Below are 144,179 nucleotides of genomic sequence, written 5' to 3'. Positions count from 1 at the left end.
AATTTATTTTCTTAACCTAAACCACATTTCGGAGGGTTTCAGCTTTCAAAAGAATAATTTATACAACCAATGGATGAATTTAACGTCAGGTTATAAGCTTTTATTTACATAACATGGATAAGCGACATAACTTCTGTCAGGGAGTGTACACTGTGACCCTGGTCTTCAGGGGATGAGTCCCAACGGGTGAGAATAATTCTGTCCCTACTTCAAGGAGGCCCTCAGACTTGGGCATTCTCTTGGTCCCTACTAGCTCCAGAACGGTCTTTGGTTTACATCTTTTTTGATGCATTAGGGTTAATTTATGAAGAATCAGACAGTGTTCAGGTTGCAGAGGCAAAGATCATGACTATGATACAGGGGGTCCACACCGCTGAGGATTTCTGTACCAAATTCCGGTCCTAGGAAGTATTTTGGAATGATGCAGCCTTCAGGCGCCAGTTCCACAGAGGCCTCTCAGATACACTCAAGGGCACTCTGGCTCTACACACTGCACCTTGTTCCTTGAAGGAGGCCCTGACCCAGGCTTTTCAATTGGATCACAGTATTCAGGAAAGGTGTGATGAGCAACTGGGGGATTCAGTCATTCGTCCTGAACCTGTTCACATCTCTAATGAGGAACTGATGGAGCTGCAAGTTCACAGGACATTGAGAGGAGTGATCGGCACAATCTTGGACTCCACTTTTACTGTGGTCATGCTGGACATTCTCTTCAGCACTACATGATACGCTCTCAAGCAAGCAAGCAAGCGTGAAAATCTAGGTGATTGTTGAGGAGGTCACCCAGACTTTTAGGTACTACAAAGTACTGCCTAACAGGGAACTATGATTTCAGAACCTGTGGTTATCTACACTTGCTTTCACTGACTGTGGGTCTGCTGCCAAGTTCATTGATGATGGACTCGTTCTTAAATTAGGATTAGGGAAAGCTAGATTGGAAAGACCCATTCAAATTGTTACCATTGACAAGACACCGTTGCTCCAGAACGTTGCCCAGCTGGCAACTGTTGAATTCACGCTTAAAGTCGGAAAACTTCACTGAGTCCATATCCTGCAAAGTTTTGGATAATTTAGGTTCTTAGATTAAAAAACATGTAGTTTATTTCCAAAAATGTAAAAACATAATTGCAAAAAATCCATGGTGGTCTAATAGCTATGCATTTCAAACACAGAGATGTGTTCTTTTTCAAAGCTAATGGGAGAGTGAACCATAGCGCAGTATATACCCCATTGCGACCAATGGGATTAATTAAGCAAAACATGTTGTTAGGGTCGGCGGAACAGACCAAATAAATATATTAATAAGGTGCATTCGCAACCCGGGGTCCACCGTGCAGAGATGGCATCTGCTGCTAGGCAATGGCAGACACTATATGGCAGTAGAAACCTAAGACACACGGGTTAGGCATCACCCGGATGTCCTGGGTAGGATTGACGGCGTCTCTGTAGAAACAGGGACTCTACTGGTCACTGCAGACGTAGAGACGTTATACACCTGTATAGACCATGATGATGGTCTGCGAGCGGTCCGCTTCTTCCTTGGGACCTCCAACCTGGGCGGCCCTCTATGTGAATTCATTTTAGAGCTGCTGCATTTTGTCCTCAACCATAACTTTTTCACCTTCAAAGATCAATTTTACCAACAAAAACGTGGCGCGGCCATGGGTGCGGCCTGTGCCCCTGCGTACGCCAACCTCTTCTTGGGGTACTGGGAGAGGTTGGTTTTTGGAGACGCAGGGGCGGGGGCCGCCGACCATGTGCTGTGTTGGATGCGTTATATTGACGACGTCCTATTTTTCTAGCGGGGGACGGTGCAGCAGCTGGATGACTTCATGGCAACACTGAACAATAACATCTTTAACATCAAATTGACATATAGGTATGATTATCATAAAATTGATTTTCTTGACATCAGTCTGGAAGTGGATCCGTTATCCACGATTCAGACTGACGTATACCGTAAGAAAACATCAGTGAATGCCCTATTGCATGCTAAGTCTGCACATAGTTCAGCCACTGTGAGGGCCGTCCCGGTTGGACAGTTTCTGAGGGTGAGGCGGATCTGCTCGACAGACCAAAAATTCAAAAGACAGGCTATGGATCTTAGGGACAGGTTCACACAAAGAGGTTACAGCCAGAGAAGTATTAAAAATGGGTACAATAGAGCAAGGTCGGTGTCTCGGGATTCATTGTTATACCACAAAAATAAGAAGACTAAGCAGGAGGATAGGATTCGTTACATCTCGGTATATAATCACGAGTGGGATAACATGCGGGACATATTAGCAAAACACTGGTCGGTCTTGGGTGCTGAACCCTCACTTAGACGTTTTGTGACAGATAGACCACTCATGACTCCTCGTAGATCCAAAAATCTCAAAGATTTACTTATAACAAGTCATTATGTTGCACCTAGAGTAAATCCCTTTGGTTGCTCAAAACCAAAACAGGGCTGCTTCAAATGTGGCCACTGCATGGCATGTAGCAATATCCTTCGAACCACTAAATTCAACTCAGTGGAAGGTAAAGAATTTATGATCAGGGAATATATCTCTTGCAATACTACGAACGTTATTTATTATGCTACATGCAGCTGTCAGTTAATCTATATAGGCCTAACATCCCGGGAGCTGCGAGTACGCGTAAGAGAACATGTCAGGGATATTGTCGCAGCAAAGACAGAGGAAAATGTGTCAACCCTTAAGACAATCCCGAAACATTTCAGGATGGTCCATAATTGTAACCCCAAAGAGTTTCTGGTGAGGGGTATAGAGGTGGTACATATGGGCATTAGAGGTGGCAACGTTAAAAAATTGCTGGCACAACGCGAGACAAAATGGATCGTGACCTTGGGAACAATGAAGCCAGCCGGTTTAAATGATGCTTTCAGTTTTAGCCCCTTCTTGTAGTGATGTCTTTTTCTGGCTTGAATACCCTTTTCCATAACCAATCCGTGGCACTTGTTTTTAATTGGTGTGAGTATGTTTGTTTTTAACACTTTTTTATATTTGTCATACACAATATTAGGTTCCTTAAAGAAGAAAGGGTGTCATTATGATCTCCTTCAATTGTCATCTCTACAGAAAAAACTGAAGAAATAACCTCAGCACCTTACTTAGAACTATGATTTGTTTTGGCTGATTTACCTTATATTATATGTATACATTATGGCCTCACAGCAGTTTAGGTGTTAGTAGTGATGAATTCTGTTTGTAGTTATGTACATTTAGCTGTACTCAGCATATATGTAGAGTGTGACACTCCTCTTTCAGCTGTGGTGCGCGTGCGCAGGTCGATCGTCGCTGCTTCCCCCCTCCCTGTCCGGCGGTGTCCGGCGACATGCAGGACCGGGTTTACTTATTCCTGTTCGTGCATTTAGCTAGACTGGTCCGGGCGGGGGCGGGTTAACCAGGACGATGACGGGCGCATGCGCCGTACATACACAGCGGTGTTTGGGGCAGGTCACCTGACGCCCATGTGACCAGTTTCCATGGGGATTTAAGGTCCTGCAATCTTTTCCACACCACACTTCCCCCTTGAGAAAGCAGGGTGCGACAGCGGCGAAACGCACGTCGGGGTGCGTGCCGTGGTCCCTCCATACCCAGGTGAGACATGCTCCTTTTGGTTACCCTTTCTTAGGCTCATAGAGCTGAGATACAGTATGTAGATATCGGTTATCTTGCCATATCTACTTAATACATACTCTCCTTAGACTATATGATGGTGTGCTGTGAGACCTTACAATTAGGAGGTGTTTTTTGTCATTTCATACATCCTGGGTAGTAATTTATATTTATTATGGACGCTATAATCATATGAGGGCCAGGCACATTTTGGTGTCTTTGTATTTTATCGTCTTCAACACGTTTTTTGTGTGTGTTTTTAATGTTTTGTATTGCTACTTTAATAAACTTGTTATGCATTTTTATAATCAAAAAAGCTTCCGCTATTTTTCTCTTTTGGGTTTAGCTATCTATACGTGGAAGTAGATTGTCATGGTATGTGACTAAAACCGTTGGTCACACTATGAATCTGGATTATGTTTGGCTAATATCACCCGGTGTGAACAGCAGTAAACTCTGTTAACTCACAGTCGCACCAACTACTAAATAAGATGCTGTTCCCTGTTACTGTCACAGGACTCAGCGAATTTAGCGCAAGTGAGGTCACTTGGCTCAGCCCCGAGAACGCAGGGTTAGAGCCTGATGGTACCCGCTAAGTGCACGGAGTCGCACTTGCGAGGCCACTACTTGGTGCTGACTCTACTCCAATTACTCTAAGGGTATGTTTCCACGTTCAGGTTTGCTTCAGGCTTTGATCAGGATTTTATGCAGGTAAAATCCTGACAAAAAATGCACCTGAGGTCACTGGCAGGTCACCTGCGGTGTTCCTGTGTGTTTTGCTCATTGTAGCAACATGCTGCGTTCTGAAAAAACGCAACGCATGTGCGTTTTTGCGAGAAAAACGCATGCGTTTTTTAATGCACAGTGGAGACGGGATTTCATTAAATCCCCTCCACTATGCTGTAACATCTGGACGCTGCGTTTTTGATGCTGCGGCACAACGCTGTGTCAAAAACGCAGCGTTTCCTGAACGTGGACACATACCCTAATACTCAGTCAACAACCAGAGGGTAGGGAATCATTAGGAGCTATCACCAGAGTTATTCACACATGCACACACACTGAGGTCATGGTCTATACTAGCGCATGGCTGTGTGGCCGTGAGATCCTTTTATAGATATCAGTCTGCAAGGACCTTGCTACTAAGCCAATTTAATCCGGTCTCACTTGAGGACCTGGGCATGTGACCTCGACCACCAATGAGTGGTCATCTCATGGGCATGCTCAGAATGGCAGAAGCTGGACTTAGTCCCAGGAATGTCTGCTCGCCGCTGTCTAATGCTGGTTGCTATAGCTGGACCTGTAGATGCAAGATTTTGGGACATCCGTCTTTGCTGATAAGAGTCCTCTGTGGCTGAGACAGAATGGGAGACCGCAGAAGACATGGCTTGGGATTCCTCCTGTGCAGCGGGAAAATCCCTATGCCAAACACATGTGACAATAAAATATGCAAAGTGGTTAAAACGTCTGTTTGAGCTGGAATTCTTGCTGGTTGGTAGGTGAGCAAATACTTATTTCATGAAATAAATTTCAATTTAATTATACAATGTGATTTTCTGGATTTTTTTTAGATTCTGTCTCACAGTTGAAGTGTACCTATGATAAAAAGTACTTATTTTCCCCACCGTAGTTTGTGTTGAGCCGGGGAATGTGAGGAGGGTGCTAGAATGCAGTCATTTAAAGATGTCTGTGTGTTATATTTTGCAGGAAACAAGTTATGGATGGAAGAAGTAGTCATGGTGGTTAGGGGTGAATGGAAAAGAGAAAGGAAAATTTTTGGAACAGTGGAGTGCTATACAAAACGTCAACATTACAATATTGCCAAAGCTCTAGTTTCTTCAACAGCCCCATGTGAAGGCCCAGACCTCAAAATGTCATAATTTCTAGTGCGTTTACAGGAGTTCAGTTAGAAAATTATGAAGGGCGATTGCTAGGCTGCCATCACACTAGCAGTGTTTGGTCAGTATTTTGCAAGCCAAAACCAGGAGTGGGTGATATATGAAGAAGTAGTGCATATGTTTCTATTATACTTTTGCTCTAATTGCTCCACTCCTGGTTTTGGCTTACATATACTGATCAAATACTGCTAGTGTGATGGCAGCCTTAGGCATTGGAATTCTCCCACTGCACAGGATAGATCCCAAGCATTGCCTGGTACTGTGGTCTCTCATTCAGCTCTGGCCGAGGAAGGTGCTGCTTAGCACAGACGTCAGTCCCAGCATCTTGCTCAGGCTCGTGGTATTCACTTGGTTACTGCTGACTTTCCAGCCAAGTCTATAGGAAGCAGTGATGTTTTGGTGCAGTCCTGCGCTCTGGATTCTAAGTCCAGAGATCACCTTACTGAGCATGTCCGTGAAGTGGCATCTTTTCATTGGTTGTCGGACGTCAGCTGCTGTGGTGATGGGGCAGCTCTGGATTGGTCCGCGGTAAGTGTCAAAGCTGTGAGAGGTTGGGGTGGAACCTTGCATTTTAAATGCTCTCAGCGATGCACGTGGGTGCACTAGTATCATGAATATTATGGTGAATTAGTGTGGATACTCTACCATTCTGTCTGCTTGTTGTGTAAATCAATCTAAGTTTTGGGACTGTACACATTGGCAAGCAGAGAGCGTCAGTAGGGGCAATTAGCTCTTGACTAGTTAGCACCTGTTTCCTACACGTGTGGGGTTAGCACAGTAGAGCTATAGGGCAAGTTCAACCCTCTAGTCAGGGTATGAAATCTAGCATCATAGAAGTTCCTTGTTCCGGCTTGCATCTGTTTCATTTATGTGTGCGATTGACACTGTTTAGTAGTGTTGAGCCACCCCCATAGTGTTCGAGTTCGGTTCGGTTCGTTGAATTGGGGCATGTTCGACGAATGTTCATCGAACGTTCGTCGAACACCGTCGAACCCCATTGAAACCAATGGCAGGCAATCACAAACACATACAAACACATAGAAAACACATAGAAAACACCTTAAAAGGTGTCCAAAAGCTGACAAACTGCTCAGAAGACACAACAAACACATGGAAAAGTCACAAGTACATATAGTCATAAGAAAATAAAAGAGGTGGAAGAGTAAAAGGAGGAGGGGACACAGATATAGGCATGTCATGCCCTTCTAAAATCAAGAAAGGCTGGAGTAAAAATCTAAAATCAGCCTATCAACACCCAGACAAAAAAATTTAAAAAAGAAATATATTTAGATAGAATGGCGGGTCCATTCAGAACACTTTCCTTAGAAGATGTAGTGGTATCCCCGTTGGGACTCATGCCAAAAAAGGAACCCAATACATTCAGACTAATCCACCATTTGTCATATCCAAGGGGCAGGTCAGTAAATAACAACATCGACACGCAATCAAGTACAGTACTATATACTGTACCTCCTTTGACGAGGCAATCGGGCAGGTCAAGAAGTTGGGAAGGGGCACCCTAATGGTCAAAACAGACATTGAGGGGGTGTTCCGGTTACTCCTGTGCCTCCGAATAGTGTCCGCCTATTGGGCTGCTTCTGTGAAGGAGCATACTGTCATGATATGTACTTTTTTCCCTGTCCTGTATTTTGTATAATATGTCATGATGTGGTGTGACTTCTCTTTGGTTGTATTTACTGTACACTTTACAATGCCATGGGATGTATGTAACTTAACCTGTCTCCTTCCCCCAATACTTGCAGCCCTAAGCTATAACGTAATTAAGCTTTGTCAACACCACTAGTGAAGGAATAGCCATTCTTCCTCACAGCAGGTGGCTAGTCAAATGCACATACTGGATAGACTAAGCGGAGCCTACCAGTCTAGAATCTTCTGGTGGACCCAAACATTGAATAGAAGGTGTGACCCCTACCCCCTTCCTGGGCTGATCCCAGGAGCTCAGACAATCCATTCTTATTTTTGAGATCAGATGTGAGTTGACCCTTGAAGGAGAAGGAGTGGGGATTCTTAGCTGAGGCAAGACCCCACGTCCATCTGTGACTGCGGAAGCGAACGGGGCGAGACTTGAGCTGAGGACATATCTCGTCTTTTGTGGGATTGTTTTGGGATCCCTTGGACTCGTGTTGACAATTGCTTTGTTAGCTGGCACAAGGATTATCAGGAGGTGCCCCCGAATCTGTTCCATTGGACTCGTGTGGACTATTGCTTTGTTAGCTGGCACAAGGATTATCGGGAGGTGCCCGAACCTGTTCCGTTGGACTAATTGTGGACTCTGTAGATCTACCTGCATGTGTTGTTCCAGCGTTCTTGATAATAAATCTGTTGAATCATCCCTTGGCCTGTTGTCGCTTCTTGCTCTTCCGTACACCCCATCACAAACTGGTGGCAAGCAGCGGGATCAGAGCAGAGGGAATGGAGATCAGTGGCCCAGCAACAAATGGAACCAGAACCTCAGGATACAGGAACTGCACTGTGATGAACCTACAGACAAAGGCCCGTGAATTAGGAGTCAGCTACAAGGGACTCTCCAAGGAGCAGCTAATTGAGGCTTTGGAAGGAGTTTGCCTGCAAGATTATGCTGAGGAAGGATCCACACAGCAAACGGAGGAAAGATGGCAGCCGGAGGTAAATTGGGCCACAGACACCACTTAAGTGGCATCAATTTCACCAGAGTTTCTTAAAATAGTTGGTGAGGTGATTTTCAAAAATGATCAAGCTTTTAGTCTCCCCAGGATGACACAGGGGTAGAAAAGTCCTTGCAGATCCAGGATTTGTTCATCTTGATGAACGTTAGTCTGTCTACGTTGTCACTGGACAGCCGTGTGCGCTTATCTGTCAGCACACCACCAGCAGCACTGAACACACGTTCAGAGAGAACGCTGGCTGTGGGGCATGACAAGATCTCTGTTATGATCCTAGTGGCAAGGATCGCAAGTAGGACTAGCTAAGTAACTAAACCGACTACAAACTCTGGGGAAGTGGTAACTGAATTGACCGCAACCTGATCCTATCCGCAAACAACTATAGGCAGCCGTGGAACGTTACCTGAAAATCCTAGACGTCTCTTCACGGCCTGAGAAACTGACTATTCCTAGAGGGAACGAAAGTCCTCACTTGCCTCAGTGAAATGACCCCAAAGATATAGAATAGCCCCCCACAAATATTAACGGTGAGTAAAGGGGAAAGCACAAACGCAGAGATGAAATTAGATTTAGCAAATGAGGCCCGCTAACACTAGAAAGCAGAAAATAGAAAGGGAACTGTGCGGTCAATTAAAAACCCTATTCAAAATATCCACGCAGAGATCGCTCGAGCCCCCGCACCAACTAACGGTGCGGGGGAAGCAACTCTGTACCCCAGAGCAAACCAGCAGAAGAAATCACATATTAGCAAGCTGGACTAAACTCATCATACACAGAAATCATATTGCAGACTGATGAGCAAAAAATAATTAAACAGAACTTAGCTTCTCCTGAAGAGACTGAAACCGAAGATAATCAGGAGTAATCAGAATAGCACTGAGTACATTGACAGCCGGCAACAAGTGGAAGTGAAACAGAGCTAAATAGGAAACTCCCAAGTGAATAACGAGGCAGCTGATCAGCCACAGACCCGCAGGATAACAAACAAAGCCACCAGGGGGAGCCCAAACAAAAGTCACACAATACCACCTGTGACCACAAGAGGGAGCCTGAAAACAGAGTTCACAACAGTACCCCCCCTTGAGGAGGGGTCACCGAACCCTCATCTAAACCCCCAGGGCGATCAGGGTGAGCCACATGGAAGGCACGAACCAAATCGGCCGCATGAACATCAGAGGCGACAACCCAGGAATTATCCTCCTGACCATAGCCCTTCCATTTAACCAAATACTGAAGCCTCCGTCTAGAAATACGAGAATCCAAGATCTTCTCCACCACGTATTCCAATTCTCCCTCAACCAGCACAGGGGCAGGAGGCTCAACCGGAGGACCCACAGGCACCACATACCTCCGCAACAACGACCGATGAAACACATTATGAATAGCAAATGATGCTGGGAGGTCACGAAATGACACAGGGTTAAGGACTTCCAAAATCTTATAAGGACCGATAAACCGAGGTTTGAACTTAGGAGAGGAGACCTTCATAGGAACAAAGTGAGAAGACAACCACACCAAGTCCCCAACGCGAAGTCGGGGACCCACACAGCGACGGCGGTTGGCAAAGTGCTGAGCCTTCTCTTGTGACAGCTTGAAATTGTCCACAACATGATTCCAAATCCACGCCTCCTGAAGAAGAAAGGCGAAACGCGCGTCGGGGCGCCAGGTCAAGGGTCCAGGTTTCTAGTTGGAAGTAAGTGTAGTGGGTATTATTGGCACCATGAGCACCTTATGTTGCTAGTACTTATAGCTCGATTTGTACGCTGCACTGACAGCACATTTGCTGGGTTCTCATGCGCTATAAATAGCACTTGGAAATTAATTTAACATTATATAGGCAAGCCTTTTACCCCCTTGCTTACTTCCCTTTCAAAGGGCCAGTCATATTATTTGTTCCTTAGAATTAAAATATTTTTCTGGGGCGCTAGGTTAAAGGTCCAGGGCTCTAATTGGAATTAAGTTTAGTGGGGAATATTGGTACTATCGGCACCTTTATGTTGCTAGTATTTATAGCCGGATTTTGTACGCTGCACTGACAGCTCATTCTCTGGGTTCTCATGTGTTATAATTAACACTTGGATCTAATTCTATATTATATAGGTAGCTTTCACCTCCTTGCTTACCTCCCCTTTTTAAAGGGCCATTTATATTATTTGTTTCAAAATATTTTTTTATTAATATATACGGTCCAAATATTTATGGCTTTGGAATAATATATTTAAAGCATCTATGATACTGATTGTTTTCTACTATTATACCTGGTTCTATTTCCCTATGTACCTGATTTTGGTGGGTGGTACTTTACTTCTATATATGTCAATTTTGTCTATGTATAATAAAGTATTTATATTTTAAAGAAAAGGCTCTTTACCTCGTTGATTAATATACAATTGGGGTGTTGTGGTAAATGATTCCAAATCTGATGCAACCTATCCACCACAACATCCACTCCAGGACAGTCAGAAGGCTCCACCTGACCCGAGGAAAAACGAGGATGAAACCCCGAATTACAAAAAAAAGGAGAAACCAAAGTAGCAGAACTAGCCCGATTATTAAGGGCAAACTCGGCCAATGGCAAAAAAGTCACCCAGTCGTCCTGATCAGCAGAAACAAAACATCTCAAATAGGTTTCCAAGGTCTGATTAGTTCGTTCGGTTTGGCCATTCGTCTGAGGATGGAAGGCCGACGAAAAAGACAAATCAATGCCCATCTTAGCGCAAAAGGTCAGCCAAAATCTAGACACAAACTGGGATCCTCTGTCGGAAACAATATTTTCAGGGATCCCATGCAAACGAACCACATTTTGAAAAAACAGCGGAACCAACTCGGAGGAGGAAGGCAACTTAGGCAAGGGCACCAAATGGACCATCTTAGAAAAATGATCACACACCACTTAGATGACAGACATTCTCTGAGAGACAGGGAGATCCGAAATAAAATCCATGGAAATGTGCGTCCAAGGCCTCTTCGGGACAGGCAAAGGTAACAGCAAACCACTGGTACGAGAACAGCAAGGTTTAGCCCGAGCACAAATTCCACAAGACTGCACAAAGGAACGCACATCCCGCGACAAGGAAGGCCACCAAAAGGACCTGGCCACCAAATCTCTGGTACCAAATATTCCAGGATGGCCCGCCAACACCGAAGAATGAACCTCGGAAATAACTCTGCTGGTCCATCTATCCGGGACAAACAGTCTCTCCGGTGGACAACGGTCATGTCTATCCGCCTGAAACTCCTGCAGCACTCGTCGCAAATCTGGGGAGATGGCAGACAAAATCACCCCTTCTCTGAGAATACCAGCCGGCTCTGAATCTCCAGGAGAGTCAGGCACAAAACTCCTAGAAAGAGCATCAGCCTTTACATTCTTCGAACCAGGCAGGTACGAGACCACGAAATCAAAACGAGAGAAAAACAACGACCAACGAGCCTGTCTAGGATTCAGCCGCTTGGCCGACTCGAGATAAATCAGATTCTTGTGATCAGTCAAGACCACCACACGATGCTTAGCTCCCTCGAGCCAATGTCGCCACTCCTCAAATGCCCACTTCATAGCCAACAACTCCCGATTACCGACATCATAATTCCGCTCGGCAGGCGAAAACGTTCTTGAAAAGAAAGCACATGGCTTCATCACAGAGCCATCGGCGCTTCTCTGCGACAAAACAGCCCCCGCTCCAATCTCGGAAGCATCAACCTCGACCTGGAAAGGAAGAGAGACATCTGGCTGACATAAGACCGGAGCCGAAGAAAACCGGCGCTTCAGCTCCCGAAAGGCCTCCACAGCCGCAGGAGACCAGTTAGTAACATCAGAACCTTTCTTGGTCAAATCCGTCAAAGGCTTAACAACACCAGAAAAATTAGCGATGAAGCGACGGTAAAAATTAGCAAAACCCAAGAACTTCTGAAGACTCTTAACAGATGTAGGCTGCGTCCAGTCATGAATAGCCTGAACCTTGACTGGGTCCATCTCAATAGTAGAAGGAGAAAAAATGAAACCCAAAAAAGAAACCTTCTGGACTCCAAAAAGACATTTTGAGCCCTTCACAAATAAAGCATTGGCACGCAGGACCTGAAACACCATCCTGACCTGCTTAACATGGGACTCCCAATCATCAGAAAAAAACAGAATATCATCCAGATACACAATCATAAATTTATCCAGATATTCGCGGAAGATGTCATGCATAAAAGACTGAAAGACAGAAGGAGCGTTAGAAAGTCCAAAAGGCATCACCAAGTACTCAAAATGGCCTTCGGGCGTATTAAATGCAGTTTTCCATTCATCACCCTGCTTAATACGCACAAGGTTATACGCACCATGAAGATCTATCTTGGTGAACCAACTAGACCCCTTAATGCGAGCAAACAGATCAGATAACAATGGCAAAGGATACTGAAATTTGACCGTGATTTTATTTAGAAGGCGATAATCAATACAAGGTCTCAGAGAACCATCCTTCTTAGCCACAAAAAAGAACCCCGCACCAAGAGGGGAGGAGGAGGGGCGAATAAGTCCTTTCTCCAAAGACTCCTTTATATAACTCCGCATGGCAGCATGCTCCGGCACTGACAAATTGAAAAGTCGTCCCTTAGGAAACTTACTACCAGGAATCAAATTTATAGCACAATCACAATCCCTATGAGGAGGTAGAGAACTGAGTTTGGGCTCATCAAATACATCCCGGTAGTCTGACAAAAACGCAGGGACTTCAGAAGGAGTGGATGAAGCAATTGACATCACAGGAGCGTCGCCATGAATTCCCTGACAACCCCAACTTGACACAGACATTGCTTTCCAATCCAGGACTGGATTATGAGTCTGCAACCATGGCAGACCCAACACGACAACATCATGCAAATTATGCAGCACAAGAAAGCGAATCACCTCCTGATGAACAGGAGTCATGCACATGGTCACTTGTGTCCAGTACTGAGGTTTATTCGTAGCCAATGGCGTAGCATCAATTCCCCTTAGTGGAATAGGGAATTTTAAAGGCTCCAAATTTTAAAGGCCTGGCAAATGACAAGTCCATCAGACTCAGGGCAGCACCTGAATCTACAAAAGCCATAACCGGGTAAGATGACAAGGAACAAATCAGGGTAACAGACAAAATGAACTTAGGCTGTAAAGTACCAATGGTGACAGATTTATCAACCTTTTTTTTGCGCTTAGAGCATGCTGAGATAACATGAGCTGAGTCACCACAGTAAAAGCACAACCCATTTTGCCGTCTAGAATTTTGCCGTTCACTTCTGGTCAGAATTCTATCACATTGCATAGACTCAGGTGTCTGTTCAGAAGACACCGCCAAATAGTGCGCAGGTTTGCGCTCCCGCAAACGCCGATCAATCTGAATGGCCAGAGTCATTGACTCATTCAGACCTGCAGGCGTAGGGAACCCCACCATGACATTCTTAATGGCCTCAGAAAGACCTTTTCTGAAATTTGCAGCCAGGGCACACTCATTCCACTGAGTAAGCACCGACCATTTCCGAAATTTCTGGCAGTACACCTCTGCTTCATCTTGCCCCTGAGAGAGGGCCAACAACGCTTTTTCAGCCTGGTTCTCAAGATTAGGTTCCTCATAGAGCAATCCAAGGGCCAGAAAAAACGCATCAACACTGAGCAATGCCGGATCCCCTGGCGCCAATGCGAAGGCCCAATCTTGAGGGTCACCACGCAAGAAAGAAATTATAATTTTAACTTGCTGAACGGAATCACCAGAGGAACGAGGTTTCAAAGAAAGAAACAATCTACAATTGTTCTTAAAATTCAGGAACCTAGATCTATCTCCAGAAAACAACTCCGGAATAGGTATTCTAGGCTCTGACATAGGACTGTGAACAACAAAATCCTGAATACTTTGTACCCTTGCAGCAAGATGATCTACACTGGAGGCCAAACTCTGAATATCCATATCAGCAGCTGAGTTCAGAGCCACACCAAGATTAAGAGGAGGAGAGAAGCTAGACACACAGCAGCTAGACACACGGCAAAAAAAAAAAAATTCTCAAGGCTTCTTTTCTCCTGCTTCTGCCATGCAATTAGCACTTTACTGGCCGGCTGTACTGTTATGATCCTAGTGGCAAGGATCGCAAGTAGGACTAGCTAAGTAACTAAACCGACTACAAACTCTGGGGAAGTGGTAACTGAATTGACCGCAACCTGATCCTATCCGCAAACAACTATAGGCAGCCGTGGAACGTTACCTGAAAATCCTAGACGTCTCTTCACGGCCTGAGAAACTGACTATTCCTAGAGGGAACGAAAGTCCTCACTTGCCTCAGTGAAATGACCCCAAAGATATAGAATAGCCCCCCACAAATATTAATGGTGAGTTAAGGGGAAAGCACAAATGCAGAGATGAAATTAGATTTAGCAAATGAGGCCCGCTAACACTAGAAAGCAGAAAATAGAAAGGGAACTGTGCGGTCAATTAGAAACCCTATTCAAAATATCCACGCAGAGATCGCTCGAGCCCCCACACCAACTAACGGTGCGGGGGAAGCAACTCTGTACCCCAGAGCAAACCAGCAGAAGAAATCACATATTAGCAAGCTGGACTAAACTCATCATACACAGAAATCATATTGCAGACTGATGAGCAAAAAATAATTAAACAGAACTTAGCTTCTCCTGAAGAGACTGAAACCGAAGATAATCAGGAGTAATCAGAATAGCACTGAGTACATTGACAGCCGGCAACAAGTGGAAGTGAAACAGAGCTAAATAGGAAACTCCCAAGTGAATAACGAGGCAGCTGATCAGCCACAGACCCGCAGGATAACAAACAAAGCCACCAGGGGGAGCCCAAAACAAAAGTCACACAATACCACCTTTGACCACAAGAGGGAGCCTGAAAACAGAGTTCACAACAGATCTCCAAGGCGTGCGTGGCAAGCTCAGGCCATTTTTCCAGATTGGAAGCCCAAAATGAGCAAGGGTCCAGTTCCACAATCATGGCATCGATGTTAAGTTGGAGTTACTCCTGTACCATCCTCTCTAGGCGTTGGGTATGCGTCAGACTTCTTGTCTCCTGTGGCCTTGCAAAGGACTGTTTAAACAATTCTTGAAACGATTGGAAAAAGTTGCTGTTGCCACCAGATACGATGTTACTGTTAAGGTTTGAGTGATAACTTGACAGTCCCATGGTTGGCAAGTTAGAACTCAGAGATTCACTACGCTCACCACTGGTATTTTGTGGAAAAGCAGATTTAAGATACTGTAACAGTCTCTGCTGATACTCCTGCACGCGTGAATCCCTTTCTATGGTAGGAATTATTTCACCAAATTTACTTTTGTACCGGGGATCTAAGAGTGTGGCAACCCAGTAGTTGGCATTACTTTGGATTCTGACAATCTGAGGGTCATGTTGCAGGTAGTGCAGCAAGAAGGCGCTCATGTGTCTTGCGCATCCAGGAGGACCAAGTCCTTGTTTTGGTGGCGGCGAGGTGAGAATCATGGTTCCTTCCTCTGCCCTCTCCCCCCAACCTCGCACAACAGAAATTTGATCAAGGTCTCCCTCATCTGATGAGTCTTACATGCCCAGCGCCAGTCTGTCCTCCACTTCTTCCTCGGCTCCTGCACCTTCCTCAACATTTTGGCTGCTACCATGTGCCCTCGGTAATCCCTCCCCCACCCTCCAATGCCAGCCACCTTGGTGCTGCTGACCATCTGGACCTTGGAGATATTATCCCTTCCGCATACGACACCTCCTGTTCCTCCTCTTCCTCCTCTTGTCCCACCACCTGACTCCGAATACGGTTTAAGGTGTGCTCCAGCATGTAAATGACCGGAAAAGTCATGCTGATAATGGCATCGTCAGCACTAAACATCTTCATCGCTATTTTAAAACTGTGCAGAAGGGTGCATAGGTCTCTGATCTGAGAGCACTGCTGCAGCGTGATTTGCCCCGCCTCTGGATCTCATTGGTCCAGGCTATACATCATAACATATTGCACCAGGGCACATCGGTGCTGCCACAGTCGCTGCAACATGTGCAGAGTTGAATTCCACTGTGTGGGCACATCACATTTCAGCCAGTAAACTGGCAGGCCCAACGACTTCTGTAGAGATGTATGTTGTTGAGCTGCGGGATGCAAATGACGGAAGTGAGCACACAGCAACCGTGCTTTCTGCAGAAGCCCATCCAGTCCGGGATAGTGAGATAAAAATTGCTGGACAACCAGGTTCAAAATGTGAGCCATACAAGGCTCGTGTGTGACATTGCCCCGGCAAAGGGCCCAGGTGTGCAGCATTGTCACACACGGCCTTCCCTGGCTGCAGGTTCAGTGGAGACAACCATTGATAAAACTCGGTCTCCAGAGCTGACCACAACTCCTCAGCTGTGTGACTCACATTTCCCAGACATTTCAAGGTAAACACCGCCTGATGCCATTGAGCCCTGGTGACAGCATAGTAAGGAGGTGTGCAGGATTCCTTCTGTGCAGTTAGAACGCGGGTGGCATTACCAGACAGGCTTTGGGTGCAGGTGGAGGATCGAGAGGAGGTTGAGGAGGCAGAAGCAGTGGAGGAACTTCTAGATACAGAAGATCGGTGAGAAACTTGTGGGGATGGCAAGACTTGGACAGCAGCCCCTTCTCCTGATGTCACCATAGTTACCCAGTGCCCAGTCACCGACATGTAACACCCCTGTCCATGTCTACTCGTCCAAGTGTCTGTGGTAAAATGCACCCTGTCACACACAGTTTCTCAAGGAAGCGGTGATGTTGTGTGCGACATGCTGGTGTAGTGCAGGCACAGTTTTTTTGAGAAGTAGTGGTGATTGGGCATCTGGTACTGGGGCACTGCGACGGACATAAGGTCTCAAAAATCCTCTGTGTGCACCAGGTGGAAAGGCAGCATCTCTGTAGCCAACAGCTTGCAGATGGTGAAATTCAACCTCTTAGCTTTGTCATGACTAAGAGGAAATGGTCTTTTACTTGTCCACATCTGAGGGACTGAGGGCTGGCTGACGTGCTTAGACAGGGTTGAGTAGAGTGTCCCTGGCCAACTGCTGGTCTGTGAGGAAGGTGCAGGAGGAGATATTATGTTGCCTTGATCAAAAGGTGGTAGTCTCGATGTCGGAGAGCGCTCAACAACAGCAGGTGTTTCACTTGCAAATCTGCTGATGACCTGCCAATCACACTGGCTGTTGCGGGTAAAGAGGTGGAAGGTCTGCATTCAAAACCATGTGCGACTGCTGTCCCCACAGTCACAGAGGATGAAGAGGCCACGGATGCACTTGATGGGGCAGACAGTGGTTGGCCCGGCCCACTAAGCCGCATTGTAGCACAGTGAGCTTCCCACTGCAACTTATGCCTTATATCCATGTGACGGTTCATGCATGAAGTTCTCAAACTATTCATTTTTTGGCCTCTACTGAGATTTTGGTGACAAATCTTACAGACAACATGAGTTGGGTCATCCTTTGTGATCTCAAAAAATGCCCAGGCTATGCAAGGCTTAGAGCCCATGCGACCTGAAGAGCCACCACGACTTGTGCTCAGAGGCACACTTGTGGTTGAGGATGCAGTTGTTGATGTGCTTCCAGTACTCTGTCTCTGTCCAGGAAGGTGCAACCTAACCTCATCATCACTAGCATACTCCTCCACCTCCTCTACTGACCTCATGGACTGGCAGACTGTGGGTTGACAATAAGTGGGGTCTCCAACCTCATCATCATCACCCTGTGTGTTCTCACACCTGTTGTCCTCAGAGCCATCCTCTTCCTGCCCTGACCGAAAAGTCAAGTTTTTGTTCCAATCAGGTATCTCAGTCTCATCATCATCTTCCTCATTGTCTCCACCAACAGGAGTTACAGTTTGGGAACAAGGGTCTACATTATGCTCAGAACCTTCTTCATCTGGGCCTGGATCCGACTTACAAAGATTCTGGGCATCAGTGCAGATCATTTCCTCGTCTGGATTCACAGAAGCTCTGGAGAAGACCTCGGATTCCCAGGCTATAGTATGAGAAAACAGCTTTGCAGACTCAACCATCTGTGTTACCCCATACTCAGATGGGTGGCTGGAGACTTGGGAGCTGTGAGGAAGTAAGTGCTATTGGGGTGACACCTCTGAGGACTGGAGTATTTGTGATGTTGAAGTTGAGGTGGAGGAGAGCCCACTTAAATGAGCACTTGATATCCGTTCAAGCACCTGCTGTTTTTGTGCCTCATCTGGAATTTGTAGCGATGCTCGTAGCGATGGTCGAAAAAAGGGATCATATCAGATTGTCCACGAAAAGAAGTAGACATCTTACTTTGGCTGGAAGATGGTCTTTCTTCTGCAGATGTTACTCTTGCTTTACCACCTACCGCACGGACACAACTTTTTTTCCCTTTCCAACATGCCTATTCCCCTTTCCACCTGCAGCAGGCCTTTTGCCACTCATTTTGGTGCTTAACAAAATGGCAACTCAGTAGTTGTTGGCACAAAAAACGATGGATGGAAACCGAGCAGAGCTGAGTGGACAAACTGTGGTACTAGACAAAAACGATTTACTGGGTTAGATGCAGTAAAAAATTAGATACACAGGCGGTGTAGCTAGCTTCACAGGCGGGCTACTCCGCAGACATGCAGACACTGCTCCTAGGCCCAAAACGATTTACTGGTTTAGATGCAGCAAAAATTTAGATACACAGGCGGTGTAGCTAGCTTCACAGGCGGGCTACTCCACTGACGTGCAGAAACTAGTGTTGAGCGATACCTTCCAATATGCAAAGGTATCGGTATCGAATTGGATCAGCCGATATCCAAAAAATATCGGATATCGCCGATACCGATACCTGATACCAATGCATATCAATGGGACACAAAATATCGGAATAGTTCCCAGGGTCTGAAGGAGAGGAAACTCTCCTTCAGGCCCTGGGATCCATATTCATGTATAAAATAAAGAATAAAAATAAAAAATATTGATATACTCACCCTTCCGACGGCCCCGGCTCTCACCGGTCCAAGCGTCTGCCTCCGTTCCTAAGAATGCAGGGAGTGAAGGACCTTCAATGACGTTGCGGCTTGTGATTGGTCGCGTGACCGCTCATGGGACCAATCACAAGCCGCGACGTCATCGAAGGTCCTTCACTCCCTGCATTCTTAGGAACGGAGGCTGCCGGTTACACCGCTAAGGTCCAGGGTCCGCCGGAGGGGTGAGTATATCCATATTTTTTATTTTTATTATTTATTTTTTACATGAATATGGATCCCAGGGCCTGAAGGAGAGTCTCCTCTCCTCCAGACCCTGGGAACCATACGCACCGCACATTTCCGATTCCGATTTCCGATATCGCAAAAATATCGGAACTCGGTATCGGAATTCCGATACAGCAAATATCGGCCGATACCCGATATTTGCAGTATCGGAATGCTCAACTCTAGCAGACACTGCTCCTAATCCCAAAACGATTTACTGGGTTAGATGCAGTAAAAATTTAGAAACACAGGCAGTGTAGCTAGCTTCTCAGGCGGGCTACTCCGCTGACGTGCAGACACTGCTCCTAGGCCCAAAATGATTTACTGGGTTAGATGTAGTAAAAATTTAGATACACAAGCGGTGTAGCTAGCTTCACAGGCGGCTTACTCCGCTAACGTGCAGACACTGCTCCTAGTCCCAAAACGATTTACTGGGTTAGATGCAGTAAAAATTTAGATACACAGGCGGTGTAGCTAGCTTCACAGGTGGGCTACTCCGCTGATGTGCAGACTCTGCTCCTAGTCCCAAAACGATTTACTGGGTTAGATGTAGTAAAAATTTAGATACACAGGCGGTGTAGCTAGATTCACAGGCGGGCTACTCTGCTGACATGCAGACACTGCTCCTAGGCCCAAAACTATTTACTGGGTTAGATGCAGTAAAAATTTAGATACACAGGTGGTGTAGCTAGCTTCACAGGCGGCTACTCCGCTGACCTGCAGACACTGCTCCTAGGCCCAAAACGATTTACTGGGTTGGATGCAGTAAAAATTTAGATACACAGGTGGTGTAGCTAGCTTCACAGGCGGGCTACTCCACTGACGTGCAGACACTGCCCAAAACAATTTACTGGGTTAGATGCATTAAAAATTAAGATACCCAGGCGGTGTAGCTAGCTTCACAGGCGGGCTACTCCGCTAACGTGCAGACACTGCTCCTAGTCTCAAAACGATTTACTGGGTTAGATGCAGTAAAAATTTAGATACACCGGCGGCGTAGCTAGCTTCACAGGTGGGCTACTCAGAAGACTACCAGACAATGCTGCTAGCTCAAAAGGATTGGCTGAGCTAGATTACACCAAATGCACTGGCACAGACCTGCCTGGCAAAAAGTGATATGAACTGATGTAAACTACCCTGAAAAGGGCTGATATTACAACTAGTCCCGACTCCCAAAACCTATCTCTCTCTATCTGAGAATTCGCTTGCAAAAACACTCTTAGACTGTATAGCGCCCACAGCAGCAGCGGTGCTGTCTAACACTAAGCTGCAACAGTAAAGAAATGGTAGCAATGGGGAAAATGGCTGGTTCTTATAGGGCAAGGACATGTGACATACACAGCCAATGACACATGCCCCTTGCTTGTGTGCATCACATACCCTTTGCTGTGTGTGTGTGCACTGCTGATAGGCTGAGAGACTGCACCACCCCACTGTAAATGCGGAAAAGGAAAAAAAAATGAAGATCGGCATTATTTCAGCACAGACCTATCCCCTGCCCACTTTACAGTGAAAGAGTCTATTAACATTGATAAACAGCTTTAATGTGAAAATCAAGTTAGGCTTTTGGTGAACGAACAGTTATCGAACAGAAACTCGAACAGCTGAATTTTAAGCAAATTGTTCGAGTTTGTCAATCGACTCGAACACCGCCCAAAACAGCTCGAATTTGAAATTGGCGAACAGTTCAACTAAAAACAGAGCTCATCTCTACTGTTTAGTTTCAGAGTGAGTCTAATCCACATGCTATATCCCTGTGACATTTAACAGGGTATTGCACTTTGTATTCTTTTGGCTATTACCACTCTGTGCTGTAATGGAGCTTGATACTCAGTGTTCTGCTCACACTGTGTGGTGTCTACTCAGTGTGTTCAAGTAATTGCTCGCTGTTTTTGTTCCGTCATTGCTCACTAGCAGCAATTATACATCTCTGCACAGTGGACCCCGGGTTGCGATTGCACTTTATTATTTATTTTTATTTATTGCAATCCGCCAACCCTAACAGCGATTTTTTGCCAAAAAATTACTGGTCATACAAATTTGTCTGAGCCACCATGAGGTTTACAAAATCCTCAGGAAAAAAAGGCTTTGAAAAAGTCTATGTCTGTGAGGCCGGTGATGTCAAAATTGATTCCTGATTGTGCCACAAAATCAGGAATCAGTGGTTCATAATATTCTGGGGTGAGGTCAATTCGGGGTCAGTAACAGTTGTCGCTGGTTCAGTTCCTGTCCTGGGGCGTCTGTGTGGTGGTTCAGTATCATTAATGAAGGATGAGAAGGAGGATGAAAAATAAAGGAACGAGGGATCCTCTCCCTCACTGTCAGTGTTGGAGGCAAGGAAAGTGTATGCCTCCTCTGCTGAATAGTGGGCTTGGGATGAGTGGGATGACATTTTTCATGTATGCGGTGTGTACCAAATTTTATTTAGGTGTGTGTGCGCATGGATCTCATTATTTTTTTTTCGTGCTGACACTAACTCAATTCAGTAAAAAATACCTTAGTAGAAGACGATTACTATGGTATGTTTTTACTTTTTTTTTTTACTATCCCTAATCTTATCCTATCAACTAATGTAAAAATTTTTTTCACTGACAAAAAATAAAACAACAACCGGAGGTTGATCACAGATATGCATCAGTGATCAGCGCTCGATGGTTGTACTATGGACGCACGGATGTGATTCTTTTTCCGACACTAAACCTAACTCAATTTAGAAAAACCCCACATAGTAAACGACAATTACTAGGGTATATTTTTACTGTATCTAATCTAAATTATAATTATTTTTACTCTTTACTGAGGGTAAACCTAACTCAAGTCAGTAAAAAATATCAAACTAGCTGGTAATTAATAAGGTATTTTTTTACTTTCCACAATCTAGTCCTATCAACTAATCTAAATGATTTTTTACTCGATTCTTTTTTGACAAAAAAAAACAACAACCAGAGAGCTGTCAGTGATATTAGTCACTGACCAGCGCTCACCGGCTGTAGGATAAATTTCTGCATGTATTTTCACTTGCAGATCACTTCTGAAAATAAAGATCAGTAGAAAACTTACCTTTTCATGTCCTTGTTTTTCTATCTACTCAAACTTTCAGCTAATAAAATGCACTGTATGATGTCAGCCTTCATCATAATTTCATGGATGATTAACACTTTTATTTTATCATTGCATTGTATGAAAATCATTTTGTATCTGGTTAGCATTAGTCTGTTCTTTACTTGGCATTCAAGTTGATTATTTTTTGGCTTTCTACACCAAAATGCAAATATTATAGAATAGAACATTTATTTTCATATACATATTTATAAATTTATGATTTACCATTGGAAAGGATTCAATGATTCAGTTGTTGCAAAGTAGCTATATAAACCACATACTAGTGCTTAAGTACACGGGTAATTCATTCTTAGCTATTAAACATTTTATTATGTGAAATATTACAGCCAAGCTTCAAGATTGATCATAGAATATATAAGTGACTTGATAACTGGCCCAAACAGGTTCAAGATATAATATACGGTAGATATAGAAAGTCTTCACGCAAGTGTTAAAATGCATGTTTTTGGTGATGTAAATAGAATCATATCAAGAATAATAATTTCAGAACTTTTTCCACTTTTAATGTCACCAATAATATGTACAATTCAACTGAACAAAAAGAAAAATAGATCAGTAAAATAATGTGGCTGCATAAATAGGCACGCCCTTAAACAAATATTTAGTTCAAGTAATCTGAATTCATGACAGAATTCATTTTTTTCCATAAAAGTAAAACAGCATGGCACATCTAGAATTGGCAATCTTTGCCCACTGATCCTTATAATAATAATAATAATAATTTTTATTTATATAGCGCCAACATATTCCACAGCACTTTACAGTTAAGCGGGGACATGTACAGACAATAAATTCAGTACAAGTTAAGACAATTTAAAAATTTTAACAGTGACATTAGGAGTGAGGTCCCTGCTCTCAAGCTTACAATCTACAAGGAAGTGGGGGGGACACAATAGGTGAAAAGTGCTCATTATTTCTGGTCTGGAAATTATAATAAATAGGGATTTTCATAAAAAGCTGCATGATCCGGTCATCAGCCCGTGTGTTTAAGTGCAATAGTCAAGTATCAAGTGCAGTTATCATGTGCATGGAGGGTGTGGAGACAGATGAATGGTAGGGTGCAGATTCAGAGTAATATTTGGAAGGAGGGAACAGGGCAAAGTTAGTTTACTGAGTAGTTGATGTGGTAGGCTTGTTTGAAGAGATGGGTTTTTAAAGCGCGATCCTTACAGTAGTGCTTTAAATATGCCATAAGTGTGTGGGTGTCTTATGTGTAGAGTCTTCTTTTTGGTCAATTCACAGATTTTCCATTAGATTCAGGTTTAAGCTCTGGCTGAGCAATTCCGAAACTTTGATCTTCTTCTCGTGAAGCCATTCTTTTATTGATTTGAAGGTATGCTTAGAGTCATTGTTGTGCTAAAAGGTGAAATTCATCTTCACCTTCAGCTTTTTAGTGGAGTCCCAAAGAATAACACTGCCTCCACCAGGCTTCAATGTGGGTATGTTTTTTTTGGGTGACGCACAGTGTTGGTTTTGCACAAAACCTACCTTTTGAAACTATTACCAAAAAGTTTAACCTTGGTCTCATAAGACCATAAAACTTTTCCAACATACCTCTGGCAGAGGTAGGTAATGTAGGTTTTATGAAAATGTAGCTGTGCTTGGATGTTTTCCTTTGTAAGAAAAGATTTCCGTCCTTTCACCCTACCCAACAGGTCAGACATGTGGAGAAGAGACTGTTGTCACATGCAATACACAACCAGTACTTGCCAGGAATTCTTGCAGCTCCTTTAGTGTTACTATAGGCCTCTTGACAAAATTTTAGACCAATTTTTTCCTTGTCTCTTCATCAATTTTGAGGGACGTCCAGTACTAGGTAATGTGACTGTTGTAGAAATGCACCATAACAAAAATCGCATATCACTATTAGTGAATATTCACATTGAGAACATAAGTAACCTACCAATACAGTGAATAAAGTTAATAAAAGGTATATTTTTTATTAATACATATAGATTAAAATATTAAAATTGATGGGGAGCTGGGGAGCTGTGGAACAGGGAAAGTTCACAGAACAAACATATGGGGATAGGATATAATAATAATAATAGTGTTGTATTCTCTAATATTACATATATCATGCATAGCAAAAATGAAACCCATCAACATGTAAATAAATAATGAACTATAAATAAATAATTAACTACAGTGAAACAGATCTAAATTGCTATCTAGTAGTAAACATACCATAAAGAGAACAACACAGGCATAAGTAAACCACTGAACTCTGATTTACGTTTTGCTCCATAGCTTTTCAAGGAGTGATGTCGGATAGGGATGTGTGGACCTCATATTTGCAATCTCATCCAATGGTAACAAATATTCAATTAATTTATTAGATACAGATTTTAAGAGGGGAAGAGTGCACCTGAAAGTCAGTTGTCATTGGTTAAATTATTGTAAGTGTTATATGTGTTCAGGCTTTAATGCAACCATGTAATGTAAATATAACCAGATCATTGGTGACAGCAGGGAGAGGATAAAAATATTTTCTTTAATAAATATGGCTATGTGTTCCACTATGGAATGCACGCTAAAATGATGAGATCATTATTTGGAAGTGACATCAGCATACAGTGGGTACGAAACGTATTCAGACCCCTTTAAATTTTTCACTCTTTGCTTCATTGCAGCCATTTTGTAAATTCAAAAAAGTTCATTTTTTTCTTATTAATGTACACTCTGCATCCCATCTTGACTGAAAAAAAAAGAAATATAGAAATTTTTGAAAATTTAATGAAAGAGAAAAATTGAAATATCACATCGTCATAAGTATTCAGACCCTTTGCTCAGATACTCATATTTAAGTCACATGCTTTTCATTTCCTTGTGATCCTCCTTGAGATGGTTCTACTCCTTCATTGGAGGCCAGCTGTGTTTAATTAAAGTGATAGGACTTGATTTTTAAAGGCACACACCTGTCTATATAAGACCTTACAGCTCACAGTGCATGTCAGACCAAATGAAAATCATGAGGTCAAAGGAACTGGCCAAGGAGGTCAGAGACAGAATTGTTGCAAGGCACAGATCTGGCCAAGGTTACAAAATAATTTCTGCAGTTCTCAAGGTTCCTAAGAGCACAGTGACCTCCATAATCCTTAAATGGAAGAAGTTTGGGACCACCAGAAGTCTTCCTAGACCTGACCGTCCAGCCAAACTGAGCAATTGTGGGAGAAGAGCCTTGGTAAGAAAGGTAAAGAAAAAACCCAAGATCACTGTTGCTGAGCTCCAGAGATGCAGCAGGGAGATGGGAGAAAGCTCCACAAAGTCAACTATCACTTCAGCCCTCCACCAGAGTGGCCCGACGGAAGCCTCTCCTCAGTGCAAGACATATGTAAGCCCATGAAGGACTCACAGACTATGAGAAATAAGATTATCTGGTCTGACGAGATCAAATCAGACCTTTTTGGTGATAATTTTAAGCAGTATGGGTGGAGAAAACCAGGCACTGCTCATCAACTGCCCAATACAATCCCAACAGTGAAACATGGTGGTGGCAGCATCATGCTATGGTTGTCATTGAAGGAAACATGAATGCGGCCATGTACAGAGATATCCTGGATGAAAACCTCTTCCAGAGTGCTCTGGACCTCAGACTTGGCCGAATGTTCACCTTCCAACAAGACCGCAACTCTAAGGACACAGCTAAAATAACAAAGGAGTGGCTTCAGAACAACTCTGTGACCATTCTTGACTGGCCCAGCCAGATCCCTGACCTAAACCCAATTGTCCATCTCTGGAGAGACCTGAAAATGGCTGTCCACCAACGTTCACCATTCAACTTCAGGGAACTAGAGAGGGTCTGCAAGGCAGAATGGCAGAGGATCCCCAAATCCAGGTGTGAAAAACTTGTTGCATCATTCCCAAGAAGACTCATGGCTGTACTAGCTCAAAAGGGTGCTTCTACTCAATACTGAGCAAAGGGTCTGAATACTTATGACCATGTGATATTTCAGTTTTTCTTTTTTAATAAATTTGCAAAAATTACTACATTTCTGTTTTTTCAGTCAGGATGGGTTGAAGAGCGTACATTAATGAGAAAAAAATGAACTTTTTTGAATTTACCAAATGGCGGCAATGAAACAAAGAGTGAAAAATTTAAAGGGGTCTGAATACTTTTCGTACCCACTGTATGTGACATGTGTGCTCTCCACATTTGAATGCAGGCCAGCAAGTGCCCAAGAGCTCGAAAGCAGAGTGCACCCCACAGGCAATATATAATAGATAATGATGGGGGCTACATGAGATAGCCGCTGAATGGAAGTTACGTGGACATATTTGCAAAGTGTGCATTCCACCCTGGAACGCCCGCCACCAGGAAGTGACTTGGTTTCGGAACAGAACACAACATTGTGAATTAGATTTTCCAGCTCATGGATATTAAATAATGAGGGGTGCGCACACTCAGGACTGCATTACCTTGGTAATCAACAGGAAGAACAAAGTTGTATAATTGAAAAATATGTACAATATCATAGTTGGCAATATTAAGCAGCAAAGTGAAAACACATATATACAAAAATGCAATGTGATTAAGGTTCAATGCATGACACATAATTAATAATGATGAGCGAGTGTGCACGTTACTCAAGTTTTCCGAGCGTGCTCGGGTATGCTCCGAGTATTTTGAGCGTGCTCATAGATTATGTTTGTGTCCCCGCAGCTGCATGATTTGCAGCTGTTAGACAACCTGAACACATGCAGGGATTGCCTGCTTGTTAGGGAATCTCCATATGTGTTCAGGCTGTCTAGCAGCTGCAAATCATGCAGCTGCGGGGACTCAAACATAATCTACGAGCATGCACAAAATACTCGGAGAACACCCGAGCATGCTCGGTAAACTCGAGTAACAAGCACACTCGCTCATCACTAATAATTAATGCGAGATATGATGCAAATAAAGTACAAGACATTGATATAAACATATGTATTTTAACAGTGCTACTTACTTGGAAGTGATCTGAGGTATCACAGGAACTGTTTCTATTTAACCCTTACACCACATGCGCCGTACATGTACGGCACATATCGGATCTCCAGCTTTGATATGGGCTCTGGTGCTTAGTCTACATATTTTCCAGCACACGCAAGCTGATTTGAACAGCTGACATGTGTCCCTAACAGCCACGGGTGGAATCGCGTTCCACCCACGGTTTTTAACTTGTCAAATACAGCTGTCAATCTCTGACAGCTGCATTTAACAAGATCGTGCCGGAAGTATGTCACTGGGTTGCCATGAAAACATGGGGTCTGCAAAAGACTCCTGTGGTTGTCATTGCTGGATTGCTATGAGCCCTGCCCAGCGGTCGGCACTCATAGCAAGTAAGCATTTCTGCTACACAGAGCAGGACTGAATATTTATATTAAGAATTAATCTGATCGATAAATGGCATAAGGAGAAAAAAAGTAAAACAAAGTCACATTGGCAAACAACTTGAGAACATTAGACACGGCAGGGATACACGGCTAGTATGACATGTTACCTCCACTCAAGGGGGTGAGCCCGGATCTGTATCTTTTCGTGTGATAGAGGTGATTACTAGTGTTGAGCATTCCGATACCGCAAGTATCGGGTATCGGCCGATATTTGCTGTATCGGAATTCCGATACCGAGATCCGATACTTTGTGATATCGGGAATCGGTATCGGGATCGATATTAATGTGTAAAATAAAGAATAAAAATAAAAAATATTGATATACTCACCTCTCCGACGCAGCCTGGACCTTACCGATGTAACCGGCAGCTTCCGTTCCTAAGAATGAGCGCTTGAAAGACCTTAGATGACGTCGCGGCCTGTGATTGGTCGCGTGAGCGGTCACGTGACCGCCACGCGACCAATCACAAGCCGCGACGTCATCTAAGGTCTTTCAAGCACTTGGGGGATGATGTGGAGGCCTTCTTGACTGTTTTCAAGTGGGTTGCTGAACAGGAGAAACTTCTACTGGACCATTGGTGGAGGTGCTGGCGCCATAACTGTCAGGAGAATCGCAAAAGGCCTATTACAACTTTGCCCTCCAGGATGCCAAGGAGTGCAGAAAATAAAAAATTTAAATTCTAGCATGCATGGAAGTAACGATGTCTGTAAGGACTCAGCGAGTCCACCGCTTGCTTATGCTGGTGAGAAACCCCCTCATTCCCAAATGTTCGATTTTTTGCACATAATCCAAAAGTGGCTACAGCCAGAGACTTCCACTCCAGCCCAGAGGGTTGAGCATGTGGTGATGGACAGATTTACCCACTCCCTTCCCCGGCCAATACAGACCTGGGTTGTCCAGGGCGACCCTCGGAAGGCAGGCGACCTGGTTGGTCAGGGTCTTACTGAGAGATCCTAATTTTTGTAGATCCTGCCCCACCTATCAGATAACTGCTCCTACTTCTCACTTCTGAAACCCCTTAGTCCCATTACCTGTTATAGAGATCCCCTTTGAACGAATTGCTATGGACCTGGTAGGTCCCCTTGTTAAATCTGCATGTGGCCATCAGTACGTCTTAGTGGTTATGGACTACGTGACCCGGTACCCAGAAGTGGTGCCACTGAGGAATTCTTCAGCTAAAAGTATCGCTCAGGAGCTTGTCCATATCTTTGCCCAGATCGGTTTGCCCAAGGAGATCTTGATGGACGAGGGTATCCCTTTTATGAGCAAAGTAATGCGAGAGCTGTGTAGAGTCCTCCAGATTGCCCAGCTGCAAACCTCCATGCACCATCCACAGACCGAAGGCCTGGTGGAGCACTTCAACAAGACCTTGAAGGCCAGGCTCAAGAGAATCGTGGAGAAGGGCGGTGGAGACTCGGACTATCTGCTCCCATTCCTGCTCTTTTCTATCAGGGAAGTCCCACAGGGCTCCAATGGCTTCTTGCCATTTGAACTCCTATATGGCCGACATCCACGAGGGCTCCTGGACATCACCAAGGAAACCTGGGAAGCCAAGGTCACGCCAAACTGGAGTGTTAGGTTGGTTTCACACTAGCGTATGGGTGTGCTGCAGATAGCAGCATATTTCCTCCCTTCTTCCTCCATGAAACCCCGTCTACACTCCGCCTATGTTCTGCCTACTGCTCCTTGCGTGCTACGGTGCCCTGCATACCTATCTTTAACATTGGGTACGCAGGGATGTATGTGGATGTCTCCACATGCGCCGTATTGGTGCTGCGTCGAATGCAACATGTTGCACTTTGTTGCGGTTGGCGCAGCGCCAAAACGTCACATTCGGAGACATACTAATACAGCGTACATTACTGCTTATCCAATGTTAAAGATAGGTGTGCAGGAAACTGCAGCACGCAAGGAGTAGTAGGCGGAGCGTAGGCAGGTTTTCATGGAAGAAGAACGGAGGAAGTATGCTGCCATCCGCAGCACTCCCATACGCTAGTGTAAGACCAGCCTTATTGAGCATGCTACCCAGCTGCAGGAAAGAAAATCACAAAAGAACATTTTCTCCAAGCACAGGAGGTGTACAACCGATCAGCAAGGCTAAGGCAATTCCAGCCCGGGGACTGCATGCTAGTACTTATCACTATGGTGGAGAGAAAGTTCTTGGCCAAGTGGCAAAGCCCTTATGAGATTGCGGAAAAACTCAGAGACGTGAATTACAAGGTACAAGAGCCCGGTCGCAGGAAGCCACACCAGGTATAGCATTTCAACTTACTCAAACCTTGGCAGGACCGTGAACCACTGGAAGCTCCTTGCCTGGGGGCCCATCCCGAAGCTAAGCTTGAGGAGGTTAAGATTGCTGAAATGTTAACTCCGGCCCAGAAGCAACAATGTCAACCTGCTGCAGTAGAACTGGGACCTGATCTCGGAGTTGCCAGGGAGCACACAGGTCATTGAACATGACGTGCTAAAAGAACTTCATGTAAGGGTAAACCTCAAACCCTACAGAATCTCTGAAGCATGCCAGGAGATAATCTCCAAGGAGGTGAAGAGAATGCTGGACCTTAGGGGGAATCAAGAAGTGGCTGGTCAAGTCCCATCATCCTCGTACCGAAGCCCAATGGCAAGTAGTAGTTTTGTAACGACTACCACAGGCTCAATGAGGTATCCAATTTTGATGCGTACTTGATGCCCTGTGTGGATGAACTCATTGAGCGACTGGGGCTCGCAAGGTAAATCACAACCCTCGACCTGACGAAGGGGTACTGGCAGGTCCCCATGTCCCAGAGTTCGAGGGAGAAGATGGCCTTCTCGATTCTGGATGGGTATTTTCAGTACACCAGAATGCCCTTTGGACTGCAGGGGGCCCCAGCTACCATCAAAAGGGCAATGGATCGAATCTTGGCTCCACACAAGAAGTATGCGGCAGCCTTGGATTTCATTGTCATTTTTAGCCCTGACTGGAGTTTGTATCTGCCAAAGGTACAGGCAATCCTCAAAGCATTGAGGAAAGCGGGTTTTACCATCATTCCAAAGAAGTGTTCCTTTGGGAAAGAAGAGGACAGATACTTGGGCTTCACTGTTGGGAGAGGCAAAATCAAGCCCCAGTTGAATAAAGTAGGAGTGGCTGCACCGTTAATGGATCTCTTTGTGGGTACCAGGTGGATGATGGTAAAATGGACTCCTGACACAGAGATGGCTTTTCAAGAACTCAAGTGGTCTCTGTGTAAGCATCCAGTTCTGGTTGCACGAGACGTTAGCAAAGAATTTGTGGTCCAGACTGATACTTCAGAAGAGGGGTTGGGAGCAGTGCTGTCACAGCAAATAACTGTAGGAGAGCATCCCATCATATACCTGAGCCGGAAATTCTCTTCTTGCAAAAAGAATTACGCCATAGTTGAGAAAGAGTGTGCCATAGACACATTGAAGTACTACCTGCTAGGCCGCAGGTTTAAAGGGAACCTGTCACCCCCCAGGCGTTTGAAACTAAAAGAGCCACCTTGCACAGCAGTAATGCTGCATTCTGACAAGGTGGCTCTTTTAGTTCTGGGTGCTGTAACTGCAGAAATAATCCATTTTGTAATTTGTCAGAAAATACCTTTCTTCAGTCAAGGAGGCAGGCTTTCCCCCTCTGCTGCAGACGCCACACAGCCGTCACTCAAGTCTTCTTGGTGCCGGGCGCCGTCTCCTTAACGCTGTTTTGAAATGAGCCGGCGCCTGCGCTCTCTTCTCCTGCCTTGGGCAGGCGCAGTGAGCGCTGCCCATCCTCATATGCAGTCTAGCTGACTGCGCCTGTTCAACCACTCTGCCTGTGAATCCCAGCCCTGCAATGTGAATAAATCAGAAGATATGACTGACGGCTGTGCGGCATCTGCAGCAGAGGGGGAAAGGCCTGCCTCCTTGACTGAAGAAAAGTATTTTCTGACAAATTACAAAACAGGTTATTTCTGCAGTTACAGCACCCAGAACTAAAAGAGCCACCTTGTCAGAATGCAGCATTACTGCTGCACAAGGTGGCTCTTTTAGTTTCAAACGCCTGGGGGGTGACAGGTCCCCTTTAAGTTCATGTCAGACCATGCTCCTCTGAGGTGGTTGAGAGAGAAGAAGTTTAAGAACGCTAGGGTGACTAGGTGATTCTTAGCCCTTCAAGACTTCAGTTTCCACATAGAACATAGGCCAGGGAGGTTACATGGTAAAATAGATGCACTCTCCCAAATTCCCTGTTTGATATCAGAAGGTGCCAAAACCCCCAGCTTTGGGCAGAGGGGGGAATATGTGACAGAGTCCCCGGCAAAGTATGTAAAAGGGTCACTGCGCACACTGTGGTCAGTGATGTAAAACCTGAGTGTTTTTGCCTCCAGCACTGAGAGGGTTAATAGGAACCTATGTTATGGGCTGGTTTTAGTGGACCTTCATATAGTGGTTGGGAGGAGGTCCATCGTATCTCCACCTCCAGAGTCCCGACAGGACCTATGTGAGGTCAAGGTCATTTGACCATCATATGAGATGTTAAATATCTGGATATGAGTGTCAGACGGGGTTGTCTCTTGGGAGAGCAGGCACTCCTACATAGAGGCTCTGTTTGTTTTGTTGATAGAAAAAGATTAACCAGCTCACCCAGCTAGGCGTCCCAGGATCTGCAAGGAACCACTTGTGGAAATGAAAAAAGAAGATGATCCAGCTTCCAAACTTGCAAAAATTTATTGGATTAAAAAATATTATTAGATTCCATCAAGAGTGTAGACATAGCTTCGCATATCGAACATCCATTGCATTCTTTAACAAAGCTATACATGTGCTGAATAGGGTTGAGCGAAACGGATCGTTCATTTTCATAAGTCGCCGACTTTTGGCAAAGTTGGCGTCTCATGAAACCCAACCCGATCCCTGTGTGGGGTCGGCCATGCGGTACGCGCCAAAGTCGCATTTCGTATGATGCGTTTAGCGCCATTTTTTCAGCCAATGAAGGAGTGTGGGCAGAGTGATGACATAGGGGTTAGGGGCGTGCACGGCTATCATCATTTTATCGCTTGTGCGCAGTAGGGATTTGCAATGTGTAACACGAGATTTTCTGTGCTGGGACGGAGGGGAATATGGGACGGAGGGGAGAGAGAGAAAGAGAGAGAGAGAGAGAAAAAAAAAAATCCCCATTGACGTGCATAGGGTTTCGTGTTCCGGCCGATCCTCGACTTTTCGCAGTAATCGGCCGATTTCGCCCGACTCGACTTTTCAAAAAGTCGGGTTTCGCAAAACATGACTCGACCCTAAAAAGGTCAAAGTCGCTCAACCCTAGTGCTGAATATAGTTATTTATATAACCATAGACCACATAGGAACACAGATGGTCAGTCACATGATAAAGTGTCATTAAATAAAAGCACCACATGGAACTGGGCATGGGAAATGCACATAATTGAATAATGATAAAACCATATAAAAAAATGTGTGAACATCAACAAAAAAAAAAAAAAAAACAACTTTAAAAAATAAATAAATAATATAGTTATGAAGTATTTGCCCCTGTTGCAAAAAAGAAAAAAGATATGCACACTAGTGGGATCAACCAACCATAATACTCTTTATTTTAAATAACAATACAAAAACAGGAGCAAAGAGAAGGACACACAATTTAAAACCATTTAAAAAGGCCAAAACGGGCCAAACGAACCAACTAAGATCCCCCAGGAAAAAATAGGTGTATACAGGTAATAAAGCATTTGTATAGGTACAAGCAACCCTGGCAGTGAATACAATTATTTATACAGAAACATAGAAATGTGTACAATTAGACATGAAGCAGGCTGACACACATCAAAATAAATAAGTTTCATTATACACACTAATGACCTGTGCTGCCAGCTGACCTCAAACACATGCCACCAGCCCATACACAAATCCATAACCCCTTGGTAACATGCATGGATAACCAAAGTAACAAAATGTCAATTGTTAGAATAGTGCACATTAACCTAGGTCCTGTCACAGCCAATGAGCATATAATATAAAGTGGACGACCAAATAGTCCGGGCCTAGAAAGCGCTGTGATGTATTTGGTCAAATAAAGAAAAAGATGTCGGCAAATCCCTAGATCGTCCCTTGGCCAGCAGTTATATAGTCCTGCACTCAAAGTGCTAAGTGCATAAAGGGTTACCAAAAATCCTGGGGGGATCAAGGCCCCACGTGTATCGACGCTGCTAGAGCGTCTTCATCAGGAGAAGTGTAAGGAATCCATTCAAACAATGCCCCATTATATACAAAAATAATAAATACAATAGTGTGATAGAAATATATATATATATATCATGTATATCTCACTTGCATGTATACTGCTCTTTAATCATATATACTCATATACTCACAGCTAATATATACATTATAATTAATGGTTTAACCCCTTCATGCCGCGGCCCTTTTTCGTTTTTGTGTTTTCGTTTTTCGCTCCCCTCCTTCCCAGAGCCATAACTTTTTTATTTTTCCGTCAATATGGCCATGTGAGGGCTTATTTTTTGCGGGACGAGTTGTACTTTTGAAAGACATCATTGGTTTTACCATGTCGTGTACTAGAAAACGGGAAAAAAATTCCAAGTGCGGTGAAATTGCAAAAAAAGTGCAATCCCACACTTGTTTTTTGTTTGGCTTTTTTGCTAGGTTCACTAAATGCTAAAACTAACCTGCAATTATGATTCTCTAGGTCATTACGAGTTCATAGACACCTAACATGTCTAGGTTATTTTTTATCCAAGTGGTGAAAAAAAATTCCAAACTTTGCTTAAAAAAAAAAAAAAGTGCCATTTTCCGATACCCGTAGCGTCTACAATTTTCGTGATCTGGGGTCGGGTGAGGGCTTATTTTTTGCGTGCCAAGCTGATGTTTTTAATTATACCATTTCGGCGCAGATGCGTTCTTTTGATCGCCCGTTATTGCATTTTAACGCAATGTCGCGGCGACCAAAAAAACGTAATTCTGGCGTTTCGGATTTTTTTTTGGCTACGCTGTTTAGCGATCAGGTTAATGCTTTTCTTTAATTGATAGATCGGGCGATTCTGAACGCGGTGATACCAAATATGTGTAGGTTTGGTTTTTTTTTTATTGTTTTATTTAGGATGGGGCGAAAGGGGGGTGATTTAAACTTTTATATTTTTAATATTTTTTTCACATTTTTAAAAACTTTTTTTTTTCACTTTTGCCAAGGGAGGCTAGAAGCAGGCACAGCCCGATCGGCTCTGCTACATAACAGCGATCATCAGATCGCTGTTATGTAGTTGAAATGCAGGTGTGCTGTGAGCGCCGACCACAGGGGGGCGCTCACAGCAGGCCGGCATCAGTAACCATAGAGGTCTCAAGGACCTCTATGGTTACCATCCTGATGCATCGCCGACCCCCGATCATGTGACGGGGGTCGGCGATGACGTCATTTCCGTCCGCCCGGCCGGATGCGGTAGTTAAATGCCGCTGTCTGCATTTGACAGCGGCATTTAACAGGTTAATAGCGGCGGGTGAATAGCGATTTCACCCGCCGCTATTGCGCGCACATGTCAGCTGTACAAAACAGCTGACATGTCGCGACTTTGATGTGCGCTCACCGCCGGAGCGCACATCAAAGCAGGGGACCCGACATGCGCAGTACATGTACGGCGCATGTCGCGAAAGGGTTAAAATGGCTGACATAAATTGATATAAGCCAGACCAACCGTATGGGGTTTTCCATCTCAAAAGCGGAACAACGCCAGATGTATTAAGTGCTGATCAGATGTCTCAACTTTGTCCTAGATGCAGAGCTACATTTTAGTTGCTTAATCAGCACTCATATGTGCATTAATCATAATATTCCATATATGTTTAGATAACCAATGATAGAGGAGCTAGACAATATGGTAATTAACTAACCACCCCTAACAACCCTGTTATGGTCCCAATGGCAGGGGACCTCAGAGATTACCGCAAAGTCTGCAAAACATAAATACTCGCTCTTAGGGAAGTGGTAACTAGGCTGACCATATACCTGATCCTAGCGCAAACACTAACAGCAGCCAGGGAACGTGCCTACGTTGATCCTAGACGTCTCGCGCCAGCCGGAGAACTAACTAACCCTATCAGGGAAAATAAGACCTCTCTTGCCTCCAGAGAAAAGACCCCAAAGTAATACAAGCCCCCAACAAATAATAACGGTGAGGTAAGAAGAAAAGACAAATGTAAGAATGAACTAGATTTAGCAAAGAGAGGCCCACTGACTAATAGCAGAATATAGTAAGAAGACTTATATGGTCAGCAAAAAACCCTGCAAAATATCCACGCTGAATATCCAAGAACCCCCAAACCGACTGACGGTGTGGGGGGAGAATATCAGCCCCCTAGAGCTTCCAGCGATAACAGGAATCACATTTTGTACAAGCTGGACAAAAAATAAGAACAATGCAAATGATCAAAAGTACGAAAGCAGGACTTAGCTTATCTTGCAAAGAACCAGGACCTGAAGACAGGAGCAAACAGAAGTGAACTGATTACAATGATGCCAGGCACTGGACTGAGAATCCAGGAAGTTTAAATAGCAACACCCATGGTCTAACGAAGCAGGTGAGTACCAACCTGGTAAAAGACAATCCAAGTGCCAAATCACTAGTGACCACAAGAGGGAGCCAAAAGGTATAGTTCACAACAGTACCCCCCCTTTAAGGAGGGGTCACCGAACCCTCACCATGACCACCAGGGTGACCAGGATGAGCAGCGTGGAAGGCACGAACCAAATCGGCCGCATGAACATCAGAGGCGGCCACCCAGGAATTATCCTCCTGACCATAGCCCTTCCATTTGACCAAATACTGAAGCCTCCGTCTAGAGAGACGAGAATCCAAGATCTTCTCCACTACGTACTCCAACTCGCCCTCAACCAACACCGGAGCAGGAGGCTCAACAGCAGGAACCACAGGCACAACGTACCGCCGCAACAAAGACCTATGGAACACGTTGTGAATGGCAAACGACACCGGAAGATCCAAACGAAAAGAAACCGGGTTAAGAACTTCCAAAATTTTATAAGGACCAATAAAGCGAGGCTTAAACTTAGGAGAGGAAACCTTCAGAGGGACATACCGAGAAGACAACCAAACCAAATCCCCAACACGAAGTCGGGGGCCCACACCGCGGCGGCGGTTGGCAAAACGCTGAGCCTTCTCCTGTGACAACTTCAAGTTGTCCACCACATGATTCCAAATCCGCTGCAACCTATCCACCACGGAATCCACCCCAGGACAGTCAGAAGACTCAACATGACCCGAGGAGAAACGAGGATGAAAACCAGAGTTGCAGAAGAATGGCGAAACCAAAGTAGCGGAACTAGCCCGATTATTAAGGGCAAACTCCGCCAATGGCAAGAAGGTCACCCAATCATCCTGGTCCGCAGAAACAAAACATCTCAAATAAGCCTCCAGTGTCTGATTAGTTCGCTCCGTTTGACCATTAGTCTGAGGATGGAAGGCAGATGAAAACGACAAATCAATGCCCATTTTAGCACAAAAAGATCGCCAGAATCTGGACACAAACTGGGATCCTCTGTCGGAAACGATATTCTCCGGAATGCCGTGTAACCGAACCACATTCTGAAAAAACAAAGGAACCAGATCGGAAGAGGAAGTCAACTTAGGCAAGGGTACCAAATGGACCATCTTGGAAAAACGATCACACACCACCCAAATGACAGACATTCCTTGAGACACCGGAAGATCAGAAATGAAATCCATGGAAATGTGTGTCCAAGGCCTCTTCGGGACGGGCAAGGGCAGAAGCAACCCGCTAGCACGAGAACAACAAGGCTTAGCCCGAGCACAAATCCCACAGGACTGCACAAATGACCGCACATCCCGTGACAAGGAGGGCCACCACACGATGCTTAGCACCCTCGAGCCAATGACGCCACTCCTCAAATGCCCACTTCATGGCCAACAACTCCCGATTACCAACATCATAGTTCCGCTCATCAGGCGAAAACTTCCTAGAGAAAAAAGCACATGGTCTCATCACAGAGCAACCAGAGCCTCTCTGCGACAAAACAGCCCCAGCACCAATCTCAGAAGCATCCACTTCAACCTGAAAGGGAAGTGAGACATCAGGCTGGCACAAAACAGGCGACGAAGTAAACCGGCGCTTCAGCTCCTGGAAGGCCTCCACGGCTGCAGGAGCCCAATTAGCCACATCAGAACCTTTCTTGGTCATATCCGTCAAAGGTTTAACAACGCTAGAAAAATTAGCGATAAAGCGACGGTAGAAATTAGCAAACCCCAAGAACTTCTGAAGACTCTTAACAGAAGTGGGCTGAGTCCAATCATGAATAGCTCGGACCTTGACTGGGTCCATCTCCACAGCAGAAGGAGAGAAAATAAAACCCAAAAAGGAAACCTTCTGCACTCCAAAGAGACACTTTGAGCCCTTCACAAACAAAGCGTTATCACGCAAAACCTGAAACACCATCCTGACCTGCTTTACATGAGAATCCCAATCATCCGAGAAAACTAGAATATCATCCAGATACACAATCAAAAATTTATCCAGATACTTCCGGAAGATATCATGCATAAAGGACTGAAACACTGAAGGGGCATTAGAGAGCCCAAAGGGCATCACCAAGTACTCAAAATGACCTTCGGGCGTATTGAATGCAGTTTTCCATTCATCTCCCTGCCTAATGCGCACAAGGTTGTACGCCCCACGAAGATCTATCTTGGTGAACCACTTGGCACCCTTAATCCGAGCAAACAAGTCTGACAATAGTGGCAAAGGATACTGAAACTTAACAGTGATTTTATTCAGAAGCCGATAGTCTATACAAGGTCTCAAAGACCCGTCTTTCTTGGCCACAAAAAAGAATCCCGCACCGAGAGGGGAAGAGGATGGACGAATATGCCCTTTCTCCAAAGATTCCTTGACATAAGAACGCATCGCGGCATGCTTGGGTACAGACAAATTAAATAATCGTCCCTTAGGAAATTTACTGCCAGGAATCAAATCTATAGCACAGTCACAGTCCCTATGAGGAGGAAGAGCACTGGACCTGGACTCACTGAATACATCCTGATAGTCACACAAATACTCAGGAACTTCTGAAGGAGTAGAAGTAGCAATAGACACCGGCGGAGAATCGCAATGAATTCCCTGACAACCCCAACTTGACACAGACATAGCCTTCCAATCCAAAACAGGATTATGGGTCTGTAACCATGGCAGACCTAAAACGACCAAATCATTCATTTTATGCAGAACAAGAAAACGAATCACCTCCCGATGTTCAGGAGTCATTCACATGGTCACTTGTGTCCAATACTGCGGTTTATTTTCCGCCAGTGGCGTAGCATCAATTCCTCTGAGAGGAATCGGAACTTTTAAAGGCTCCAGGACAAAACCGCAGCGTTTGGCAAACGACAAGTCCATAAGACTCAGGGCAGCACCTGAATCCACAAATGCCATAACAGGGTAGGAAGACAATGAACAAATTAAAGTCACAGAGAAGATTAGGCTCCTCATAAAGCAATCCGAGCGCCAGAAAAAACGCATCAACATCCGCCAATGCCGGATCTCCTGGCGCTAACGAGAAAGCCCAATCCTGAGGGTCGCCACGCAAGAAGGAGATAACAATTTTTACTTGCTGAGCTGAATCTCCAGACGAACGAGGTTTCAAAGATAGAAACAATTTACAATTATTCCTAAAATTCCTAAATTTAAATCGATCTCCAGAGAACAGCTCAGGAATAGGTATCTTAGGCTCTGACATAGGACTGCTAACAACAAAATCCTGAATGCCCTGCACACGTGCAGCAAGCTGATCCACACTAGTAATCAAGGTCTGAACATTCATGTCTGCAGGAAAGTTTCAAGCCACTCAGAGATAAAGGGGAAAAAAAAAAAAAAAAAAACCTCAGAACTTCTTTTCTTTTAATCCCACTTCAGCAATGCATTAACTATTTATTGTCCTGGCATACTGTTATGGTCCCAATGGCAGGGGACCTCAGAGATTACCGCAAAGTCTGCAAAACATAAATACTCGCTCTTAGGGAAGTGGTAACTAGGCTGACAATATACCTGATCCTAGCGCAAACACTAACAGCAGCCGGGGAACGTGCCTACGTTGATCCTAGACATCTCGCGCCAGCCGGAGAACTAACTAACCCTATCAGGGAAAATAAGACCTCTCTTGCCTCCAGAGAAAAGACCCCAAAGTAATACAAGCCCCCAACAAATAATAACGGTGAGGTAAGAAGAATAGACAAACGTAAGAATGAACTAGATTTAGCAAAGAGAGGCCCACTGACTAATAGCAGAATATAGTAAGAAGACTTATATGGTCAGCAAAAAACCCTGCAAAAAATCCACGCTGAATATCCAAGAACCCCCAAACCGACTGACGGTGTGGGGGGAGAATATCAGCCCCCTAGTGCTTCCAGCGATAACAGGAATCACATTTTGTACAAGCTGGACAAAAAATAAGAACAATGCAAATGATCAAAAGTACGAAAGCAGGACTTAGCTTATCTTGCAAAGAACCAGGACCTGAAGACAGGAGCAAACAGAAGTGAACTGATTACAACGATGCCAGGCACTGGACTGAGAATCCAGGAAGTTTAAATAGCAACACCCATGGTCTAACGAAGCAGGTGAGTACCAACCTGGTAAAAGACAATCCAAGTGCCAAATCACTAGTGACCACAAGAGGGAGCCAAAAGGTATAGTTCACAACACAACCCCTAACCACTCCTTTCTATATGAAAATATAAAACTATGTATGTATAATAAAGTATCAGTATTGATGGAATGTTGTTCTGACACAATGGTGTTGCAGTCTCATTCCTTGAGCGCTCAAAATACTCAGTCTTATTGGGAGCGGCCACAGCACACACAGGGATAAATTTATCCAATTCAAATTTCCATATCAAATGGCGCCCAACGCGGGGCAAGGGACAAAATGCACACGGGGACCCCGCTGGCCGGAGAGATGGAGGTGTTGGCCACGGCCTTGGTTCACGGGACAGAGACTGCGCAGCTCCATAAGTAAGGTAAGAAAATGTTATCATCTTACCTGAAAGTCCCCTGTGCCCAGTCCGGGTCTATACCTCTTGCCGGTCAGGTGTGGTCACCACCGCATTCCCAGGTAGTGTAAAAAGTCCATAGCCTGTATCCAAGCCCTGGGATATAAGTCACGGTGTCTGCTGTGTGCCGTGTATGTGTTCTGTGTTTGTGTAAGATCCAGGAGATGAAAGGAAAAAGTGACTTTTGTTTGTGGTGGCTGGGTAACAGACAGCAGGAGGTCAAATCGCTGAATAATCTATCACAGATTCCTGTGCAACAGGAGAGACAGGAGGTCTCGGGACAGGCAGTTCCATGTTCCAGGCTCGGATGGTGATAGCTTTGAGGGCTGCCACAGAATCCCGTAGCTGGCGGCCAGTCTGGACGACCGGAGCGGAGGATGGTAGAATTATTTCCCGGGCATATGCGTGGCCAGTGCGATTGATAGTTGTCTGTTCCCAGAACGGCCTGCACGTGTCACAGAATAAAAAAGGGCTCCCGGACATCTATCTGTATCTGTATCTGTTTGGTTCGATTCATGTATCGCTGCTTTAAGAGCATACAATTGTAAAAGAAGTTGTTTTTTTTCTCTTTTCTTTTAACGTCCCCTTTTCCAAGCAGAGATATATGCATTGTAAATCACACTGTCACATCTGTTTTGTTTTTTTTTCTGGCTGTTTCTGCAATGCTGGCTATGTGTAGCTATTTGTGAAGAAGTGAAACAAATTGTATCTATTATTTTTGATGCTACATACTTGTTTTCAGATACGTGATTTTAGTGACATTGGATACAATAGCATAAGAAAAGGGGAAGTGTGTGAGTGTGTGTCTCTGACTGCGGATCAGAAGATTCTGGGTTTTTACATATTTTAAAGTTTTTTGTCTCTTTACTTTTTTAAAAAAAAGTTTTTTCTTTTGTATCAAAATTTTGAGTTTTTGATCTTTTTGTTTTTTTTTGGAGTTTTATATACTCATTTTTAGAAGTTTTTTAGTGTTGTTTTCTTTTTCCTTTTTGTGTGTTTTTCATTTTTTTGTTTTTGCCATGGGGAATAAGGTGGCCAAGCAACAGGAAAGCCTTTTACTTCCTGGAGAGAAAACGGCCCCTCAGATAGTGATAGTGGCAGAATACGAAAGTATGTGAAGAATTTTGGAAGGTATAAAGTATGTGAAATTCATAAGAATGGCAGACTTGAAGCTGCGGAGTGGCATGACGTAGAAAGGAAAATAAGGGAAGTTAGCTGATGTTAAATTGCTGAATACTAATACATGGTATGAAGTAGCAGCAGAGCTTACATCGTTTAGGTGGTACAGAGAGATATGTGAGCAAACAGGAAGTGATTTTTGTGGGTATGAGACGGGATATATCGAATCCGCGCAGTCTGCTCTTAGCAGAATCCATGGTATAGGTAGTTATTTTTGCACAGTATGTGGTGCGCCCCGTCCCTCCCTACAGGGAGAAGGCATCAATGCTCCTCTCGTTCTTCTCTATCCTACTTTTTATCTGTCACTCTTTCTCTCCTCATTTTTCTCTCCCGCTCTCCTTTCCTCTCCTCTTTCTCCACACTGTTCTCTTCTCTCTCTCCCTCTCTCTATCTCTCTCCTCCACACCTTCCATCTTCTCCTCCCTCTTCTCCTCATTCTCTCTCTCTCCTCCTTCTCCACTCCCCCACCACACCTATCTCCTCCTTCTCTTCCTTCTCCACACCCATCTCTCCTCCCTCTTCTCCTCACTCTCTCTCTCTCTCCACCTCCTTCTGCAAAACTCTGATTTTCCTCCTTTCTCTTCACCACACCTTTCTATCTCTCTATCTCCTCATTCTCCTTCTCCACACCTCTTTCCTCCTTCAATCAACCCCTCCTTCTTCTTCTTCTTCCTCTTTCTTCCTCTTCGTTGCCGGCTGGGCCAACGCCCAAGTCAAACAATGTGGAGCTTACAGCACAAGGTTCCCCTTCTATGTCCCTGGCACAATCCAGCCATTGCCAGTTGTGATATCGGGGAAAGAAGGTGAAAATCCCCCTACACGCAATGCAGTGAGCAGCCCCCAGACATAGCAGACAGCTGAGCCCTGGGTGCAGAGGGGGGAGTACTGACATCATCATCATCTACATCTGCTGATAATGTACAATTTCAGCACCGGTCAGAGCTGCCTACATTCACACCAACACAGAACTATAAGCCTAGTCCATCATAGCTTCAGCAAGGGGGGGAGACATCCTCACACACACAAAAAAGGCAACTTCTAAGTCAAATATCAGTCAGTGTATGACCCCAGTACATGCTATCACAACTATTCCTCTGATGAAGATGAAGAGGGAACATCATACATGCTGTCCAGTACTAGAAGAAGAAACCCACAGGCACCAAGAATGCAGTGGCAGATAGAGGCACCACCATTACACTATGTGCACTGCACTTCAAGTCAGGTGACAATCTTCCAGACCCAGGGATGCATCCCATGCCATTTTACCGAAGAATGTAGCAGAACTAGCGAACATATGCAGCCACCTGGAATGATCTCTGGGCCATAAATGGAAATAGAAGCAGGTGATGCACTCTGGCCAATCATGAAGGAACAATTCAAACTTCCAGCAGAATTAGGCCGGCGTCACACTCGGCGTAAGACAATACGGTCCGTATTTTACGGCCGTAATACGGCCGTGATATGGAGAAATGTTCCCAAAATAGTGATCCGTAGGCAGGGTGTGTCAGCGTATTTTGCGCATGGCATCCTCCGTATGTAATCCGTATGGCATCCGTACTGCGATATTTTCTCGCAGGCTTGCAAAACCGACATCTAATGGATTTATGTGCTCAAATGTTCGGGAAAACATATATACAGTATATATATATATATATTTCATTGAGACACATATATATATATAGTCTGTATTTATATTTACTACAGCGCGATATCTGTGAAAAGCCGGTAATTCAATTGCCGGCTTTTCATTTCTCCTTCCCAAACCCGACAGGATATGAGACATGGTTTACATACAGTAAACCATCTCATATCCCCTTTTTTTTGCATATTCCACTCTACTAATGTTAGTAGTGTGTGTATGCAAAATTTGGGCGCTGTAGCTGCTAAAATAAAGGGTTAAATGGCGGAAAAAATTGGCGTGGGCTCCCACGCAATTTTCTCCGCCAGAGTGGTAAAGCCAGTGACTGACGGCAGATATTAATAGCCAGGAGAGGGTCCATGGTTATTGGCCCCCCCGTGGCTAAAAACATCTGCCCCCAGCCACCCCAGAAAAGGCACATCTGGAAGATGCGCCTAATCTGGCACTTGGCCACTCTCTTCCCATTCCCGTGTAGCGGTGGGATATGGGGTAATGAAGGGTTAATGCCACCTTGCTATTGTAAGGTGACATTAAGCCAGATTAATAATGGAGAGGCATCAATTATGACACCTATCCATTATTAATCCAATTGTTTGAAAGGGTTAAAAAGCACACACACACGATTGAAAAGTATTTTAATGAAATAAACACAGCGGTTGTTTTAATATTTTATTGCTCTCTCAATCCATTTGCAGACCCTCGCTTGGCAAAACAATAAACCCACAATATACATACCTTCTGCTGACCCGTCACGTCCCACGAGGTAATCCATCTGAAGGGGTTAAAAAAATTTACAAGCAGGAGCCCTGCAAATGCAGCTGTGCTCGTGCTTGTAATTCCCCGGCGAAAGAAGGAAATGTAGGTCATTGACCTACATTTCCTTCAGTCACGGTGATGCGCCCCCTGGTGGATGTCCTCATATGACCTGGAGCGTGGGAAAAAGTTCCCAGGCTGCAGTTCATGAGAACATCCAGCAGGGGCGCATCACCGCGACTGAAGGAAATGTAGGTCAATGACCTACATTTCCTTCATTCGCCGGGGAATTACAAGCACGAGCACAGCTGCATTTGCAGGGCTCCTGCTTGTAAATTATTTTAACCCCTTCAGATGGATTACCTCGTGGGACGTGACGGGTCAGCAGAAGGTATGTATATTGTGGGTTTATTGTTTTGCCAAGCGAGGGTCTGCAAATGGATTGAGAGAGCAATAAAATATTAAAACAACCGCTGTGTTTATTTCATTAAAATACTTTTCAATCATGTGTGTGTGTTTTTTAACCCTTTCAAACAATTGGATTAATAATGGATAGGTGTCATAATTGACGCCTCTCCATTATTAATCTGGCTTAATGTCACCTTACAATAGCAAGGTGGCATTAACCCTTCATTACCCCATATCCCACCGCTACACGGGAATGGGAAGAGAGTGGCCAAGTGCCAGAATAGGCGCATCTTCCAGATGTGCCTTTTCTGGGGTGGCTGGGGGCAGATGTTTTTAGCCATGGGGGGCCAATAACCATGGACCCTCTCCTGGCTATTAATATCTGCCGTCAGTCACTGGCTTTACCACTCTGGCGGAGGAAATTGCGCGGGAGCCCACGCCAAATTTTTCCGCCATTTAACCCTTTATTTTAGCAGCTACAGCGCTGAAATTTTGCACATACACACTACTAACATTAGTAGTGTGGAATATGCAAAAAAAAAGGGGATATGAGATGGTTTACTGTATGTAAACCATGTCCCATATCCTGTCGGGTTTAGGCAGGAGAAATGAAAAGCCGGCAATTGAATTACCGACTTTTCACTAACACCGCTGCGTATTTCTCGCAAGTCACACTGCTGGTCCGTGTGGAATCCGTATTTTTCTCGCCCCCATAGACTTTCATTGGCGATTTTTTTTGCGCAATACGCTGACAAACGCAGCATGCTGCGATTTTGTATGGCCGTAGAAAGCCGTATATTATGGATCCGTAATATACGGCTGATAGGACGAGACCCATTGAGAAGCATTGTGCCGTATGTTATGCGAGTTTTACGCACGTAGTTTCTGCGCTCTTACGTCCGTAAAACTCGCATGTGTGACGGTGGCCTTAGATGTACACGCTTGGGAGTCAGGGCCACAGCTAATTAAACAGCTCAGAGAGTGGGCCAAAGGCAGATTGGCAGGACAAGCCCTCAGCTTACATGACGTGAGCCAAGACAAGACAGAGTCTGTAAAGAAGTTTCATGGCAGAGTAACGCAAGTATTCCAAGACTTGGGCTTCACCATTCATGACCAGATACACAGGCAAATGTTGGTACAGGCCTTTGGGCATGGACTGAGACAGCCAATTAGGAAACCAATGATAGTGGCTAGGCCTGAGAACAGGTCACTAGCAGTGGACTGACCCAGCAAAATGTTTTATGTGCGCCTAGGAGACTGTTTATTGCCGATTGTTACCCAAACTGCCGCCATTAAAGCACCACAAAGAGCGCGGAGAAGGAAATGGGTGCCGTGCTGTTAAGAATGCTAGAAGGGGAGCCAGAGGTGAAGACACTGCAATGTGCCGATCAACACACCGGAAGAACCGCTGTAGACTCCAGAGAGGAGTCACCGACCTCAATAAGGTTAGCAAAGGGAGAAGAAGTGATGGCAGATGCAGCCGCAGCCCCTGTAATGCCCCAAGATCTTGGGTTGGATGCAGCCACCGGTCTCATGGCACCCCCAGGCCTCACCACGAATGCACCTGCAGGACCCATCTTACCACAGCAGCTTCAATCAGCAGGCCGGACCCCGCTGTCGCTACAGTACCCATCATGCCGTTGTCCACAGTAGCCAAAGGGATTGAGTCCCAACCAGGGGTGCAGAAGATAGCCCCTCTCATGGTGACCACTAACCCGGAAGCGCAACCACCCTACGAAGACAGAAGAAGTGTCAAGTGTTACATCTGTGGCAAGTTTGGCCATTTCCAGAACTGTTGTGAACTATACTTCTTGGCTCCCTCTTGTGGTCACTAGTGGTTTTGGCACTTGGTTTGTCCTTTCCCAGGTTGGTACTCACCTGCTTCGTTAGGCCTGGGGTGTTGCTATTTAAACTCCCTGGATTCTCAGTCCAGTGCCTGGCATCGTTGTAATCAGTTCATTTCTGTTTGCTCCTGTCTTCAGGTCCTGGTTCCTTGCAAGATAAGCTAAGTCCTGCTTTCTTATTTTTGATCATTTGCATTGTTTATATTTTTGTCCAGCTTGTACAAAATGTGATTCCTGATATCGCTGGAAGCTCTAGGGGGCTGATATTCTCCTCCCACACCGTTAGTCGGTTTGGGGGTTCTTGGATATTCAGCGTTGATATTTTGCAGGGTTTTTTGCTGACCATATAAGTCATCTTACTATATTCTGCTATTAGTCAGTGGGCCTCTCTTTGCTAAAATCTAGTTCATTCTTACGTTTGTCTTTTCTTCTTACCTCACCGTTATTATTTGTTGGGGGCTTGTATTACTTTGGGGTCTTTTCTCTGGAGGCAAGAGAGGTCTTATTTTCCCTGATAGGGTTAGTTAGTTCTCCGGCTGGCGCGAGACGTCTAGGATCAACGTAGGCACGTTCCCCGGCTACTGTTAGTGTTTGCGCTAGGATCAGGTATATGGTCGGCCTAGTTACCACTTCCCTATGAGCTGGTATTTATGTTTGCAGACTTGCTTTAATCTCTGTGATCCCCTGCCATTGGGATTCATAACAGTATGCCAGGCCAATAAATAGTTAATGCATTGCTGAAGTGGGATTAAAAGAAAAGAAGTTCTGAGTTTTTTTTTTTTTTTTCTTCCTCCCCTTTATCTCTGAGTGGCTTGAAGCTTTGCTGCAGACATGAATGTTCAGACCTTGATTACTAGTGTGGATCAGCTTGCTGCACGTGTGCAGGGCATTCAGGATTTTGTTGTTAGCAGTCCTATGTCAGAGCCTAAGATACCTATTCCTGAGCTGTTCTCTGGAGATCGATTTAAATTTAGGAATTTTAGGAATAATTGTAAATTGTTTCTATCTTTGAAACCTCGTTCGTCTGGAAATTCAGCTCAGCAAGTTAAAATTGTTATCTCCTTCTTGCGTGGCGACCCTCAGGATTGGGCTTTCTCGTTAGCGCCAGGAGATCCGGCATTGGCGGATGTTGATGCATTTTTTCTGGCGCTCGGATTGCTTTATGAGGAGCCTAATCTTGAAATTCAGGCAGAAAAAGCTCTACTGGCCATCTCTCAGGGCCAGGATGAAGCTGAGGTGTACTGCCAAAAATTTCGGAAGTGGTCCGTGCTTACTCGATGGAATGAATGTGCTCTGGCCGCAAATTTCAGAAATGGCCTTTCTGAGGCCATTAAGAATGTGATGGTGGGTTTTACAATTCCTACAAGTCTGAATGATTCTATGGCGCTGGCTATTCAGATTGATCGGCGTTTGCGGGAGCGCAAATCCGCTAAACCTCTGGCGGTGTTGTCTGAACAGACACCTGTCTCAATGCAATGTGATAGAATCCTGACTAGAACCGAACGACAAAATCATAGACGTCAGAATGGGCTGTGTTTTTACTGTGGTGATTCTACACATGTTATATCAGCATGCTCTAAATGCCTAACCAAGGTTGTCAGTCCTGTCACCATTGGTAATTTACAGCCTAAATTTATTTTGTCTGTGACTTTAATTTGTTCATTGTCTTCCTACCCTGTTATGGCATTTGTGGATTCAGGTGCTGCCCTGAGTCTTATGGACTTGTCATTTGCCAAGCGCTGCGGTTTTGTCCTGGAGCCTTTAAAAGTTCCGATTCCTCTCAGAGGAATTGATGCTACGCCACTGGCAGAGAATAAACCGCAGTATTGGACACAAGTGACCATGTGCATGACTCCTGAACATCGGGAGGTGATTCGTTTTCTTGTTCTGCATAAAATGAATGATTTGGTCGTTTTGGGTCTGCCATGGTTACAGACTCATAATCCTGTTTTGGATTGGAAGGCTATGTCTGTGTCAAGTTGGGGTTGTCAGGGAATTCATTGCGATTCTCCGCCGGTGTCTATTGCTACTTCTACTCCTTCAGAAGTTCCTGAGTATTTGTGTGACTATCAGGATGTATTCAGTGAGTCCAGGTCCAGTGCTCTTCCTCCTTATAGGGACTGTGACTGCGCTATAGATTTGATTCCTGGCAGTAAATTTCCTAAGGGACGATTATTTAATTTGTCTGTACCCGAGCATGCCGCGATGCGTTCTTATGTCAAGGAGTCTTTGGAGAAGGGGCATATTCGTCCATCCTCTTCCCCTCTTGGTGCGGGATTCTTTTTTGTGGCTAAGAAAGACGGGTCTTTGAGACCTTGTATAGACTATCTGCTTCTGAATAAAATCACTGTTAAGTTTCAGTATCCTTTGCCACTATTGTCAGACTTGTTTGCTCGGATTAAGGGTGCCAAGTGGTTCACCAAGATAGATCTTCGTGGTGCGTTCAACCTTGTGCGCATTAGGCAGGGAGATGAATGGAAAACTGCATTCAATACGCCCGAAGGTCATTTTGAATACTTGGTGATGCCCTTTGGGCTTTCTAATGCCCCTTCAGTGTTTCAGTCCTTTATGCATGATATCTTCCGGAAGTATCTGGATAAATTTTTGATTGTGTATCTGGATGATATTCTAGTTTTCTCGGATGATTGGGATTCTCATGTAAACCAGGTCAGGATGGTGTTTCAGGTTTTGCGTGATAATGCTTTGTTTGTGAAGGGCTCAAAGTGTCTCTTTGGAGTGCAGAAGGTTTCCTTTTTGGGTTTTATTTTCTCCCCTTCTGCTGTGGAGATGGACCCAGTCAAGGCCTGAGCTATTCATGATTGGACTCAGCCCACGTCTGTTAAGAGTCTTCAGAAGTTCTTGGGGTTTGCTAATTTCTACCGTCGCTTTATCGCTAATTTTTCTAGCGTTGTTAAACCTTTGACGGATATGACCAAGAAAGGTTCTGATGTGGCTAATTGGGCTCCTGCAGCCATGGAGGCCTTCCAGGAGCTGAAGCGCCGGTTTACTTCGGCGCCTGTTTTGTGCCAGCCTGATGTCTCGCTTCCCTTTCAGGTTGAAGTGGATGCTTCTGAGATCGGTGCTGGGGCTGTTTTGTCGCAGAGAGGCTCTGGTTGTTCTGTGATGAGACCATGTGCCTTTTTCTCTAGGAAGTTTTCGCCTGCTGAGCGGAACTATGATGTTGGTAATCGGGAGTTGTTGGCCATGAAGTGGGCATTTGAGGAGTGGCGTCATTGGCTTGAGGGTGCTAAGCATCGTGTGGTGGTCTTGACTGATCACAAAGATCTGATGTATCTCGAGTCTGCTAAGCGCCTGAATCCTAGACAGGCTCGTTGGTCATTGTTTTTCTCTAGTTTTGACTTTGTGGTCTCATACCTGCCTGGTTCGAAGAATGTTAAGGCTGATGCTCTCTCTAGGAGCTTTGTGCCTGACTCTCCTGGAGTCTCGGAGCCAGCTGGTATTCTTAAAGAGGGAGTAATCGTGTCGGCCATATCTCATGATTTGCGACGTGTGTTGCAGAGATTTCAGGCTGGTAGACCTGACTCGTGTCCACCCGACAGACTGTTTGTTCCTGATAAATGGACCAGCAGAGTCGTTTCCGAGGTTCATTCCTCGGTGTTGGCAGGACATCCGGGAACTTTTGGTACCCGAGATTTGGTGGCTAGGTCCTTTTGGTGGCCTTCCTTGTCACGGGATGTGCGGTCATTTGTGCAGTCCTGTGGGACTTGTGCTCGGGCTAAGCCTTGTTGTTCTCGTGCTAGCGGGTTGCTTTTGCCCTTGCCCGTCCCGAAGAGGCCTTGGACACACATTTCCATGGATTTCATTTCTGATCTTCCGGTGTCTCAAGGAATGTCTGTCATCTGGGTGGTGTGTGATCATTTTTCCAAGATGGTCCATTTGGTACCCTTGCCTAAGTTGACTTCCTCTTCCGATCTGGTTCCTTTGTTTTTTCAGAATGTGGTTCGTTTACACGGCATTCCGGAGAATATCGTGTCCGACAGAGGATCCCAGTTTGTGTCCAGATTCTGGCGATCTTTTTGTGCTAAAATGGGCATTGATTTGTCGTTTTCATCTGCCTTCCATCCTCAGACTAATGGTCAAACGGAGCGAACTAATCAGACACTGGAGGCTTATTTGAGATGTTTTGTTTCTGCGGACCAGGATGATTGGGTGACCTTCTTGCCATTGGCTGAGTTTGCCCTTAATAATCGGGCTAGTTCCGCTACCTTGGTTTCGCCATTCTTCTGCAACTCTGGTTTTCATCCTCGTTTCTCCTCGGGTCATGTTGAGTCTTCTGACTGTCCTGGGGTGGATTCTGTGGTGGATAGGTTGCAGCGGATTTGGAATCATGTGGTGGACAACTTGAAGTTGTCACAGGAGAAGGCTCAGCGTTTTGCCAACCGCCGCCGCGGTGTGGGCCCCCGACTTCGTGTTGGGGAATTGGTTTGGTTGTCTTCTCGGTATGTTCCTCTGAAGGTTTCCTCTCCTAAGTTTAAGCCTCGCTTTATTGGTCCTTATAAAATTTTGGAAGTTCTTAACCCGGTGTCTTTTCGTTTGGATCTTCCTGTGTCGTTTGCCATTCACAACGTGTTCCATAGGTCTTTGTTGCGGCGGTACATTGTGCCTGTGGTTCCTGCTGTTGAGCCTCCTGCTCCGGTGTTGGTCGAGGGCGAGTTGGAGTACGTGGTGGAGAAGATCTTGGATTCTCGTCTCTCTAGACGGAGGCTTCAGTATTTGGTCAAATGGAAGGGCTATGGTCAGGAGGATAATTCCTGGGTGGTCGCCTCGGATGTTCATGCGGCCGATTTGGTTCGTGCCTTCCACGCTGCTCATCCTGATCGCCCTGGTGGTCTTGGTGAGGGTTCGGTGACCCCTCCTTAAAGGGGGGGTACTGTTGTGAACTATACTTCTTGGCTCCCTCTTGTGGTCACTAGTAGTTTTGGCACTTGGATTGTCCTTTCCCAGGTTGGTTCTCACCTGCTTCGTTAGGCCTGGGGTGTTGCTATTTAAACTCCCTGGATTCTCAGTCCAGTGCCTGGCATCGTTGTAATCAGTTCATTTCTGTTTGCTCCTGTCTTCAGGTCCTGGTTCCTTGCAAGATAAGCTAAGTCCTGCTTTCTTATTTTTGATCATTTGCATTGTTTATATTTTTGTCCAGCTTGTACAAAATGTGATTCCTGATATCGCTGGAAGCTCTAGGGGGCTGATATTCTCCCCCCACACCGTTAGTCGGTTTGGGGGTTCTTGGATATTCAGCGTGGATATTTTGCAGGGTTTTTTGCTGACCATATAAGTCATCTTACTATATTCTGCTATTAGTCAGTGGGCCTCTCTTTGCTAAAATCTACTTCATTCTTACGTTTGTCTTTTCTTCTTACCTCACCGTTATTATTTGTTGGGGGCTTGTATTACTTTGGGGTCTTTTCTCTGGAGGCAAGAGAGGTCTTATTTTCCCTGATAGGGTTAGTTAGTTCTCTGGCTGGCGCGAGACGTCTAGGATCAACGTAGGCACGTTCCCCGGCTACTGTTAGTGTTTGCGCTAGGATCAGGTATATGGTCGGCCTAGTTACCACTTCCCTATGAGCTGGTATTTATGTTTGCAGACTTGCTTTAATCTCTGTGATCCTCTGCCATTGGGATTCATAACACAGAACCAGTGCAAAGCACCCACGCCCCCGAAGAGACTGGACCCATGCAACCTAAGAGTTGGTCCAGAGAAACAGGTCAAGGAAGATGTGCAGAAAGCAGTGAAGTACCCTGTCCATAGGACAGGGGCAAGCAAGCCAGGTCCGCAAGACACTACACTCCTGACATGTAAACCTTCATCTGCAAGACCAATACCTCAAATTACCCTTAAAGTGGATGGCGTTGTCAGATCTTTTCTTCTGCACACCAGTGCAACTGTGATGAGACCTGTGGAACTCGCTGATCCCACCTGCCTATCAGAATCCTCTATGCCTCGAATGGGCATTGATGGTCAAGTCAGACATTCTCAGCTTACAAAGCCACTGAGCATGTGCACTCAGCCAGGACACTCTATCCTGTTCCAGTTTGTGGTGTCAAGAACCTGCCCACTCAACCTACTGGGGACAGACCTACTGCAGAAGTTGAAGGCAACCACAGTGTTCCAGGAAGATGGGACAGTGACACTTTCTTCATCCGTGACCCAAGAAGAGTCATGCTGGCGGCCCTACAAGAACGTTAAACAACCGATGAGGCCTACCCAAGGAGGTACTGGACATAGTACCAGAAAGTCTGTGGTCTAAGGGACCCCAGCACGTAAGAAAACCTCAAGTTGCCCCAGTACGGGTGTCACTTAAGCCATGTACCCCGTACCCTCGTAAGGCCCAGGCCAGGCCTAGAGTCAAGCTGCGTCTGACCAACTGAAGGTCTACCTGGAAATAGGAATCATTGTTCCTTGCACATCGCCTTGCAATCCTCTGCTTTCCCCGTCAAGAAAAAGACTGTAAAAGGAGAGCCAGCCAAGTTCAGAATGGTACATGACCTGAGAGCTGTGAATGACGCCACGGTGTTTGAAACTGCAATTATGCCCAATCCGCACACTCTGCTCTCAAATGTGCCTGCCACAGCAACAGTTTTCACAGTGACCGACCTAGCTGATGTTTTCTTCAGTGTTCCCCTTCACCCGGATGACCAGTACCTGTTTGCCTTAATGCACCAGGGGGGACACCACACATGGACAGTGATGCCGCAGTGGGCCCAGAACAGCCCTTCATAGTTCACCAAAGCAATGTCCACAGTCATCACCAACTGGGTCACAGAACATGCAGAAGTAACCCTGCTACAATACATGGACAATCTACTCCTTTGTGCAATTGACTTTGACACGTGTAAAGCCCATTCCTTGTATCTCCTACTCTACCTGGCGGAGCAGCACTGCAAGATCTCAAAGAACAAAGTCCAGTGGTGTCTGAAGCGAGTTACATTCCAGAGACACTGTATTGCTCACCAGGCAAAACACCTGACAGATGAAGCTTTCAGCTCGTTCAAGAAGTTAAAAGGCTCTGTAGTCTCAGCGCCAGCACTAAGCCTATCTGACAATGAGAAGCTATTCCGTCTCTACCTGATGGAGAAAGAAGGCAATGCTACTGGAGTCCTGACACAGACTCACGGGGGAAAGCAGAGACTTTTGGACTACTTTTCAGCTCGCCTGGATCCAGTTGCAAGGGGAGCCTCTTCTTCCCGCATGAGAGCAGCAGTTGCAGCACACGCCCTCCTGGACAGGACTACTAACAACATTGGAAAAACCATTGGAAATCCTGGCTCTGCATGACATCTCAGCAATCCTCAACCAAACCCAGCCAAAGCATCTCTCCACCGCCAGGCATCTTCGCCTCCAGTGCTCTCTACTCCTGCCCAACTGTGTCACCATCTCCAGATGCACAGTCCTCAACCCGTCCACTCTACTCCCACTCCCAAGGGGGGATACAGATATGGATCCTCAGATAAAAATTCTGATCAAAATCTGCATGATACCTTCCAGACTGGAAAGAGCAGGACTACCCAAGGTGGCAGAAGAGCCACTGACCAACCCAGAGTTGATCCTCTATGTCGATGGCTCCAGATTTGCAGATGATGAAGGAAGATTCCACACGGGATGTGCAGTGACTAGCAACCAAGAGATCCTGTGGTCCAGAAGTCTGCTGCCTAGTCTGTCAGCCCAGGAAGCAGAACTGATAGCGCTGATGAAGTCCTACCAGATGGCAGAAGACAAGATTGTGGAAATGTACACCGATTTGAGGTACTCGCATGGCATAGCACATGACTTTGGGCCCATGTGGGCTGCAAGGGACTTCATCACAGCAAGCGGAACAACCGTGAAGCATCATGGAGCCATTAAGGACCTGCTGAACGCACTTCAACTTCCAAAAGTGGTGGCAGTACTAAAAGTCAAAGCACATGGGAAACTAAACACAGTAGAGACACGAGGCAACAACAGGGCGGATATGGCAGCCAAAGAAGCAGTTAAGGGAAGACAATATGGAGAAGTGGGAGAGGTCGTAGAGCCGTACGGCTACTACAGGATGGCTGAAGACAGGAAACCTGACAAGATGACATCCTGGGATCTGCTCAAAAAAGCTGCAAGAGCAAGCCCCAAAGGACAAGAAGGAATGCTGGATGCAGAAGTGAGCAACACATGAAGAAGGAAGGGTATACTCAATGGACTACAAACCTGAAGCATGTACCCTATCATGGTCCAGTGGGCACATGGGCCCGCACACAGATTAAAGACACAGATGAATAATCTGATTGGTGCTTACTGGTAAGCTTCAGGGATCCCCACCCTAACAGCCAAGTTCACTAGCAGCTGTTTGACCTGCGGCAAATGCAGCCCTGGAAGAATGGAGAGAGTTCCCACACATCATCTTGCCAGACCACTGTACCCCTCCCAGAGGATCCAGATAGACCACATCCAAATGCCGCCAAGTGGAGGATTCGAATATGCCCTTGTGGTCGTGGACGTGTTCTCAGGATGGCCAGAAGCTTTCCCAGTGAGGAACCAGTCAGCAAAGACTACTGCAAAGAAGCTACTCTCAGAGATGAGATATGCAGCTATGGGGTCCCAGAAGTGATAGTGACCAGGGACCCGCATTCACAGCAAATCTCACACGGAGAGATCTAGTCAGCAGTAGGGTCAGACTTAGGCCTACACACTCCCAATCACACTACTTAGTGTAAGGCATACTTCCAGAGGCCCAGAAAAGCTGTCACCATATGAAATTTTGTTTGGGTCTAGTCCCAGGTTAGGAGTATCCTTTCCCTCAGCAGCTGATTATGTAATCTGATACTTTGTCTGCTTATGTAATTGCACTCACCAAGAAACTTGCTAACATCCATTCTCGAGTTTTTTTTCTTCATTGCCAGATCCAGATACAGTGTCCGGTATGCACTCCTTGAAGCCAGGAGACTGGGTGTTGGTGAAAAAGTTTGTAAGGAGAACACCACTCGATCCCAGACTTGATGGTCCTGTTCAAGTGCTGCTGATGACACCAAACTCTGTGAAACTGGAGGGAAGACCCACTTGGATCCACTCATCGTATTGCAAGAAAGCTCCCCTACCAGAAGATGACACCCAAGCCAGAATGATGTTGTGGATGCCCTGCCTGACTGAATAGATGACCTGCCTGATAAAGAATACACTACACATGCTATTGACTGTTATGGACTGGTAATTTAGGAGCGACATGCGACTAGCTCTGGGCAGGTGGTAACTATACCGACCGCAGTTCCTGATCTTAACACAACACTAGCAGTAGCCGTGGAATGTTCCTGTCACTCCCTGGACATCTCGTCACAGCCGGAGAACTAGCTACCCCTAAAGGTAGAAACAGGAAAGCTATCTTGCCTCAGAGAAAATCCCCAAAGGATAGGACAGCCCCCCACAAATATTGGCTGTGAGAGGAGAAGGAAATGACATACGTAGTATGAAACAAGATTTAGCAAAGGAGGCCAATTCTAGCTAGATAGACAGTAAGGAAAGAAACACTGTGCGGTCAGTAATAAAAACTAGAAAAAGTCCACCGCAGAGATATGCAAAAATCTCCACACCTGACTAAAGGTGTGGAGGGCAAAAACTGCAGCCCAGAGCTTCCAGCTTAGCTGAATAGATCCATACTGATAAGCTGGACAAATGAGCAAAACATAGAATGTGCTGAACAATAAAGTCCACAACAAGTGGACAGCAAAAGGACAAAAAGACTTATCTTTGCTGAACTGGACAGAGTGTCAGAGAAATCCAAAAGAGCAGTGGCTCCAAGCAGGAACAATTGACAACTGGCATTGATTGAGGAATAAGGCCAGACTAAAATAGCCGAGCCAGAAAGACAATCAGTGGGAGCAGCTGCTGATGCTAAATCCAAGAAGCAGCTATACCACTCAAAACCACAGGAGGGAGCCCAAGAGCAGAATTCACAAAAGTGCTACTTACAACCACCGGAGGGAGCCCAAGAGCGGAATTCACAACAATTGACTAAGAGACTGATTGCAACGAACCCTCATTAGGGACAGATCTCCTGACCGCCCATTTGCGAAAAGTCTGTACGGAGTGGGGCGCAGGCGTTAGGCTTGCATCAGTTCACCGACAGCACAAAAGAGTTGCAGCGCTTTGGGACAGGATGCTAGGATTAGGGCAAGTGATATCTAAGGGGGGATTATGATAGAAATATATATATATCATGTAGATCTCACTTGCATGTATACTGCTCTATAATCATATATACTCATATACTCACAGCTAATATATACATTATAATCAATGGTTTAAAATGGCTGACATAAACTGATATAAGCCAGAACAACTGTATGGGGTTTTCCATCTCAAAAGCGGAACAATGCCAGATGTATTAAGTGCTGATCAGATGTCTCAACTTTGTCCTAGATGCAGAGCTACATTTTAGTTGCTTAATCAGCACTCATATGTGCATTAATCATAATATTCCATATATGTTTAGATAACCAATGATAGAGGAGCTAGACAATATGGTAATTAACTAACCACCCCTAACAACCCCTAACCACTCCTTTCTATATGAAAATATAAAACTATGTATGTATAATAAAGTATCAGTATTGATGGAATGTTGTTCTGACACAATGGTGTTGCAGTCTCATTCCTTGAGCGCTCAAAATACTCAGTCTTATTGGGAGCGGCCACAGCACACACAGGGATAAATTTATCCAATCCAAATTTCCATATCAATAGTAGTCACCTGCGAGGGTTCTGCGGCGCGTGAGATCATCTCCTCATGTGTCGGCCGGTTGAATATCCAGTTAGATGTGAGGGTTAGATGTGCGCCTGTGCACACAGGTATCCAGCATCAGCCGGATCCCACTACGCAGGCACCTAAATGGTCACAGTACTCAGTCTAAAGGATCGCAGTATGCGCATGCGCTAGGATATGGTAGGACCCATCACTGTTCAAACAGCTTCTGAGCCTACACAATGTTACAATGCGGCGCGCTGGCGGTACGGCGTAGATACAGATGGTGAATAGGTTCGTGCGCAGAGGAACGTCCAGCAGACCAACCGAACCCCATTGTACAGTCGCAAAGAACACACAAACTGTGCAAGTCTCTGTTGCTTAGTTCACCACTATTAAAACCAGCATCGGAAAAGTCAAATATATGCGGTTCTTTTGGGTTTTAAATGCCAACAGGCCTGATGTTAGAAAAGGAGGGTACCGACACATAGATTTTACGTATGTGCCTATAGTTACCCACCTGAATGGGTTATACTGCTTAATACAATACAATATATGCGCACATGTGTCGTGAAAAAAGCCATACTAAATGCTGCACCCAGATAGAATAAGTGTGCAACTCCTATGTGTGATGGTATACCCACCACGTTGGAGAAGAACACATTAAATACCTAATGGAGAATGGTGCAGGAAGCACAACATATCATATAAGATAAGACAAAGTTAAGGGTGGTAAGCATGCCACAAAAGGCAAGCTACATACATACGGCAATGTACATCTATGCACCCCAACCCAGTTTGGTGATAGTCCCTAATCAAGCCATAAGGTGTACATCAAATGTAACAAAGATATAAGAGGTATACATTATGCCACTAATGGCAGGAAAGAGTAGGTCTAAAGGCCATAGTTGGCCATTTAAACCAAAAGTTCTCAAATGGGAGCAAGGAGAGCAGCCCCAACTCAGAGGTCATACCGTGCTGAGGCTGAGGCCCAATACCCCAGTCAATAGCAAGAGTAAAAAGTGAGCGAGAGAAAGAGGAGGCCAGCTGGGTCAAGGGAGACTCATATATTTATTACAATGTACACATCGTAGATGCATTACCAAGAAAAAAAAAAAAGATAAGAATGTAATACATTCCATTTCAGGAAAGGAAATATATTACATCAATACGGAAACTGTCATGGCACAAAGGCGGATCAGATCCAATAGAGTCACAGACTGCTCCCAGCACTTTAACCCCCAAAACACTGCGATCAAACATGATCGCAGCATTCTGGAGCTGATAGAGGGGCCGACAGCCCCTCTGCCTTTGGATCGGAGACCCCGCAGCATAACGCAGGGTCCCGATGGCTGCCATGGAGATCCGATGTCATCATGACTCCGATGACACACCTGACTCCGCTCCGTACACCTCGTACACATTGCTCCACTACACACATACACGGTTCCGCTCTGTACACCTTGTACACACACCGCTCCGCTACATCCACACTGTATACCCCTCCTGACCCCACACATAAACTTCCCCTCATTCAGCACCATGACAATCAACACAGCAGAGTACTGCAGACACTGAGGCCACTGATCATGTGACCCCTGACTCCTCCCCTCCTGTGACCTCATCACAGGTCCTGTGCACACAGAACAGGTGTGTGTGTGTGTGTCCTTCATGGACATGCCCACTCACGGACACGCCCACTTGCCTCACACCGCTGGAAGTCTGGAGAAGCTGGCCGTTGTGGGCGTGGACAGCAGGGTGCATGACGTGTCTGCTGAGTTTCCCGGCTAGTGCTACTTGTTTGCTGGACAGGGCGGGCCCCTAAGCAATCCGGGCCCGGTCGCAGCTGTGACCCCTGTGACCGCGGTTGTTACACCCCTGCACACACATATATACACTCACTGGCCACTTTATTAGGTACACCTGTCCAACTTCTTGTTAACACTTAATTTCTAATCAGCCAATCACATGGCGGCAACTCAGTGCATTTAGGCATGTAGACATGGTCAAGACAATCTCCTGCTGTTCAAACCGAGCATCAGTATGGGGAAGAAAGGTGATTTGAGTGCCTTTGAACGTGGGTGGCATGGTTGTTGGTGCCAGAAGGGCTGGTCTGAGTATTTCAGAAACTGCTGATCTACTGGGATTTTCACGCACAACCATCTCTAGGGTTTACAGAGAATGGTCTGAAAAAGAAAAAAAATCCAGTGAGCGGCAGTTCTGTGGGCGGAAATGCCTTGTTGATGCCAGAGGTCAGAGGAGAATGGGCAGACTGGTTCGAGCTGATACAAAGGCAACAGTGACTCAAATCGCCACCCGTTACAACCAAGGTAGGCCTAAGAGCATCTCTGAACGCACAGTGCGTCGAACTTTGAGGCAGATGGGCTACAGCAGCAGAAGACCACACCGGGTACCACTCCTTTCAGCTAAGAACAGGAAACTGAGGCTACAATTTGTACAAGCTCATCGAAATTGGACAGTAGAAGATTGGAAAAACGTTGCTTGGTCTGATGAGTCTCGATTTCTGCTGCGACATTCGGATGGTAGGGTCAGAATTTGGCGTAAACAACATGAAAGCATGGATCCATCCTGCCTTGTATGGAGCATCTTTGGGATGTGCAGCCGACAAATCTGTGGCAACTGTGTGATGCCATCATGTCAATATGGACCAAAATCTCTGAGGAATGCTTCCAGCACCTTGTTGAATCTATGCCACGAAGAATTGAGGCAGTTCTGAAGGCAAAAGGGGGTCCAACCCGTTACTAGCATGGTGTACCTAATAAAGTGGCCGGTGAGTGTATATATGATAGATAGAAGAAAAGCCATCAATTCATGTGCCGCGTAAGTATAACCACAGCATGACAGGTTAGAATAGAATAGATAGAATAGATATACTGTATGCACATACAATAAATAGATATATATAGTAGATGTCAGTGACACACACATATATATATATATATATATATATATATATATATATATATATATATATATATATACAGTATGTGTATACACTCACTGGCCACTTCATTAGGTACACCTGTCCAACTTCTTGTTAACACTTAATTTCTAATCAGCCAATCACATGGCGGCAACTCAGTGCATTTAGGCATGTAGACATGGTCAAGACAATCTCCTGCAGTTCAAACCGAGCATCAGTATGGGGAAGAAAGGTGATTTGAGTGCCTTTGAACGTGGCATGGTTGTTGGTGCCAGAAGGGCTGGTCTGAGTATTTCAGAAACTGCTGATCTACTGGGATTTTCACGCACAACCATCTCTAGGGTTTACAGAGAATGGTCCGAAAAAGAAAAAAAATCCAGTGAGCGGCAGTTCTGTGGGCGGAAATGCCTTGTTGATGCCAGAGGTCAGAGGAGAATGGGCAGACTGGTTCGAGCTGATAGAAAGGCAACAGTGACTCAAATCGCCACCCGTTACAACCAAGGTAGGCCTAAGAGCATCTCTGAACGCACAGTGCGTCGAACTTTGAGGCAGATGGGCTACAGCAGCAGAAGACCACACCGGGTACCACTCCTTTCAGCTAAGAACAGGAAACTGAGGCTACAATTTGTACAAGCTCATCGAAATTGGACAGTAGAAGATTGGAAAAACGTTGCTTGGTCTGATGAGTCTCGATTTCTGCTGCGACATTCGGATGGTAGGGTCAGAATTTGGCGTAAACAACATGAAAGCATGGATCCATCCTGCCTTGTATGGAGCATCTTTGGGATGTGCAGCCGACAAATCTGCGGCAACTGTGTGATGCCATCATGTCAATATGGACCAAAATCTCTGAGGAATGCTTCCAGCACCTTGTTGAATCTATGCCACGAAGAATTGAGGCAGTTCTGAAGGCAAAAGGGGGTCCAACCCGTTACTAGCATGGTGTACCTAATAAAGTGGCCGGTGAGTGTATATTACATAGATAGATAAAAAAAAAAGCCGGTAGTTCATCTGCCGTATTCTGTAAAATCACTACAGGAGCCGACAGGAGAGAAGAGATGGATTACATACAGGAAATACAAATAGAGTAGGTCAATATACAGATGTCAGTGACAAATACAATTAGTACAGTGTGTGTGCAGCTTACTGGACATGTATTTAATTAATAAAACATTATTTTTCAGAAAAAAATGGCGTGGGCTCCCGCACAATTTTCGTAACCAGCAGAGGGAGTGAGTTCTCCTCACTGTGCCATCAGACAGGGAATAGCAGTTCACAGGGAGACACTGCCAGCCTCCACCGATAGGTAGGGCATCCACTAGGGAATTCTAGGGCTGACTAGCCCATACTCTGTGATAGATTTTGGTGGCTGATTTTGACTCCCTACTGCCCCACTTTTTTAATTTTCTCATTTTTTCTTTAACCCCTTCACGACCTTGGGATTTTCCGTTTTTACGTGTTCATTTTTCGCTCCCCTCCTTCCCAGAGCCATAACTTTTTTATTTTTCCATTAATATGGCCATGTGAGGGTTTATTTTTTGCGGGACGAGTTTTACTTTTGAACGAAATCATTGGTTTTACCATGTCCTGTACTGGAAAATGGGAAAATAATTCCAAGTGCGGTGAAATTGCAAAAAAAAGGGCAATGCCACACTTTCTTTTTTGTTTGGCTTTTTTGCTAGGTTCATTAAATGCTAAAACTGACCTGCCATTTTGATTCTCCAGGTCATTACGAGTTTATAGACACCAAACATGTCTAGGTTCTGTTTTATCTAAGTGGTGAAAAAAATTCAAAACTTTGCTAAAAAAAAAAAAATTGCACAATTTTCCGTTACCCGTAGCGTCTCCATTTTTTGTGATCTGGGGGCAGGTGAGGGCTTATTTTTTGTGTGCCGAGCTGGTGTTTTTAACTATACCATTTTGGTGCAGATACGTTCTTTTGATTGCCCGTTATTGCATGTTAATGCAAAGTCGTGGTGACCAAAAAAAAGTAATTCTGGCTTTTCGAATTTTTTTCTCGCTACGCCATTCAGCGATCAGATTAATCCTTTCTTTTGTTGATAGATCGGTCGATTCTGAAAGCGGCAATACCAAATATGTGTAGGTTTGATTTTTTTTAAATTGTTTTATTTTGAATGGGGGCGAAAGGGGGGTGATTTCAACTTATTTATTTTTATTTTTTTCACATTTTTTTTAACTTTTTTTTACATTTGCATGCTTCAATAGCCTCCATGGGAGGCTAGAAGCTGGCACAAATTGATTGGCTCAGCTACACAGCAGCGATCATCAGATCACTGCTATGTAGTTGAATTGCAGGCTTTAATCCAGAAAAATGAAGGCAGCACTCCAATAGAAAAAATAAAAGTGGTTTATTGGCCCATGTGCGACGTTTCAGTCCTGGATGTGGACCTTTCTCAAGCAGTTGTAAAGTGCAAATGCATACATATATATAGTGAATTAAACAAGCAAAGAGATTTATAACAATCAGTGAATAATACAAAATATGAAGCTAGTAAGAGATTCACAGAAAAAAGATCAATCAAAAAAAGTGCAATGAAAGTGCAACAGTAAGTACAGAGGACACATCCAGTGTCTATTACAGTATAATACCAAATGATAGACAATTGCCAATAAAAATCAGCTGTGAATCATAAAATACTGGAGGCATGACTCACCCCACGTGTTTTAGGAGAGGAAGGGAAAAATAAAGTCAGTATTCAGCGTTCCTAGGAAAGCATTGCACATGTCAGGAAGTTGTCATGCCATATAGTACATCACATCCTGTTTAGGGGCAGATGGGAACTGTAGTTCACAGCACATCGGCATCTTTGGTCATTATAGTGCTGCTGATCGCAGCATAAGTGTGTGAATCAAGGCAGATGTCTATCAGGAATATAATCCCTTGTATTACACCCACCAGCACACAAATTAATTTATTTTGTGTATACTGTAGCCACCTAGGAAAAACCATTCTTGTGGAAGACTGCATGTAAAGGGACTCAGTTAAAAGAGACCGCTTTTTGCTCAAGAAACAGGGGGCTATGGGACTAACCCAGTGGCGCTGGGAGCACCCCCCATTCGCTGGCAAAAGGTCCCCCTTGGCACCAATGGAAGGTGGGAGAACCCCCTTTGTGAGAGGGAACTCAACCACCCACCAGGGAAAGGGTATGATCATCCCAAATAAAGCCAATGTGAGCAGACCATGATTCGTCAAGAGAGGTGCTATCAAGTATTTTATTTATAATGCGACATTTAGAAGAATAACAAATAATAATCATGGCAAAAAATGACAAAAAAAGAAAAGAACAATGACATGGCATATATAGAATCCAAAAACACAATAAGGACGAGTTATACATCCAGATAATAGTAACGTTCATCCAATTTATCTGGAAGAAAGGGTGGCGCTCACAGCAGGCCAGCATCAGTAACCATAGAGGTCTCAAGGTCCTCTATGGTTACTGTCCTGATGCATCGCTGACCCCCGATCATGTGACGAGGGTCGGCGATGCGCTCATTTCTGGCCCGATGGCCGGAAGCGCTGGTTAAATGCCGCTGTCAGAGTTTGACAGTGGCATTTAACTAGTTAATAGTGGCGGGTGGATCGCGATTCTACCCATCGTATGTCAGCTGTTCAAAACAGCTGACATGTCCCAGCTTTGATGCGGGCTCACCGGCGGAGCCCGCATCAAAGCGGGGTTCTGACCTCGGACATACTATCCCATTCGAGGTCAGAAAGGGGTTAATGGATGCACTGTTATTTGATTGATTTATTACAGTATATGTATTCTATCCCTGCCTATCACGTGGCACTTTTAGACAACTTTCTAATAAATGTTATATTTTATTTTTGTTCTATTTTTGTTTTTTTTGCTCGATTTTGACCTCACCTATAATCTTTTTGGGTTTATGAACATAGTTGTCTATATGTTCAGGCCTTATTCTTTACAAAATATACAACTGAAGCATACAAGTGTAATAATAACCACCTATAGCATTAAAACCATCTTACATATACACTGCTCAAAAAATAAAGTGAACACTAAAATCCCACATCCTAGATATCACTGAAATATTCCGGTTGTAAATCTTTATTCATTACATAGTAGAATGTGTTGAGAACAATAAAACCTAAAAATGATCAACGTGAATGACAACTAATATCCCTCGGAGGTCTGGAGTTGGACTGATGCTCAAAATCAAAGTGGAAAATTAAGTTACAGGCTGATCCAACTTCAGTTGAAATGCCTCAAGACAAGGTAATGATGCTCAGTAGTGTGTGTGGCCTCCATGTGCCTGTATGATCTCCCTACAATGCCTAGGCATGCTCCTAATGATGCGGCAGATGGTCTTCTGAGGGATCTTTTCCCAGACCTGGACTAAAGCATCCGCCAACTCCTGGACAGTCTGTGGTGCAACGTGACATTTGATGGTGCGAGACATGATGTCCCAGATGTGTTCAATTGGATTCAGGTCTGGGGAATGGGCAGGCCAGTCAATAGCTTCATTGCCTTCATTTTGTAGGAACTGCTGACACACTCCAGCTTCATGAGGTCTGGCATTGTCCTGCATTAGGATGAACCCAGTGCTAACTGCACCAGCATATGTTCTCACAATGTTATGACCCCAATGGCGAGGGTCTCAGAGGAACGTGGAAGTCTGCAGAATACAAAAATCCAGCTCATAGGGCAGTGGTAACTGGGTTGACCATATATCTACTCCTAACGCCAACACTAGAAGTAGCCGGGGATCATTCCTACGTTGATTCTAGATGACACGCGCCAGCCGGAGAATCTAGCTACCCCTAGTAGAGGAAAACAAAGACCTTTCTTGCCTCCAGAGAAGGGGACCCCAAAGCTGGATAGAAGCCCCCCACAAATAATGACGGTGAGGTAAGAGGAAATGACAAACACAGAAATGAACCAGGTTTAGCACAGAGAGGCCCGCTTACTGATAGCAGAATAAAGAAAGGTAACTTATATGGTCAACAAAAACCCTATCAAAATCCACACTGGAAATTCAAGAACCCCCGAACCGTCTAACGGTCCGGGGGGAGAACACCAGCCCCCTAGAGCTTCCAGCAAAGGTCAGGATATAGATTTGGAACAAGCTGGACAAAAATACAAAACCAAAACAAATAGCAAAAAGCAAAAGGCAGACTTAGCTGATATAACTGGAACCAGGATCAGTAGACAAGAGCACAGCAGACTAGCTCTGATAACTACGTTGCCAGGCATAGAACTGAAGGTCCAGGGAGCTTATATAGCAACACCCCTAACTAACGACCCAGGTGCGGATAAAAGGAATGACAGAAAAACCAGAGTCAAAAAACTAGTAACCACTAGAGGGAGCAAAAAGCAAATTCACAACAGTACCCCCCCCTTAGTGAGGGGTCACCGAACCCTCACCACGACCACCAGGGCGATCAGGATGAGCGGCATGAAAGGCACGAACTAAATCGGCCGCATGAACATCAGAGGCGACCACCCAGGAATTATCCTCCTGACCATAGCCCTTCCACTTGACCAGGTACTGAAGCCTCCGCCTGGAGAGGCGAGAATCCAAGATCTTCTCCACCACGTACTCCAACTCGCCCTCAACCAACACCGGAGCAGGAGGCTCAGCAGAAGGAACTACAGGCACAATGTACCGCCGCAACAAGGACCTATGAAATACATTGTGAATAGCAAACGACACAGGAAGATCCAGACGAAAAGATACAGGATTAAGGATTTCCAATATCTTGTAAGGCCCAATAAAACGAGGTTTAAATTTGGGAGAGGAGACCTTCATAGGAACAAAGCGGGAAGAAAGCCATACCAAATCCCCAACGCGTAGTCGGGGACCCACACCGCGGCGGCGGTTGGCAAAGCGCTGAGCCTTCTCCTGTGACAACTTCAAGTTGTCCACCACATGATTCCAGATCTGCTGCAACCTATCCACCACAGAATCCACCCCAGGACAGTCAGAAGGCTCCACATGACCCGAAGAAAAACGAGGATGGAAACCAGAGTTGCAGAAAAAAGGCGAAACCAAGGTGGCGGAACTAGCCCGATTATTAAGGGCAAACTCAGCCAACGGCAAGAATGTCACCCAATCGTCCTGATCAGCAGAGACAAAACACCTCAAATAAGCCTCCAAAGTCTGATTAGTTCGCTCCGTCTGTCCATTAGTCTGAGGATGGAAAGCAGACGAAAACGACAAATCAATGCCCATCCTACTACAAAAGGATCGCCAGAACCTGGAAACGAACTGGGATCCTCTGTCTGACACAATATTCTCAGGGATGCCGTGCAAACGAACCACGTTCTGGAAAAACACAGGAACCAGATCGGAAGAGGAAGGCAACTTAGGCAAAGGAACCAAATGGACCATCTTGGAAAAGCGATCACATATCACCCAGATAACGGACATGCCCTGAGATAGCGGAAGATCAGAAATGAAATCCATGGAGATATGTGTCCAAGGTCTCTTCGGGACAGGCAAGGGCAAGAGCAAACCGCTGGCACGAGAACAGCAAGGCTTAGCTCGAGCACAAGTCCCACAGGACTGCACAAATGACCGCACATCCCTTGACAAGGAAGGCCACCAAAAGGACCTGGCCACCAGATCTCTGGTGCCAAAAATTCCCGGGTGACCTGCCAACACCGAGGAATGAACCTCGGAAATGACTCTGCTGGTCCACTTATCCGGGACAAACAGTCTGTCAGGTGGACAAGACTCAGGCCTATCAGCCTGAAATCTCTGCAACACACGTCGCAGATCCGGAGAAATAGCTGACAAGATAACTCCATCTTTAAGAATACCAACAGGATCAGCGACTCCAGGAGCATCAGGCACAAAGCTCCTAGAAAGAGCATCGGCCTTCACATTCTTTGAACCTGGTAAATACGAGACAACAAAATCAAAGCGGGAGAAAAACAATGACCAGCGGGCCTGTCTCGGATTAAGGCGTTTAGCAGACTCGAGATACATCAGATTTTTGTGATCAGTCAAGACCACCACACGATGCTTAGCACCCTCGAGCCAATGACGCCACTCCTCAAATGCCCATTTCATGGCCAACAACTCCCGATTGCCCACATCATAATTTCGCTCGGCAGGCGAAAACTTCCTAGAGAAAAAGGCACAAGGTTTCATAACAGAGCAACCAGGGCCTCTCTGCGACAAAACGGCCCCTGCCCCAATCTCCGAAGCATCCACCTCAACCTGAAAGGGAAGTGAGACGTCAGGCTGGCACAAAACAGGCGCCGAAGTAAACCCGCGTTTCAACTCCTGGAAAGCCTCCACGGCAGCAGGAGCCCAGTTAGCTACATCGGAGCCCTTCTTGGTCATATCCGTCAAAGGTTTCACAATGCTAGAAAAATTAGCGATAAAACGACGGTAGAAGTTAGCGAAGCCCAAGAACTTCTGAAGACTCTTAACTGACGAGGGCTGAGTCCAATCAAGAATAGCTCGGACCTTGACTGGGTCCATCTCCACAGCAGAAGGGGAAAAAATGAACCCCAAAAAGGGAACCTTCTGTACACCAAAGAGACACTTTGAGCCCTTGACAAACAAAGAATTTTCACGCAAAATTTTAAAGACCAACCTGACCTGCTCCACATGCGAATCCCAATTATCAGAAAAAAACAAAATATCATCCAGATAAACAATCAAAAATTTATCCAGATACTTCCGGAAAATGTCATGCATAAAGGACTGAAAAACTGAAGGCGCATTGGAGAGCCCAAAAGGCATCACCAAGTACTCAAAATGACCTTCGGGCGTATTGAATGCGGTTTTCCATTCATCACCTTGCTTAATGCGCACAAGGTTGTACGCACCACGAAGGTCTATCTTGGTGAACCACTTGGCACCCTTAATCCGGGCAAACAAGTCAGACAACAGCGGTAAAGGATACTGAAACTTGACAGTGATCTTATTTAAAAGCCGATAATCAATACAAGGTCTCAAAGATCCGTCCTTTTTTGCCACAAAAAAGAATCCCGCACCAAGAGGGGAAGAAGACGGACGAATATGTCCTTTCTCCAGAGACTCCTTGATATATGAACGCATAGCGGTATGTTCAGGTACCGACAGATTAAACAGTCTTCCCTTAGGAAATTTACTGCCTGGGATCAAATCTATAGCACAGTCACAGTCCCTATGAGGAGGCAGTGCACTGGACTCAGACTCACTGAAGACATCCTGATAATCAGACAAATACTCCGGAACTTCCGAAGGCGTAGAAGAAGCAATAGACACAGGCAGGGAATCCCCATGAATACCACGACAGCCCCAACTTGAGACTGACATAGCCTTCCAGTCCAGGACTGGATTATGGGTCTGTAACCATGGCAGCCCTAAAACAACCAAATCATGCATTTTATGTAAAACCAGGAAACGTATCACCTCGCGGTGTTCAGGAGTCATGCACATGGTAACCTGTGTCCAATACTGCGGTTTATTTGCTGCCAATGGTGTAGCATCAATACCCCTAAGAGGAATAGGATTTTCTAATGGTTCAAGAGTAAAACCACAGCGCTTAGCAAATGAGAGATCCATGAGACTCAGGGCAGCACCTGAATCTACAAACGCCATGACAGGATAAGATGACAGTGAGCAAATCAAAGTTACAGACAGACTAAATTTAGGTTGCAAATTACCAACGGTGACAGGACTAACAACCTTAGCTATACGTTTAGAGCATGCTGAGATAACATGTGTAGAATCACCACAGTAGTAGCACAAGCCATTCCGGCGTCTATGAATTTTCCGCTCATTTCTAGTCAGGATTCTATCACATTGCATTAAATCAGGTGTCTGTTCAGACAACACCATGAGGGAATTTGCGGTTTTTCTATCACATTGCACCGAATTAGGTGTCTGTTCAGACAACACCATGAGGGAATTTGCGGTTTTGCGCTCCCGCAACCGCCGGTCAATTTGAATAGCCAGTGCCATAGTATCATTCAGACCTGTGGGAATGGGAAAACCCACCATAACATTCTTAATGGCTTCAGAAAGGCCATTTCTAAAATTAGCGGCCAGTGCACACTCGTTCCAATGTGTCAGCACGGACCATTTCCGAAATTTTTGGCAATACACTTCAGCCTCGTCCTGCCCCTGAGACATAGCCAGCAAGGCCTTTTCTGCCTGAATCTCAAGATTGGGTTCCTCATAAAGTAAACCGAGCGCCAGAAAAAACGCATCAAGATCAGCCAATGCCGGATCTCCTGGCGCCAGCGAAAAAGCCCAATCCTGAGGGTCGCCCCGTAAGAACGAAATAACAATTTTTACTTGCTGAGCAGAATCTCCGGATGAACAGGGTCTCAGGGACAAAAACAATTTACAATTATTCACGAAATTCCTAAACTTAAACCTGTCTCCGGAAAACAGTTCAGGAATCGGTATTTTAGGTTCTGACCTAGGATTTCTGATAACATAATCTTGTATGCCCTGCACACGAGTAGCCAGCTGGTCCACACTTGTAATCAAGGTCTGGACATTCATGTCTGCAGCAAGCATAGCCACTCTGAGGTAAAGGGGAAAAAGAAAAAAAAAAAAAACTCAGAATCTTCTTTCTTATAATCCCTCTTCTGCAATGCATTAAACATTTAATACTGGCCTGGCAAACTGTTATGACCCCAATGGCGAGGGTCTCAGAGGAACGTGGAAGTCTGCAGAATACAAAAATCCAGCTCATAGGGCAGTGGTAACTGGGTTGACCATATATCTACTCCTAACGCCAACACTAGAAGTAGCCGGGGATCATTCCTACGTTGATTCTAGATGACACGCGCCAGCCGGAGAATCTAGCTACCCCTAGTAGAGGAAAACAAAGACCTTTCTTGCCTCCAGAGAAGGGGACCCCAAAGCTGGATAGAAGCCCCCCACAAATAATGACGGTGAGGTAAGAGGAAATGACAAACACAGAAATGAACCAGGTTTAGCACAGAGAGGCCCGCTTACTGATAGCAGAATAAAGAAAGGTAACTTATATGGTCAACAAAAACCCTATCAAAATCCACACTGGAAATTCAAGAACCCCCGAACCGTCTAACGGTCCGGGGGGAGAACACCAGCCCCCTAGAGCTTCCAGCAAAGGTCAGGATATAGATTTGGAACAAGCTGGACAAAAATACAAAACCAAAACAAATAGCAAAAAGCAAAAGGCAGACTTAGCTGATATAACTGGAACCAGGATCAGTAGACAAGAGCACAGCAGACTAGCTCTGATAACTACGTTGCCAGGCATAGAACTGAAGGTCCAGGGAGCTTATATAGCAACACCCCTAACTAACGACCCAGGTGCGGATAAAAGGAATGACAGAAAAACCAGAGTCAAAAAACTAGTAACCACTAGAGGGAGCAAAAAGCAAATTCACAACACACAAGGGGTCTGATGATCTTATCTAGGTACTGTACCTAATGGCAGTCAGGCTACCTCTGGCGAGCACTGTCACTGTCAATGTGCTCTGTGTGAACCTGCTTTCATCTGTAAAGAGCACAGGGCGCCAGTGGTGAATTTTCCAATCCTGGTGTTCTGTGGCAAATGCCAAGCATCCTGCACGCTGTTGGGCTGTGAGCACAACCCCCATCTGTGGACATCAGGCACTCAGACCATCCTCATGGAGTCGGTTTCTAACTGTTTGAGCAGACACATGCACATTTGTGGCCTGCTGGAGGTCATTTTGCAGGGCTCTGGCAGTGCTCCTCCTGTTCCTCCTTGCGCAAAGGCTGAGGTAGCGGTCCTGCTGCTGGATTGTTGCCCTCCTACGGCCCCCTCCACATCTCCTCGTGTACTGGCCTGTCTCCTGGTAGCGCCTCCAGCCTCTGGACACTACGCTGACAGACACAGCAAACCTTCTTGCTACAGCTCACATTGATGTGCCATCCTGGATGAACTGCACTACCTGAGCCACTTGTGTGGGTTGTAGAGTCCGTCTCATGCTACCACGAGTGTGAAAGCACAACTAACATTCAAAAGTAACCAAAACATCAGCCAGGAAGCATTGGTACTGAGATGTGGTCTATGGTCCCCACCTGCAGAACCACTCCTTTATTGAGTGTGTCTTGATAATTGCCAATAATTTCATCTGTTGTCTATTCCATTTGCACAGCAGCATGTGAAATTGATTGTCAAACAGTGTTGCTTCCTAAGTGGACAGTTTGATTTCACAGAAGCTTGATTTACTTTATTATTATTATTATTTATTGTTATAGCGCCATTTATTTCATGGCGCTTTACATGTGAGGAGGAATATACATAATAAAAACAAGTACAATAATCTTAAACAATACAAGTCATAACTGGTACAGGAGGAGTGAGGACCCTGCCCGCGAAGGCTCACAATCTACAAGGGATGGGTGAGAATACAGTAGGTGAGGATAGAGCTGGTCATGCAGCGGTTTGGTTGATCGGTGGTTACTGCAGGTTGTAGGCTTGTCGGAAGAGGTGGGTCTTCAGGTTCTTTTTGAAGATTTCGATGGTAGGCGAGAGTCTGATGTGTTGTGGTAGAGGGTTCCAGAGTAGGGGTGATACGCGAGAGAAATCTTGTATGCGATTGTGGGAAGAGGAGATAAGAGGGGAGTAGAGAAGGAGATCTTGTGAGGATCGAAGGTTGCGTGTAGGTAGGTACTGGGAGACGAGGTCACAGATGTATGGAGGAGACAGGTTGTGGATGGCTTTGTACGTCATGGTTAGGGTTTTGTACTGGAGTCTCTGGGCAATGGGGAGCCAGTGAAGGGATTGACAGAGGGGAGAGGCAGGGGAATAGCGGGGGGACAGGTGGATTAGTCGGGCAGCAGAGTTTAGAATAGATTGGAGGGGTGCGAGAGTGTTCGAGGGGAGGCCACAGAGCAGGAGGTTGCAGTAGTCAAGGCGAGAGATGATGAGGGCATGGACTAGGGTTTTTGCAGATTCTTGGTTGAGGAATGAACGGATTCGTGAAATATTTTTGAGTTGAAGTCGGCAGGAAGTGGAAAGGGCTTGGATATGTGGTTTGAAGGAGAGATCAGCGTCAAGGATTACCCCGAGGCAGCGAGCTTGTGGGACTGGGGAGAGTGGGCAGCCATTTACTGTAATGGTTAGGTTCGTTGGGGGGGTCGCGTGAGATGGGGGAAAGATGATGAGTTCTGTTTTGTCCATGTTAAGTTTCCGAAATATAGCGGAGAAGAAGGATGAAATAGTGGACAGACATTGAGGGATTCTGGTTAGTAGGGAGGTGATATCTGGTCCAGAGATGTAGATCTGTGTGTCATCAGCATAGAGGTGATACTGGAAGCCATGAGATTCTATGAGCTGTCCCAGGCCAAAGTTGTAAATGGAAAAGAGCAGGGGCCCAAGGACTGAACCTTGTGGGACTCCGACAGATAGGGGGCGAGGTGAGGAGGTGGTGTGTGAGTGGGAGACGCTGAATGTCCGGTCTGTTAGGTGTGATGAGATCCAGGATAGGGCCAAGTCTGTGATGCCAAGGGATGAGAGGATCTGTAATAATAGGGAATGGTCCACTGTGTCAAAGGCAGCCGACAGGTCAAGGAGGAGGAGAACAGAGTAGTGTCGCTTGCTCTTGGCGGTTAAGAGGTCGTTGGTGACCTTAGTTAGGGCAGTTTCAGTGGAATGGTGTGACCGGAAGCCAGATTGTAAGCGGTCAAAGAGGGAGCAAGAAAAGAGATGGGAGGACAGTTCAAGGTAGAAGTGTTGTTCCAGTAGTTTGGAGGCATAAGGGAGAAATGATATAGGGCGATAGCTAGATACAGAGGATGGGTCAAGAGAGGGCTTTTTGAGGATAGGTGTGGTGGAGGCATGTTTAAAGCTTGAGGGGAAAACACCAGTTGTTAGTGATAGGTTGAAGAGATGGGTTAGGGTTGGGATGAAGACTGTGGTGAGGTTTGGGATGAGGTGGGATGGGAGTGGGTCAAGTGCACAGGTGGTGAGATGCGATCTTGAGGGTAGAGTGGAGAGTTGATCTTCTGTAATGGTGGAGAAGTTGGTTTTGGAGGTGGAGGGCAAGGAAGTCGGGAGGAAGGGCTCTGGGGCTTGTTGGCCAAAACTGTCTCTGGTGCTATCAATCTTCTGCTTGAAGAATGAGGCAAAGTCTTCAGCGGAGATAAGTGGGGAGGGAGAAGGTGCTGGGGGACGGAGGAGAGAATTGAAGGTGTTAAGTAACTGTTTAGGGTTGTGAGACAGGGAGGATATGAGAGATGAGAAGTAGGTTTGTTTAGCTGTAGCGAGTGTGGTCTTGAAAGTAGTGAGGGACTGTTTGAATGCGATAAAGTAGTCGTTGGAGTGGGATCTTTTCCATCTGCACTCAGCAGCGCTGGAAGCTCGCCTCAGTTCTTTGGTCAGGCTGGTGTGCCTGGGCTGTCTGTTGATTTTGCGAGGCAGCAGATTCCAAAGCTACAGCTACTGTGGTGTTATATAGAGCGGCAGCATCATCCGCATTGTGTATGGAACTTATGTCTGTGAGCGGGAGGAGGGATTCCGAGAATGAATGTAGGTCAAGATGTTTAAGATTTCTGCGAGGATGTGAAAGTTTGTGGGGTGGGGATTGTAGACATGGAGTGGAGAGAGATGAGAATGTGAGAAGGTTGTGGTCAGAGAGTGGAAGAGGTGAGTTAGAGAGGTTAGATAGGGAGCAGAGGCGGGTGAAGATGAGGTCCAGTGTGTGACCATCTTTGTGAGTGGCTGCAGAAGACCATTGAGTGAGGCCAAAGGAGGAAGTGAGAGATAGAAGTTTAGTGGCAGCTGAGAGGGAAGTGTCAATGGGGATGTTGAAATCACCCATGATGATAGTGGGGATGTCCGCAGAAAGGAAATGAAGTAGCCAGGTGGTGAAGTGGTCAAAGAAGGTGGTGGCTGGCCCTGGGGAGTTATATTTACTTGGAGTTATATTTTGTTGTTTAAGTGTTCCCTTTATTTTTTTAAGCAGTGTACGTACAATTTAATATGATTTGGAAGTTCTGGTGAGAATAAAACCTTAGAACAAATAAGCCTAATGACAGAAAAGTTCAAAGAGAGGATCACAATCATGTCATTGGACGAAATGAAGTTAATTTTCCTAGGGCAGCACGGTGGCGCAGTGGTTAGCACCGCAGCCTTGCAGCGCTGGAGTCCTGGGTTCAAACCCCACCAAGGACAACATCTGCAAAGAGTTTGTATGTTCTCTCTGTGTTTGCGGGTTTCCTCCCACATTCCAAAGACATACTGATAGGGAATTTAGATTGTGACCCCCAACGGTGACAGTGATGATAATGTGTGCAAAACTGTAAAGCGCTGCAGAATATGTTAGCGCTATATAAAGATTATTATTAAAGTATAAAAGTTAGGGTGCAGTAAGACGGACATATAACACGGACAATGATCTCATCTTAGTACATAGATGGGCCACCACCTCTCCTGACCCAAGCTTGACAGCTGCATACATGATGCTGTCATGCTCAGGTCAGGATAAGTGCTGGTCAGTTTGTGCACTGCGATGCGATCATCAGCCATGTTATACTTTCTTCTGACTGCGCCATAACTTTCTAAGAGAATGAACTTCATTTCCATGTCTTTCTATACCTTTATACTGACTGCACAATGTGAGTATCCCAGTGTTTGAGGGAATTTTTCAAACCAGCAGCACTTAATCTATGCGAGAGAATTGTTTAAAGCGTATCCGCCATATTAATATTTATTTTATAAATCAATAGCACACATGAAAATTAGCAACTTTGTAATATATCTTATTAGAGAAAACCGCTTCTTTCTTCTCCAGGACTGATATTTTACTCTCATTTCAGGGGTAAAATCTATAAAATTTATATTCAGTGAAGACATAATATCCATTACTGAGATAGGAAATGATAATTGATGTTTTTAAAATTCTATGGAAAGGAGAAAGAGAATGAGCAAAAGGAAGACACAGACATTCTGTATCAAGTTTTTGTGAAAAGACAGTTACAATTGTCCACAGAACTTTATGAGCACCAAATGTCATCTCCTATCTCATTAAAGGGAAAATCTTGAAGAATTAATTGAAGACAGATTTTTATCAAGAATTGGGAAATTTGAAAATGAGAAATCAGTTTAGGAGGAGAAAGAAGCATATTTATTTGATAAGTTCTATTATAAATTTTCATAATTTCATGTGCACTATTAATTTAGGAAAAAATATAAAATTAAATGAAGGTTACTCTTTTAGTATGTTTTGGTACAATACCATAACATCTTCATTTTTGTCAACTCAATAACATCTTTGGCTATTACCACTTTCTGTTTGAAATGGTGTTCGAATGTTCAAGTCAATAGTGTTCAAGTCAAGCGGATCTTTTGAAATTCAAATTTACCGTCTTCACGGAATTTTTGGATTTGCAGCAAATAAATTAATGTGAATCTCCATACTAGAAAGTTTGTAATCGCTTGGAAAATAAACCTGGGAGAAAGGCGAGAGAGAGAACTCTGCTGCCCTTCAGAGCTTACACTCTACAGGTTTGATAGAGGACCCTGCTGTTATGACCCCAATGGCAGAGGGTCTCAAAAGTACATACCAAGTCTGCAAACACAAATAAACCAGCTCTTAGGGCAGTGGTAACTGGGCTGACCATATATCTAATCCTAGCACCACAAATAGCAGCAGCCGGGGAACGTGCCTATGTTGGTTCTAGACGTCTCGCGCCAGCCGGAGAACTAACTAACCCTAGAAGGGAAAAGATAGACCTTTCTTGCCTCCAGAGAAAAGACCCCAAAAGTTGGATACAAGCCCCCAACAAATAATAACGGTGAGGTAAGGAGAAAAGACAAACGTAAGAATGAACTAGATATTTAGCAAAGAGAGGCCCACTGACTAATAGCAGAATATAGTAAGATGACTTATACGGTCAGCAAAAACCCTATCAAAATTTCCACGCTGGATATTCAAAAACCCCCGAACCGTCTAACGGCCCGGGGGGAGAACACCAGCCCCCTAGAGCTTCCAGCAAAATCAGGAATCACATTTAGTACAAGCTGGACAAAAAATAAGAGCTATGCAAATAACCAAAAAACAAGGAAGCAGGACTTAGCTTAATTTTGCAAGATCCAGGACCAGCAGACAGGAGCAAACAGAAAGGAACTGATTACAACGATGCCAGGCACAGGACTGAGAATCCAGGAAGTTTATATAGCAACACCCCTGGACTAACGACCCAGGTGGGTGCCAAACTGAGGAAAGACAATCCCAGAGTCATATCACTAGTGACCACAAGAGGGAGCCAAAAAAGTCTAATTCACAACACCTGCTGACCATAAGAGCTTACATTTTACAGTAATAAAGAGAGAACTCCACTGATCATAGGAGCTCACACTTTACAGGTGAGAGAGACAGAACCCCGCTGGCCATAAGAGCTTACACTCTTCAAAACAGAGAGACTTATCCAGATACTCTGGAATGGAAAACGACTCTGCCGCACAAACTGTACTCTACTGGGAACTGATCTGTGATGGCCCAGGTACTGACCACCACTACACTCGGTATTCTGTGATAATTCACAGAATGTTATAGGTGCAGGTGATCATAAGGAAATCTGTGTGGCAATGTAAAATTATCTTAGCCCACTCTCTGATGTTTCAGTAGTGGGGAAATGGTGGCAGGCAAATGTTTTTTGCAAACCGTGAATCAAATCTAAAAATGAAACCACAAATTTCAGGAAATTCAACTCAAACTCAATCCTCAGTGGCTTAATCTGCTCATCTCTGCTATTAATACTTCACTCATGAAGGCCAAATTACTTATACCCACAAAGAAGATTTTTTTTTCATTCAAATATATACAGTATAGCTATTAATCTATCTGTACAGTGGCACGTAAAGGTTTGGGAACCCTTGGTCAAAATTAGTGATCTTGTGAAAATTGTTCCTGTGCTGAGATAATCTTATAAATGTGCCCCTGTACCGTGTGATGGCCGTGTCTGACAACACAGGGACATGGTCTGATCATACTACAGCTCCTGGGCAGGGGAGGAAGTAAAAGAGGATATACAGAGAGTGGGACAGCAGGGAACTGCAGCTGATTATTTGATGTAAAACATTGTTTTAATACAGGCAGATAAATGTTTTACCGCATAAAAAAAAATCAGCTGTGATCCCATGCTGTGCTGCCTGTATACTTATTTGCTTCCTCCCCTGCTCAGGAGCTGTGGTATGCTCAGACCATGTTCCTGTATGGTCAGACACAGCAATTACACAGTACGTAGCAGGGGCACATTTATAAGATTATCTCAGCGCAGGAATATTTTTTTTATTCACATCCGATAGTGGAACTTCTTTTCATTCCAAGATATAGTGAATAAAATGAACTTTTGTTTGTCGGAAAACCACTTTAACCCCTTCATGACCAAAGTTATTTTCCTTTTTGCATTATCATTTTTTACTTCCCTTCTTCTCAGAGCCACAACTTTTATATTTTTAGTTCAAAATGGCCATGTGAGTTTATTTTTTGCGAGACAAGTTGAACTTTTGAACAATACCATCGGTTTTACATAATGTGTACTGGAAAACAGGAAACAAAATCCAAGTGAGCTGAAATTGCAAAAAAAATGCAATATCACAGTTGTTTTTTTTTTTTTAACCAAGTTCACTAAATGATAAAACTGACCTGCAATTAGGATTCTCCTGGTCATTACAAGTTCATAGACACCAAACATGTCTAAGTTCTTTTTTATTTAAGTAGTGAAAAAAAAAATCCAAGCTTTGGTGAAAAAAAAATGGCGCGATTTTCCGAGACCTGTAGAGTCTCCATTTTTCATGATCTAGGGCTGGGTGAGGGCTTATTTTTTGCATGTCAACCTGTCATTTTTATTGATAAAATTTTGGTGTAGATACAATCTTTTGATCGCGGTGACCAAAAGAACTGCATTGCAGAACTGAAATAAATTATCTTTTTGATGATCTTCTAATTTTGTGAGAAGCACCTGAATATATTTTTTATTTTTTTGATTATTTTTAAAAACTTTTTTTATACTTTTTGCATGCTTCAATAGTCTCCATGGGAGACTAGAAGCTGCAGTTGTCTGATACACACTGCCCGGAGGTTGGCACTCATAGCAATCTGGCTATGACAGCCATAGAGGTCTGATGGAGACCTCTGGTTGTCATACCAACCCATCAGTGACCTACGATCACGTGACGGGGTCAGTGATGGGTGGGATTTCCAGCACCCTTCTGGTAAGCAAGAGTTAAATGCTGCTGTCAGAGATTGACAGTGGCATTTAACAGGTTAACAGCCCTGGTGGATAGTGATTCCAACCGCTGCTGTTAGAGCCACATGTCAGCTGTTCAAAATAGCAGACATGTGCCTGGAAAGATGTGTGCTCAGCGCCGGAGCCCACATCAAAGGGAGGGATTCCAACTTGAGCATACTATTACACCTAACATTGGAAAGGGGTTAAGCAAGTTGAAGATGAAATGCTCATTAAAAGGCCTAAAGTTAAAGATTACACATTTTCTTAGTATTTTAGGCAAAACAAATATATTGTCTTTTTTTTACTTTTAAAAATTACAAAAAAGGAAAATGAGGATATTCAAAAATGTCCTGTTTTTCTTTCCTCAGTTCAAAATGTAACTAAGAAATTGCAGTTAACAGGAACAGTGGAGGTTAAGATAAGGTCTGGAAGACCAAGCAAAATTTCAGTGAGAGCTGTTCGTAGGATGGCTATAGAAGAAAATCAGAACTCCTGCTTGATTGCAAAAAACTTCAGAAATATTTAGCAGACTCTGGAGTTGTGGTACATTGTTCTACTGATCAGAGACACCTGAACTAATATGGCTTTTATGGAAGAGTCACCATAAAATTCAGGGTCAGAAGTATGCAAAAGAACATCTGAACAATCCTGGTGCATTTTGGAAGCAAGTACTGTGGACCAATGAGGTTCATCTTGAACTCTTTGGCCACAATAATCAAAGTATGTTTGGAGAAAAAAAGGCACAGAATTTCAGCAAGAGAACAATCTTGCCAACCATTAAGCATGGGGGTGGATCAATCATGCTTTGGGGTTGTGTTGCAGCCAATGGCATGGAGAACATTTCACAGGCAGAGGGAAGAATAGGTTCACTGAAATTTCAACAAATTCTTGATGCAAAAAATGCATCTGTTAAAAAGCTGAAGTTGAAAAGAGGATGGCTCCTACAAATGGATAATAATCCTAAACACACATCAAAATCATCAGAATAGACTACCTCAAAAGGTGCAAGCTGAAGGTTTCACAATGGCTCTCACAGTCCTCTGATCTGAACATCATTGAAAATCTGTGGCTACATCTCAAAATAGCAGTGCATGCAAGATGAACATGAAGAATTTTCTGGGTGAAAAGCCCTCAAGCAAGAATCGAAAGACTCTTGACTGGCTACAAAAAAGCATTTACAAGCTGTAATACTTTCAAAATGGGGTACTACTAGGTACTAACCATGCAGGGTGCCCAAACATTTGCATCAGCCCATTTTCCTTTTTTGTAATTATTAAAATGTAAAAGATGAAAATATATATATTTTTTGCGTAAAATACAAAGGAAATGTGTCATCTTTAACTTTAAGACTTTATAGATCATTTCATCTTCAGCTTGCTTAACTGTTCACAATAGCAGTAAATTTGACCATGGGTGTCCAAACTTTTACATGCCACTGTCTATGTCTTAGCATATTATATTTCCTTTGCTGTTTTTATTTGGTTTTGATTGTAAGAGTGATAATAAATACATTAATGATTTGAACATTGTGGGGCAGGCCATTTCTTAGCTTTGCTTTTAACTTTCAGAATTTTTTGGTTGTTTCACAGTAGTGTACAAGATTTGCTAACGTTTGCACTCTGTAAGACCTCTGACCCACTATAATAAATTGTCTACTTGTTATCTACTTTTGCAGCTGTGCTTAGAGGATATCTAGGTTACCTTATGCCGTATTTAGCCTGCAAGTCCGTTTAACATTTTACATTTCCACAGCCTGTGTATGGCTTGAGAGTTAATGGGGAAAGCAGGGTATATATAGTAATATTAACTGTTCTCAAATGGGTTTGCATTTAAGTCTCATATGAACATCCCTACAGCAGACAAATTAACCATGGAGAGCTGATAATCTTCTAATTAATATAATGGAGTTAGTGAATAACTCATGCTTTGCAAATAAGTCAGCACATGGAAGTCCATGAGCCCAAGTGATTCCTAAACAAGCCCTAGAGACACTAATTGACATCTGTGGGGGCTGAAAAAATCTGTTGGCTAGTCTTGTAGCTTTCCACAGCTGCTCATGCACACCCAGAGGAACACAAAAGAAGTTGAAGAAAGCCAAATTTTTAAACAAAAACAGAAATCTTGTAGGTATTGGAATTGGGTGTATATTTGCATGGGCTTAGTGCTAGATGTAATATATATTGAATCTACTACTTAAAGGATACAATGCAGACAAGCTTGGATAGTTTAATATTACATCCTGATGAGAAATTGATGATAAAAATACAACATTTTAGTTTCAAATGTCTGTGTTTTACAAAGAAAAATGACATTAAACTGAGGCAAAAGGAAAATCACATACAAACTGTTTTTTTTCTCTTTCTTTCAAATATTGCAGTTTGTACTATTTGCTTAAAACAAATTGACTCTTGATATTTTTCCAGATTTTCTTTCTTGGCAGGATTGAATTAAAAAAGAATAAAATTTAATGTACATCAGAGTACAGAAAAATAGACAGATGGTTATTACAATGGAGTTAGTAACACAAAAACATAGATTTTTGCTGGAATAAATAATAATAGCAGAGGACAATCAGTACAAAAGGCCATAAAAAAACGAAAAATTATATATCCAGGGGTGTAACAGGAATTCATAGAGCTCAATATCAAAATAGGATGCTCCCCCACCTAGTGGCAGGAAACAGAAGCAGGTGAATAAGTAGCAATAATTCAAACTATGGATAAGGCTGCGTTCACGTGTTGCTGCATTACACTGCTGAAATTTTACAAAATCATATGATTTTACTTTGAAAAAACCCAATACAACTGCAACATGTGAATGCAGTCTAAAAGATGCAAATATCAAAGAACCAACAACATATTATTCCTAATAGAAAAGGTACAAAGTTCTTGAACTTAAGAGAGTTTTCCCATGAACAAAGTTAATTGATGAAAATATATATTTTGATTTCTTTATTTTTAATGGGAATAAAGAGGGTTGATTAAGTTTTTTATAATTCTTTATATTATGAAACTTTTTAACATAATTTTTTTAACTTTATTTTTACTTTATTTTTTAGTCTGCTTAGGTATTTAAACCTGAGGTTGTCTGATAGTCAATAGCTGTTAAATGCTTTAAGTACAGATGCTAGCTTCATAATATAACTGGCATCTACCACATATGGAGAGCACTAAACTCCTAATCCCTTTCCACATACGTGGACCCCTGCAATCACATACATTTACGTGATTTTGGGTTAATGGGTTATTGATGCATTTAGCGCAAATAGTACCAGTGCAATTTTTTATGCATAAGAGTACACTTGTCAATGTTAGAAAAAAGTCTGAAATAATGTGTCAAGTATCTTAAGGGGTACCAACATTTTACCTTCATAAATCAATAGTACATATGAAAATAAGTAACTTTGTGATATATCTTATTAGAGAAATTTGCTTCTTCCTCCCCCTGACTGGAGGAGATATTTGACTATTAACATTTGATATTAAGCAATTATTCATATCCTGTAAATGAAGAAAAACTAGCATATTGGGATATGAGTTTTGTAGGTGCACTTTCAGTAGTATAGGCGCTGTACTTACAGTCTTTTTAATTAATTGACAATAATGGTTAAGTTTTATGGGAAACTAAATCTTGTATCCAATGAAGTGTCTTTCCTTGGGATTTAGAGACGTTACAGTGGAATATCAATGATTTTATTTTGACTTTCCCTAGATTTGTGTTGGAGGACTGTTTATAATTATTGCAAGCTGTCTGTCTTCAACTATTGATACAAATGAAATGGCTTAGGGATGCCAAGTTTGTCTTCTCATACACTGACATGTATACATATGAGATATACTGTATATATATATATATATATATATATATATATATATATATATATACATACATCCACATATACAGATATCGAATAAAATAGTATTTAAACAGAATTTAAATTACCCAACAAAAATGTTTCAGAAGGAATTGTAGTTTGTTTCGGTAAAGGCAGTGGAATACTGCATATTAGGGGACTAAAGCGTATATGATCCCAAAATTTCCACTGGTGCTCTGGTGGATACTTTCTATTATCTTCTCAAAGTGCACAAATATTACTAGCCCTTAAAGGGGAGACCAATTGTGTCTGGGGTAGTGACAGCTGCGCAGGTGGGCTAGTGAATATGTTGATCAGTTTTTACGACCTTTTGTGTTGTCTCTTCACTCATAGATTGAAGACATTATGGATGTTTTGAGATGCCTGCATGATTTTTTTGCAGTCCTTGAATAAGTAGCTTCTTAACTTGGATGTTGAGGCCTAGTACAGATCCATACCACATGACAAAAGCTGATTTGCAGTCAGTCATTTCCTGCTATAGAAGAAACACCGTGAGCACTACCGTCAGAGGTGCCAAGGTAGGTTCTCACACCATAAGACAATATGTAATAAAAACCCGACAATCAACTTAATGCAAAGATGAATTTTAATGCAGTCCAGGATGTAGTACAAATACGTTTCGGTCACTTCAGACCTTGAACAGTTACAGACTGCTGAATAAGTGATATTCTGTTGACCCCTCTGGTTTATACCACGGTACACATGTATCCGCTTTTGTTGGAAGATGAGTGAAAGAATATAAATTCTGTTATGCCCAGAAATACATTGAGTCTTGTAGTAATGTAGGCACATGTCTACATCCGACGTGGTGTCCACTGCTAATCTTGTTTCTACATAGAGCAGAGAAAAGATAATAATTAGCTGAGTACAAAGACAAAGTGAGCAATTATAAGTATGTAGTGCTATATAATATGATGATTGCAATATATTATCAGGATGAAACTTTAACTGGAGTGCTTCTTTAAGTTCTGGATAACCACTTTAATGTTGCCATCCTGATTTTGTTTTAAAAAAACAAATGCAAAATACATCTTGCAAGTGGACTTTAGCTGTTTTTGAGAATGCTATAGGCTAAGATCAAACCATGTTCAGACCATGTACAGTATATTTAAAGTGTCACAATTAGAATACAGTTGCACATGACAGAAATTTCTCTGAAAATATTTGCAATTATTATGAGGTACTTATGGCTAAGCATATACATTTCTGAAAGCCCCATTCAGTTAAATTTGACATTTTCAGAAATTTCTAAGTCAAATCTAAACTGTAGAAATACAGTTGTTGTTAGGGCCAGCGGAACGCAACGAGTACATATAGAGGTTTTATTATAATTGATGTGTTCGCTGCCCAGGGTCCACCGTGCAAGAGAACCTGCTGCTAGCAAACGGCGGAACTATAAGGCGGTATGAACTAACCCTGTTACTTCACAGAGTTGCTGAAACTCAAAGCACTGCGCCCTGTTTGACTTCACAGTCGCACAGGCTAACTACCCAACTGAGAGCAGTCAGTGTTCATGCATGCACACAAAACTCCTCACCGGAGGTGCCAGCATTCTAGGGGCTTATTTCAGCCAGGTCCCTGAATACATTCACACAAAATCTCCTCACCGGAGGTGCCAGCATTCTAGGGGCTTATTTCAGCTGGGTCCCTGAACACAAACTCACATGACCACACTGGCGCAAAGCACATAACATAGAACAATACTAGCGCATGGCCGAGCGGCCATGCGAGCCTTAAATAGTTGCAGCACTTACAGGACCTTCCAAGAAGGACCAATGAGAGGCTGCCACAGAGCGTGAGCACCTACAGGACCTTCCTGAAGGACCAATGGCGTTAGCTGCAGTATCTGATCATGTGACACTCGACCTCCACTGAGAGATCTTACTCTGGGCATGCTCAGAACGAGAAAAGCAGGACTTAGTCCCAGAAGCATCTGCTCGCCACTGCCCAGCACTGACTTCAATAGGAGAAGCAGGAAAAGCAACAGTAACTCTTTGTACAGAGTCAGACTGAGCGAGACGCTGGGACCGACGTCTCCGCTGAGCAGGCTCCTGTTATGATCCTAGTGGCAAGGATCACAAGTAGGACTAGCTAAGTAACTAAACCGACTACAAACTCTGGGGAAGTGGTAACTGAATTGACCGCAACCTGATCCTATCCGCAAACAACTATAGGCAGCCGTGGAACATACCTGAAAATCCTAGACGTCTCTTCACGGCCTGAGAAACTGACTATTCCTAGAGGGAACGAAAGTCCTCACTTGCCTCAGTGAAATGACCCCAAAGATATAGAATAGCCCCCCACAAATATTAACGGTGAGTCAAGGGGAAAGCACAAACGCAGAGATGAAATTAGATTTAGCAAATGAGGCCCGCTAACACTAGAAAGCAGAAAATAGGAAGGGAGCTGTGCGGTCAATTAAAAACCCTATTCAAAAATATCCACGCAGAGATCGCTCGAGCCCCCGCACCAACTAACGGTGTAACTCTGTACCCCAGAGCAAACCAGCAGAAGAAATCACATATTAGCAAGCTGGACTAAACCATCATACACAGAAATCATATTGCAGACTGATGAGCAAAAAATAATTAAACAGAAATTAGCTTCTCCTGAAGAGACTGAAACCGAAGATAATCAGGAGTAATCAGAATAGCACTGAGTACATTGACAGCCGGCAACAAGTGGAAGTGGAACAAAGCTAAATAGGAAACTCCCAAGTGAATAACGAGGCAGCTGATCAGCCACAGACCCGCAGGATAACAAACAAAGCCACCAGGGGGAGCCCAAAACAAAAGTCACACAATACCATCTGTGACCACAAGAGGGAGCCTGAAAACAGAGTTCACAACAGTACCCCCCTGTGACGGGGTGTACGGCAGAGCAAGATGGGACAACAGGCCAAGGGATGATTCCACAGATTTATTATCAAGAACGCTGGAACAACACATGCAGATAGATCTACAGAGTCCACAATTAGTCCAACGGAACAGGTTCGGGGGCACCTCCCGATAATCCTTGTGCCAGCTAACAAAATAATAGTCCACATGAGTCCAAGGGATCCCAAAACAATCTCAGGAATGACGAGATATGTCCTCAGTTCAAATCTCGTGCCGTTCGCTTCCGCAGTCCCAAATGGGCGTGGGGTCTTGCCTCAGCTAAGAAACCCCACTCCTTCTCCTTCCAGCATCAACTCACATCTGATCTCAAAAAATAAGAATGGATTGTCTGAGCTCCTGGGATCTGCCCATGAAGGGGGTAGGGGTCACACCTTCTATTCAATGGCTGAGTCCACCAGAAGATTCTATTCTGGTCGGCTCCACTTAGTCTATGATGTATGTACATTTGACTAGCCACCTGCTGAGAGGAAGAATGGCTATTCCTTCACTAGTGTTGACAAAGCTTAATTACATTAAAGCTTAGGGCTGCAAGTATTGGGGGAAGGAGACATTGTTACAGGTAAACTCCTAGCACAATTAAATACATAAATTACAGCTAATAGAAACCAGAGAACAGTTACATACATCAAATGGCATATTATTCAAATACAGGACGGCAAGAGTACAGATCATGACACCCCCCCTTGAGGAGGGGTCACTGAACCCTCATCAAAACCCCCAGGGCGATCAGGGTGAGCCACATGGAAGGCACGAACCAAATCGGCCGCATGAACATCAGAGGCGACAACCCAGGAATTATCCTCCTGACCATAGCCCTTCCATTTAACCAAATACTGAAGCCTCCGTCTAGAAATACGAGAATCCAAGATCTTCTCCACCACGTATTCCAATTCTCCCTCAACCAGCACAGGGGCAGGAGGCTCAACCGGAGGACCCACAAGCACCACATACCTCCGCAACAACAACCGATGAAACACATTATGAATAGCAAACGATGCTGGGAGGTCCAAACGAAATGACACAGGGTTAAGGACTTCCAAAATCTTATAAGGACCGATAAACTGAGGCTTGAACTTAGGAGAGGAGACCTTCATAGGAACAAAGCGAGAAGACAACCACACCAAGTCCCCAACGCGAAGTCGGGGACCCACACAGCGACGGCGGTTGGCAAAGCGCTGAGCCTTCTCTTGTGACAGCTTCAAATTGTCCACAACATGATTCCAAATCTGATGCAACCTATCCACCACAACATCCACTCCAGGACAGTCAGAAGGCTCCACCTGACCCGAGGAAAAACGAGGATGAAACCCCGAATTACAAAAAAAAGGAGAAACCAAAGTAGCAGAACTAGCCCGATTATTAAGGGCAAACTCGGCCAATGGCAAAAACGTCACCCAGTCATCCTGATCAGCAGAAACAAAACATCTCAAATAGGTTTCCAAGGTCTGATTAGTTCGTTCTGTTTGGCCATTCGTCTGAGAATGGAAGGCCGACGAAAAAGACAAATCAATGCCCATCTTAGCGCAAAAGATACGCCAAAATTTAGACACAAACTGGGATCCTCTGTCGGAAACAATATTTTCAGGGATCCCATGCAAACGAACCACATTTTGAAAAAACAGCGGAACCAACTCGGAGGAGGAAGGCAACTTAGGCAAGGGCACCAAATGGAACATCTTAGAAAAATGATCACACACCACCCAGATGACAGACATTCTCTGAGAGACAGGGAGATCCGAAATAAAATCCATGGAAATGTGCATCCAAGGCCTCTTCGGGACAGGCAAAGGTAACAGCAGACCACTGGCACGAGAACAGCAAGGCTTAGCCCGAGCACAAATTCCACAAGACTGCACAAAGGAAGGCACATCCCGCGACAAGGAAAGCCACCAAAAGGACCTGGCCACCAAATCTCTGGTACCAAATATTCCAGGATGGCCCGCCAACACTGAAGAATGAACCTCGGAAATAACTCTGCTGGTCCATCTATCCGGGACAAAGTCTCTCCGGTGGACAACGGTCAGGTCTATCCGCCTGAAACTCCTGCAGCACTCGTCGCAAATCTGGGGAGATGGCAGACAAAATCACCCCTTCTCTGAGAATACCAGCCGGCTCTGAATCTCCAGGAGAGTCAGGCACAAAACTCCTAGAAAGAGCATCAGCCTTTACATTCTTCGAACCAGGCAGGTACGAGACCACGAAATCAAAACGAGAGAAAAACAACGACCAAAGAGCCTGTCTAGGATTCAGCCGCATGGCTGACTCGAGATAAATCAGATTCTTGTGATCAGTCAAGACCACCACACGATGCTTAGCTCCCTCGAGCCAATGTCGCCACTCCTCAAATGCCCACTTCATAGCCAACAACTACCGATTACCGACATCATAATTCCGCTCGGCAGGCGAAAACTTTCTTGAAAAGAAGGCACATGGCTTCATCACAGAGCCATCGCGCTTCTCTGCGACAAAACAGCCCCCGCTCCAATCTCGGAAGCATCAACCTCGACCTGGAAAGGAAGAGAGACATCTGGCTGACATAAGACTGGAGCCGAAGAAAACCGGCGCTTCAGCTCCCGAAAGGCCTCCACAGCCGCAGGAGACCAGTTAGTAACATCAGAACCTTTCTTGGTCAAATCCGTCAAAGGCTTAACAACACCAGAAAAATTAGCGACAAAGCGACGGTAAAAATTAGCAAAACCCAAGAACTTCTGAAGACTCTTAACAGATGTAGGCTGCGTCCAGTCATGAATAGCCTGAACCTTGACTGGGTCCATCTCAATAGTAGAAGGAGAAAAAATGAAACCCAAAAAAGAAACCTTCTGGACTCCAAAAAGACATTTTGAGCCCTTCACAAATAAAGCATTGGCACGCAGGACCTGAAACACCATCCTGACCTGCTTAACATGGGACTCCCAATCATCAGAAAAAAACAGAATATCATCCAGATACACAATCATAAACTTATCCAGATATTCGCGGAAGATGTCGTGCATAAAAGACTGAAAGACAGAAGGAGCGTTAGAAAGTCCAAAAGGCATCACCAAGTACTCAAAATGGCCTTCGGGCGTATTAAATGCAGTTTTCCATTCATCACCCTGCTTAATACGCACAAGGTTATACGCACCACGAAGATCTATCTTGGTGAACCAACTAGACCCCTTAATGCGAGCAAACAGATCAGAAAACAATGGCAAAGGATACTGAAATTTGACCGTGATTTTATTTAGAAGGCGATAATCAATACAAGGTCTCAGAGAACCATCCTTCTTAGCCACAAAAAAGAACCCCGCACCAAGAGGGGAGGAGGAGGGGCGAATAAGTCCTTTCTCCAAAGACTCCTTTATATAACTCCGCATGGCAGCATGCTCCGGCACTGACAAATTGAAAAGTCGTCCCTTAGGAAACTTACTACCAGGATTCAAATTTATAGCACAATCACAATCCCTATGAGGAGGTAGAGAACTGAGTTTGGGCTCATCAAATACATCCTGGTAGTCTGACAAAAATTGCAGGGACTTCAGAAGGAGTGGATGAAGCAATTGACACCACAGGAGCGTCACCATGAATTCCCTGACAACCCCAACTTGACACAGACATTGCTTTCCAATCCAGGACTGGATTATGAGTCTGCAACCATGGCAGACCCAACACGACAACATCATGCAAATTATGCAGCACAAGAAAGCGAATCACCTCCTGATGAACAGGAGTCATGCACATGGTCACTTGTGTCCAGTACTGAGGTTTATTTGTAGCCAATGGCATAGCATCAATTCCCCTTAGTGGAATAGGGAATTTTAAAGGCTCCAAAACAAAACCACAGCGCCTGGCAAATGACAAGTCCATCAGACTCAGGGCAGCACCTGAATCTATAAAAGCCATAACCGGGTAAGATGACAAGGAACAAATCAGGGTAACAGACAAAATGAACTTAGGCTGTAAAGTACCAATGGTGACAGATTTATCAACCTTTTTTTTTCGCTTAGAGCATGCTGAGATAACATGAGCTGAGTCACCACAGTAAAAGCACAACCCATTTTGCCGTCTATAATTTTGCCGTTCACTTCTGGTCAGAATTCTATCACATTGCATAGACTCAGGTGTCTGTTCAGAAGACATCGCCAAATAGTGCGCAGGTTTGCGCTCCCGCAAACGCCGATCAATCTGAATGGCCAGAGTCATTGACTCATTCAGACAGAAAGACCTTTTCTGAAATTTGCAGCCAGGGCACACTCATTCCACTGAGTAAGCACCGACCATTTCCGAAATTTCTGGCAGTACACCTCTGCTTCATCTTGCCCCTGAGAGAGGGCCAACAACGCTTTTTCAGCCTGGTTCTCAAGATTAGGCTCCTCATAGAGCAATCCAAGGGCCAGAAAAAACGCATCAACACTGAGCAATGCCGGATCCCCTGGCGCCAATGCGAAGGCCCAATCTTGAGGGTCACCACGCAAGAAAGAAATTATAATTTTAACTTGCTGAACGGAATCACCAGAGGAACGAGGTTTCAAAGAAAGAAACAATCTACAATTGTTCTTAAAATTCAGGAACCTAGATCTATCTCCAGAAAACAACTCCGGAATACGTATTCTAGGCTCTGACATAGGACTGTGAACAACAAAATCCTGAATACTTTGTACCCTTGCAGCAAGATGATCTACACTGGAGGCCAAACTCTGAATATCCATATCAGCAGCTGAGTTCAGAGCCACACCAAGATTAAGAGGAGGAGAGAAGCTAGACACACAGCAGCTAGACACACGGCAAAAAAAAAAAAAAATTCTCAAGGCTTCTTTTCTCCTGCTTCTGCCATGCAATTAACACTTTACGGTCCGGCTGTACTGTTATGATCCTAGTGGCAAGGATCGCAAGTAGGACTAGCTAAGTAACTAAACCGACTACAAACTCTGGGGAAGTGGTAACTGAATTGACCGCAACCTGATCCTATCCGCAAACAACTATAGGCAGCCGTGGAACGTACCTGAAAATCCTAGACGTCTCTTCACGGCCTGAGAAACTGACTATTCCTAGAGGGAACGAAAGTCCTCACTTGCCTCAGTGAAATGACCCCAAAGATATAGAATAGCCCCCCACAAATATTAACAGTGAGTCAAGGGGAAAGCACAAACGCAGAGATGAAATTAGATTTAGCAAATGAGGCCCGCTAACACTAGAAAGCAGAAAATAGGAAGGGAGCTGTGCGGTCAATTAAAAACCCTATTCAAAAATATCCACGCAGAGATGGCTCGAGCCCCCGCACCTACTAACGGTGCGGGGAAAGCAACTCTGTACCCCAGAGCAAACCAGCAGAAGAAATCACATATTAGCAAGCTGGACTAAACTCATCATACACAGAAATCATATTGCAGACTGATGAGCAAAAAATAATTAAACAGAACTTAGCTTCTCCTGAAGAGACTGAAACCGAAGATAATCAGGAGTAATCAGAATAGCACTGAGTACATTGACAGCCGGCAACAAGTGGAAGTGGAACAAAGCTAAATAGGAAACTCCCAAGTGAATAACGAGGCAGCTGATCTGCCACAGACCCGCAGGATAACAGCCCAAACAAAAGTCACACAATGGAAAGTCTACTTCTAAAGCAGATAGATGAAGCTGCAACCCATAATGAGGTCCTGGTTATGGGGGACTTTAATTACCCGGATATTAACTGGGAAACAGAAACCTGTGAAACCCATAAAGGCAACAGGTTTCTGCTAATAACCAAGAAAAATTATCTTTCACAATTGGTGCAGAATCCAACCAGAGGAGCAGCACTTTTAGACCTAATACTATCTAATAGACCTGACAGAATAACAAATCTGCAGGTGGTCGGGCATCTAGGAAATAGCGACCACAATATTGCACAGTTTCACCTATCTTTCACTAGGGGGACTTGTCAGGGAGTCACAAAAACACTGAACTTTAGGAAGGCAAAGTTTGACCAGCTTAGAGATGCCCTTAATCTGGTAGACTGGGACAATATCCTCAGAAATAAGAATACAGATAATAAATGGAAAATGTTTAAGAACATCCTAAATAGGCACTGTAAGCGGTTTATACCTTGTGGGAATAAAAGGACTAGAAATAGGAAAAACCCAATGTGGCTAAACAAAGAAGTAAGACAGGCAATTAACAGTAAAAAGAAAGCATTTGCACTACTAAACCAGGATGGCACCATTGAAGCTCTAAAAAACTATAGGGAGAAAAATACTTTATCTAAAAAACTAATTAAAGCTGCCAAAAAGGAAACAGAGAAGCACATTGCTAAGGAGAGTAAAACTAATCCCAAACTGTTCTTCAACTATATCAATAGTAAAAGAATAAAAACTGAAAATGTAGGCCCCTTAAAAAATAGTGAGGAAAGAATGGTTGTAGATGATGAGGAAAAGGCTAACATATTAAACACCTTCTTCTCCACGGTATTCACGGTGGAAAATGAAATGCTAGGTGAAATCCCAAGAAACAATGAAAACCCTATATTAAGGGTCACCAATCTAACCCAAGAAGAGGTGCGAAACCGGCTAAATAAGATTAAAATAGATAAATCTCCGGGTCCGGATGGCATACACCCACGAGTACTAAGAGAACTAAGTAATGTAATAGATAAACCATTATTTCTTATTTTTAGGGACTCTATAGCGACGGGGTCTGTTCCGCAGGACTGGCGCATAGCAAATGTGGTGCCAATATTCAAAAAGGGCTCTAAAAGTGAACCTGGAAATTATAGGCCAGTAAGTCTAACCTCTACTGTTGGTAAAATATTTGAAGGGTTTCTGAAGGATGTTATTCTGGATTATCTCAATGAGAATAACTGTTTAACTCCATATCAGCATGGGTTTATGAGAAATCGCTCATGTCAAACCAATCTAATCAGTTTTTATGAAGAGGTAAGCTATAGGCTAGACCACGGTGAGTCATTGGACGTGGTATATCTCGATTTTTCCAAAGCGTTTGATACCGTGCCGCACAAGAGGTTGGTACACAAAATGAGAATGCTTGGTCTGGGGGAAAATGTGTGTAAATGGGTTAGTAACTGGCTCAGTGATAGAAAGCAGAGGGTGGTTATAAATGGTATAGTCTCTAACTGGGTCGCTGTGACCAGTGGGGTACCGCAGGGGTCGGTATTGGGACCTGTTCTCTTCAACATATTCATTAATGATCTAGTAGAAGGTTTACACAGTAAAATATTGATATTTGCAGATGATACAAAACTATGTAAAGCAGTTAATACAAGAGAAGATAGTATTCTGCTACAGATGGATCTGGATAAGTTGGAAACTTGGGCTGAAAGGTGGCAGATGAGGTTTAACAATGATAAATGTAAGGTTATACACATGGGAAGAAGGAATCAATATCACCATTACACACTGAACGGGAAACCACTGGGTAAATCTGACAGGGAGAAGGACTTGGGGATCCTAGTTAATGATAAACTTACCTGGAGCAGCCAGTGCCAGGCAGCAGCTGCCAAGGCAAACAGGATCATGGGGTGCATTAAAAGAGGTCTGGATACACATGATGAGAGCATTATACTGCCTCTGTTCAAATCCCTAGTTAGACCGCACATGGAGTACTGTGTCCAGTTTTGGGCACCGGTGCTCAGGAAGGATATAATTGAACTAGAGAGAGTACAAAGGAGGGCAACAAAGTTAATAAAGGGGATGGGAGAACTACAATACCAGATAGATTAGCGAAATTAGGATTATTTAGTCTAGAAAAAAGACGACTGAGGGGCGATCTAATAACCATGTATAAGTATATAAGGGGACAATACAAATATCTCGCTGAGGATCTGTTTATACCAAGGAAGGTGACGGGCACAAGGGGGAATTCTTTGCGTCTGGAGGAGAGAAGGTTTTTCCACCAACATAGAAGAGGATTCTTTACTGTTAGGGCAGTGAGAATCTGGAATTGCTTGCCTGAGGAGGTGGTGATGGCGAACTCAGTCGAGGGGTTCAAGAGAGGCCTGGATGTCTTCCTGGAGCAGAACAATATTGTATCATACAATTATTAGGTTCTGTAGAAGGATGTAGTTCTGGGGATTTATTATGATGGAATATAGGAATATAGGCTGAACTGGATGGACAAATGTCTTTTTTCGGCCTTACTAACTATGTTACTATGTTACTATGTTACTAATACCGTCTGTGACCACAAGAGGGAGCCTGAAAACAGAGTTCACAACAGGCTCCACTGCGGCAGGAGGAGAATGGGAGACCACAGCGGAGATGGCCCGAGATTCCCCCTGTGCAGAGGTGGGAACTCGACCCCCAACAGTTGTGCTCACAAGTTTTGCTTTCTAGGCCTTTTTTTCAGAGAATATGAATGATAACACCAAAACTTTTTCTCCCCCCATGGTTAGTGGTTGGGTGAAGCCATTTATTGTCAAATTACTGTGTTTTCTCTTTTTAAATCATAATAATGCCAACCCAAATCATCCAAATGACCATGATCAAAAGTTCACATACCCTGGTGATTTTGGCTGGATAACATGCACAGAAGTTGACACAAATGGGTTTGAATGGCTACTAAAGGTAGGTAGCATCCTCACCTGTGACCTGTTTTCTTGTAATCAGTGTGTGTGCATAAAAGCTAAGTGAGTTTCTTGGATCCAGACAGACTCTTGCACCTTTCATCCAGCCACTGACATTTCTGGATTGTGAGAAATGGGGAAAGCAAAAGAATTGTCTTTGGTCTATGGGAAAAGGTAGTTGAACTGTACAAAACAGGAAAGGGATATAAAAAGATATGCAAGGAATTGATAATGCCAATCAGCAGTGTTCAAAGTGTGATTAACTAATGGAAAATCAGGGGCTCTGCAAAAACAAAACCACGGTCAGATAGACCAACAAAAATGTCATCCACATTTGCCAGGAAAATTGATCGGGATGCATAGAAAAACTCACAAATAACATCAGCTGAAATACAGGACTCTCTGAAAACTAGTGGTGTAACTGTTTCAAAATGCACAATTCGGAGGCACTAGAAGAAAAATGGGCTGCATGGTTGAGTTGCCAGAAAAAGCCATTACTGTGCAAATGACACAAAGTATCTCGAATACAGAGCGCAAAACAGCACAGAGACAAGCCTCAAAACTTCTGAAAGAAGGTAATTTGGAGTGATGAGACCAAAATTGAAATTTTTGACCACAAACATAAACGTTACATTTGGAGAGGTCAAAAAGGCCTATGATGAAAAGAACACCATTCCTACTGTAAAGCACGAAGGTGGGTCGATGAAGTTTTGGAGATGTGTGAGCTACAAAGGCACAGGAAACTTAGTCAAAGTTGAAGGAAAGATGTATGCAGCATGTAATCAGCAAATACTGGAGGCAAATTTGCACTCATCAGCCCAGAAACTGCGCATGGGACGTACTTGGAAGTTGCAACATGATAATGATCCAAAACACAAGGCCAAATCGACCTGTCATTGGCTACAGCATAACATGTGTATTGCACTGTAAGAGGTCAGTGATCAGACAAATAAAAATTGAAGTCCCTTACAGGGAGTAAGTAAAAATGTAAAAAAAAAGGAAAAAAGTTTTAAAACTATAAAAAAAATACATACCGTATTTTCCGGCGTATAAGATGACTTTTTAACCCCTGAAAATCTTCTTAAAAGTCGGGGGTCGTCTTATACGCCGGGTATCGCCTTGTACGCCGGGTGTATATGGTGGGTGGGGGGGGGAGTGGTCCTGAAGACGACGAGGGGGCGTCTCACAGGAAAGTGAGTATCCCCCATTACCTCATCGTAGCGCTGCAGCGTGGGGTCTCTGTGCTGGGAGTGGCGGCTACTGTGCTGTGGGGCGGCGGCTCCTCTTCTGCAGTGTGGGGCCTCTGGTGCTGTGGGGCGGCGGCGGCGGCGTATCTTCATGCAGTCGGGGCTCCTCCGGCATCTCCTTAAAGCTCGGAGGCCCCGCTGGCCGCTCCATCGGTACAATACGGTGGCCTCCGGGAAAATGGCCGCTGCTCAGATTCAAATCTCGTATCCCGAGATCTCGGGACGAGATCTGAATCTGAGCATGCGCCGCCCCCAGCGGCCATTTTCCCGGAGGCCACCGCATCGCACCTATTGAGCTGCCTCCGAGAAAATGGCCGCTGCTCAGATTCAGATCTCGTCTCCCGAGATCTCGGGACGAGATCTGAATCTGAGCAGCGGCCATTTTCCCGGAGGCCACCGCATTGTACCGATGGAGCTGCCAGCGGAGACTCCGGGCTTTAGGGAGATGCCGGAGGAGCCCCGACTGCATGAAGATACGCTGCCGCCGCCGCCCCACAGCACCAGAGGCCCCACACTGCAGAAGAGGAGCCGCCGCCCCACAGCACAGCAGCCGCCGCTCCCAGCACAGAGACCTCACGCTGCAGCGCTACGATGAGGTAATGGGGGATACTCACTTTCCTGTGAGACGCCCCCTCATCGTCATCAGGACCACTCCCCCCCCAAAAGGCACATATTCACCGGCCCTGTAAGACGACATACGGTGTATAAGAAGACCCCCGACTTTTAAGAAGATTTTATATTTTAACTGGTAAAGTTGGGGGGTCGTCTTATACGCCCAGTCGTCTTATACGCCGGAAAATACGGTATATATAAATGTAGAAACAAAAAAAAGTACACATATTTGGCATCGCCACGTCTGGAACGAGCCAACCTATAAAACAATCATGCTTGTTCAGTCCTTCGGTGCACACCGTAAAAAAAATAAAACAAAAATGGAGCAAAAACCTTTGCTTTTTCATCATGCTGCCAAACAAAAAGTAGAACAAAATGGGATCAAAAAGTCATATAAAAATAAAAATGGTAGCAATGAAAATGTCATCTTGTCCCACAAAAAAACAAGCTGCCATACAGCTTCAAGAGCAGAAAAATAAAAAAGTTATAGCTTTCAGAATTAAGCGATGCAAAAACAATTATTTTTTCTATAAAATAGTTTTTATTGTAAAAAAGCGGCAAAGCGTAAACAAATACATAAAATTGGTATCACTGTAATTGTACTGACCCGAAGAATAAAGCTGCCTTATTAATTTAACTACACACGGAACGTCATAAAAAAAAAAAACAATTAGTGAATTCCTGGTGTTTGATCATTCAGTCTCACAAAAATCAGAATAGAAAGAGATCAAAAAATGTCATGTGCCTGAAAATGGTACCAATAAAAATGTCAGATTGACTTGCAAAAAACAAGCCATCACATGACTCTGTAGGCCGAAATATGGAAAAATTATAGCTCTCAAAATATAGTGATGCGCAATAAAAAGCGACTTTTAGTGTCTGACAGCTGCCAAACATAAAAACTCGATATAAATCTGGTATCACTGTAATCACACCAACCCAAAGAATAAAGTAATCTATTCACTTATACCGCTTGACACACGGCGTAAAAAATAAATAAAACCAATTCTTCACATGCTGTTGATTTTTTCATTCTGCCTCCTAAAAAATCGCAGTAAGGCTCGGCGCACATTTATCCCGCACAATGCGCTGAGCGCTTACACCGGGGTTTCTGTGTAAGTCTCTGAAATAGGTGATTCAGACGGAACCCCCAGCAGAAGATTCCCCATAATGAGGCAGATGGAGGCACTGTGGGCGCCATAAGACCTGTGATCCGGCGGTGTCATTTTTTTAGTCATACATAAAAGCGCAGTCAGCCAGTTTTGTGCACCTCTGAAAAGAATGACACCACTGAACAGAGGCCAGATGGAGTCCAGCATAACTCTGCTGCCTCATTATAGTGAATGGATCCCTCGGGGGTTTCATCTGTCGCGTCACTCAGAGATTTAGATAGAAACCCCAAAGTAATTGCTCAGTGTAGAGCGCCAGGTAAATGTGATCCCAAACGTTATGTAAAATGTTCCCAATAAAAGCTTCCACTCAATTCACAAAAAAAGCAAGTCCTCTCTCAGGTCCAACATCTGTTAATAGAAATATAGGGGGCTTCCACATTACTGCTAGTGCAAAGGCTCTGGAAAAGTATTATGGCTACTCACCCCCTAAAAAAAATTCAAGTGCAAAACCTGTACATTAATATGGCGCTCCTTCCCTTTCATGCCCTGCTGTGCTCCCAGACAGTAGTTTTCCACCACATACTGGGTATTGGCATATTCAGGAGAAATTGAAAATCAAACTTTGGGGTCCATTTTTTCTTGCCACCCTTGTGAAAATAAAAAAAAGTTGTTGGCTAAAATAGCATTTTTGTGGTAAAAATGCTTTTTTTATATTTTGACAGCTCAATATTATAAAATTCTGTGAAGCCCCTGGAGGTTCAAGGTGCTCACCAGACATCTATAAAAATTTCTTGAGGGGTCTAGTTTCCAAAATGGGGTCACTTGTTGGGGTTTCCACTGTTTAGGCATGTCAGGGACTCTCCAAGCGCAACATGGCATCTGCTATCAATTCCAGCCAATTTTGCATTCCAAAAGTCAAATGGCGCTCCTTCCCTTCTGAGCCCTGCCGTGCTCCCAAACAGTAGTATTCTTCCACATTTGAGGTATTGGCTTGCTCAGGAGAAATTGCACAACACATTTTATGGAGCAATTTCATCTTTTACCCTTATGAAAATGCAAAATATGGAACTAAAAAGATTTATTTGGGAAAAATGTTATTTTTTTTATTTCCACGGCTCTACGTTATAAACTTCTGTGAAGCATCTGTGGGTTCAAGGTGCTCACCACACATCTAGGTAAGTTCCCTAATGGGTCTAATTTCCAAAATGGTGTCACATGTTGAGGGTTTCCACTGTGTAGGCACATCAGGGGCTCTCCAAACACGACATGGCAACTGCTAATTATTCCAGCATATTTTACATTCAAAAAGTGTTATTGCGCTCCTTCCCTTCCAAGCCCTTCCGTATGCCCAAACAATATATTTCCCCCACATATGGGGTATTGGCATGCTCAGGACTCAGGAGTAATTGCAAAATAACATGTATAGTCCATTTTCTCCTGTTACCCTTGCGGAAGTAAAAAAAAATAGTTTATTTTTATAAAATGTTTATTTTTTCCTTCTACATTCCATTCATTCCTGTGAAGCACCTGAAGGGTTAATAAACTTCTTGAATGTGATTTTTAGTACCTTGAGGGGTGCAGTTTTTATAATGGTGTCACTTTTGGGTATTTTCTTTCATATAGATCCCTCAAAGTGACTTAAAATGTGAGGTAGTCCCTAAAAAATGTTTCTGCAAAATTTGTTGAAAAAATGAAAAATTGCTCGTCAACCCCTTATAACTTCCTAACAAAAAAAATTTGGTTACAAAATTGTGCTGATGTAAAATAGACATGTGGGAAATGTTATTTATTAATTATTTTGTGTGATATGACTCTCTGATTTAAGGGCATAAAAATGAAGTTTGAAAATTGCAAAATTTTCAAGATTTTTGCCAAATTTCTGTTTTTTCACAAATAAATGCAAGTCATATCAAAGAAATTTCACCACTATCATAAAGTACAATATGTCATGAGAAAAGACTCTCATAATAACCAGGATCCGAAGCACTGGGATCCATTGAAGCATTCCAGAGTTAATACCTCATAAAGTGGCAGTGGTCAGAATTGTAAAAATTGGCCCGGTCATGAAGGCAAAAACAGGCCCGGGCACGAAAGAGTTAACCACCAGGTCCTTATTGAAACTTCAATTCCAAGCTGTAAATGCTGGGCCAGACCAAGATACCTCATGCAGGGCCCATGGCTGACTACTGCTGTGCCATTTGCAAATTTTACTGTAGGTCAATTGATGCAATTTTTCCTGGAGTCTGCCCCTAATTTTCGCTGTTTGAGAAGCTTTTTGTCACCCATTAAAGTGTTTTCTGTGCATTTGGATTTGCCTCCCATTGAATCGAATGGGATTCAGGTATGCTCGTCAAACCGTTCGTCGAACTGTTTAGCGAACCCGAGCCGAACCTTGAAAGGTTCGCTCATCTCTATCTAGGTATGAGTAAGTTGATTCAATGTGAATAGTATTCATGTTACATTTTTAGGAAATTGGGGAATTCGAACAATTTGAGATTCGACTCTTGCAAATCACAACAAATAGCCATGACTATTTTACGCAATACAAAAGTTTTTGCATCAGTCAGACAAGGATCACTTGACCTCCACCACTCACAGATGGACTTTTTCACGATACCTTTTAGCTGTCTCATTACATAATATAGCACAGGCAATTAATACAGAGTATTATAGCACATATAAAGACAGAGGCCCTGGCCTGTGATGTTCATGGTAACCGGGTGTGTGTCAGTTCCTGGATCTGGTATGTGATGTCACTGATTCAACTATATGGTAGCCTGGAAGATGCAAAACATGGTCCTGATGGAAGAAAAGAGGATTTTTCCAAAACGTGCTCGTATTTTGCCTCCATCAGGCAACCGTACAGTTAAGTCAATATACACAAGAGGAACCTGGATCGATCGATCTACATACGTAAGACCGGACCTCTGGTCCTTTGACTATTTTTGGTTCATATCATATTGAATCTTAGCCTTACTACAGTTAGCACCTTTTTTTGCATTCTGTCTGCTAAAATTTAGTTTATAACCTGCTGGAGAACAGAAATTAAGGAGCTATAATAGCAAGAAGCACTGCCCTCGAGCAGCAGTAGGGAGCAACACAAAACATAAGTTAAGCCCAAGCTGCTAGTATGGATGGCACAACAAGTCCCAGAAACTTACACAGAGCCACCACACTGTTGTTGCATGAAATGAAGGTGAGGCACCAGGCACTAGACCCATACAGATCCATATGACACAGTTTATTTAGAATATTTTTTTTAAGACAATCACATCCTTCCTTTTAGCACATACATATTTGGATAAGTTCACAGAATATATATTGGATGCATGGTCATTAATTCAAATATGTAAATATAATTTTCAAGGGACAAACAAGTGTGTACATATAACCCTTTAAAAAGCTAATGTTTAATAATAAATTCCTAAAAAGCACCTACATTTAGGGAAATTTTTTAGGCATTTATTATTAAACATTAACTTTTTAAAAGGTTATATGTACTTATGTGCATGTTAATTAAGAAAAATGTTAGTTTAAAATTTCATGACCATAGAAAAAAAAATGTCAAGATGAGTTTTGCTGCACAACTATGCATTGGGCATATAGACGTTATTTTATGCTATTTAAGACAATCAGTTGATAACTAGAGAATATTGTGTGCTATTCTTTTTTTGTTATTTTATTTTTATATATTTCATATTGAGCCAACATATTCACAGTGTTTTACAGACACCATCATCAACACTGTCCCATTTGGGGCTCACAATTTTAAATCCTTATCAGTATGTCTCTGGATTTTGGGAGGAAACCAGAGAACCCGAAGGAAATCGACGTAAACACATCAGAAGAATATACAAGCTCATGTAGATTGTGTCCTTGGTGTAATTTGAAGGCAACTAAATCCCTGTGCTGAACATGTAATGTATACAGCTCTGGAAAAAATTAAGAGACCACTACATCAAAACCCAGTCATTGGCAGCCCAATCTCCAGACCTGAACCCCATTGAAAACCTCTGCACTGTATTCAAGAGGATGATGGATAGTCACAAGCCATCCAACAAAGAAGAACTGCTTAAATTTTTGCTACACAAGCAGTGTGAAAAACTGGTGGAAATATGCCAAGACGCATGAAAGCTGTGATTAAAAATCATGGTTATTCCAAATAATATTGATTTCTGAACTCTCCCTGAGTTAAAACATTAGTATTGTTGTTTCTAAATGATTATGAACTTGTTTTCTTTACATTATTTGAGGTCTGAAAGCACTGTTTTTTATTTTGACCATTTTCTTTGTCAGAAAAAAATACAAAATTTATTGCTTGGAAATTCGGAGACATGTTGTCAGAAGTTTATAGACAATTTAAAAGAACAATTTACAGTTTACTCAAACATATACCTTATAAAGAGAAAAATCAGACAAACTGAACATTTTGCAGTGGCCCCTTAATTTTTGCCAGAGCTGTATATCTGGGTAAGGTTCTGCCAACATCTCCTTCATTCTCCAAAGCGCATGTGACAATAAAGTTAAGCTTGTCCCATACCTTGCCGTGGACAAAAGAGAAGTCCAGGAACTTCGAGAAATTGCAGAAAAGGAAGGTTAAATGACTATCACAAAAATCTACAGTTTGGGGGCATAGTGGGACAATAAGTACTGTATATTAGAAAACATTTGAAAACAGCAGATGGAGATCGCGGTGGCCATTTTCCTGAAGCCGAGATGCGAACTCTGCTTCAGGAAAATGGCCGCCGCGATCTCCATCTGCGCACGCGCGGCATCCAGCGGCCATTTTCCTGAAGCCACGGCCAGCAGAGCGCCGCTTCTGCACACGCGCGGCCAAAGGAAGATGGCCGCCCCCACCGATCACCAATGAAATATTGCACATCGCGCTCTTTCCACTCCCCTGTGCAGTGGATTCGGGACCTTGGACATGCGCACACCACTACGCCACCAACGGAAAACTAAGCAAGATCTGGGGGAAGACACCACGCCCTTTTGACCAGACCAGCCTGATTGACAGGCGAAAACGGCTACTTTGGTAACGTATTTTGGCAGCATAGGTGGGGAATCGGGGTCCACAAAATACACTATTGTCCAGCACAGCTCAGGCCCTATTTAACAGTATTTTTATCTCATACTAAAAAAACGAGGTGACAGGTGCCCTTTAATTGTTTCCAGTTCTATTTTATACTATAATTTGTTTCCAACATGTTTTGCAGAATATTATACTGTATATCATTAGACAGAGCACAGAACTGAGCATGTGCAAAATTAGGTTTCTTGTTGCAAAGTATGACTATAAAAATATTTTACAGATATTGTTTGGAGGGAAAAAGATTTTAACCATTCAAGCTCACATGTATAGTACAGTTTTCGACTAATTTCTATCACTGCAATCAAGTTAAATTACATTACATCTTTAAAGGGAATCTGTTAGCAGGCTTTTGCTACCTCACGTGAGAGCAGCATGATATAGGCAAAGAGAAGCTGAATCCAAGATGTATTATTTAGATTACTGGGTGCAGTCATTCTGACACAGAGTTTTTAGACTTAGAATCAACCAGAGCTGAGAAAGCTAACCTCACCCACGTGCAGGCTTTCCATGTACAAAGTCCATAGACAGTAAGGTGTTTAGTAGTGATGAGCGAGTATACTCGTTGCTCATTACCTGGGTGGTCTCTGAGTATTTGTGAATGCTCAGAGATTTATTTTTTGTCGCAGCTGCATGATTTACGGCTGCTAGCCAGCCTGAATACATGTGGGGGTTGCCTGGTTGCTAGGGAATCCCCACATGTATTCAAGCTGTCTAGCAGCTGCAAATCATGCAGCTGCGTCAACAAAAACTAAATCTCCGAGCACTCACAAACACTCGGAGACCACCCGAGCATGCTCAGGAAAACCCGAGCAACGAGTATGCTCGCTTATCACTAGTGCTTAGTTGTCAGACTCGTCCGGTAATGTTAATCTTTTGAAGATAAATCATTCACAGTTAGTAAACAACAGCACTTTGACAAGTGACGCATCCCTGAATTTTATCTTTATGCCACTTTCTCCTGCTGTATTCAGATTATCAGATTACATTGCAAAACCTGCTGACAGTTTCCCATTAACCAGTTCATAAAGTAGTCTGTGATCCTAAAATATCAGCTTGTCATGTGTTTTGGGAGCATAAAAAAAGTTCTAAAAATGTTTTCCCTGATTTGCTTCAAGGATGCTAATATTGATGCTTTTAAGCCTACAGACTATTGCAGCTAACTTTTTTTGGACAGTGGCTAAAATGTATTTTGTTTTGTCCAGCACTTGCAGTCCTCACCATAAATGAGCACACCCCAACAGATTTGACAGTTAACTTTCAGAATCAATATTTTCTATGCAATTCCATATTGCAAAATGCTCCCATGAATGTGGATAATTGATTGCAAACATGAGTTGTTTTTTCACACACGCAAAAAACTAAATTTTCCTACAAATTAATTCAGAATGAGTACACCCCAGACTTAGGAACAAAAATAATATTTAGACTGCAAAATAGTAATTAAAAAAAATTAAAAACTGGCAAGTTTAATGAATAATTAAACAGGTGTCCAGCAGACAGTTTACTAGAAAAGGGTTTTACTTAACAAAGAAAACCCTTTCTATTTGATGCTGACAGCAATGGCACAACATGGAAGAGCAATGTCACAAGACCTGCGCAAGAGAATAATTATTTTACACAACAAAGGTGAAGGCTACAAAAAGATCAACAAAGCTGATCTTATTTGTTAGAATACTGTATCAAAAGTGATACAAAAATTTAACGGAGATGAAGTTGCAACCATCTCACAGAGAAGTCAAGGCCGAACATGGTAGTTAACACCTAATCAAAAGCATCTTCTTATGAAAATGGTTGAAAGTCGGCAAGCAAGATCACAGCAGTTAGCTAAAGAAGTAGAAAGCCAAAAACTCGGTGAAACAATCCTGTGAAACAATATTTCATACACTGCTCTCCTAAAGCCAATGCACAAAAAAGCCTAACTACAATTTTCCATGGCCCAAGCTGAAAAATATGAAGACCACTGGACTCTATACTTTGGAGTGATGATGTGAAGATAAATGCGGGGCTACTTAAGTGTTGCTTGTGTTGGAGAGGTACATTTCATTTATGGTATCATGAATTCACAGATGTACTGCCCTACAGTGAAAGAGAAAATCTTACCACCACTCTGTGCATCTGGTAGACGTAGACTTTTCCAACTTTACAATGATACAAAACACATCTAAGATGACTGGGGAATTCTTTTGGAGAATTCTGAAGAAACAAGTGGAGCATCAGTCTCCATTCAGCATTTCAGATATAAAATAGGTAGTTTCTGAAGAGAGGAAAAAGATAGATGTTGCAATATGTCACCAACTTGTTAATTCCATACCTAAAAGACTTGGTGCTGTCTTTACAAATCATGGGGCCATGCAAAATATTAGATCTAGTTGGTTTGGGTGTGAAGTGTATTAATTTTTACTAATTTGATGATTTTGTAATGAAAGTTATATTATGAACCTTATTTTCAAGTCATGGGTTAAAAAATAAAACTCAGTTTTGTTAAATTTTGGAAATTTTTCTTGTGTTCAGGGAGATATTGATTAAAATCTTACTTTTTAAAGGGGATGCACTCATTTATGCTGAACACTGTATTAGAACATTCTACTGATCAGTAAATAGGGTTGTAAAAGTTTGAACTTGCTACGAGATTTGAGCCTTGCAACTATATATTTTATTAGCAAGACATATATATTTTATTATATTCAAACAAAGAGAATCAAATACTTGTTCCTGTATTATTATTTTATAATATATTTGATATTCATACAACAAAAAGTTTTTTTTATACCTCTACACCAAAGAAAATGCAAAATTGATTTAGAATTTATACAAACCATGTGATTGGAAGAATGCCATGTCTCTCTGGAGTAAGTGGAAAGAATTAAACATGGCTTTACATTCCAGAATTATCTTAGCTGATATCTTTCAATTTTTGTCATTTCCTTTGTAAGCTCCTAAGCTCGACATTGCAGTACTATTAAATAATCAAAAAGAGACAATGAAGTATGGACATTTAAAGAGATGCATGAGAGGTCTGCACTGTATCCTGAAATTAGTCACTAAGCCTGGTTCACAAACTGAATTTTCTCATTTAATATCATTACAGTTTGTTGATCCAAGCTAAAAAATGAATTTATCTTAATATATGTAGCATCACATGAAATTTATCATTGATGTCATCACTTACTTGTCAGTTTATAATTACTGATTTAGGAACAAAAAAGGGAAGATGAAAAGCCAAATTCCAAATCATCTATGGGAATTGCTTTCACAGACAGCTGACAGTTTTATATTTTATTATAGTAGCATTGTGTAGGAGGTAAAATTTGCAGTACAAAGGACAGTAACTGAACAATGTAGTTAACTGTTTAATTTTAGTTTCATATTCTCCCTTTTTTAAATTTTTTACATAAAATTGCTAAGCAAAAATCTCAAAGAACTATTATAAAAATTGTTCTGTTCTGAAATAATATTTTAAATTATAAGTTATTTGCAAGCATACTTTCTTTATTTGCAGGACAGATATTTATGCTGCTTATAACTTTCAAAATATTTGAATATAAAGCTAGAAAAATTAGGATAAAGTGTGCAAAAATTATATAAAGCCATATTTTTACTTTATTTTTGTTTTACTCCTTAATGGAACCTGTCATCTAATTTTTGCTGCTTAAAACGCAGGCAACATATATTAGAGGCTGGCTGCAAGGTTGCAGCCAGGTACATATTTCTCTAAGATGCTCTAGTGTTTTAGAGAAAATATACAGAGACCATAGACAGAACTAGTTCAGCTACATTCCCAGATGGCTTTTCCCAAAGCCATTCTAGGCAATTACGTTACAGGAGAGCTCTTTCAATTACATGCAGCAGCGCTGGAGGAAGTCAACTGGAGGTGGGGCCGGGCTAGTCTTTAAGGTCTCCGGTTGGATCTTTAAAGTATATTTTATCTGATATGCCAAAGTGTTTTAGTGTAAAATATAACTTGCTGAAATTGTGCAACCAGCCTCTGTTTAATGCTGCACAAAAGTTAAAAATTTGATTATCACTATAGTCATATCAACCTGGACTATAAAAGTACATTTTCAAGTATCTTGCCTGGTGAAGGCCCAAACCCACCCATTTAAAAAATCAATTACAGAATTGCTGCTTTTTGTGTTTTCTTGCACATCACTTCTGTCGAAAACTTTAATTAAAGTGGTTTTAAAGTCATATCTGTCCATAAAAAGCACAAGTAGAAAAGAATGTTCATAAAATATTTATCAGTCTAATTTCACACCTATACTGCCTGCTGCCACATTTTAAATTCCTACCTTGGGTGTATAATTACCCAACATTCTGTATTATGTCTGTTTTTAGGAAAGGTTGAATAATTGGAGTCCAAAAGATTGTCAAAAGTAGAATATAATTTTGTTTTGTGTACATGTACATATCTACCTAGCATTTCGAATTATTTACTTTTTTCCATGGCTTGAATGATTAGGGTTAAAAAAGATTGTCAAACATTAAGTAATGTATTGTACAAAATGCATGTTAAAAGAAGAATTGTCAATGGTAAAGGAATGGGTAGTGTAAAAGAAAACAATACCCATACCATGGGTAAGAATTTGGGAGCCACAGATAGCGGCAGATGCACCACTGCCACTACTGGCAGAAGTCAATAATACAACCAAATGTATGCTGCAATTGGCCTCTACTGTGTTCAGTAAGCGCATTAACCCTTTAACCCCTTCCCGACATTTTCAGTACATATATTGTACATCATGGTTTGGATGTACTACTCAAAGACAGGCCGCGAGACTTAGTAACCAAAAAAGTCAGAGGCCAAAAGCTAGGAGGGTACATCACAGACAGGGGGGTGATACAAATGAATGTCCAGGTATTGGTCCATGGCTCAAAAGCCAGGAAGGTACAGCACAGACAGAGGGGTGACAGAGGAGTGATACAACAGTTCAGTAAGGTCATGGATCAAAGTACCAGGAAGATAGCTGATCAAGCAAAGGCTCAAGGAAAACAGGTGGGTGGATGTTGTGAATTCCGTTCTCGAACTCCCTCCTGTGGTCATGAATGGTACTTCGGCGAGTTCTGTCCGTGGACTCCCTCTGGTGGCTGTGAGTGGAACTGCTGGTTCTGAGGTTGCTCCCTCAGCTGCCCTCGTTTGCGGCTAGGCTGGCTTCTCTATTTAACTCCACTCAGATCTTTACTCCATGCCAGCTGTCAATGTATTAGTACTGGTTCAGATGTCTCTCGGATCTTTCTGATTACCTGTCTACTCCAGCAAAAGCTAAGTCCCTGCTAGTTCATTTGTTGTTCATTTTGTACTGAATATGTTTCTTAGTGCTTGCTAAGTTCTAGTCCAGCTTGCTAACATGATATTGCCTTGCTAGCTGGAAGCTCTGGGTTGCAGAGTGGCACCTCCGCACCGTGAGTCGGTGCGGGGGTCTTTTTGCACACTCTGCGTGGCTTTTTGTAGTTTTTTGTGCTGACTGCATAGATTCCTTCCCTATCCTCAGTCTATCTAGTAAGTCTGGCCTCCTTTGCTGAAACCTGTTTCATCCCTGTGTTTGAGACTTTCCTCTTAACTCACAGTTAATATATGTGGGGGGCTGCCTTTTCTTTGGGGAAAATTTCTCTGAGGCAAGGTAAGGCTTATTTTCCTATCTTTAGGGGTAGTTAGCTCTTAGGCTGTGAAGAGGCGTCTAGGGAGAGTTAGGTACACTCCACAGCTATTTCTAGTGTGTGTTAGGATTAGGATTTGCAGTCAGCAGAGTTCCCACTTCCCAGAGCTTGTCCTGTCTTCTAGTTTAACCATCAGGTCATTCCAGGTGCACCTAACCACCAGGTCCATAACAGTACAGCTGGCCTACAAAGTGTTAATGCATCTCAATAGAGGGATAAGAGAAGTTCTGAGACCATTTTTTTTTCTCTGCAGTGTGTTTTGTCTTTCTTTTCCCCTTAACCTCTGGGTGGTTCAGGACTCACGTGTACATATGGACATTCAAGGTCTGTCCTCTTGTGTTGATCACCTCACTGCGAGGGTACAAAACATTCAAGATTATGTAGTTCAGAATCCTATGTTAGAGCCTAGAATTCCAATTCCTGATTTGTTTTTTGGAGATAGATCTAAATTTCTGAATTTCAAAAATAATTGTAAACTGTTTCTTGCTTTGAAACCCCGCTCCTCTGGTGACCCCATTCAGCAACTAAAAAATCATTATTTCTTTGTTACGTGATGACCCACAAGACTAGGCATTCTCCCTTGCGCCAGGAGATCCTGCATTGCTAAATGTAGATGCATTTTTTCTGGCGCTTGGATTGCTTTATGACGAACCTAACTCTGTGGATCAGGCAGAGAAAATCCTGCTGGCTTTGTGTCAAGGTCAGGATGAAGCGGAGGTATATTGCCAGAAGTTTAGAAAGTGGTCTGTGCTTACTCAATGGAATGAGTGTGCCCTTGCAGCCATTTTCAGAAAAGGTCTTTCTGAAACCCTTAAGGATGTTATAGTGGGGTTTCCCACGCCTGCTGGTCTGAATGAGTCAATGTCCTTGGCCATTCAGATCGATCAGCGCTTGCGTGAACGCAAGGTTGTGCGCCATTTGGCGGTGTCCTCTGAGCAGAGGCCTGAGCCTATGCAATGTGATAGGACTTTGACCAGAGCTGAACGGCAAGAACACAGACATCAGAATGGGCTGTGTTTTTACTGTGGTGACTCCACTCATGCTATCTCTGATTGTCCTAAGCGCACTAAGCGGTTCGCTAGGTCTGTCACCATTGGTACTGTACAGCCTAAATTTCTTTTGTCCGTTACTCTGATTTTCTCTTTGTCGTCCTACTCTGTTATGGCATTTGTGGACTCAGGCGCTGCCCTGAATTTGATGGACTTGGAGTTTGCCAGGCGCTGTGGTTTTTTCTTGGAGCCCTTGCAGTATCCTATTCCATTAAGGGGAATTGATGCTACGCCTTTGGCCAAGAATAAACCTCAGTACTGGACTCAGTTGACCATGTGCATGGCTCCTGCACATCAGGAAGATGTTCGCTTTTTGGTGTTGCATAATTTGCATGATGTGGTCGTGTTGGGTTTGCCATGGCTACAGGTCCATAATCCAGTATTGGATTGGAAATCAATGTCTGTGTCCAGTTGGGGTTGTCAAGGGGTACATGGTGACGTTCCGTTGTTGTCAATTTCTCCTTCTACTCCTTCTGAAGTCCCTGAGTTTTTGTCGGATAACCGAGATGTATTTGATGAGCCCAAATCCAGTGCCCTACCTCCTCATAGGGATTGTGATTGTGCTATTAATTTGATTCCTGGTAGTAAATTTCCTAAGGGACGGCTTTTCAATTTATCTGTGCCAGAACACGCCGCTATGCGGAGTTATATAAAGGAGTCCTTGGAGAAAGGGCATATTCGCCCGTCGTCGTCACCATTGGGAGCAGGGTTCTTTTTTGTGGCCAAGAAGGATGGTTCTCTGAGACCTTGTATAGATTACCGCCTTCTCAATAAAATCACGGTCAAATTTCAGTACCCTTTGCCTCTACTGTCTGATTTCTTTGCTCAGATTAAGGGGGCTAGTTGGTTCACCAAGATAGATCTTCGAGGGGCGTATAATCTCGTGCGTATTAAACAAGGCGATGAATGGAAAACAGCATTTAATACACTCCATCTGTGTTTCAGTCCTTTATGCATGACATCTTCCGAAAGTATTTGGATAGATTCATTATTGTATTTTTGGATGATATTTTGATCTTTTCGGATGATTGGGAGTCTCATGTGAAGCAGGTCAGAATGGTGTTCCAGGTTCTTCGTGCTAATTCTTTGTTTGTGAAGGGGTCTAAATGTCTCTTCGGAGTTTAGAAGGTTTCCTTTTTGGGCTTCATTTTTTCCCCTTCTACTATCGAGATGGATCCTGTTAAAGTTCAGGCCATTTATGATTGGACTCAGCCTACATCTGTGAAGAGCCTTCAGAAATTCCTGGGCTTTGCTAATTTTTACCGTCGCTTCATCGCTAATTTTTCTAGTGTTGTTAAACCATTAACTGATTTGACCAAGAATGGTGCTGATGTGGTGAATTGGTCCTCTGCGGCCGTTGAGGCTTTTCGGGAGTTGAAACGTCGTTTCTCTTCGGCCCCTGTGTTGTGTCAGCCAGATGTTTCGCTCCCTTTTCAGGTTGAGGTTGATGCTTCTGAGATTGGAGCAGGGGCTGTTTTGTCTCAAAGATCTTCTGATGGCTCTGTGATGAAGCCATGTGCTTTCTTTTCTAGAAAGTTTTCACCTGCTGAGCGTAAGTATGATGTTGGCAATCGGGAGTTGTTGGCTATGAAGTGGGCATTCGAGGAGTGGCGACATTGGCTCGAGGGAGCCAAGCATCGTGTAGTGGTCTTAACTGATCACAAGAATCTGACTTATCTCGAGTCTGCTAAGCGGTTGAATCCTAGACAGGCTCGATGGTCGCTGTTTTTCTCCCGTTTCAATTTTGTGGTTTCATACCTTCCAGGTTCTAAGAATGTGAAGGCCGATGCCCTTTCAAGGAGTTTTGTGCCTGATTCTCCGGGAGTCCCTGAGCCGGCTGGTATTCTCAAAGAGGGGGTAATTCTGTCTGCCATCTCCCCTGATTTGCGGCGGGCGCTGCAGGAGTTTCAGGCTGATAGACCTGACCGTTGTCCAGCAGAGAAACTGTTTGTCCCTGATAGATGGACTAGTAGAGTTATCTCTGAGGTTCATTGATCGGTGTTGGCTGGTCATCCTGGGATTTTTGGTACCAGAGATTTGGTGGCTAGGTCCTTTTGGTGGCCTTCCTTGTCACGGGATGTGCGTTCTTTTGTGCAGTCCTGTGGGACTTGTGCTCGGGCCAAGTCCTGCTGTTCTCGTGCCAGTGGGCTACTTTTGCCCTTGCCAGTCCCGAAAAGGCCTTGGACGCATGTTTCCATGGATTTTATTTCAGATCTCCCTGTCTCTCAAAGGATGTCGGTCATCTGGGTGGTTTGTGATCGCTTCTCTAAGATGGTCCATTTGGTACCCTTGCCTAAATTACCTTCCTCCTCTGATTTGGTTCCACTATTTTTCCAGCATGTGGTTCGTTTGCATGGCATTCCGGAGAACATCGTGTCGGACAGAGGTTCCCAGTTTGATTCAAGGTTTTGGTGGTCCTTTTGTGCTAAGATGGGCATTGATTTGTCTTTCTCTTCGGCTTTCCATCCTCAGACAAATGGCCAAACCGAACGAACTAATCAGACTTTGGAGACCTATCTGAGATGCTTTGTTTCTGCTGATCAGGATGATTGGGTGACCTTCTTGCCATTGGCTGAGTTCGCCCTTAATAATCGGGCCAGTTCGGCTACTTTGGTTTCGCCTTTTTTTGTAATTCTGGTTTTCATCCTCGTTTTTCTTCAGGGCAGGTTGAGCCTTCGGACTGTCCTGGTGTGGATTCTGTGGTGGACAGGTTGCAGCAAATTTGGACTCATGTAGTGGACAATTTGACATTGTCCCAGGAGAAGGCTCAACGTTTCGCCAACCGCCGTCGCTGTGTTGGTCCCCGACTTCGCGTTGGGGATTTGGTTTGGTTGTCGTCTCGTCATGTCCCATGAAGGTTTCTTCTCCTAAGTTTAAGCCTCGTGTCATTGGTCCTTATAAGATTTCTGAAATTTTCAATCCTGTGTTGTTTCGTTTGGCCCTTCCAGCTTCTTTTGCCATCCATAATGTGTTCCATAGGTCTTTGTTGCGGAGATATGTGGCGCCTATGGTTCCCTCCGTTGACCCTCCTGCTCCGGTGTTGGTCGAGGGGGAGTTGGAGTATGTGGTGGAGAAGATTTTAGATTCTCGTATTTCGAGACGGAAACTTCAGTACCTGGTCAAATGGAAGGGCTATGGTCAGGAGGATAATTCCTGGGTTTTTGCCTCCGATGTCCATGCGGCCGAGTTGGTTCGTGCCTTTCATTTGGCTCGTCCTGATCGGCCTGGGGGCTCTGGTGAGGGTTTGGTGACCCCTCCTCAGGGGGGGGTACTGTTGTGAATTCCATTCTCGAACTCCCTCCTGTGGTCATGAATGGTACTTCGGCGAGTTCTGTCCGTGGACTCCCTCTGGTGGCTGTGAGTGGAACTGCTGGTTCTGAGGTTGCTCCCTCAGCTGCCCTCGTTTGTGGCTAGGCTGGCTTCTCTATTTAACTCCACTCAGATCTTTACTCCATGCCAGCTGTCAATGTATTAGTACTGGTTCAGATTTCTCTCGGATCTTTCTGATTACCTGTCTACTCCAGCAAAAGCTAAGTCCCTGCTAGTTCATTTGTTGTTCATTTTGTACTGAATATGTTTCTTAGTGCTTGCTAAGTTCTAGTCCAGCTTGCTAACATGATATTGCCTTGCTAGCTGGAAGCTCTGGGTTGCAGAGTGGCTCCTCCGCACCGTGAGATGGTGCGGGGGTCTTTTTGCACACTCTGCGTGGCTTTTTGTAGTTTTTTGTGCTGACCGCATAGATTCCTTCCCTATCCTCAGTCTATCTAGTAAGTCTAGTCTAGTAAGTCTAGTAAGTCTAGTAAGTCATTTCTAGTGTGTGTGTTAGGATTAGGATTTGCGGTCAGCAGAGTTCCCACTTCCCAGAGCTTGTCCTGTCTTCTAGTTTAACCATCAGGTCATTCCAGGTGCACCTAACCACCAGGTCCATAACAGGTGGAGCATGGTCCTAGGTCAGGCAGCAGTAGATCAGAGCACTGAGCACAGTGGAACAAGGCAAACATACACCAGTGAGCAGGAAGCTAAAACTGACACTAGTCTGAGGGAGAGAGATGGCAAAATAGCCAGGTAATTATCAGAACAGGAGACACCTGGAAGAAGCTCAGGCAACACCCCACTCTGATTGGTTGACTAAACTGTCATTCAAGACACTGACAGGCCAGCACATCCCATCATCAGATTGGGCAGCCGAGCTGTCCATCAAATACTAAAAGCACAGCACACTGCCACTCTAGATTGAATGCAGACAGTATTTCACTGCGTTCATACACTAAAAGGTGGAATCATGAAATATGGGTTATATATATGTCATGGTGCTTGCCACCGGGTATTCAGCCAATAACACAGCTGACACCTGGCTATTACTGCCAGGAGTGGTACCCGCAGTTTAACCCCTTAAGTGCTACAATCGATTTTGCAGCATTTACAGATTCCCACTCCCCTACAGTTGGAGTCCTCCCCAACATCATAGCAAGGGCCCGATTGGTGTCATGGTGACCTATAAAACTGTAACAATAGTTAACCCCTTCAGTGAACATAGTGGAAAAAAAAGCTAGATAAAAATTATGTTTTTCATCATACTGCTGAACACAAAATGGAATGAAACGTGATCAAAAAGATAAATGTAAATAAAAATGGTATCTCTGGAAATATCTTGTCTTGCAAAAAACAAGCTGTCATGCAGATTCTTTTGCATAAAAACAAAACCGTTATAGCTCTCAGAATAAAGTAATGCAAATATAATTGTTTTTTCTATAACATTTCTAATTGTGTATGTCGCGATAATGTAAAAATGTCATAATGTGAGATTAGTTCTAGAAGGTACCATGGCACAGACACATGCTGCAGATTTGACCCCCCTTCTTTTCTTTGCCTGTAGTACAGTGGAATTCAAGCCACTAGTTTCCCCCCTCCCCAGGAATGTCTTTATTTGCCCTGTGATGCCAAAAACGTAAAGAGTATAAAAGAGGATTGCATTTCCTAACTCAGCCCACTCAGTGATGTCACGACAAGAGGGCTTATCTTAACCCTGCCGAGTTATGTGTGAGTCTTCTGTCTGGGGTCTAGCTGCTGTACAGATGGATGATGCATCTAGATATATGGTCGTCCTTCTCCTCAGCACACAGCCAGCCATGAGATCACATGACATAACGACATTTAAGTGTTATTTTCAACTTTAATCCCATTTTATTTGTAATTGTATAGTATAGTACATATGAAATTTGTCTCCTTTCTAATATCTTTTTGCACTTTGTAAACACTGCTTACCTATTTTTGGAGTAAAATATAAAATTAGTAGCTTGTCTCTCCATGCTCTATAATGAACTGTCGCGTCCTCTGAGGTTAATTACCCTACTGATTTGGGTTGGCTTTGGATCCATTAATACTTGGAAAATCAGAGCTGATGGCAGCAGAATTTGTTCTGTGCATTTGGGAGGGCTTTTGTTGTGAATTTGGTTTCTGGGCTCCCCCGGTGGTTTCTGGTGGTACTGCACTTATGTGCTTCATCTCCTCTGTTCACCTGTTTCCATCAGGATGTGGGAGTTGTCTATTTAGCCTTGCTCCTCAGTCATTTCTATGCCGGCCAACAATGTTACCAGAAGCCTTTCTGTTGCATGTTCCTGCTCCTAGACTACTATCAGCTAAGTTGGACTTTTAGTCCTAAGTTTGTTTTGCATTTTTGTTCCAGTTCTCTGTGTTAGAATATTTCTGAGGCTGGAAGCTCTTGTGAGCTGAAATTGCCACTCTGGTGTCATGAGTTGATATTAGAGTCTTAAAGTAATTTCAGGATGGTGTTTTGAAAGGGTTTTCAGCTGACTGTGAAGTTCCCTTTTCTGTCTTCCTACTATCTAGTAAGCGGACCTCAATTTGCTAAACCTATTTTCATACTTCGTATGTCAATTTCCTCTGAAATCACCGACAATATATGTGGGGGCTACTGTCTGCCTTTTGGGGAAAATTTCTCTAGAGGTAAGCCAGGTCTGTATTTTCCTCTGCTAGGGTCAGTCAGTCCTCCGGCTGGCGCTGGGCATCTAGGGATAAAACGTAGGCACGCTACCCGGCCACTGTTAGTTGTGCGGTAGGTTTAGCTCACGGTCAGCTTGAGTTCCCATCTTCCAAGAGCTAGTCCTTTGTATGCTTTACTACGTTCTCTTGCCATTGAGAACCATGACAGTTTGGCCGGCCAAGGGTTAAAATAATTGGCAGAAGAAAGGAGAGAAAAGAAGTCTGCAGAGAATTTTTTTTTTTTTCCTGAGTTTGCTCATTAGTTGATTCACTAGCATCTCTGCTTACTGCAGCCTTCGTCTCTCTCTCCTTCTAATCCTTGAATGGTTCTGATTTCACCTGATTAATATGGATCCTCAGAGTTTAGCTACAGGGTTGGATAATCTCGCTGTGAAGGTTCAAAGTTTACAGGATTTTGTTATTCATGCTCCTATATCTGAACCTAGAATTCCTTTACCTGAATTTTTCTCCGGGGATAGATCTCGCTTCCAGAATTTCAAACATAATTGTAAATTATTTTTGTCTCTGAGATCTCGCTCCGCTGGAGATCCTGCACAGCAGGTCAGGATTGTAATTTCCTTGCTCCGGGGCGACCCTCAGGACTGGGCATTTGCTTTGACACCAGGGGATCCTGCGTTGCTCAATGTGGATGCGTTTTTCCTGGCTTTGGGGTTGCTTTATGAGGAACCTCATTTAGAGATTCAGGCTGAAAAAGCCTTAATGGCCCTGTCTCAAGGGCAAGATGAGGCTGAAATATACTGCCAAAAATTTCGTAAGTGGTCTGTGCTTACTCAGTGGAATGAGTGCGCCCTGGCGGCGAATTTCAGAGAGGGTCTCTCTGATGCCATTAAGGATGTTATGGTGGGGTTCCCTGTGCCTACAGGTCTGAATGAGTCCATGACAATGGCTATTCAGATTGATCGGCGTTTGCGGGAGCGCAAACCTGTGCACCATTTGGCGGTGTCTACTGAGAAGGCGCCAGAGATTATGCAATGTGATAGAATTCTGTCCAGAAGCGAACGACAGAATTTTAGGCGAAAAAATGGGTTATGCTTCTATTGTGGTGATTCAACTCATGTTATATCAGCATGCTCTAAACGTACTAAGAAGGTTGATAAGTCTGTTTCAATTGGCACTTTACAGTCTAAGTTTATTCTATCTGTGACCCTGATTTGCTCTTTATCGTCTATTACCGCGGACGCCTATGTCGACTCTGGCGCCGCTTTGAGTCTTATGGATTGGTCCTTTGCCAAACGCTGTGGGTTTGATTTAGAGCCTCTGGAAGTTTCTATACCTCTGAAGGGTATTGACTCCACGCCATTGGCTAGTAATAAACCACAATACTGGACACAAGTAACTATGCGTATTAATCCGGATCACCAGGAGATTATTCGCTTCCTTGTGTTGTATAATCTACATGATGTGTTGGTGCTTGGATTGCCATGGCTGCAATCTCATAACCCAGTCCTCGACTGGAAAGCAATGTCTGTGTTAAGCTGGGGATGTCAGGGGACTCATGGGGACGTACCTTTGGTTTCCATTTCGTCATCTATTCCCTCTGAGATTCCGGAATTTTTATCTGATTATCGTGACGTTTTTGAGGAGCCTAAAATTGGTTCACTACCTCCGCACAGAGAGTGCGATTGTACTATAGATCTGATTCCGGGCAGTAAGTTTCCAAAGGGTCGTTTATTTAATCTATCTGTACCTGAACATGCTGCTATGCGGGAATATATTAAGGAGTCCTTGGAAAAGGGACATATTCGTCCTTCGTCATCTCCCTTAGGAGCCGGTTTTTTCTTTGTATCTAAAAAAGATGGCTCTTTGAGGCCGTGTATTGATTATCGGCTTTTGAATAAAATCACGGTTAAATATCAGTATCCTTTGCCACTGCTTACTGATTTGTTTGCTCGAATAAAGGGGGCCAAGTGGTTCTCTAAGATTGATCTTCGTGGGGCGTATAATTTAGTGCGAATTAAGCAGGGGGATGAGTGGAAAACCGCATTTAATACGCCTGAGGGCCATTTTGAGTATTTAGTAATGCCTTTTGGTCTTTCAAATGCCCCTTCAGTCTTTCAGTCCTTTATGCATGACATTTTCCGTGAATATTTGGATAAATTTTTGATTGTGTATCTGGATGATATTTTGATTTTTTCATGTGACTGGGACTCTCATGTCCAACAGGTCAGGAGGGTTTTTCAGGTTTTGCGCTCTAATTCCTTGTGTGTAAAGGGTTCTAAGTGCGTTTTTGGGGTTCAAAAGATTTCGTTTTTGGGGTACATTTTTTCCCCCTCTTCCATTGAGATGGACCCTGTCAAGGTTCAGGCTATTTGTGATTGGACGCAACCCTCTTCTCTTAAGAGCCTTCAGAAGTTTTTGGGCTTTGCTAATTTTTATCGTCGATTTATAACTGGTTTTTCTGATGTCGCTAAACCGTTGACTGATTTGACTAAGAAGGGTGCTGATGTTGCTGAGTGGTCCCCTGCAGCTGTGGAGGCCTTTCGGGAGCTTAAGCGCCGCTTTTCTTCCGCCCCTGTATTGCGTCAGCCTGATGTTACTCTTCCTTTTCAGGTTGAGGTCGACGCTTCAGAAATCGGAGCTGGGGCGGTTTTGTCGCAGAAAAGTTCCGACTGCTCCGTGATGAGACCTTGTGCGTTCTTTTCTCGTAAGTTTTCGCCCGCTGAGCGAAATTATGATATTGGTAATCGGGAGCTCTTGGCTATGAAGTGGGCTTTTGAGGAGTGGCGTCATTGGCTTGAGGGGGCTAGACATCAGGTGGTGGTATTGACCGACCACAAGAATTTGATTTATCTTGAGTCCGCCAGGCGCCTGAATCCTAGACAGGCGCGCTGGTCGTTATTTTTCTCTCGGTTTAATTTTGTGGTTTCTTACCTACCGGGTTCTAAAAATGTGAAGGCGGATGCCCTTTCTAGGAGTTTTGAGCCTGATTCCCCTGGTAATTCTGAACCTACAGGTATCCTTAAGGATGGAGTGATATTATCTGCTGTTTCCCCAGATTTGCGACGGGTCTTGCAGGAGTTTCAGGCGGATAGACCTGATCGTTGCCTGCCTGGTAGATTGTTTGTTCCTGATGATTGGACCAGTAGAGTCATCTCGGAGGTCCATTCTTCTGCGTTAGCAGGTCATCCTGGAATCTTTGGTACCAGGGATTTGGTGGCTAGGTCCTTCTGGTGGCCTTCCCTGTCGCGAGATGTGCGAGGTTTTGTGCAGTCTTGTGATGTTTGTGCTCGGGCCAAGCCTTGTTGTTCTCGGGCTAGTGGATTGTTGTTATCCTTGCCTATTCCAAAGAGGCCTTGGACTCACATCTCCATGGATTTTATTTCTGATCTCCCTGTTTCTCAGAAGATGTCTGTCATCTGGGTGGTGTGTGACCGTTTCTCTAAGATGGTCCATTTGGTTCCCTTGCCTAAATTGCCTTCCTCATCCGAGCTGGTTCCTCTGTTTTTTCAAAATGTGGTGCGCTTGCATGGTATTCCGGAGAATATTGTTTCTGACAGGGGAACCCAATTCGTGTCTAGATTTTGGCGAGCGTTCTGTGCTAGGATGGGCATTGATTTGTCTTTTTCGTCTGCTTTCCACCCTCAGACTAATGGCCAGACCGAGCGAACTAATCAGACCTTGGAGACTTATTTGAGGTGTTTTGTGTCTGCGGATCAGGATGATTGGGTTGCCTTTTTGCCCTTGGCGGAGTTTGCCCTCAATAATCGGGCTAGTTCTGCCACCTTGGTTTCTCCTTTCTTCTGTAATTCGGGGTTTCATCCTCGTTTCTCTTCCGGTCAGGTGGAGTCTTCGGATTGTCCTGGAGTGGATGCTGTGGTGGAGAGGTTGCATCAGATTTGGGGGCATGTGGTGGACAATTTGAAGTTGTCCCAGGAGAAGACTCAGCATTTTGCCAACCGCCGTCGTCGTGTTGGTCCTCGTCTTTGTGTTGGGGACTTGGTGTGGTTATCTTCTCGTTTTGTCCCTATGAAGGTTTCTTCTCCTAAGTTTAAGCCTCGGTTCATCGGCCCGTACAAGATATTGGAGATTCTTAACCCTGTGTCCTTTCGTTTGGACCTCCCTGCATCTTTTTCTATTCATAATGTCTTCCATCGGTCATTGTTGCGCAGGTATGAGGTACCGGTTGTGCCTTCCGTTGAGCCTCCTGCTCCGGTGTTGGTTGAGGGTGAGTTGGAGTACGTTGTCGAGAAGATCTTGGACTCCCGTGTTTCCAGACGGAGACTTCAGTATCTGGTCAAGTGGAAGGGCTACGGTCAGGAGGATAACTCTTGGGTGACAGCCTCTGATGTTCATGCCTCCGATTTGGTCCGTGCCTTTCATAGGGCTCATCCTGATCGCCCTGGTGGTTCTGGTGAGGGTTCGGTGCCCCCTCCTTGAGGGGGGGGTACTGTTGTGAATTTGGTTTCTGGGCTCCCCCGGTGGTTTCTGGTGGTACTGCACTTATGTGCTTCATCTCCTCTGTTCACCTGTTTCCATCAGGATGTGGGAGTTGTCTATTTAGCCTTGCTCCTCAGTCATTTCTATGCTGGCCAACAATGTTACCAGAAGCCTTTCTGTTGCATGTTCCTGCTCCTAGACTACTATCAGCTAAGTTGGACTTTTAGTCCTAAGTTTGTTTTGCATTTTTGTTCCAGTTCTCTGTGTTAGAATATTTCTGAGGCTGGAAGCTCTTGTGAGCTGAAATTGCCACTCTGGTGTCATGAGTTGATATTAGAGTCTTAAAGTAATTTCAGGATGGTGTTTTGAAAGGGTTTTCAGCTGACTGTGAAGTTCCCTTTTCTGTCTTCCTACTATCTAGTAAGCGGACCTCAATTTGCTAAACCTATTTTCATACTTCGTATGTCAATTTCCTCTGAAATCACCGACAATATATGTGGGGGCTACTGTCTGCCTTTTGGGGAAAATTTCTCTAGAGGTAAGCCAGGTCTGTATTTTCCTCTGCTAGGGTCAGTCAGTCCTCTGGCTGGCGCTGGGCGTCTAGGGATAAAACGTAGGCACGCTACCCGGCCACTGTTAGTTGTGCGGTAGGTTTAGCTCACGGTCAGCTCGAGTTCCCATCTTCCAAGAGCTAGTCCTTTGTATGCTTTACTACGTTCTCTTGCCATTGAGAACCATGACAGGCTTTGTAGCGACGGCAGCGTTGATAATTATTGTTCCCACCTGAGTGGAAGTAATTATATCACCCTCGCTTCAGTGTGCCCAATAGCCAGTACATAGCAAGCAGCCTTTCTGTGACTCATTACCCTAAGTGCAGTACTCTGACTGACCTGAGGGTAAGGGGGGTGCCAGAGAGTTGCAAGTTCCAATCTGGAACTGGGAAGTGGGATATAGATAAATCCCCTTCAGAAGGAACCAGGGGCAACCAAACCACCCCGGTTTGTGACAAATTGGTGTGAGTGGTGGGGATGATAAAGGTATCTTCAACGTGAACCGTGACAGATTGGTGGGATCCCTGACATATCAGGTGGGATTCGTAACAGTGTAAAAGTGACAAAACATAAAAAAATGATATAAATGTGATATCTGTTATGATCCGGTGACCTTGGAACCGCATGAGACTTTCTCAGGAGTAGGTGGAACCTGTACTGACCGCAAACCCTAAACTGTCACCGCAACTAGAAGTAGCCGTGGGGTGTACCTAACACATCCTAGACACCTCGACACAGCCGGAGGACTAAATACCCCTATAGATGGAAATGGGAATTCTATCTTGCCTCAGAGCAGAACCCCAAAGGATAGGCAGCCCCCCACAAATATTGACTGCGAGTATTAGAGGAAAGACACACGCAGGCAGAAATCAGGATTTAGCAAAAGAGGCCACGCTAGTAGTGTTGAGCGATACCTTCCGATATCGGAAAGTATCGGTATCGGAAAGTATCGTCCGATACCGTCAAAGTATCGGATCTAATCCGATACCAATACCCGATCCCAATGCAAGTCAATGGGACGAAAATATCGGAATTAAAATAAACCCTTTCTTTCCTTGTAGGTAAATTCTACATGAAGGAAAACAACTAAGAATAATGTAGGATGTATTGGGGGAGGTGGCGGAGACATTAAAGGCACAGAGGTTTAGCCCAAACAAATAGAATAGCAGGTTTTTATAGTTTTTTTTTATGACGTTCGGCGTTAGAAAGATTTTGACTATGTTATTTATTTTTTTTTTTTTCAGATATTGATGTTTCACTACTTCCACGTCCTTCACCTTCTTTTTTACTTCTCCCACTTTCTTCTTCATTATCCTCATCATCAGCTTCTTTGACATCAACTATCTTCACCTTATTCATCTTCTTCTTCTTCTACCTATATTTTTTTTTTTTTACATTGTTCATATTCTTTTTATTTAACTATTATCTTTTTCATATTCAACTTCTTCATCATATTCTTATTTGTGACAGGCATTCCCGTAGTTGTTATCTATAAAAGTTTGAAGATTACACCTTCCTTTCTGCCTGTCACAAAAGAGTTACATTTGTCCGCGTTCAGTTTGGCTTGCAGCATCAGGCTTTATCCAGGGGCACCACGAGGAGGAACGGACTCACCCCCATACACTGCTTAGTCTTCTTCTGCTTATAATTTAGATAATATCTTTTGCTCTGATATTTAGTCTTATGCTTAATGTTCTTCTGCTCTTTGTTCTGCAGCCTCTTGTTCTTCTGCTTCTCGGTCTCCCATGTCGTCGTCGTCTCCAGGGTCGTCGTCTCCAGGGTCGTCGTCTCCGGGGTCGTCGTCATCGGGGTGGTCTTCAGGGTCATCATCTCCAGGGTCGTCTTCATCTCAGTGGTCGTCATCTCTTGTGTCGTCGTCATCTTAGGGGTGGTCTTCCGGGTCGTCGTCTTTAGGGTCTTGAACTTGGAAATGTAGCAGAAGGTACAAGAAGGCTGAGAAAATGCCGAGAAACAGCTGATGGAACTGGAACTCGGATGGCTACCCGAAGGTCCAAGAGCCAATGGAACTACCGATGACCAGCTGACGTTACTGGAACCCGGTTACTAAGCAGGAGGTACCCGTGCCTGAAAGCACTACCAAGGACCACCTGACGTTGGTGGAACTCAGATACCCAGAGGGAGGCACCTAAGCCAAAGGCTCTGCCCGGAACCAGCTGACGGTACTGGAACCAGGATGGGGAGCAGAAGGTACAAGAGCAAAAGACACTGCCGAGAACCAGCTGACGGTACTGGAACCCGGATGGGTAGCCGAAGGTCCAAGAGCCAATGGAACTACCGAGGACCAGCTGACGTTACTGGAACCCGATTACTAAGCAGGAGGTACCCGTGCTGAAAGCACTACCAAGGACCACCTGACGTTGGTGGAACTCAGATACCCAGAGGGAGGCACCTAAGCCAAAGGCTCTGCCCGGAACCAGCTGACGGTACTGGAACCAGGATGGGGAGCAGAAGGTACAAGAGCAAAAGACACTGCCGAGAACCAGCTGACGGTGCTGGAACCCGGATGGGTAGCCGAAGGTCCAAGAGCCAATGGAACTACCGAGGACCAGCTGACGTTACTGGAACCCGGTTACTAAGCAGGAGGTACCCGTGCCTGAAAGCACTACCAAGGACCACCTGACGTTGGTGGAACTCGGATACCCAGAAGGAGGCACCTAAGCCAAAGGCTCTGCCCGGAACCAGCTGACGGTGCTGGAACCAGGATGGGGACCTATTCAAGCTTGTCTTCCTAGAGCCCCAACTAGCAGTGTTGGAGCAAAGGGTCAGCAGGAGGAGGAGAGGGAGCAGAGTGTAGGCCGAAGCCTGCACTGGCGGCAGCTTTGGGTCTGTTGTGCCTGCGTGGCTGTTGCAGGACACGTTGCCGGCTACACAGCAGGGGAACAACTGGCGGTGCTGAACCCCACTGACACATTGGCTGGTGTTTTTCTCTGTGCAGCTAGCAGTACCGGGCGCCAACTGGCGGTGTTAGAGCCCAGGCTCTGCAGGGTGAGCAGAGTGTAGGCCGAAGCCTAATTGAACCAATTTTAAAGGTAACCTTTAACCCCCCCTCAGGGGTTACAAACTAGAAGAGCCACACCTTATGCAGCAGTAGTGCTGCACAAGTCAAAGGTTGCTCTTTTAATTTTTCTCCTTGCACACGCTGAAAGGAACACGTATAACATTTAGGCCCTTACACAGTCAAACTGATTTTGAGGTGTGAGTTCCCTTCGTAAAGAGACGCAGTACAGCTGGCAAAAATGCCACCTTGGTGCTTTGCGCGGCCTTCTGAGCATCGTTATTTGTTGCACAGGAGTCTGCGCTTTTGTGTTATCCCTTGGCCTTGCGCTGTTAGCGCTGCCCATCCTCTGACATCATGTAATGTCGGCCGTTGCGGTTTGCGATGACCATGAATCCCAGCCCCGCAGTGTCTTAACATTGTTAAAACACTGCGGGGCTGGGATTCATGGCCTGGCGCAGTACATATGTTCGCCTCTTGCTTGGGTTCTTACACCCGCTTCAGACTATGCGGCGTCAGCTGATCCCTTATCGCATGCCACGGCCATGAAGACGCACAGTCCGAAGAAGGCGGAAGGAGATGAGGGACAGGCGAAGAAATGCACCGTTCATGCCCATCAATCACACCCTCGCAGTCCAAATAAATAAGACACCGAGGGGCGTTGTGTGGGGCAAGGCGGCCGCAGAGGCGCAGGCAGCCAATGATGCCAGAAGACGGGCAGTGCTACCAAGGAGCTTGTTGCGTGTCAATACAAAGGAAAATCACACCTGAGGGACGTGTTAATGGTCGCTGAGGACTCATTTTAGACGTGTTCAGTTCAACCTGGGCAAGGAGAATAAGTTTCTGAGCCACCTTGCACACATGCAGCATTACTGCTGTACAAGGTGGCTGTAAAACATACAAACGCCTGGGGGAGGGGGGACAGGTTCCCTTCAATTTCAGTTCTTGTGTCTGCGTGGCTGTTGCAGGACACGTTGCCGGCTGCACAGCAGGGGAACAGCTGGCGGTGCTGAACCCCACTGACACATTGGCTGGTGTTTTTCTCTGTGCAGCAAGCACATCTGGGCCCCAACTGGCGGTGTTAGAGCCCAGGGTCAGCAGGAGGAGGAGAGGGAGCAGAGTGTAGGCCGAAGCCTGCACTGGCGGCAGCTTTGGGTCTGTTGTGTCTGCGTGGCATTTGCAGGACACGTTGCCGGCTACACAGCAGGGGAACAGCTGGCGGTGCTGAACCCCACTAACACATTGGCGAGGTGTTTGGCTCTGTGCAGCTAGCACATCTGGGCCCCAACTGGCGGTGTTAGAGCCCAGGGTCAGCAGGAGGAGGAGAGGGATTAGAGTGTAGGCCGAAGCCTGCACTGGAGCAAGTCGAAAGGGAAACTTTAACCCCCCCCCAAGCGTTTGTAGCTGAAAGAGCCATCGTGTACAGCAGTAATGCTGGAAAAGGTAAACTTAGCTCTTTTAATTATGGTCCTTGCACATGCTGAACCTAACACTTATGAAAAGTGTCCCCTCCTACCGTGATACCGTCCGGTTGGTGGAACTTTCCTTTGTGATGTGACGCAGCACAGCCGTCATTCTTACCCCCTTGGCGCTGTGCGCCGCCTCCTCAGCGTTGTTTGAATCAGTCCCGGAGCCTGCGCTGTTAGGTTAGCCCTTGGCCATGCACACATTTTGCGCTGCCCGTCTTCTGACATCATTTGGTGTCAGACTGGCTGCGCCTGTGCGGCTGCGCTGGCCGAGATCCCACCTCGCATTGTCGTCTAATGTAATCCCACCGTGGGCCTGGGATCCGTGGCCATGCGCAGTGCATATCCTCACCTCTCACTCCCCTCCCTACGGCTTCTTCAGACTGTGCGGTGTCACGGCCGTGGCATGCTATTAGGGACCAGCTGACACCGCACAGTCTGAAGAAGCCGTAGGGAGATGAGTGAGAGGTGGAGGTTCAGATATGCACTGCGCATGTCCATGGATCTCAGGCCCCCAGTGGGATTAAATCAGAAGACAGTACGAAGCGGGATCTCGTCCAGCGCGGCCGCACAGGCGCAGCCAGCCTGACACCAAATGATGTCAGAAGACGGGCAGCGCAAAATGTGTGCATGGCCAAGGGCTAACCTAACAGCGCAGGCTCCAGGACTGATTCAAACAACGCTGAGGAGGCGGCGCACGGCGCCAAGGGGGTAAGAATGACGGCTGTGCTGCGTCACATCACAAAGGAAAGTTCCACCAACCGGACGGAATCACGGTAGGAGGGGACACTTTTCATAAGTGTTAGGTTCAGCATGTGCAAGGAGCACCACGAAAAGAGGCACTTTTTCCCTTTGCATCATTACTGCTGCACAAGGTGGCTCCTTCAGTAACAAACGCCTGGGGGGGGCACAGGTTCCCTTAAATTTAACTTGTTGTGCCTGCGTGGCGGTCGCAGTACATGTTGCCGTATACACAGCAGGGGAACATCTGGCGGTGCTGAACCCCACTAACACATTGGCGAGGTGTTTGGCTCTGTGCGGACAGCACTTCTGGACGGCAACTAGCGGTGTTGGAGCCCAGGGACAGGAGGGGGAGGTGGAGGTGGAGGAGATAGGAGGGATTGCCACACACACAGCAGGGGAACAGCTGACGTTACTGAACCCCAATAACAGAGGAGGGACTGTTGGGACTGTGCGTACAGCACTACCAGGCAACAACTAGCGGTGTTGGAGCCCAGGGACAGGAGGGGGAGGTGTAGGTGGAGGAGATAGGAGGGATTGCCACACACACAGCAGGGGAACAGCTGACGTTACTGAACCCCAATAACAGAGGAGGGACTGTTGGGACTGTGCATACAGCACTACCAGGCAACAACTAGCGGTGTTGGAGCCCAGGGACAGGAGGGGGAGGTGGAGGTGGAGGAGATAGGAGGGATTGCCACACACACAGCAGGGGAACAGCTGACGTTACTGAACCCCAATAACAGAGGAGGGACTGTTGGGACTGTGCGGACAGCACTTCTGGACGGCAACTAGCAGTGTTGGAGCCCAGGGACAGGAGGGGGAGGTGGAGGTGGAGGAGATAGGAGGGATTGCCACACACACAGCAGGGGAACAGCTGACGTTACTGAACCCCAATAACAGAGGAGGGACTGTTGGGACTGTGCGTACAGCACTACCAGGCAACAACTAGCGGTGTTGGAGCCCAGGGACAGGAGGAGGAGGAGGAGGTGGAGGAGATAGGAGGGATTGCCACACACACAGCTGGGGAACAGCTGACGTTACTGAACCCCAATAACAGAGGAGGGACTGTAGGGACTGTGCGGACAGCACTTCTGGACGGCAACTAGCGGTGTTGGAGCCCAGGGACAGGAGGAAAAGCAGAGGAACACAATGTAGGCCGAAGCCTGATTGGAGAAAGTCGAAAGGGAACCTTTAACCCCCCCAAGGCGTTTGTAGCTGAAAGAGCCAGCTTGTGCAGCACAAAAGATGCAAAAGGAAAAGGTGGCTCTTTTCATTATGCTCCTTGCAAACACAGAACTAAACACTTATAAAATGTGTCCCCTGAAACCGTGAGACCGTCCCGGAGGTGGGACTTTCCTTCGTAATATGACGCAGCACAGCCGTCATTCCTACCCCCTTGGCGCTGTGCCCCGGCTCCTCAGCGTTGTTTGATTCCGTCCCGGAGCCTACGCTGTTATGTTATCCCTTGGCCAGGCACACTTAGCGCTGCCCATCTTCTGACATCATTTGGTGTCAGGATGGCTGCGCCTGTGCGGACGCGCTGGCCGAGAGCCCGCCTCGCAGTGTCGTCTAATGTAATCCCACCGCGGGCCTGGGATCCATGGCCATGCGCAGTGCATATCCTCGCCTCTCACTCCCCTCCCTACGGCTTCTTAAGACTGTGCGGTGTCACGGCCGTGGCATGCTATTAGGGACCAACTGACACCGCACAGTCTGAAGAAGCCGTAGGGAGATGAGTGAGAGGTGGAGGTTCAGATATGCACTGCGCATGTCCATGGATCTCAGGCCCCCAGTGGGATTAAATCAGAAGACACTGCGAGGCGGGCTCTCGGCCAGCACGGCCGCACAGGCGCAGCCATCCTGACACCAAATGATGTCAGAAGATGGGCAGCGCTAAGTGTGCCTGGCCAAGGGATAACATAACAGCGTAGGCTCCGGGACGGAATCAAACAACGCTGAGGAGCCGGGGCACAGCGCCAAGGGGGTAGGAATGACGGCTGTGCTGCGTCATATTACGAAGGAAAGTCCCACCTCCGGGACGGTCTCATGGTTTCAGGGGACACATTTTATAAGTGTTTAGTTCTGTGTTTGCAAGGAGCATTACTGCTGCACAAGGTGGCTCTTTCAGTAACAAACGCCTTGGGGGGGGGGACAGGTTCCCTTACATTTCAGTTGTTGTGTCAGCGTGGCGGTCGCAGGACACATTGCCGGCTACACAGCTGGGGATCAGCTGACGTTACTGAAACCCAATAACACTGGGTCGTATGTTTTGACTGTGCTGACGGCACCTCTGAGCCTCAACTGGCGGTGTTGGAGCCCAGGAATTAAAGTTCAGGTGGTAGAAAGATGAACACAACAGGAGACCTGGATACTGTAGACAGTCACCTAATTATTTAATCAGGAAGAGGAGTGGCAAATTCCTGCGAGATCCAGGCCTTGTTCATTTTCAGGAAAGTAAGCCGGTCAACGTTATCGGAGGATAGTCGCATGCGACGGTCAGTTAGTACACCACCTGCAGCATTAAAGACACGTTCCGATAATACACTGGCCGCAGGGCAAGACAGCACCTCCAATGCATACTGGCTTAGCTCTGGCCATGTATCCAGCTTTGAGACCCAAAACTTGAAAGGTGAAGAGCCGTCTGGGAGTACAGCAAGAGGGCAAGACATGTAGTCTGTCACCATCTGACGGAACCGTTGCCTCCTGCTGACTGGAGCCGTCTGTGATGGTGTAGACTTTTGTGGCGGGCACAGAAAACTGTGCCACAGTTGGGCCATACTGGTCTTGCCTTGGGCAGAGGCACTGCTTCTGCTCCCTTTTTGTGCAGAGCCTCCTCCACTGCCTGGACGCACTGAGCTGCTTTGGAATGCACTAGCAGCACTTCTCTCAGTTGGAATGGAGAAGATGATGGAATTCACCAGTGTGTCTTGGTACTCCCGCATTTTTCGCTCCCGGTTCAACGGTGTGATGAGGCTTTCTACGTTGTCCCGGTAGCGAGGATCGAGGAGGGTGAACACCCAATAACATGTTGAGAATGTGGGCGATGCGGCGGTCATTTCTCAGGCACTGCAGCATGTAATCCACCATGTGCTGCAGACTGCCAACTGCCCAAGAAACGCTGTCCCCTGCTGGAGGCGTGATCTCTGCCCGCTCGTCATCACCCCACCCTCGCTGTACACACTGAGTATTGTACAATTGTGTAACTCCCTCCTCTGGATGGATGTCTTCCTCCTCCATTGACTCCTCCTCATCCTCCTCACAAACTGTCCCCTGCCTACGCGTTTGTGAGGAACCACGTGGCGCTGACTGTCCAGAAGATGATGGAAATGCTGAATCCTCATCCTCCACCTCTTCCACAACATCATCCCTTAGCGCTTGCAGTGATTTTTCAAGCAGGCAGATAAGGGGGACAGTCATGCTGACTAGTGCATCATCTGCACTCGCCAGCCGTGTGGAATAATCAAAGGGACGCAAAACCTGGCAGACGTCATTCATAGTGGCCCACTCTGTGGTTGTGAAGTCTGTACGGCGCGGAGGGCGACTTCTTTGCGCCTGATGCAGCTGGTACTCCATTACAGCTTGCTGCTGCTCACACAACCGCTCCAACATATGTAACGTGGAATTCCACCTGGTAGGTAGGTCACATATGATGCGATGTTCCGGCAGGCGGTGTCGGCGCTGCAGAGCCGCAATGCGCGCTTTTGCCGTGCTGGAACGCCGCAAGTGAGCACACTCTAGGCGGACCTTGTGCAGCAGTGCATCAAGATCCGGATAGTCCCTCAAAAAACTCTGCACTACCAAATTGAGCACATGTGCCAGACATGGGATGTGAGTGAGGTTGCCGAGGCCCAGAGCTGCCACCAGATTTCGGCCATTATCACACACTACCATGCCTGGCTGGAGATTCGCTGGCACAAACCACACATCGCTCTCCTGCTTGATGGCATTCCAGAGCTCCTGCGCTGTGTGGCTTCGATTCCCCAAATAAATTAATTTCAAGACGGCCTGTTGACGTTTGGCCACGGCTGTGCTCATGTCGGTCGTAACAGGTAAACGTTCATCACGGGTCCATGTGGAGGTGGACTGTGACGGCTCCTGCAGCGATGATTCTGAGGAACTGGTGTAAGAGGAGGAGTCAATGCGTACAGAATGGATTCCTGCAATCCTTGGAGTGGGCAGGACACGTCCTGCGCCACTCGCACGATCTGTACCCGGCTCAACGACATTAACCCAATGGGCAGTGAGGGAAAGGTATCGCCCCTGTCCATGTTGACTGGTCCACACATCGGTGGTGAGGTGGACCTTGCTACTGACGGCGTTCAGTAGCGCATGTTTTATGTGTCCCTCCACATGCTTGTGCAGGGCAGGGACGGCTTGCCTGCTGAAGTAAAAGCGGCTGGGCACATTGTACTGTGGGACTGCCAATGACATCAAGTCACGGAAGCTGTCAGTCTCCACCAGCCTGAATGACAGCATTTCCAGTGACAGAAGTTTGGCAATGCCTGCAGTCAGAGCCTGTGCTCGTGGGTGGTTTGACGAGAAAGGCCGCCTTTTCTCCCATGCCTGTACTACCGATGGCTGTAGACTGGGCTGGGAGTGTGTGGATGACTGGGAAAGTGGTGCTGCGGGTGGAATTACAGCGGGTCTCTGGGCAACAAGGCCAGAGGTTCTTCCACGGCGTTCCTGGGAGGAAGCCGAACCAGCTGCGTGTGAGCTGGAGGAAGAGGCAACACGAGCTGAAGAGGTGGTAGCTGCCGCTGTTGGTTGGCCTAGCTCTTCAGTGTTTTTTTCTAACTCCGCCGCGTGCCTGGTGCGCACATGTTTCCACATGTTGGAGGTATTGAGGTTGCTGAAATTTTTCCCTCTTTTGACTTTTTGATGACACACCTTGCATTTCACATAGCAAATGTCATCTGCAACTGTGTCAAAAAAGGACCAGGCACTGCAAGTCTTGGGAGCGCCCTTTTTGGCTTTTGGAAGAGACATGCTCCTAACGGGTGCCAAAGCGGAGGCTGCAGGATCCGCAGTCTTCCCCCTCCCTCTCCCTCTTTGGGCCATACGGGGAATCTCTTTCTCAGAGCTGCTCCCACCACCTTCCTGTCCCTCACGCCAAGATGGGTCAATGACCTCATAATCTACACTACCCTCTGCCCCCAACTGCTCCTCCTGGGTAGTCTCAGCAGCAGAGCACGCACCAGTAAGTGGCACCTGAGTGTCATCATCAGCTGATGCGGCCTGCGATGTGGTGACCGGAGCCACTAGCCCACCCGCCTCTTCAGACTCAGAGAGAAAAAGCTGTTGGGCATCACTGCACCCTGCCTCTTCTTCCATTTCTCCAATGCTGCTTGGCTGGCCTCCTGTTTCCAAGCCAAGAGATTCAGAGAACAGAAGTAGAGATGGCTCCTGTCCTGGGCTCTCTGTCTGCCTGGGCAATTTGGCAGGTGGTGAAGAGACAGATGGCTGCTCTCCAGTGCTCTGTGTCTGAGAGGATGTGGCACTAATTGAAGTTGATGCATTAGCTGCCATCCATCCGACAACAGCTTCAATTTGTTCTTCACGCAGCAGCGGTGTACGGCGCTCTGCGACAAAGCTGCGCATGAATGACTGTTCCCTGGTGAAAGTGGGTGCTGATGAGTCACCGGTGCCCGCAGCAGGCACAGAATCCCCACGTCCCCTCCCTGCTCCGCGCCCACGCCCACGCCCACGTGCCTTACTCACTGCCTTCTTCATCTTGGTTGACTGATAAAGATAAGCAGAAAAGTACTAACGGCTTTGTGTGCTTATTCCTGAACAACTCCTAACAGGTATAAGAAACACTAATTTTCTAAAGTGTGGACTAGACTTTAATATGAGCTAATGTGGCCTACACAAATGTAAAGTGGTGTCACTGGTGTGTTTGGTGAACTTTATTATTTATTTATTTTTTGGGGGCTGAACTGACAACAGATAGAGCTGCAGTCACACGGAGACCGTGCAGACAGCCGTAAACGGCGCTGCAAGGCCCAAAAACCCTCCTCTACGTTATCCTATGTAGTGTTTTTCCACAAGTTAGCTGGAGACGGGTGGAAAGACACTAATAGGAATTTTTTGAAAAAATGTGCAGCAGCCTGCACTACTTAAAACAAAATGAAAATTTATTTTGCGGTATGACGCAGTGAAGAACCCTGAGCTGGAGACAACCAGGCTATAGCTGCTCACAGACTACAGGGCGAGCTGCAGTCACACGGAGACCGTGCAGACAGCCGTAAACGGCGCTGCAAGGCCCAAAAACCCTCCTCTACGTTATCCTATGTAGTGTTTTTCCACAAATTAGCTGGAGACGGGTGGAAAGACACTAATAGGAATTTTTTGAAAAAATGTGCAGCAGCCTGCACTACTTAAAACAAAATGAAAATTGATTTTGCGGTATGACGCAGTGAAGAACCCTGAGCTGGAGACAACCAGGCTATGGCTGCTCACAGACTACAGGGCGAGCTGCAGTCACACGGAGACCGTGCAGACAGCCGTAAACGGCGCTGCAAGGCCCAAAAACCCTCCTCTACATTATCCTATGTAGTGTTTTTCCACAAATTAGCGGGAGACGGGTGGAAAGACACTAATAGAATTTTTTTGAAATAATTAGCAGCAGACTACACTACTTGGAAAAAAAAAAAAAGAACAGTATGAGGCAATGAACCACCCTCCCTGAACTGAATACAACCAGCTATGGATGGCCTATGTGGCTGCACTCAGACTAGAGAGTGGGCTGCACTCACACACACACACACACACACAGACCTTGCAGATCGCTGTGAAAACAGCGCTACAAGGCAAAAGCAAGGTGATTACTAGGTGAACACAGCGGTTGCTAAATTAGCCTTGGAAAAGCACAAAGAAGCAAATCGCTATCTCTAAACTGGCCCTCAGTCAGCAAACAGCGTCCTGTCACTAACTGAATTCACAGCAGAGTGAGCGCAAAATGGCGCCAGCGACTTTTAAACTGCATCATGACATCATTTCAGCAGCCAATCACAGCCTTGCCAGTAGTTTCATGCCCTCCATGCTGAACAGGATGTGCCCACACTTGGAATCATTCTCATTGGCTGAATTTGTGCAGTTTGAATCTGGGAACTTCCGATTCCGGTATCCGATACGCGGCAAGTATCGGAATCCCGGTATCGGAATTCCGATACCGCAAGTATCGGCCGATACCCGATACTTGCGGTATCGGAATGCTCAACACTACACGCTAGCTAAATAGAAAAGGATAGGACAGAATACTAAGCGGTCAGTATTAAAACCCTAAAAATATCCACAGCAGATGATACAAAAATTCCACCATCTAACTAAAGACATGGAATGTATATCTGCATCTCCTGAGAGTCCAACTTGACTGAAATATCCAAACACAGTCTAAGCTGGACAAGAAAAAACATTGAATAGTACTGAATTGTAAAGCACACAGCATGTGTGCTGCAGAAACAAAACCAGACACTTATCTTTGCTGATTTGGCAGCAGGGCAGGAGGAACCAGACAGAGATGCAAAACCTCCAAGAACAATGGACAACTGGCAAGGGCTAATGAATCCTGCACACCTAAATATCCCAGTCAGAGCTGCAATCAGCAGGGACACCTGCCCAGGATTGCAACCCAGGGACAACTGCATTACTACCAACAACCACCGGAGGGAACCCAAGAGCAGAATTCACAACAGATATCATTGTAATCATAATATCCTGAAGACTAAGGCTATGTGCGCTCATTACGGATTTGCTTGTGGAAATTTCTGTGCAGTTTCTGCATCTCATTGCAGAAAAAGCAGTGGAAATTCCATGCAGATTTGATGCATTTTTAATGCGGATTTGATGCGGATTTTCTTGCGAATTTTCATGCAGATTTGTAAGCTAAATAAAGATATATTATTAAAAAAAGAAAAAAAAGTGATGTAATTTCCTTGTTCAACCTCTTCAGCCAGATATCCTCATTAATATTAAATAAAGACACCCCCACACCAACACCCATACCCATACTCACACAATTAAATAAAGAGACACACACACAATTATAGTTGTGCCCAAAAGTTTACATACCCCGGCAGAATGTTTGTTTTCTTGGCCTTTTTTCAGAAAATATGAATGAAAACGCCAAAACTTTTTCTCCACTGATGGTTAGTGGTTGGGTTAAGCCATTTGTTGTCAAACTACTGTGTTTTCTATTTTTAAATTCATAATGACAACCCAAAACATCCAAATGACCCTGATCAAAAGTTTACATATCCTGGTGATTTTGGCCTGATAACATGCACAGAAATTGACACAAATGGGTTTGAATGGCTACTAATCCTCACCTGAGACCTGTTTGCTTGTAATCTGTGTGCATCAAAGCTGAGTGAGTTTCTGTGATCCAGACAGACTCTTGCATCTTTCATCAAGCCACTGACATTTCTGGATTGTGAGTCATGGGGAAAGTAAAAGAATTGTCAATGGCTCTATGGGAAAAGGTAATTGAACTGTATAAAACTGGAAAGGGATACAAAAAGATATCCAAGGAATTGATAATGCCAGTCGGCAGCATTCAAAGTGTGATTATCAAATGGAAAACCAGAGGCTCTGTAAAACAAAACCAAGGTCAGGTAGACCAACAAAAATTTCATTCACAACTGCCAGGGAAATTTTTCGGGATGCAAAGAAAAACCCACAAATAACATCAGATGAAATACTAGACTCTGAAAACTAGCAGTGTGGCTGTTTCAAGATGCACAATAAAGTGGCACTTGAAGTAAAATGGGTTGCATGGTCGAGTCGTGAGGAAGAAAGCCATTACTGCGCAAATGCCACAAAGTATCTCACTTACAATACGCATAACAGCACAGAGACAAGCCTCAAAATTTCTGGAAAAAGTTTGGAGTGATGAGACCAAAATTTTAGTTTTTGGCTACAACCATAAAGTTACATTTGAAGAGAGGTCAAAAAGACCTATGATGAAAGGAACAGTATTCATATTGTAAAGCACAGAGGTGGATCACGGATGTTTTGGGAATGTGTGAGCTACAAAGGCACAGAAAACTTGGTCAAAGTTGAAGGAAACATGAATGCTGAACGTTATCAGCAAATACTGGAGGCAAATTTGCAATCATCAGCTGCGCATGGGACATACTAGGACGTTCCAACTTGGCAATGATCCAAAACACAAGGTCAAGTCAACCTGTCATTGGCTACAGAAGAACAAAGTGAAGGTCCTGGTGTGGCCATCTCAGTCTCCTGACCTCAATATCATTGAGCCACTCTGGGGAGATCTCAAGTGCGCAGTTCATGCTAGACAGACCAGGAATTTACAAGAGCTGAAGGTTTTTTGCCAAGAAGAGTGGGCAGCTTTACCATCTGAGAAAATAAGGAGCCTCATCCACAACTACCACAAAAGACTTCAAGCTGTCATTGATGTTAGAGGGGGCAATACACAGTATTAAGGAAAGGGAGTATAAACTTTTGATCAGGGTCATTTGGATGTTTTGAGTTGTCATTATGATTAAAAAAAGAAAACACAGTAGTGTGAAGTAAATGGCTTCACCCAACCACTAACCATGAGTGGAAAAAAAGTTTTGGTGTTATTATTCATATTCTCTGTAAAAAAAAGGCCAAGAAAGCAAGTATTCTGCTGGGGTATGTAAACTTTTGAGCACAACTGTAAATAAATACACACATGGTCACAAACCTATGTAGGAGCATTAACATAATTAACCTACATATGCTGTAACAAATCATCAACTGTTATTAGGCTACATCCCCCGTGGTCAGTAATCGGCAGCACTTTGGACGCAGCACTCCTGCTGTGTCCAAAGCGTAGCGGGCTTTTGAATGCAGATGTTCATTGAACCGTGCAGAATCACTGCGCCCAATACGTTGGACGCGTTTAGTGTTGAGCATTCCGATGCCGCAAGTATCGGGTATCGGCCGATATTTGCGGTATCGGAATTCCGATACCGAGATCCGATACTTTTGTGATATCGGGAATCGGTATCGAGATCGATATTAATGTGTAAAATAAAGAATAAAAATAAAAAATATTGATATACTCACCTCTCCGACGCAGCCTGGACCTTACCGATGTAACCGGCAGCTTCCGTTCCTAAGAATGAGCGCTTGAAAGACCTTAGATGACGTCGCGGCTTGTGATTGGTCGCGTGAGCGGTCACATGACCACCACGCGACCAATCACAAGCCGCGACGTCATCTAAGGTCTTTCAAGCGCTTGAAAGACCTTAGATGACGTCGCGGCTTGTGATTGGTTGCGTGAGCAGTCACGTGACTGCCACGCGACCAATCACAAGCCGCGATGTCATCTAAGGTCTTTCAAGCGCTCATTCTTAGGAACGGAAGCTGCCGGTTACATCGGTAAGGTCAAGGCTGCGTCGGAGAGGTGAGTATATCAATATTTTTTTTTTTTATTCTTTATTTTACACATTAATATGGATCCCAGGGCCTGAAGGAGAGCTTCCTCTCCTTCAGACCCTGGGAACCATACAGGATACCTTCCGATACTTGGTGTCCCATTGACTTGTATTGGTATCGGGTATCGGTATCGGCGATATCCGATACTTTTCGGGTATCGGCCGATACTATCCGATACCGATACTTTCAAGTATCGGACGGTATCGCTCAACACTAGTGATATTTATCATGCGGAGACTGAGTGTCTCCGCAAGATAAATAGACATGCTGTGGTCAGAAAAGACATGCTGCATGTCCGTCTCCACAGGGAAGGCACGGGCACCGATTCACGCATAGTGGACATGGGACTTCTTGAAATTCCATCCACTGTGCTGTAACATCTGGTCTCTGCGGGTTGGACAATGTGGATGTACTCAGTGTTCAACCCGCAGCATTTACTGACTGTGGGAAATGCAATATCTGTTTGTTTTTCAAAAACTATTTTTCAAAATTCCATGGGCTCTTGCGTAATTTTAAAAACCAGCAGAGGGAAAGCCAACGGCTGATATTATTATTCTGGGAAGGAGCCAATATCCATAAAGGATTCCAAGCTATTAATATCAGCTCACAGCTGTTTGCTTAGCCTTTACTGGTTAGTTTACAGGGGAACCCCAGAAAAAAATTGACATGAGGTCCCCCTATAAAATCGAACCAGCAAAGACTAGGTAGACAGCTGCGGGCTGATATTAATAGCCTCAGAAGGGGATATGGATATTGGCCCCCAAGGGTAGAACATCAGCTTTCACCCACCCCAGAAATGGCACATCTCTAAGATGCGCCAATTCTGGCACTTAACATCGCTCTTCCCACTTGCCCTGTAGCAGTGGCTGGTGGGTTTCATATTTGTGAGGTTGACACCACCTTTGTACTATCAGGTGACATAAAGCCCAGGGCTTAGTAATGGGGAATATTGATGAGCGAGTAAACTCGTTGCTTGAGTTTTCCCGAGCATGCTCGGGTGGTCTCTGAGTATTTCGGTGTGCTCGGGGATTCAATTTATCTGGATGCAGCTATACATGTGGGGATTCCCTAACAAACAGGCAACCCCACATGTATTCAAGCTGTCTAGCAGCCACAAATCATGCAGCTGCGTCGACATAAACTAAATCCCTGAGCATGCCGAAATACTCGGAGACCACTCGAGCATGCTCAGGAAAACCCAAGCAACGAGTATACTCGCTCATCACTAATGGAGCAGCATCTCTAAGACACCTATCCACTACTAATTCTATAGTTACATGGTAAATAAAGACAGAATAAAGTCCTTTATTTGAAATAATCACACAGACTTTATTGAATCTTAATTTACCATACTTATTTAATGCCTAATCCCCGACGCCCTTGTTCTCCTTCAACAAAAATAAAATAATAAACCAACATATAATACTCCCTGTCTGCTGTAGTCCATTTAATAATGAGTGTCCCCCGACGATCTCACGTGCAGAACAGTCACATCAGGAGATGTGACCGCTCTGCCCGGCCTCCGGCAATTCACTGACAGGAGGTAATCCCTCCCACAGTGTAACACTGCTCTGCCGTGAGAGTTCACCGGAGTTCATCAGCTCCAGTACTCTCACTTATGGCACTGCTGCATGGTTATGTTGTTACACAGTGGTAGTGCCGTAAGTGACAGCTCCATAGCTGATCAGGTGGTACACTGCCAGAGATATTATCTCCTGTCAGTGTATGGCCGGAGGTCGGGTACAACAGTCACATCACTGTTCTACATGTGAGATCGCTGTAAAACACTTGCATTATATGGACTACAGTGGACAGGGAGTATATGTTGTCTTATTATTTTACATTTTTTTCTAGGAGATGAGGGCATCAGGGATTTGTTGTGAGATGAGTATAATGGGCTTTTTTTCTTATGTGAATATGCATGTAATTTAACTATGAGCACAGGCGCCGGCAGATGATACTACTCTCCCATCATTGGCACCTGCTATCACTATTTTCAGTGACAGCAGACCTAGACAGATGGGAGCAATAGTCTCATCGTCTCTTGCCTGCTTTGTTACCGCAGGTCATCCCTGCGGGTCACAGTCAGCTGTGGAATCACGCTGACATCTGCCAGCATGATACCACAGTGCTGTGACCGACAGTACCGACGGTAGCATTACCGCACCCAGCCGCACACATCTGCACACAGCTGCACACACACGCAGACATCCACACACACAGAGACACCCGCACACACACGCACAGACACCCACATACAGCCACACACACATACAGAGAGCCGCACACACAGACACCGGCAGACAGACATATTCTCTACTCACACACATTCTCCACCCACATACATATTCTCTGCCCACACACTCTTCCTCCTTCTGACATTATTTCCTTTTCTGCAGTGTTTTTGCAGTCAGCACATCCACAGCAAATCTGCAAACCTTTTTACACCTGCGGTTTTGCTGTGGATTTGACTGACTCAACGGAAGTCAATGGGTGCAGAAACGGTGCAGATTCACAAAAATAATTGACATGCTGCAGAAAATAAAATGCTGAGAATAAGGATGGAATTTTCTGCAGCATGTGCACAGAAATTCAGGAATGCCATTAATTAACATTGCTGTAATAAGTCAGATTTATAGCAGTTACGCGAAGAAAATGTGCTGTGGAAACACAACAAATCCACAACGTGTGCACATAGCCTAAATCTGCCATATCAATTTTAAGACACGCAGAGCGGCATAACCCTCCAAAAGAAACAATTCCTGAATTGACAGTTTTTGCTTATTCTGCCTCCCAAAAATCTAAATCAAAAACGATCAAAAAACCTTAAGTAACTGAAAATGGTACTAATAAAAATGTCATCTCGTCAAGCAAAAAACAAGCCAAAAACAAGACTCTGTCAGCAGAAATATGGAAACATTATAGCTCTCAAATATGGAGATGCAAAATCTTCTTTTTGAAAAAAATGCACATTTTAGTGTGCGACAGCTAAAGATGAGCGAACCTTTTAAGGTTCGGTTCGATTTGCCAAATGTTTAGATGTTTGCCCACCATTTTTGCCAAACAGTTCAACAAATGTACCTACACCCCAATAAACTGAATGGGAGGCCAAACGAAACGTACGCACAACACCTTCATTGGTGACAGAAAGCTTCACAATCAGTTAAAATTAGGGGCAGACACCTTGAAAAGTGGCATTAATTGACACACAGTAGAAATTTGCTTAAGGTACAGTAGCAGACAACCATGTGTCATGCATGAGGTATCAGGGTATAGGCCAGAATTTACAGCTTTGTATTGATGTTTCAATGAGGACCTGGTGGTTAACAGAGCAGTGTAAGCCTTTTTAGCAGGGAGCACGGATACCACATGCAACACCACAATTTTTTTTTTCAGCCACACTCAGATGGCAAAAACCTCAGTTTCATACAGTACTATTGGTAGAAAAATGTAAAAAAAGTAACACAGGTAATTGACTAATCAATTGACCCACAGTGGAACCTTTTATAATGGCATAAAAGCAGTCAGCCATGGGCCATGCATGAGGTATCAGGGTCTGGGCCAGCATTTATAGCTTTGAATTTAAGTTTCAATGAGGACCTGGTGGTTAAGGGAGCCATGGAAGCCTTTTCAGCTGGGAGCCCTGATGCCTCATGCAACACCTTCATTTTTTGGGCCACACTCATATGGCACAAACATCAGTTTCATACAGTACTATTGGAAGAAAAATGTAAGTAATGTAACACAGGTAGTTGAGTGAAAGTAAGTACAAACCTGCCTGATTGGAAGCCCTACTTGCACAGGCAACCCCCCAGATGGAGACCCTATTTGGAGTCTCCACATTAAAAAATACGTAATCATCCACTAAATATTGTCACACCCCACTAAAATGACATGAATATCCACAAAGTGGAAATGGTATAATGAGCCTCTGATACACCTTCCACCACGGGTGTTAAGAATATGCACTTGATTGAAAATATACAAAATGCATGAATATATACAAAATGGACATTAATATGAACATATATGAATCAAACAGACTTGTTTTGTGTCTACGTGCTAGAAGTCATACCTGTCAGCAAGTTTTAGAACACTTACAGTATATGGACTTTGATATAATAACATGTCCACTTCAGCTAATAAAGGATGAAGTAATGCTTAGGAAAAGAACAGAATCATAAAAGATAATGAATATTGATTAAATCCCCCTAAGGGAGGAGAAATTAGAAGGTTTTACTAATGATTAATATGATAAGTGATAATCTATATAAGGATGTACCTTTTCCTAAATAAATCAGATTTTCTGCTCATGGCTGTGTGGTCAATCACAAGTAGTCTTTCTCCGTGTACACATAAATCTCTTGGACATATAATTTTGCAACAGACAATTAAGATGATCACACAGCTTTACTGTGACTAACAGTTGGCGCCCAATGTGGGGCCAAGACTAAGAGTCCAGATGACTGCAGTTGCACCAGACCTCTTCCCAGGTCGAACCACACCTGGGGGCCGAAGATTGAGCAGCTCCTAAAGAGGTAGGAAAATAAATAATCTTTCCTAATGACCGTGTAGTGTGTGTGCGGACAGGGATAGAGAAAGCCATCTGTCGTCTCTGGACAATTATTGACCGCAATTGACAAATTCTGAACTTTTGAACCGGTCAGATTATTTTCCTTAATTGTCTGTTTATCTGTCTGTATTGGTTAAATAAGCCAAAGGTGTTTCTAGTAATAACATATTGCAGAAGGCAAGCAAACAGGGAGGGAAATAACACAAAGTATTATCGAGCAATCACTCTGGTTCCAGCCTTTTGCATGGCTGATGATGGTCCCAGTTGCAATCATGCGCTGTAACACTTTAACAATCACCACATTCGTAATTCTAATTTTTTGCGTTGACCAGGGGAGTTATAACCTGGATGCTTTCCTTTGAGTGGGCAGCTGAGCCTACCTGATGGTCCGCGTCCAGGGCCCAGCTCCCTCCGATAAATACAAAAAGTTAAAATTATGAATGTAGTGATTGTTAAATGCCCTCATTGCATTTAAGCATTAGAATTTTGTATTTTACAGAAAGGTTGGCTTGTTACCATGGTAGTAGAAACACCATTCACTAAAATTAACACCATTTATACTGCTTTTTCCATTGCATTTCTGGAATTAAAAGTGTTTTGATTAAACATACATGCAAGGGTAACTGTTCCTAATCTGGGAGGCACATTATTGCAAGACATAGAGGACTGGAGGCTATTTAACCCCACACATGTGGCACCCTTCAGGTGTAGCAGAAATTACAGCAGTCCAGAGGCAAATACAGCCTTAGCAAAGGAGGAAGTGCTGTATTTGGGATTCAAACTGTAACATGGTTATCAACCAGTCAAAACCTAACTAAGAGATAGTGGCAGAGAGAGAGGGAAAACAGTATGTTAAAAATGCTAAAATCCTCCTGAAACTCATGTGATATACAACCCGTCAGGGAGTCTTGATGGGGAGGAACGGAAATGTATGTTGACAAGCAAGAAGGGACTCCAGCAGGACCACAAGGTTCTGAAGGTGGCTGAGGCATGGTATAGAATGGTAAGGAAAGTTAAGAAACAAATGTGGATTAAAATATGTGATTCTGTAACTGGTGAATATGTCTCATCCACCACCCAACAAAATGGCTCTGACTGCGGCAGCTGCACCCACACTATACAGATCACCCTATACTCCCTCTGGACATGTGCAGTCTGTCAAAACCAGAACCCAGAGTGGCAAAACAAGTGCTGTGTCTGTGGGACACGACACCCACACAGGCCTACTTCATTGTAGTATAAAAAGGGGAGAAGCCAGCGCTGCTTGTGGTCAGAACGCAAAACATAAAGTGCACATGCACATATTGATTTCTAACTGAGTTTCAAAAATGAGACATTTAGCAAGCAATTGATCAATTCTTTGAGCCACCCCGCCACTTCACGGCATTCTCATAATGGGGCAGTCCTATTCTACGTTTTTTATATTCGCTGTGCCATTACGGCCTCTAAAAAGCAAGACCACATTAAATGCAAGCTGTACCTGAAGCATTTCTGAATCACTCCCATGGCACCAGAGAGGACAGCACAGATAAAGGTTGATCAGGTCTGAACATAGACATTTCAGGTCAAACCTCCACACTGCCTAACCAGCACCAGAGATGAAGGGTGAGACAGGCTTGGACACAGGTGCACAATTAAACAAAGCCTAGGGCAGGGCAGGGCTGCTGTATGTGTGTACAGCAGCCTAGGTCAATCACGAAAAAAACACAGAAAGAATGGCGTACATAACCCAGCGCGCACGGCAACAGTGGTGGTCAACCACAAACCAATATCAAAGTAAAAAAAGGGGGAGAAGCCAGCGCTGCTTGTGGTCAGAACGCAAAACATAAAGTGCACATGCACATATTGATTTCTAACTGAGTTTCAAAAATGAGACATTTAGCAAACAATTGATCAATTCTTTGAGCCACCCCGCCACTTCACGGCATTCTCATAATGGGGCAGTCCTACTCTACATTTTTTATATTCGCTGTGCCATTACGGCCTCTAAAAAGCAATACCACATTAAATGCAAGCTGTACCTGAAGCATTTCTGAATCACTCCCATGGCACCAGAGAGGACAGCACAGATAAAGGTTGACCAGGTCTGGACATAGACATTTCAGGTCCAACCTCCACACTGCCTAACCAGCACCACAGATGAAGGGTGAGACAGGCTTGGACACAGGTGCACATTGGTATTGATATTGGTTTGTGGTTGACCACCATTGTTGCCGTGCGCGCTGGGTTATGTACGCCATTCTTTTTGTGTTTTTTTCGTGATTGACCTAGGCTGCTGTACACATATACAGCAGCCCTTTCCCAGCCCTAGGCTTTGTTTGATTGTGCACCTGTGTCCAAGCCTGTCTCACACTTCATCTGTGGTGCTGGTTAGGCAGTGTGGAGGTTGGACCTGAAATGTCTATGTCCAGACCTGGTCAACCTTTATCTGTGCTGTCCTCTCTGGTGCCATGGGAGTGATTCAGAAATGCTTCAGGTACAGCTTGCATTTAATGTGGTCTTGCTTTTTAGAGGCCGTAATGGCACAGCGAATATAAAAAACGTAGAGTAGGACTGCCCCATTATGAGAATGCCGTGAAGTGGCGGGGTGGCTCAAAGAATTGATCAATTGTTTGCTAAATGTCTCATTTTTGAAACTCAGTTAGAAATCAATATGTGCATGTGCATTTTATGTTTTGCATTCTGACCACAAGCAGCGCTGGCTTCTCCCCCCCCTTTTTTTACTTTGATATTGGTTTGTGGTTGACCACCACTGTTGCCGTGCGCGCTGGGTTATGTACGCCATTCTTTCTGTGTTTTTTTCGTGATTGACCTAGGCTTCTGTACACACATACAGCAGCCCTACCCTGCCCTAGGCTTTGTTTGATTGTCACCTGTGTCCAAGCCTGTCTCACCCTTCATCTGTGGTGCTGGTTAGGCAGTGTGGAGGTTGGACCTGAAATGTCTATGTCAAGGCCTGGTCAACCTTTATCTGTGCTGTCCTCTCTGGTGCCATGGGAGTGATTCAGAAATGCTTCAGGTACAGCTTGCATTTAATGTGGTCTTGCTTTTTAGAGGCCGTAATGGTACAGCGAATATAAGAAATGTAGAGTAGGACTGCCCCATTATGAGAATGCCGTGAAGTGGCGGGGTGGCTCAAAGAATTGATCATCTGTTTGCTAAATGTCTCATTTTTTAAACTCACTTAGAAATCAATATGTGCATGTGCACTTTATGTTTTGCGTTCTGACCACAAGCAGCACTGGCTTCTCCCCCCCTTTTTTTCTACTTCATTGTATCCAGTCATCAATGCAGATGGCACTCCCAATGTACCGGTGGCCATCTTAAGTCAGGCCACAACAGCAGCCATCTTAAGGCAGGCCACACCCACACCAACAGCCATCTTAGGTAAGGGCATACCCCATCCAGCGGCCATATTAGCTCCTGTAGTATTTGGCATATACACACGGTGAGGATAAAGAAGAAACTAAGAAGCAGGGGAAGGATGAGCAGGAACTGGAGTCTTCTAATACTTCACCGTCACCCTTACCACAGGATGAAGAAGCAGGCCCCAGCCGCAGCACAGTGGGACTGGAGCACCCCACACATAGGACATATCTGCCCTTATACATTGGTACTCCGAGCAAACTGGAATTCACAAATGACATATGCCAACCTCACACTCTTAGATATGGCTCCTGCTAAATCAGCTGGAAGCTTCAAGAAACCACTACCCTGGTGAACAGTTTACCAGATCTGGATGCGCATCCTATGCACTTCTTCTGGAAAATTAGCCAGATACATAAAACACACTATGCTTCATGGTCACACCTGATTGGACTCACTGAAATTAAAGCAGGAGATTCTTTCTGGCCTGCAATGGAACCAGCCGAATGTTGGTCACTGGGCTGGTTAATAACAGGGGAGTCAGGGGAGAGCTTCCTCAACAAACTCCATGCTTGGTTAAAAGACCGCCTAGCAGACCAAGCCACCTCCATGCAGGCTATCATGCAGGACAAAGGTGAGACTGTGGAGAAAAATTTCAACAGATTAAACCAAATGTTCCTAGATCTGGGATTTGATTCTTATGAAAAAGCTCTTCACCCGATCTGTGTACAAACCTTTGTTCAAGGCCTCCGAAAGCCTATATATAAACAACTGCAGACCACAAGACCAGAATATCAGAGACTAGACTCAGGCATACTCTACACAGTGGCAAAAGGGCTGGAAATGAACCAGCCAACAAGGTCTCGCACCCATCTTCTGGTGGCACAAGAACCCTCATACAACATGAACACACAGAGACTCAGGATCACATGCT

Source organism: Ranitomeya variabilis, chromosome 3, assembly GCF_051348905.1.
Source record: "Ranitomeya variabilis isolate aRanVar5 chromosome 3, aRanVar5.hap1, whole genome shotgun sequence".
Lineage (NCBI taxonomy): Eukaryota > Metazoa > Chordata > Amphibia > Anura > Dendrobatidae > Ranitomeya > Ranitomeya variabilis.
The sequence above is the reverse complement of the archived record's forward strand: the minus strand, read 5'-3'. Positions refer to the sequence as shown.